The sequence below is a fragment of the Hoplias malabaricus genome, chromosome X1 (assembly GCF_029633855.1).
Source record: "Hoplias malabaricus isolate fHopMal1 chromosome X1, fHopMal1.hap1, whole genome shotgun sequence".
Taxonomy (NCBI): Eukaryota; Metazoa; Chordata; class Actinopteri; order Characiformes; family Erythrinidae; genus Hoplias; species Hoplias malabaricus.
Genome location: NC_089818.1, coordinates 5,401,853 through 5,546,031, shown reverse-complemented (window position 1 = coordinate 5,546,031; position 144,179 = coordinate 5,401,853). Strand labels below are relative to the sequence as shown.

The 144,179-nt window shown below is 42.5% G+C and overlaps 7 protein-coding genes across 15 annotated transcripts in view; 3 read left to right on the top strand and 4 right to left on the bottom strand.

Annotated features, from left to right (window-relative positions):
- Positions 1-36,487: 36,487 nt before the first annotated feature.
- Positions 36,488-39,202, top strand: LOC136675503 (M-phase-specific PLK1-interacting protein-like). The gene is made up of 2 exons (XM_066652054.1): positions 36,488-37,090; positions 37,983-39,202. The coding sequence occupies exons 1-2, from the start codon at positions 36,788-36,790 to the stop codon at positions 38,175-38,177; spliced, it is 498 nt and encodes a 165-aa protein (XP_066508151.1). The 5' UTR covers positions 36,488-36,787; the 3' UTR covers positions 38,178-39,202.
- Positions 39,203-40,800: 1,598 nt separating this feature from the next.
- Positions 40,801-46,490, bottom strand: LOC136675502 (ras-related protein Ral-A-like). Of its 3 annotated transcripts, none has more exons than XM_066652052.1 (5): positions 46,118-46,490; positions 43,218-43,380; positions 42,813-43,021; positions 42,102-42,276; positions 40,801-41,057 (listed from the first exon to the last, which is right to left on the bottom strand). In XM_066652052.1, exons 2-5 carry the CDS (start codon positions 43,329-43,331, stop codon positions 40,935-40,937), a joined length of 621 nt encoding a protein of 206 aa, XP_066508149.1. In that variant the 5' UTR covers positions 43,332-43,380; positions 46,118-46,490; the 3' UTR covers positions 40,801-40,934. The 3 variants fall into 3 exon arrangements, with proteins under 3 accessions (XP_066508149.1, XP_066508150.1, XP_066508148.1); XM_066652053.1 differs by having other exon boundaries at positions 43,218-43,342; XM_066652051.1 differs by having other exon boundaries at positions 46,122-46,490.
- Positions 46,491-47,154: 664 nt separating this feature from the next.
- LOC136675684 (UPF0415 protein C7orf25 homolog) lies at positions 47,155-51,734 on the bottom strand. Of its 5 annotated transcripts, none has more exons than XM_066652383.1 (3): positions 51,473-51,734; positions 51,243-51,325; positions 47,155-49,672 (listed from the first exon to the last, which is right to left on the bottom strand). In XM_066652383.1, exon 3 carries the CDS (start codon positions 49,654-49,656, stop codon positions 48,325-48,327), a length of 1,332 nt encoding a protein of 443 aa, XP_066508480.1. In that variant the 5' UTR covers positions 49,657-49,672; positions 51,243-51,325; positions 51,473-51,734; the 3' UTR covers positions 47,155-48,324. The 5 variants fall into 5 exon arrangements, with proteins under 5 accessions (XP_066508480.1, XP_066508481.1, XP_066508479.1 ...); XM_066652384.1 differs by having other exon boundaries at positions 51,507-51,734; XM_066652382.1 differs by lacking the exon at positions 51,243-51,325.
- A 2,247-nt stretch (positions 51,735-53,981) lies between these two features.
- On the top strand, positions 53,982-91,871 carry LOC136675912 (F-box/LRR-repeat protein 7). Its single transcript, XM_066652716.1, has 4 exons — positions 53,982-54,302; positions 60,403-60,492; positions 85,728-86,312; positions 90,121-91,871. The coding sequence occupies exons 1-4, from the start codon at positions 54,266-54,268 to the stop codon at positions 90,855-90,857; spliced, it is 1,449 nt and encodes a 482-aa protein (XP_066508813.1). The 5' UTR covers positions 53,982-54,265; the 3' UTR covers positions 90,858-91,871.
- A 5,238-nt stretch (positions 91,872-97,109) lies between these two features.
- LOC136675673 (inositol monophosphatase 1-like) lies at positions 97,110-107,247 on the top strand. Of its 2 annotated transcripts, XM_066652368.1 has the most exons (10): positions 97,110-97,182; positions 98,955-99,055; positions 100,463-100,596; positions 100,698-100,802; positions 100,907-100,952; positions 102,351-102,459; positions 103,011-103,119; positions 104,605-104,756; positions 105,128-105,264; positions 107,123-107,247. In XM_066652368.1, exons 2-9 carry the CDS (start codon positions 98,993-98,995, stop codon positions 105,256-105,258), a joined length of 849 nt encoding a protein of 282 aa, XP_066508465.1. In that variant the 5' UTR covers positions 97,110-97,182; positions 98,955-98,992; the 3' UTR covers positions 105,259-105,264; positions 107,123-107,247. The 2 variants fall into 2 exon arrangements, with proteins under 2 accessions (XP_066508465.1, XP_066508464.1); XM_066652367.1 differs by lacking the exon at positions 107,123-107,247 and having other exon boundaries at positions 105,128-105,790.
- Positions 105,842-118,984, bottom strand: LOC136675672 (uncharacterized). 2 transcript variants are annotated; one of them, XM_066652365.1, is made up of 21 exons: positions 118,821-118,984; positions 117,043-117,133; positions 116,428-116,493; positions 116,118-116,284; positions 115,586-115,752; positions 115,154-115,209; positions 114,892-115,029; positions 114,550-114,654; positions 114,144-114,386; positions 113,514-113,605; positions 113,242-113,430; positions 112,691-112,873; positions 111,201-111,299; positions 110,888-110,977; positions 110,176-110,290; positions 109,194-109,312; positions 108,854-108,967; positions 108,702-108,768; positions 108,223-108,316; positions 107,748-107,916; positions 105,842-107,315 (listed from the first exon to the last, which is right to left on the bottom strand). In XM_066652365.1, exons 1-21 carry the CDS (start codon positions 118,863-118,865, stop codon positions 107,133-107,135), a joined length of 2,592 nt encoding a protein of 863 aa, XP_066508462.1. In that variant the 5' UTR covers positions 118,866-118,984; the 3' UTR covers positions 105,842-107,132. The 2 variants fall into 2 exon arrangements, with proteins under 2 accessions (XP_066508462.1, XP_066508463.1); XM_066652366.1 differs by lacking the exon at positions 116,428-116,493.
- Positions 118,985-141,942: 22,958 nt separating this feature from the next.
- The window catches only part of LOC136676064 (uncharacterized), an 8,376-nt gene continuing 6,139 nt past the window's right edge, over positions 141,943-144,179 (bottom strand). Inside the window, exons 11-14 of the mRNA XM_066652916.1 lie at positions 144,005-144,091; positions 143,837-143,887; positions 143,021-143,206; positions 141,943-141,950 (exon numbers count right to left, since the gene is read on the bottom strand). Of these exons, the coding sequence (XP_066509013.1) occupies positions 141,943-141,950; positions 143,021-143,206; positions 143,837-143,887; positions 144,005-144,091 (332 nt within the window). The remainder of the gene's footprint in view (positions 141,951-143,020; positions 143,207-143,836; positions 143,888-144,004; positions 144,092-144,179) is intronic.

The window sequence follows — 144,179 nt, the reverse complement described above, 5'->3', positions numbered from 1 at the left end:
CTTAATATGCAAATATTCCCACATGCCGTAGTGTGGGAACTGAGGCCTAATCACAAAAAGCCTGCTTTATTATATATTTATTATTTCTGGACCAGGTTTTCTGCTTGGCTTTAATTATTCTGGATCTTATTTCTTTAATGGTGGTTTTCAGTTCAAATCCACAGTGTGAGGCTACATATTTTAGTACTGATTAGTGTAAGGAAGTAAGCGTATCAAAAATGTGAGGTAGTACTTAGTGCAGAACTGAACAGGCCAATTCCCTCGCCAGTCACAGACCTCTGATTCATTTCATTTGAATTTTTATTGTCGTTATTCCTCATTCTACGCTAGGAACATTCATTTTTAAACACATTTAGACAATAATTCCTAGTGCTAAGCATAATATATATTTCTAATGTGTATCCAAAAACTAACTGGACAAAAACATTACATTTTCTCAGAGAAATCAAGAGATGGTGAATTTTATTGAGAAAAGGAAATAGAAAAGAAGAAAAATTCCACTAGAACCCCACGTCAAACGTGGAGTAATATCAATAACTTGGATCGTGAGAAGAAGCAAATGCAACAATCAAAGACTGATCTTTGGAGGCGTTTACACAAAGCACTTAAAAAATATCCCTGCTGACTCAGAAAGTAGCTATAATAGAATTTAATGAACGGCACAGTTAGCAATGAACAGTTAGCATCGTTTAAATGGTTTTGCTGAGGCTCCTGTGTATTGTTTTATTTCCTAATACTTAATAATGTATACTAGGGATTAAATAAATGTCCTGCATGTCTAAACATTATAATGTGTTTGCAGAAATGCAGAGGAAGTAGAGATTTTTCAGCTGATAAATTGGCTTGGGAAGTGAAGGTCTGCCATTGGCCAAGGCCTCTGTAGTGATGATGACATATCCGTCACGAGGCAGCAACATGCTTCTCATCGTCCTCCCTGTCCCAACGGTGTTGCCATAACCCCCACATACCCACCCTCCACTGCAACCCACTTAGAACCAGGCCTTTCTCTCTCTCTCTCTGTCTCTCTCTCTCTCTCTCTCAGTTCTGCCCACTACGCTCCTCAGAGAGAGGAAAAATAATAACATCATTATAGATCTGCCCTCGGAAGATTGCCCTCAGCTCCCCTACACCTATTACCCCTCCCACACTCCCAGCTGGGTGTATTATGTGCTGATGCTTCTTGCTCATACACGTGTGGCTGCGGAGTTGCCAACACAGATCGCTGAATCTACTGTAAGTAAACACCTTCAATGATCCGAGTCCATTCCTCCTCTTTAAAAGGAAGGTGTTATTGGAACAGCTCACAAGTGTGATTATGCGAACGGAATGGCTTTTACAAAGAGTACACAATGCTCAGACAATAAAATAAAAGGTCTGCTGAATGTGACTTCCATGTAAGAGCTTTGTAAGTTCTGTGCAATTTTGCTGCCACTATATCTACTCTTTTAGATTCGGGGAACAGCAGTTGGCTCAGCGTGGGAGGCTCCACCTTCCCCAGAGACCCTTGCTGCATTCAAGACACCAGAAATTAACGGAAGTGCAAATTTTCTGCTGGAAAAAACCTGAGGACCAATGGCATAGCTCTTACACCATCCACCTGACTTTTATTTTTACCAGATGTGACACGCCATTAGGGCATTCGATTATTGTCGGTTGTAGTTTTAAGAAGTAGCTCAATGCCATGTATGTGGAAAGTGGACCCCAGACAAAAATATAAGGAAATAAATGCTGTCGTTTCAAGTGGCTGAATTAGACACTTTTATGCCATGATTGGAGATACAAGAAGACACAAGAAGTCATTGTGTCACGCCCTCGTCCTGTCATGCCTGTTTTCCCTGCCTGCTCTCTCTGCACATGGCTCTGTCTGTTATTGTCCATGCCTTTGTTCCGCCTCCTTGTCCTTAACCCTCGTTATCTGTTTCAGATGTGTCTCGTTTGTTCATGTATTTAAGTTCCCTTGTGTCACTTCCTTTCATCGGTCATTTGTTTTGTGTTATTCCAATTCCAAGTCGTGTTGTTTCGTGTTGTTCTAATTTCTAGTCAGTTGTTCCTTGTTTTCGCAGCCTCATTTCATGTTGTTGTTTCAAGCCCTTTCATTTATTCAGTCGTCGTGTTTGCCCTCAAGTTCGTTTGTGTTTGTTTTGTTCTTTCGTTAATAAAGTATCTGTGTTGAAGCGTGTGCGTCCGCCTCCGTCAGTCCGCCTCGTGATATGTGACATATTGGGTGAATCTGGATGGTACAATTTATGAAAAACATGTCTTAAGTTCACTTCAATGTGCTGTGAATGTCAAGATATACTAGAATGTTATTTCACTTTAAGAATTGATCACATGATTTAGGTCCCACATGTTTGTTCTCTGTATTACTGCTTATTCCTATAGTTGTAGTCCTCCTATACGGATCATGTAAGACTTTAAGACTATAAGACCTTTTTTCCCTATATTTTCTTTAGTTTAATTTTTCCATGTATGAAACCTCAACTGTCTGAGTCTAATTTTGTGGGGTTTTTTTTTATTCATGGCTGAATTTGGGCACCAGCCTCATGACAAATGGTAGGCATCACTTACAGACTTTTCTTCTGATGTGGTGCAGAAAATCCAGTGATTGACAAACATTCCAGCCACTGGAACGGCTCACTGGAGAGCAGGCCACTTATGTGTAAGACTAGGCTGAACCTTGGTAAATTATACCATGCCAAAAGCTCCAGGCTAGAGGCTTGGCAGAAGTTTACATCGAGTGTCTATATTATTGGTGCGTTTCCCTCTGTTTCTGTTAAAAACTGATTATTCTTACTCATTCTCAAACTTCAGCAGCAGCCATCGAAAATAATGAACCAGGACTAGGCAATGTAGTTTTAGGACTTTGTTGTTTTTGCCAATTCCGCAAAGTTTGTTTCCTGTTTCTATGGCAAACAGACAGTTACCCCGAGCAATTTGCACAAAAGAACTGCAAAATACATTATGTGGTTGAGGTGCTGACCAGTCAACCCATTTACTACAAATGAATCCAGACACATATTTTCCTCAGTAAAGACAAACTGCTCCTAATACAGTTTTTATTAACATTGGGAAAACTCTTTGATGTCAATTTTGCATGAAACTAATATCGTTGTATTTGCATTTTATTGTTTTACTGGGACTTCTGTAAATTCAATCTCAGGTTGAATTATGCATTTACGTATACTTTGGTGTCTTCGCTTTGACCTAAGGGTTAAGGTTAAAGCTATTAGCAACTTTCTGAAACTTTATGTTGATTTTCAGTGAGTTGGAGTCTAAAGAGAAGTGTATGCAAAGTTAGACCTTTAGAATATTACTTTTTTGAAATGGAAATGGGTTACAACAATAAGAACTCTTATCTGTTGGCGGCTGCTGGCATCCATTTTAGTTTTTGGATATTTGAACATGACTTTAAATCTCTCGTCCTGCTCTTGTGCAACTTTCCATGGAGGAGGGATCACAGGAAAAGAGACTCTGACTTCATGAAAGCCAAAGTACCCCCAGATATACCGTAGCATCATCCAAGAATAACTATGTCTAAGCCACAGTCCGTTCTGTGATATGACCATAAGCTGTTTTTCCTTCTCAAACATTTTCTAAGTAAAGATTCTACATCAAATGACTCCAGCTTCACTGGCGTGAGCACTTCTGTGCACTTTTTGGCCCTCTCGGGATGATGATATATGTGGCCACATCAGAGGGGGCTGAGACCCAGCTACAGGGGGTCTGAGGCATACGGCACTGTGGAAGCCTGCTACTCACTCCCCAGGCTCTGCAGTGAGTCACTGAGTGGAATACACAATTCTTTCAGCAGCTTATTCTCTGTTTCAGAGAAGTTTAACTCTTGTTCTGAGTTCAGTCTATTCCAAATCGCCTTATTCAACTTCCTTTAGAAAAACGACACCACTAAACACATGGAGTCATGGCAGATTATGGGCAGTTTTGCCCATCTAAGGTTGCTGTTTGGTGCTTGGGGTCTAGTTAAATGATTCCATTGGATGATTTTACACTCCATTTTGTTATTTTTTTGATTTGCTCATATTTTGCTGTGATTCTGTGATACCTCTGAAATCACGCAGAGGTAGTTGGCATCATGCCTGTTTTTGAGAGGTTCAGACCTGAATTGAGTTAAAAAAAAAAAAAAAATGCCTGCATTAGCGCTGTGAACAAAAAGCCTACTAAAGCTTGATTAAATATATTAGAAGACGCCCTGAATTCAAAATGTTAATACCGCTGCTGCAAGCTGACACTACAGTACACATTCTGGTAGAAGTTTAAACACTTATGATTAGTCTATCATCATCAAAATTATGTGTTTTGATGATTACAACCTACAACTCATTCTCATTCAGTATGTGTGGTTCAATTAATATGAAATTACATATAAGTTTCTCCACTCACTCTTCGACAACTCGCCTGCAGCTCGAAAGCCACATCCCACAAGTTTACAGAATTGGTTTCTTTGGATTATGATGTAAGACACTCTGGTCATCAGAATTTGAGAATTTAAGACACGGGAATTTTAAAGTGGACCACTGCCGTTTCAAAGAGGAAATGCTCAGCAATGGCACTGACTGTTAATTTTGCACACCATACATATTCTAGTGTGAAAAAAACAACACAATCTGACATTTTAACAAGGTAAATTACTGTTTAACTGGAGGGGGTCTTGAACAATATAGCAACCACTGAACTTTCTGGGGGCGGCACAGTGGCGCAGCAGGTAGTGTCACAGGGGCCTGACTGTCTGTGAAGAGTGTGGTGTGTTCTCCCTGTGTCTGCATGGGTTTCCTCCGGGTGACTGTCTGTGAAGAGTGTGGTGTGTTCTCCCCGTGTCTGCATGGGTTTCCTCCGGGTGCTCCGGTTTCCTCCCACTGTCCAAAAAAAACACATGTTGGTAGGTGGATTGGCGACTCAAAAGTGTGTGAATGTGTGTGTGTGTTGCCCTGTGAAGGACTGGCGCCCCCTCCAGGGTGTATTCCCGCCTTGCGCCCAATAATTCCAGGTAGGCTCTGGACCCACCGCGACCCTGAATTGGATAAGGGTTACAGATAATGAATTAATGAATGAACTTTCTGGTTGTTAATTAGCTTTAAACATAATAGGCCAGTATTATTTCAATACACTGTGTTTTTAGCTTTCTTGTAGTGAACGTTTATTATTATTATTAATTTAAACTCCTCTGTCTCCTAATTAAAAGAACCAAAATGCTAGTGTAGCGTAACTGTAATTCAGTTCTATTCTAAAAACCTGTTACGTGATGAAGTATAATTACTTACACTTTTACAGATCCAAAAGACGAATAACTGACATAACGTAAGAGTAACACAGACGTCCGTACGGTGATTAAATAATCAAAGCGTGTTCAAACACATTTCTTATCTAAAGAACTAAGTAAAAGAAAAGGTTACTGAGCAAAAATATTTACACTGTTAAATTAGCAGTGTTAAACTTACTCCTACATAGTTCACTGAAATCACAGAGTGGGATCTGGAGGAGGCAATTCATCACTTAGTCCTTTGTGTGTACATAACATGCTGTGTGCTATATACATTCCCCAGTAAACATCTATAATAAGATTATATGGTGTCTGACTTCGCCACCCGTAATCACAAGTGAACACATGAGCTCAGTGTCTCTTGCCAAAAACATCGATTCATCATCGGTCTTTGATGTCATAAAGCTTTGAAGCAGGTCAGAAAGCTAATGTGCCGTGGCTCAGCTTCAAGTCCAAGTGTTTATTGCGTGTTTATTGGTTGCATGCCATTCGTGTGTAAGTAAGATTTAGTTACATATCAGCAGGTGTCAGTGGTTTTGTAGATAATATTTGTGGCTTCTTGGTTTGGGGGGGTGTCAGCCATGACTCAACGGCAGTGCCTGGAAGGTTGCAGATTTTGTTTTAGAAGTGTTTTTACTGGTATGGCCAGGTATGTGCTATGCTTTTGTCCTTTGGCAGCTGAGTGTGTATTGTTTTGCGGGTGTGTGAGTCGGCGTCATGGTCCTGTTCAAGAAAGTCTTTCAGCAAAACTGGAACCACTCTGTTCTCCGTCTTCTCCCTGACAGGGTCGGTGATTGGAATGAATTTGATGTTGTTGCCATTGGGAAGACATGTGGGTTTATACCCGATCACATAACATTAGGGCTGAATTATCTCCTCTTATCAGATTGTAACCCCTTAACACTGCTCTTTGGTCATTACTTAAAATGGCTTATTCAGCGCTAGGTTTTCGTCAAGTGTCTAATTCAGTGCTATTAGGCCTGAAAGACCTATAAGTAGAGTCAGTTTAACACTGAACAGGAGGAGGCTAGAGGTTGAAGGATCCTGTGGCTAGTCTCCACCTGTTCAGTTTTAAATGGACTCTACTTACAGCTCTTTCAGAGCTACTAGCACTTTGTTATGTAGACATTAACACATTGAATGCTTTGGTTTCTGTCACTGCCTCTGAACATTTCTAAATCTGCAAATTATTTTGAAAAGGACATACTGTGTTTATGAGTCAGTGATCCAAAATTTTGGTAAATAAATCTGTTACATTTATTTTTAATAAATGTAAATATTTTTATTTAAATCAATGCTGCAGCATAATTGAGAGATAATAAAACTTGGAATGATTCTGAGAAACAACCCCAAAGCCCAAAGAGAGAAAAAATAATGGCCCATTTTCATCCAAGTTGTAAACTTTGCTCCAGTCTGATCATTAAATGACTGTTTTATAACTATCCAGGTTCATTTTTGTAAAATCACATCTGGTACGAATGAGTGATACATTGAGGTTAATAACAGAAGTGTAATCACAGTGTGACAAGAAACGTGTTTTTGAGTCATATTCCAATATGGTTTTATTATTTATTTTATTACTGATATAATCATGATAAACTATATACACAGTTATTGCAGTAAATGCATCTAAAACATTGCAGTAAGCTTTGAACACATCACATCATTCTACCATCTTGAATCACTCTAACCTGTTTTGTTTAATTCATGCTTTATTCTTTGCAGGTGTCATAACAATAATGCTATAAATATTAGTCAGCAGGCGGAGCAGTGCATACACTGCTCGACTTCAAGCTCCGGCTAAGAACACAGTCATTGTTTCATATCCCTCTGGATTTCATCTTTTAATTTACTCATTACTGAAATATCCGCTTGAATTAGGGTGGTGTGTTTTATGTAAATGATATGTAAAATAGGCACTGGACCTTGATCTCAAGCACTAAAGCTGATTCATCAACTGCGCTGAAATTTCTGCTTGTTTCCACGTTCTATGAACGTATGAACTGCGGTCACGTCTGCGCTCACTTTTATGCAGCTTTGACGAATAAAGGCCGTTGAGAGCAACCATGACTTGAAAGGAAATCCGTCTTCCTATGGGTTGTGGAGTTACACTAACATTATCAAGACTTGTGGGCCCAGTGCATGTAGCAGCACTGAAAAGACTTTGCCTTCTTAGAGCATTAAACTACCACAGTGGAGTTTGGCTGCCAGTTAAAGTGGACATGTGTGTGCACTCTGTGTGGGTTGCCAGGCCTGCACTCTTGCACAAGATGCCTTGGGGGATCGTTCATCTAAAGCTAATAAGGACCATGCTAATTGGAAGTGTGGGTTTTTTCTTATGAGGATGTGGATCATCTGTTCTGCCAGTGTGTGTATGTTTTTTCTGGAGAGAAATGGATAATTTCCATCGTTAGGAATGAGAGATTTTTTTCCCCTAGAATGCCACTAGGGCCTTATTGTATGTAGGTGCATATCTGTGGGGAACATGTTGGTTAATTAATATGTGTCTCGGGCGATTCATTTCATTACAGTTACGTGTGATCATCTATTTCTGTCTGTATTTACTGATGACACAGGTCGTGTTTTTTTTTTTCATTCCTTTTCTGTGTTTTTTCAGTTATGACCAATCTGCCCAGTGTGACGTGTGAAAACGGTGGTGTTCTCCATCAACACCTTCATTACTTAGCCTGCGTGATGCGTCCGCCCACCCGCCAGGCCTTGGTGAGTGACTGTGATTGGTGAGGAACAGGCCATGTGTGGGCGCAGAGGTGTCATTCTCATATTAGTGGCGCTCACACTGTGTGTACCTACACCCCGTGGTCTATTCCATAGCCCAGGGAAGATGATGATAATGATGATGATGATGCCCACGTAGTGTGGTCAAGCAATGTTTCATCCACTAGATCTTGACCACAGATAGAAGTGATATGCAGGCTTTCTCTTTTTCATTCGGCCTTTCTCTAAAAAAAACATGTTCAGAAACGCGCACAAAAAAAATAATAAGGAGACACGCTGGACGCAAAGTTGCATGATCACTCACGCACACACGCCCACGTAGGCAGACATGCTCTGACTCAACTACCCACCTCATACTGTGTCATTTAGAAAGAGAGAGAGAGAGAAAGAAAGAGATGATGAAACAAAAAACAAGGGAAGGAGGGACAAAGAGGTGAAGAGAGGTAAAGGGGGTTTCCTCAGGACTATTTGACTAGTTGGAAATTTGACTTTCTCCCACCAATCTGGCAACTCCTCTGTTCACAACTCCCCATTGCCTACAGTCACACAAAGAGAACATTAAAAAGTGACTTACAGATGTCAGAAGTGATCAAACATTGACCTAATTACAGAAATTATAATCAGATTATCTGTGGATTTGATCACTCCCTCTCTGTTTGAGAATTCCATTCAGATGTTAATTCTGACACAATGTGTCTGCTATAGTAACACACTCGTTCAAAAATAATATGAAACAATACATAATAAAACACATGTCTAGATTAATAAGATTGGGCGGCACGGTGGCTTAGTGGTGAGCACGTTCGCCTCCCAGGGCTGGGATCTTGGGTTCAAGTCCCATCTGGGTGGAGTTTCCATGTTCTCCCTGTGTCTGCGTGGGTTTCCTCCGGGGTCTCCGGGTTCCTCCCACAGTCCAAAAACATGGAGGGTAGGTGAATTGGCTTCTCTAATAACTGTCCTGCTGTGTGAGTGAATGAGTGTGTATGTGAATGAATGAATGTGTGTGAGCCCAGATATGGATTGGCGCTCTGTCCTGGGTGAAACCCTAGTGCCCGATGCAGTTCTCCAGGTGGACGGTCGTTCCTGGTCGAGAGTACGCTGTGTGTGTTTGGCTGCCGCTTCTCACCAGTGTGTGTGTGGATTGAGCGTTCTGAACAGTGTGGATTGTAAAGCGTCCTTGTAATCTAGGTATCTAGTAAATAACAATAGATAAAGAAAGTGTGTTAAAGAAACGCAAGCAATGAACAAAATAATCACATGGGTCTGGTTAACGTTACTCCATTAGCACTGTGTTAAATATTCACCGAAATCATCACACAATATGTTATTTAGATGGGTTGCTTTAAATATGACCAACATTTATATCACGGTATATTTCCAAATGTCAGTCGATATGATCGATATAAACAGTGTAAAAGCCACAGAAAAAAACTGTCAAGAAACATAAACGTCTTGGCTTTGTCAATATTAATATCTTTGAACAAATTTTACAATTGATGGCATTGAAATGGGCGCACTGCAACGACCGTCAGTCATTAACACATGATGTGAACTATGTATATTAAAAATATAGAAAATGTGTTTTAAAAATCATATTATTGTTATTGAAACATTTTATATTGCGATATATATTGATATTGATTTATTCTCCAGCCCTGCTTTAAAGCATATATCCTGTTCCCATATTCAGCTATTTCGCAGTACCAGTGCTGTGGAAGTCATCTGATGCCCACCTGTTTTCCATAAACTTTTCATTACCTCCGTATAAAACACGAATCTTACCGAAACTGCCATGGCCACAGCTGACAGGGATGGAGGTGAGGAAAGTCTTCAAAACTGATTTATTGCTTTCCATCTAGCACTAATCCTACATAGTGTCCATGGAATGTTGGGGGACACTGGGTTCTTCAATACTTTTTTAATGAATGAGCGTTTTTGCTTGTGCCTTTGCGTTATAAGTTACTCATTAACAAAATACCGTCCAAATAATGAAACTAGTAGTGAAAAGGCTAACTTTAAAAACGTCCCAAAGCCCACCCATGTCATTGCCGTGTTGTGATGTCAATATTTATCAGCACCCAAAACTTTCAACTGTTTAACCCACCTTTGAGCTAAAAGAGTTTCAACGTATGCTTTTAACTGAAGATTAAAAAGCGTCCCCCCAGCAGCACAGCTTTCCATGGCAGTCCAACTGCGCTGTGTTGAAGCCATCTTGTAAATTTCCTATCAACTGCAGTCCAACGGTGTCCAGGTGTGTTGATAGATCACACACACACCACTGCAGCCACTTAGACAGCCTGGGTGCATCTGTGTGTCTTGGCCCTTGGATGAGTGTGTACTCTGTCCGGAAAGAGCGCTACAGCCACAGAGGGGAAAATGTGTGGACCACATGCACCAAACAATCTACAAAAGACTTGTGTGTCCTGATTCGCCAGGGGCACAATTCCTCTGTGGTTTTGGAGCAGTAGGCTGCATCCAAAAAGGCACGTCCGTGAATCCCAGCTGGGGGCACTGACAGTCCTTGGAGAGCGTTTCATCCCATTGTTCAAGTTGTGGTAAATGACAAACAAAATGCTGATGAATACAGGGCTGCCCTTATGCAGTTTAATAGACGAACTTGAAAGGATAGACATCAACTGAACCTACATAGGTTTAAAGGCACGCTTAGAATCGGTGCAACTGAATGGTCAGATTTGAATATTGCAACATACAGAGCAACTGTAACATGTCTGTTAACTTTTACACGTTAAACAATCGTTCATTTTGTACATTAATATCAGTAATTCCTAGCGGAGCAAACATGAGAGTGTGTGTTGTTCTGCCAAGGACTGGCGCCACCTCCAGGGTGTGTTACTGCCTTGTGCCCAATGATTCCAGGTAGGCTCCAGACCCACCATGACCCTGAACTGGATAAGGGTTACAGACAATGAATGAATGAAGGAATTACTAGCAGAGGACCCCCAGAAATGTTTAAGCCTATTGATTTCTGTGGTGAAATCACTCTTTTTTTGTATATATTTAACACCTTGTATTGTAGCAATATTCTATAAGTACCACAGGCAACTATCACTTCATTATTATTTTCTTTCAATGTTACTCCTACAGTTGGGGACAATGCTGGTTTGTAACTTCCTGATTGAGCCTTTAAGACTAAAGACTGCCCAGAGGCTCTTTGTTTTCATGACCTGTTTGTATTCTCCTTGATCTCCGATGACTCCTGTTGCTCTTCTCCTCACGAGCATGAGTCAGAGAGGCATCAGAGGAAGCTCTTTGGGTCAAGGGGCTTTTTCATGTTCCGCAATGCTGACGTCCAGCGGGCACCCCACTGACTTCGACATCAAGGTGACCTCTGGGGCACGGGGCCTTGCTCCCTGGTGTTCGGTTCGTCATTCTGGGGGCAGTGCACAATAAAATTCAACAGTGCTGAATCAATCTTTACAGCGAGAGTCACTGTTACACTTGATTGAGACCACACAACTGCTTACTGGCCGTTTTATTAGAAACCCTTATATTGCAGTTCCACATTTGTAGTTTATGATGAACAACTAAATGTTTTTGGTCAGTAGCAGTCATTTGGGCAGAAACTATCCAATGTTCAAAGGGCCAGAGAGAGAGGTTGTTAAAATGTACAGTAAGAGATGGAGTAGTCTGGAATCGTACACATATGCAGTGAACCTATTAGGTTGAGTATTGCACCATTATTTTTTCTTAAACCATAAAACCAACCACAAAAGTGAGAAGCAGGAAATGCCATAAACTTCTACACCATATTTCTGTAGATAACTGAGGGCAAAGTGAGGGCAGATCTTTGGATAAAGAGAGGGATGCTGTAATAAAGGCCAAGACTGAAGCTGGTAAATGAATACATCCCACTTAACGAGTTTTGGCATTGTTAACTGATATAACCTAAACATCACCATGACGTATGGAGCAGGGATCTCTACCATTTCCTGCAATGCAAAAATCATATAAATCTAATGTTTAAACTTAAACATTCAAATACGATCCTGCATTGAAAACATTGTTTGTACTGTAATTAAGTTTGTGGTATTCACATACTACTGCACCGGAAAACCAAATAAATACTGATTCATTTTCACAGGCCTTTTTCCATGCAGCAGATGTGAAAACAGAAAAAGAGTTTAACCCTGGCTCAGACATGTGGTTTGAGTCAAGACCGAAAGAGCGCACATTGTCCAGTTTTTGAAAAGCATTATCCCTTGTGCCTTTGTTATTCCGCATGGTCAGGAAATGTCATTTCCATCTCAAATCTGTCTACCATTCATCTTAACTGGACAATAAAGTTCCACTTTAGCCACTATGATTCAATTTCCCATTTGAAAGAATCACCGCAAGGCTTTAATACTTGTTCGTTTTTAGGAGAGCTAAACTTGAAGCCTTTGACCCTGTCCCATCATTCACTGCGCAATAACAAACATACCCAATTCATAAATGATACACTGTGGTCAAAAAACCACTGAAGAAACATGTTTTGAAGCTCTTAACTACTTTGTTTTGTCTGTAATGATTGTTGTCATGTCTGGGAAGAACATGGCCCCTAATTAGAACACCTCACAATGTCTGCATACATCAGTCGTCCTGGATTTGTCTAAATGGCAAGGTCTGTGGTGTTTTTCTCTGTATATATTTTAGCTTTCTGATGGTTTACACAAACATTATTTGTTCTCATCAGAGGTTCCGTTTTCCTGATCTGAAAAACCGTACACATGAAGTAATATATAAGTTCAGATTACTTTAGACATTTTGGAACTGGACACATGATGATGCTAATCATTATATAAAGTATAGGTTGTGTGTGGTTGAGAGGGACATATGAGTAACTTTAAGAAAAAGAGAATGCCATCTTGTGGTTAAAGTGAATAAGTAAAACATTAGGCTTTTTAGGTTTCGTGGTCAAATTATTGCAGTATTGACACTGCAGTGGTATTTGTCTTTATTCTGGAGTTTTATAGAGGTCTAGGTGAAATTTGACTGTATTCGTTCTGTTCTGTTCTAGCTATGAGTGAAATAAGTGGTTGCATAAGTGTCACCAAATCACCGGTGGCCCCTGAATTTGTGCTTATTAAAGTATATCCAGTATCAGCTGTAGAACATTTAGAAATGATTTCCTGATTAAAATAACCTAGCCTTTTATATTTACAGTTTAGGGCCAACAAATGATCAGCAATGGCCCCAGGACCACAAGAGTTTGGGTGCTGAAAAGTTAACGGAACATGTATATGTTAATGAAGAAGATTTGTAGGGTCAGTGGAGATCTTGTATATGGGTCAGGTTGCTGTCACTTTGTTGTGATGATAACACCGGAGTTATCATCACACAAGTCCGGAGAGTCATTTTACAATTCTAATTACAAAAGTTCAAATCACATACATTACTCTTTAACTGAGTGTTGTTCATTTATAACTTAAACAATGTAGATCTTAATGTTAAAACACTACAACATTCATTCATTCATCCTTTATCTCTAACCCTTATCCAGTTCAGGGTTGCGGTGGGTCCAGAGCCTACCTGGAATCATTGGTTGCAAGGCAGGAATACACCCTGGAGGGGGTGCCAGTCCTGCACAGGGCAACGCAGACACACACACACACACACATTCACTCACACCTACGGACACTTTTGAGTCGCCAATCCACCTACCAGACACAGGGAGAACACACCAACTCCTCACAGACAGTCACCCAGAGGAAACCCACACAGACACAGGGAGAACACACCACACTCCTCACAGACAGTCACCCGGAGGAAACCCACGCAGACACAGGGAGAACACACCACACTCCTCACAGACAGTCACCCGGAGGAAACCCACGCAGACACAGGGAGAACACACCACACTCCTCACAGACAATCACCCGGAGGAAACCCACGCAGACACAGGGAGAACACACCAACTCCTCACAGATAGTCACCCGGAGGAAACCCACGCAGACACAGGGAGAACACACCAACTCCTCACAGACAGTCACCCGGAGGAAACCCACACAGACACAGGGAGAACACACCACACTCCTCACAGACAGTCACCCGGAGGAAACCCATGCAGACACAGAGAGAACACAGCACACTCCTCACAGACAGTCACCCGGAAGAAACCCACGCAGACACAGAGAGAACACACCACACTCCTCACAGACAGTCACCCGGAGGAAACCCACGCAGACACAGGGAGAACACACCACACTCCTCACAGACAATCACCCGGAGGAAACCCACGCAGACACAGGGAGAACACACCACACTCCTCACAGACAGTCACCCGGAAGAAACCCACGCAGACACGGGGAGAACACACCACACTCCTCACAGACAGTCACCTGGAGGAAACCCACGCAGACACGGGGAGAACACACCAACTCCTCACAGACAGTCACCCGGAGGAAACCCACGCAGACACAGGGAGAACACAGCACACTCCTCACAGACAGTCACCCGGAGGAAACCCACGCAGACACAGGGAGAACACACCACACTCCTCACAGACAGTCACCCGGAGGAAACCCACGCAGACACAGGGAGAACACACCACACTCCTCACAGACAGTCACCCGGAGGAAACCCACGCAGACACAGGGAGAACACACCACACTCCTCACAGACAGTCACCCGGAGGAAACCCACGCAGACACAGAGAGAACACACCACACTCCTCACAGACAGTCACCCGGAGGAAACCCACGCAGACACAGGGAGAACACACCACACTCCTCACAGACAATCACCCGGAGGAAACCCACGCAGACACAGGGAGAACACACCACACTCCTCACAGACAGTCACCCGGAAGAAACCCACGCAGACACGGGGAGAACATGAGTGTGGGGAGTGTGGTGTGTTCTCCCTGTTTCTGTGTGGGTTTCCTCTGGGTGACTGTCTGTGAGGAGTTGGTGTGTTCTCCCTGTGTCTGGTAGGTGGATTGGCGACTCAAAAGTGTCCGTAGGTGTGAGTGAATGTGTGTGTGTGTGTGTGTCTGCGTTGCCCTGTGCAGGACTGGCACCCCCTCCAGGGTGTATTCCTGCCTTGCAACCAATGATTCCAGGTAGGCTCTGGACCCACCGCGACCCTGAACTGGATAAGGGTTAGAGATAAAGGATGAATGAATGAATGTTGTAGTGTTTTAACATTAAGATCTACATTGTTTAAGTTATAAATGAACAACACTCAGTTAAAGAGTAATGTATGTGATTTGAACTTTTGTAATTAGAATTGTAAAATGACTCTCCGGACTTGTGTGATGATAACTCCGGTGAAAAATAAGTGAATGCTACACTGGTGCAGACAGTTAATATTGAGCTAATGGACAGAATAACAGAGTTAGAGGAAAGTGCATTTTTTGAGCATGAAGATGTGACATATTTTTCATACCTTCTCTAGATTATCTCATCTCCATCTGTGTCCCGTCCTATCGTCCATCATCTACAAACTGACTGATTATCGGAATATGATCATTGGTTTACTACAGGGAGCAGAATAATGGGAAAAAACACAGCCTTCTTATGCACCTGTAACAACACTGAGGCAGCCTGCCAGGTAAAAGCCCAGGTGTGTATTTTGTTTTCCCTTCTTGGCAGGGAACAGCTATTTGTAATGGAAATTACTATTCAAATGTTTGTGAAATCAATGTGTGAAAATCGTAAAACCCATCACAAATTAAACCCTGTGAAATAGTTATAATTCAGTGGTGGTACTTTACAAAATCATGTGCTGGAAATCATTTGAAAAAAGAACTTTTCTAAATACTATAAATATATTACTATTTTATGGTTTTATAATTTTCTGTTTCCACTAAAAACATATTCCCTGAATTTAACACGGCACTGAATGAGTAACTGATTATTTATATAATCAATAACATAATGGGACTAATTTTGTTGCACATAATGATGATGAAGTCATGTACTGTTAAAAAAACTAAAAAATTCTAAATGTGATTTAAATTTGATAGTGATTTTTTTCTGTGGATTTTAAACTTGTTTTTCAATACTTTTTGTATTTAAAACTCTATAGTCATGCTTAGGATGATAATATAATAATGCAATTAAATTGTGCAAACATCTGCTTTTTTTTTAGAATAGAATAGAAAGCCTTTATTGTCATTATACACAGCATTCACAGTATACATAGAACAACGAAATTGGAAGCTGCTCCTTAAAAAGTGCCCACTGTGCAATATTTAAATAGAAAAGTTAGAACTAACTAATAAAAAGTACTGTGTAAAAAACGCTACTGTGCACAGACAAGAACTCAACATATAAGTACCCTATAGACGAATAGGACAGACAAAACCGATGAGACACTGTAAATGTGAGTTACTGCAGATTCCCATTTAGCAACGTGATTGCTTTGGGAAAGAAGCTGTCCCTGAGTCTGTTTGTTTTTGCCGGTATGGACCAGTAGCGCCTACCAGAAGGCAACAGGTTAAGGAGGTGGAAGCCAGGATGGGTGTGATCCTTCAGAATGTTCCTGGCCCTACTGAGACAGCGAGAATTATAGATGGAGTTTATGGAAGGCAGAGAGCAGCCAATGATTTTTCCTGCAGTATTGGTCACCCTCTGCAGTCTCTTTCTGTCAGCCTCTGTGCAGCTGGAGGGCCACATTGTCACAGCATAGGTCAGTAGGCTCTCTATGGTGGAGTGGTAGTGGAGTGGTCACCAGCAGGCGCATGTGTAGTTGCTCCTTCCTGAGCACCCTCAGGAAATGAAGCCGCTGCTGGGCCTTCTTAACCAGTGCAGAGGTGTTGACTGTCCAAGAGAGGTCTGCAGAGATGTGACCTCCAAGGAATTTGAAAGATTCCACTTGCTCCACACATAAGGGGGCAGGAGCGGTCCTGTTCCGCCGGATGAGTTCTTAGTCTTAGTGATATTCAGTGCCAGGTTGTTAGCTGCACTCCACTCACCAAGTTTCAGGACCTCATCTCTGTAGGCCATCTCACCTCCCTGTGATCAGTCCCACCACCGTTGTGTCATCAGCAAATTTCACTATGATGTTCTCTGGGTGGGCAGGACTGCAGTCGGATGTATAGAGTGAATAGAGAAGTGGGCTCAACACACATCCTTGGGGGGAGCCGGTGCTGAGGGTACGGACGGAACACGAGCTTTTAAGCTCATGATCACTGTACTTTGGTGAAGCTGGTCGTACAGATAACTGCCCAGTGTGCGCAATGACATTTAAAAAAACATTAGATGAACAACTTTGCTGACATCAGTTAGACACATTAACTTTAGCCAAAGAGAACGTTTTTTTTTATTTGTCTTTTCATGCCGTCGAGACTTGCCCATTAACAAACATTTTTGGAGCTCTCTGCTGTTGAGCCGTTACTGAATCTGCAGTGTCAAGGTCAAGCACAGGTGGAGGATGGAAAACACTGTGCAGCAGCCTCTGATCCTGCTTGGGAATGATGGGTTAGCCTGTTAGGGATGAATACGTCATAGTCTGATTCACAGATCTGATCCAACAGCCTTAGTAAAGGGAAGTTCTCAGAGGCCATGGGACATCCACAACAGCTGCTGAAAACCCCATCACACATCAGATTACCATGGAAAGAGTTATTCAGACCACCACCACACACAATAATATGGGAGGACCATTTGCTTGGAAGTCTTAGGTGAATAATATTGAGCTTCAAGCGTGTTTACTACAAGAACTGACTGAGAGATGACTGCTCTGGGCTATAAATGTTATTCATTTCACCTGAGTGTTCTTAATATTTTGGTTGAAAGGTGTATGTAGATTAATTACATTTTTGCTCTCGGGTCAAGCATCGATTTTTGCCAAAACGTTGGGAACTTTGGACGGTCGTCATCTCTGTTCTCTGAAATCACCACCTCTGCTGCAAATAATAGGCCCTACTTGGAAAAGTGGAGTGTAATAACCTCTCCACCACCTCCGTTACCATTGGGCTTTTATAAAATAATGAACATCTTTGGTTTCAGTGAATCACTGATGGAAAAGTCAGGGCTGAGAAGATCTGAAGGTGCCGGTGTGAAAAGGTGGGGGTGGGTCCTCCTTCCTCAAAGGGGCTGAACTCCTAACAGTCCTGGAAAACCACTCCCCTCTTCAGAGCAAAGAAGAAAAGAGGATTGAACTCCTCACTGAAACGATTTCTCCAGGCTGATATGCAGAGCTCTGCTGAATCACTCTCTCCTTTTTATCCTAACAGAAGGTGAAATGATTGAGAATACAATGTGTGAAACATCTTTTTTTTTCCCTGAGAACAGACAAAGACTAAGAAGTTGTTTCGGCTGTATCTGTACGTATTGTGAAATTAAAATACAGTGGAACCTCTACCTACGAACTTGATCCGTTCCGTGGCCCGGTTCGTAAGTAGAAAAGTTCGTTTCTCGAGTCAATTTTCCCCATTTAAAATAATGGAAAAGCAATTAATGTGTTCCAGCCCCCACCCCGAAAGTCATCCTTTTTGCACTGATATATGTTTACAACTCTCTCAAATTAGTGAAAAAATACATGTAGCGTTACTAAAAATAAAAGAGAAATACAGTGGTAACAGTAATAAAAAAGAAATAAAGTTTGAAGTGGTTACACATCGCTACCTTGAAGACGTGACGACTGGCTGGAGGAGTAACACAGGCACTGGCTGTATGATGGGAGGTGGGGGGTGGGTGGAATAACGGAGAGTAGGCGGTGAATGTGGGGAGACCAAGCGTAGATACGGCTTAACTTAGCACGAATTTCGATGTCTGCTATTTACACTAATGCTAAATTGCTAAAGCTACAATATGCTAATCTTAAAAGCTCACTCAAGTCTGGGAGCGCTGGGAGACTCACCTATTGGGGTCAATGGTCATTTCCAGCCGCCGGCTCGACGGAGGCTCGGGTTCGTTTCTAGAGTCATGGTTCGTTGGTGGAGGCAAAAAATCTTAAAAGCTATTTAAATGCTCGCTTCGTATCTTGGAAAGTTCGTTAGTGTAGGCGTTCGTTAGTAGACTACAAAGCAGAAAACTTGGATTGATCTGAGGTAGCTGAAATCTGAAGTCGCTATTTGGCAGAGGTGTCTGGATACTTTTGAGCGTATTGTGAGTGTTCTTTGAGGGTTTAAGGGTTTATAGTCGGTTCAAATAACTGTATTAACTGTGTTATAAGTTCAACTCAAGACTAAAACCAAAATGTATTTGGTGTTAAGAATATGACATCAAAAACTTTTGTACCTTTAGTTCCTTTCCCATGTGTTTAAGTTGATGTTTGTGACATGGAAGTGATAAATGTTTACAAAACTCAAGCATTTTCAATATGTGGAGGAATCAGGTCTGTTGTGTGGAGTAGTGCACCAGTCCCCTCACAGATCCCACACCTGCAAAGGAAAAACCAGGCAGGGAAAACATGGATAAGAACAAAAGCAGCTCCCACACGTTCATGGCCAGAACTATAAATCTGACTCTGGCTCTATTCCTGAAGGCTCTGGTTCACTGCTGCAGGTACAACAGCTTTGGAGATGTGTTTGTGTGCTTTTCCTTCAAAGGTTATACGAGCGCCAAATGCATTCTTTCTCTAGCAATGGGGAAAGAGAACACTTTTGACATTATATCCACCATGAGACCATGCAGCAGAGCTCTCGTCTGGACTAAATACACACCACCGTGCTGTCTTTGGTTTCAGTTCATTTGGATCGTCCTCTTTAGGTTTACCGGAGGTTCTGGCCTTCAGTCTTGATTTCTTCTTCCTGTTAAGTATAATGTTTTTTCTCTTTTAGCCGGTTCTAACATTGGGTTAGGGTTACATTTGAGGATTTGGGGGAACAAACGACCCCAGCATCATCACAGTGTTGGACATGCTGCAATCAGCCACCCTTCTTCTAAGATCTGGGATATTATTAAGATAAAACATCAATCCAACCTCCCCCAGACTTACTGGACGTTTAACATTGAAGAGGCCACATTTCCACTGTTCTGGCTGATGCTTGATATTATTCTGACCTTAGTTACGTATGTGGCCGCTCTACAGCATCCAATTTCATTACATTCTTTTCTGTGGTTTCTACAAATTTAGTTTATATCTCAGACTTTCAGTGAGAGAACTTGGTGGTGTTTCCCCTCAGTGATCTGCATGTTCTTTTCTCCAAAATGAATCCACGCTCTACCTGAAATAAGCCTGTTTCATCGATCTTTCTTGATTGTAAAGCTCCCGACAATGGGAAAGCATTAACACAGAAAATCCACTGGATTGCTTCCCATATGGAATGAATAGGCAGGACAATGGTGTGGACTGAAAAGAAGCAGACTAGAGGGAAGCAATGTGTGTGTGTGCTTGAAGGGTGTGAGAAGAGCATGTTCCAGGAAGAGGAAAAAAAAAATTCAATCTTCAACAGGACATTGTTGTCTATTGTGCGTCAGCACCGGCATTACAGCTTTGTGCATTGCTACTGTGTTTTTTATTATATCAAATCTTGCAGGTTACAGAAAAAAAAGAATATTTTCCCATTGATTGAGGGAACAAAGGAGCAACTGGCGGAGAAAATCTGGGTTCACACGTGCTGACCCAAGTGTCAAGGCTGATGGGCCCTGAGCTCGCACAACGGAGATGTGGCGGAACTGGGACATTTTGGTGCGGTTGATTAGAGCTGCTGGAACAGTCAAGAGGGCCCAGACTTTATTGTTGTGGTTGGAATTCTTTCTTTAATTGCTCTGTGTGTGCAGGGACAAGGCTATAGGTTTGTGTGAGGCTTTGCATGCAAGCCCTTGTTTGTGTGTATTTATAGAGGTTTATATAAACAGGACATTGTCAACCAGTTCAGGAACCGAGGACTCCTCGGTGACGTCTGTTGTCCAAAAACAGGGCAGTCCACCTTGCAATCTCTGTTTTCCCTCTCAGGCAGCCATAACTAAAAGTAGCACATCCTATTTCTGCGTTTTACTTTTAATAGTTTAATTCCGTGCCTCTGTCCACACAAACATATAAAAACTCTTATTCTTACAGTGCCCTAAGCAATGCTTAATCCATCCAGACAAGTATATTTTCACTCTGTCCTAAGGTTTTGTCATTCACCAAGTTTAAAAATGTGTCTATTATATTTTTGTGTACTTCATGATGGAGCGGAACAATAGAGAAAGATGTTTTATCCCAGTGTAACATCACAGCCATAAAGAAATTAATATAGTATGTTTGGCCATGTCACATTCCCAGCATTTGCCAAACTCAACCGGAAGCGTTCGAACTGTTGCGTGCCTTAGAGAAGCTCCACACCTGCTTCTAAGTCCATCTCGTGCCACTCAGCAATAAACAAAAAGAAATTGCAGTTCAGCTGATTCTGAGTGTGAGGTGTAAACAGACACAAAGCGGACACAGCTGGGCGACATGTAGAGAAGCATTGGATTGAGATGCTCTGAAGTCACCGCTTTTTGAATTGGGGCAACCGAAAACGGCATGTTTCTTCTGGTGTGGAGAACACTGTTGGGTGTATGACACATCCTGCTGTTGAAAAGCATTACCTTTGGTTAGATTTACTTTACATTTACTTAAATGTTTTAATTGAGATACAGACAAAACCCCTGGGGCATGTTAAAGCAAGGCAAATATTTTCTTCCTCTGTAAAATAGTATGTTTAAGACACTGAGATACTGATAGACACACAATGTGACTCTATTAAACAATACACTGATCTGACCAACTGTGCTTTATCAATGACTAGATTAAACACACAAGAGCAAATATACATACAAACAAAAGGACACATTTTGTACTTTTGAGTGACTGCTTTAGTTTCAAAATAGCAGTAACAGTTTTCACTTCACTCTCCCAAATACTCTCAGCAGCCAAAGTAATAGATAGACCAACACCCACTCTAAAGCTGTAGTAAATAGCCTGCCATAGTTCTTACTTTATGTAGTTATTTATAAATAGCTATACACACACATTTTGGCACTTCTTTTGTACTCAGAATGATGATTGTTTTCACTCTTCTGGGCAAAAAACAAAACAAAACAAAAAAAACGTATTGCCATAAATATTTTTTAACTAATCATGACTGATTTGTAATTAGCACAGATAAACCAGAGATGTTTATCAATACATTGCATTGTATTGCTATTCTTTCATTCATTCTTTATCTGTAACCCTTATCCAGTTCAGGGTCGCGGCAGTCCAGAGCCTACGTGGAATCATTGGGTGCAAGGTGGGAATACACCCTGGAGGGGGCGCCAGTCCTTCAAAGGGCAACACACACCAATGGGCAACTTTTGAGTCGCCAATCCACCTACCAACGTGTGTTTTTGGACTGTGGGAGGAAACTGGAGCACCCGGAGGAAACCCACGCAGACACAGAGAGAACACACCACACTCCTCACAGACAGTCACACGGAGGAAACCCACGCAGACACAGAGAGAACACACCACACTCCTCACAGACAGTCACCCGGAGGAAACCCACGCAGACACAGAGAGAACACACCACACTCCTCACAGACAGTCACCCGGAGGAAACCCATGCAGACACAGGGAGAACACACCACACTCCTCACAGACAGTCACCCGGAGGAAACCCACGCGGACACAGGGAAAACACACCACACTCCTCACAAACAGTCACCCGGAGGAAACCCACGCTGACACAGGGAGAACACTCCACACTCCTCACAGCCAGTCACCCGGAGGAAACCCACGCAGACACAGGGAGAACACACCACACTCCTCACAGACAGTCACCCGGAGGAAACCCACGCAGACACAGGAAGAACACACCACACTCCTTGCAGACAGTCACCCGGAGCGGGAATCGAACCCACAACCTCCAGGTTCCTTTAGCCGTGTGACTGCGACACCTACCTGCTGCTCCACCGTGCCGCCCTGTATTGTTATTATTATAATTATTTATTAATAGTTAATAATTAGTTGCTATTATTATTAAGAAGCCTGCAATTACATGCATGAGATGTTTTTAAATAGATTAGCTAACACACCGAGTGTGTGAATTAGTGAGTGTGTACTCATGACTTCTTGTACACTCAAGAACAACAAAGGCCCTGAATGGGATGAAGGCTAAAAATGAATAATTAATATTAAAAATGATTAATTATTACAATTATTTCATAATTAATCATTATTTTACTCGTGACAAATAAAGGGCTCTAAGAGGTTCAGTGAACAACTGAATTAGGTTTTCTTTGCCACATTCATTCAGGCATATTGTTTTTTCTAGCTCCACACCTGATGAATTGTGACAGTCCCTTGAACAGCTCTCCCAGTCCAAGAGAAGGAAAAGGAGGAACTTGATAACACCAGTGAGACTTAGCCAAGGTAAACTGTGTGAATATAAACTTCCAGAAGAGGTGGGTTGCTGTCATTCTCGCGCTTGTGAACTCAGACACAATGATAAAAATTCTCTTGTTATCATCCAACAGAAACACTGCACTGACAGTACAATGATATGAGGAAGGTACATAGTTTCATACATCATAACATCCTGCACCCTCCATTCCTCCACATCTTCAAACGAGAAGTAACATCAAGCTTGTTCGTTGTCTCTCTAAGATTACACGCATGAGGCTGATACTGCTTTTCTAACCAGCGTCTTTATTTTATCATTCAAGTCAAGTTCAACCGGCTGTGTGTTGTTCAGACAGGGACAGTGATGTGTCTTTGTCAATGACATTGTGATTTTTTTTTTCCAATGAGTAAAGTTGTCCCATACGAGAGAGGTTATGGGAGAGAGGTAGTCAAATGTAATAGATTTTTTTTGAGTGTTTGTCCAAAATCTGCCCAACTACAGATAATGTAAGGGAAGTTTTTTTTTTTTTTTTTTTTTTTTTTTGCTGGTCACCTACATTTGAAATTCAATCATATATTGTTTGTAACCCTTATCCAGTTCAGGATCACAGTAGGTCTGGAGCCTACCGAAATCACTGGCCGCAAGGTGGGAACAAACTCTGGAGGGGGCGCCAGTACTTCGCAGGGCAACACATACATTAACTCACACTCACACCTATGGACACTTCTGAGTCGCCAATCCAGCTACCAACCTGTGGTTTTTTGGACCATGGGAGTAAACAGGAGCACCACACAGACACAGGGAGAACACATCACACTCCTCACAGACAGTCACCCGAAGGAAACCCACGCAGACACACGGAGAACACACCACACTCCTCACAGACAGTCACCTGGAGGAAACCCACACAGACACATGGAGAACACACCACACTCCAAACAGACAGTCACCCAGAGGAAACCCACGCAGACACAGGGAGAACACACCACACTCCTCACAGACAGTCACCCGGAGGAAACCCACTGAGAAACAGGGAGAACACACCACACTCCTCACAGACATTCACCCGGAGGAAACCCATGCAGACACAGGGAGAACACACCACACTCCTCACAGACAGTTACCCGGAGGAAACCCACGCAGATTCAGAGAGAACACACCACACCCCACACAGACAGTCACCCGGAGGAAACCCACGCAGACACAGAGAGAACACACCACACTCCTCACAGACAGTCATCTGGGGTTCGAACCCACAAACCCAGAACCCTGGAATTGTGTGACAGTGCCTACATTTGAAATTTAAAAATTAAATACGTGTAATAAAAGTTTCATTTTTATTACCCAAAACATTACTTTAAAAAGAACGTAAACATTCCCTATTTGTTTTCTTGGCCTTATACAGATTGGGTGATAGTTGAGAAGGCTCAAATTTTGCAGGTACAAGTAACAAAAATATGGACAGGCTGGCGCAGCTCAGACTCTGGACTGGAACTCTAGGTTCTGTGAAGTGCGTGTGACTTCTGACAAACAGGATGGTGGTTGGCCTTAAGCATATGTGACCTTTGACATTCTGAAGGGGCGTCAAAAGCAGAGGTGTCAAACTCCATTCCTGGATAACCACAACACCTTGCTGTTTAATGCGCTTTCCCAGGTCTTAACCATCTTATACCTTTCATAACGGGCTTGATATTAGCTGATAAGTTGAATCAGGTGTGGTAGAGTGGGGAAAACATTACACCGCACACTGCTGGAGGCTGCCAAGAGTGAGGCCAACAAGCTCAGATGTAAAGACTCCATTAGAGAGTGATTAAATACGACTTCTGCATATATCTAGCAAGGGGGCTCATAGCCTTGCGTAAATACCTTGAATTTTGGGCTGCTACCAGATGAAAGGATCCTAGGTCTTAAGCAACAAAATTGACAGCACTGAACTCTGACCTTGACCGCCTTGACAGAGATATGAATCACTAACCCATGATGAACTCAGAGACACTAAAGAGAATGCTCACTTCCCAAACATTAGTCATTCCAAGATCTCACATTGTGTGTTGTGCTAGTATGAGTGGGTCAGACACAGCAGTCCTGGGGTTTTTAAACATGGTGCCCACTCACTTTCCCCTCTGTTAGACACACACCAACCTTGCTGATCCACTTGTAGATGTAAAGTCAGAGTCAGTAGCTCGTCTGTAGCTGCAGATTTTGTGTCATCTTCTAGTCCTTTATCAGTGGTCATAGGACACTGCCCACAGGACTATTTTCAGTCAAGTAGTGACACTGAGAGATTTAAAAACCCTAGCAGCACTGCTGTGTCTGATTCAGTCACACCAGTGAAACACACACTAACACACCGCAGTGGTTCTTAAACGTTTCCCCATCTCAGACGAAGGGGAATTTCTTTGCCCCACCCGTCCCATACCCAAAATATTAGCTATAAGCTGATTCCTATGTCGGCGGCACGGTGGCGCAGCAGGTAGTGTCTCAGTCACACAGCTCCAAGGACCTGGAGGTTGTGGGTTCGATTCCCACTCCGGGTGACTGTCTGTGAGGAGTGTGGTGTGTTCTCCCTGTGTCTGCGTGGGTTTCCTCCGGGTGACTGTCTGTGAGGAGTGTGGTGTGTTCTCTCTGTGTCTGTGTGGGTTTCCTCCAGGTGCTCCAGTTTCCTCCCACAGTCCAAAAACGCACGTTGGTAGGTGGATTGGTGACTCCAAAGTGTCCGTGAATGTGTGTGTGTGTTGCCCTGTGAAGGACTGGCGCCCCCTCCAGGGTGTATTTCCCGCCTTGCACCCAATGATTCCAGGTAGGCTCTGGACCCACCGCGACCCTGAACTGGATAAGTGGTTACAGATAATGAATTAATGTTTTCTATGTAGATAAGGCAGTAAAATACTTTTGCATTTGATTAACATTAACGTTAGAGACGCTGTGTCCCAAACAACACACTATGGAACTTTACATACTACACTACAGCGAGCGCTGCTAAGGGTGGTAGCTATATATGTATTTTCATAGCAGCTGTATGCAGTTTGGGACATGGCCAGAGACTAACGTTAACTTGCTGCATGTGTAGAGTGCTTTCTCACAACCTGAACACAGCTAGTATTAATGTTAACTAACTCTCAGATCCTCCTCTATTGCCCTAACACTTATATACAAGCTGCTTTCATAACTGTAATTATCCGTCATTGTTATCTGTTGTGCTCTCGTCACTGACTTCAAGCCCAGAGCTGGTAAAAACTAACTTTATAAACCAGACTCTGACAGTGACTAGGAGGCCAGTGAAGCTGATGATTGGAACAACTTTATATTTGAACAGGCGCCTTAATGAAGGCTTAAAGGCTAAGCACCAGCTCTATGAAAGTGTCAAACAAATAAATACAGTGGAATTTGAGTTCCTAACTTGTGTTTATTGATGGTCAGAAAACATGTTATTTCTTACTAATTCAAGGAATAAGGTCACCCCCCCCCCCCCAACAACGGTTGGAAAAGGTGTGTTTTTGGCTGCAATCATTCAATGTACAGTGGGACATCTGTGCACAAATGGCCCAAAGATCCCAAAATATCCAGAAAATGGACTAAATCTGTCCACTTTAAACGGGCACTTTGGAAAGGACCATCCGCTCACTCCGTTATCTGTAGCTCATTTCACTGGCGCTTTTCCAACAATATGGGCATGTAAGGACACCAACGAAAGGTGTTCAAGAGCCTCTGTAACATGGAGGTAAACAGGGTAAGGACACTCACTTCGCCTGTTTTAGTTGGTGTTAGTTAACGTTAGCTTGACTCGCTAAACTCGGTGGCTCAGATTATACTCGGCTACGTAGCTGCATTACGGAGGTTTATAGTGTCGGAGGAATTCGAGTTCGACTTCAATCACATTTACGAGAATAACGGTACCTCTACATTTGAGTTTAGCTTATTGCTAGGCTATTGTCATGAATAATGTTGGTTATTTAGCTAGATACTGTCATAACAGTCAGTCATAACGGTGTTTTACCGCGGCGTTGTTCAGCTGTTGTCCACCAGTGACGTCACGGTTGCGTTCGAGAATTTCCGTAGTGAGCTCGGGTTTTTCCATCAATTTAATAAAATTGTCAGTTTTAAAGCAAATTAAGCTGCTATTTTCATTTTATTCATTCATTCATTCATTCATTATCTGTAACCCTTATCCAGTTCAGGGTCGCGGTGGGTCCAGAGCCTACCTGGAATCATTGGGCGCAAGGCGGGGAATACACCCTGGAGGGGGCGCCAGTCCTTCACAGGGCAACGCAGTGAACACACTCACACCTACGGGCACTTTTGAGTCGCCAATCCACCTACCAACATGTGGTTTTTTTTGGAGTGTGGGAGGAAACCGGAGCACCTGGAGGAAACCCACGCAGACACAGGGAGAACACACCACACTCCTCACAGACAGTCACCCGGAGGAAACCCACGCAGACACAGGGAGAACACACCACACTCCTCACAGACAGTCTCCCGGAGCGGGAATCGAAGCCACAACCTCCAGGCCCCTGGAGCTGTGTGTCTGCAACACTATTTCATTTTAATTCATACTTATATATGTGAGTAACTTAAATAATGTGAAATATTCATGGAGGTCCATTAAGTGGTGCTTAGCCTTTAAAGAAGACCCTTCTCAGACTCACTGCCAAAACACGTTAATCATTTTCAAATTAAAAGTTTGCGAATAAAAGCATATTTTGGTTCCAGGCAAGCTACATTTTTCTGGTCTCCTATGTAGTGTTCTATTATTATGTTTAAGGGTTATTAATTAATCTATTGGCTGCTTTTTTACTGAGTAAGCTTTATAGGCAAAACCCAAAGGCATTCTTAATTATTAAATAATCATTATTAAAGACATGCGCATTTCTCCAGATTCTTTGTGCCCCACCTGCAATACCTACACACTCCACTAGAGGGGCACGCCCCACATTTTGAGAAACGCTGCTTAAGGGTAAGGCAGGACTGTAAAGCTGGCTTGGAGAGGGGTGGGTCTGGGATGCCAGACTTCACTGTAGAGCCTTCTGAAGGGGACGTGGGCTAATTCAGCGAAACACTGATGAGTGGAGTTGCCTACCTGATGACCCCGGTGAAGAGATAGTGATGCAGTGGGTGGTTTAGATACTCATGTGACAGGTTCAATGAGTAACCTTAGTTGTTAAGGATAGCGGGTTGCTGGTGGGAACATAAACAGCCACAGCAACCTTAGGGTCTAGCTGCAGGGTTGAAACAATGGAACTGTGTGTAGGAGGAGAGTGGAGTGGACCCTATGTTAAGCTCTAATGGATTGGCATAGTATATTTAACATCTTATCTTGTGTATGATTATAATAATTTATTTGTATTTCTCCAGCCAATTAACTGAGTTCCTGCAAATACCAATCTGTGTGCAAGGAAACTGCCCAAGCAAGTTATCTTTGGGAAAGTGCTGCCTCTTTAAGCTTGATTTCTGTACATTTTTTGTTGGTATTAAAAGCTAAGCTGCTCATTGCAAGCCACGATCTGTGAAGTCTCCCTGATTTGGCTGCTGGGTCAAATTAAGATTTATTTTCAGAAATGCTCCGTCATTGTGGCTTGCACACTTACTAATGAGGTAGTGATAATCCGTCCATAAACACAGTGCGCTGCAGCATTTCCTGATCTGAAAATCAGAAATGGTCAATCACCAAACAATTCACAAGATGTGAAAAAGAGAACGTGAAACTACAAAAGAGATGTTAGCTAGCGTGAAGCACAGGGTGTCCTTTGTTGCCATCAGAATTTGATTATCCAAAAAAAAAAGTGTGGTGTCAGTTGATGGGCAAAGAAGATGAATTGTTGAGTATTATGTAATACCAGAGAGTTATTATACGCAAGAATGGACACTTCTCTGGAAGCCATATTAAGAACCAAAACTACCCTGTTATGTAATGTTTACTAAATTATCATTCGCTGCATCTGAGGGTGTCCAAATATCTCCTTTTGTTTGGTGGATTTCCGGCTTGACCCCATCCCTCTGTTTTCACTCTGAATACAACAGGCATGTTTCAAAGTGGAGCACGTTTTCCAAAGCTAATCACATAACTAATGGCTACCTCCAGAACAGACTTGGCTTGGGCCAACATACAAGCATGCACTTTGGCCTGAGGCCTAATAAGGCTAAAAATACTCTTATTATCATTTATCAATGCCTCTGCTAACTACATGCATTCCTTCTTTTCTTGCTACTGTTCATGAAACAGTACTAGAATTCAAAGGCCCATCTTGATTAGTCCATTCTCTTTTGAAGCAAGGCAAGGGAAAAGCCCAAAGTATAAACTCTGATGTACCATTAGTGACTTCATTAACCTAATGCCTGACCTCACACTTGGCGGACAGCACCTTCAAATTTAAGACAGCGGCAGTGAAAATAATTGATTATGTAATTTTAGCTCCCTTGGCTTTTATATCCCTTTCACATATGCACTCAGGATACATTTGTCAGGATGGGCTCAGGCATCTTTTGGACCGCTGTAACAGCTTCAAAGGTTTCTACACATTCTCTTTGAGCCTGGCACAAAATCAAGTACAAGTCTGTTTTTTAGCAACAAGCGAATCTCAATTTCAGCCTTCATCAACGTCTTCGTCTTAATCAGTCGAGCATGATCTTCCACTCTAAAACCTTCCCTGGCGCAGATCTTTCTCCAAACGTTCCCTCCCGAGGACAAAACGAGTGGAAAACAAGGTGTTAAAACTTGATGAATGCAGCCGTTATGTAAAAGTGCTCATGAAAGTGATGTGCAAACGAGACATCCAGCTTGATTTAATCGCCTCTAGGTGTTAAAGACTTCCATGCATTGTTTGGCTATTATGAGGAGACGTTTCACAGCTTCAGCTGAACTACAGCCCTAATGTGTGCCTAACGGCTTTCTGTGGTCACGTTAAATACGGAATTTCCATTTGAAAAAGTAAATAAAACAGATATATCAGCTAAAGCTAGGGGAAATCCTTAAATTTAACAGTCGAAATGGATAAGTCTACACTCTATCCACTATATATCTTTGTAGACACCTCTTCTAATGAGAGATGTCTAACTCATTCAGTGTTAACCTGTACAAACACAGTTGGAATAGTTCCTGTAAAAGTGTGTTGGGCAATAGAACTGGGCACTCTGGACAATGCTAAGTGGTATAGGTCATAAGGCCGCAAGCCAGTGAGTTGCAGAAAAGTGGAACTACATCATGGGTGGCTAACCTGCAGCTCGTGAGCCATGTGGCTCTTTTCCTGAGTGAGCGCTGGGTCCCTAAGGAAGTGTTTTACGTGACCCTACCAATGCTGTGATCAGATCTACGCCCTTGTTAAGGACATTCAATATTCAACTGGTTTTGGGATATTTGAAAAGGAAAATTTGAAAATGGGAGAAACCCAGTTTTTGATTTGTAAAAGCGGTTTGTGCTGTGGTCAGGGTGAAACCCAAAGATTTGATCCTTCAAAAATGTCCGGCATTGAAACTCTTGAATTCGACTGGAAGAACTGGGTTTGTTTCCATTTCTCTGAAGCGATGGAGCTTCATCCAGTTTATCAACATTGGGGATCAAATCTTTTTCCAAAAATGTAGTCTAAAGGCTTTCCCAAAGAGTAAAGACTGTTCCTGAGATCCAGTGTGTAGGCAGCATTATGAGTATAAAAGATATGGAAATTTGGAAAATACCCCTCATAAATCTACAGAAATCTAATATGTGAGATGATTTAAGAGCTTAACCTGTTTACTCACATTTCCTGTTAGCTACACTAGCTTTAGTAGCTCCAGGAGCAAACTGTGGATATTAAGCATGTTTTTGGCTTGTTGGTTACATTTGGTTTTCTTCGTGACTTTCAGTATACAGCATTAAATATATTCTCAGTGACTCTCTGCTCCTGTATTGTGCACTAAGAGATGAGATAATAATGTTTAAACTGTCTGTAGTGCATTGTGTGTCATGCAGGGAATCATTCTGGATTCGGCCAATGTGTCACATGCTCACAATTACATTTGGACGTGCTTCACAGTCTGTGCTTTATTTCCCTCCAGTGCATTATGGGCGGGCTAGACTTAGTTGAAAAATACATTTTCAGTGAGGGATCATGAAGAGTTGAGGGATGAATGATTGCCGGTGCTTCAATCCAAAAGGGAAATTCTGCAAAGCCACAGAGAGGCACAATAAAGCACTGGGTATGAATAGCTTGTGATCAACAAAGCATGAAGCCAAATGACAAGATTTGATTATTAGAGCATGACTGTACCCAACGTACTGGGAGACTTCAAACTTCAGAGGAACTCTGTTTTCCCCTGGTCCAGACTGGACCGAGGTGTGGCCTCAGTGATAAGAATGACATGCACGTGTATTCGCTTTTGAAAAAAGTTGGGTTTGTTTATTCAAACGTTTCTCTAGTATTACGGAAAATGTTTTCATGAAGGTATAATTGCCTTCATTTTTTAAAAATATTTTGTTAAACATCATTAGGAACTTTGCCACAGTCAAAATGAGAATCAGAATCATGTTTTTGGCCAAATGTGTCGGCAACAAAGAATTTGCATTTGGTTACACAGTAGCTCCCAGTGCACAGTAAAAGACAGTAGAGCAGCTTAGACATCCCAACATAAGTTCTACCACACATGCCCAGACAACATGGATACATGCATTACACAGTAAAAGGGCTATCAGCCAGAAACCCATTGAAATGGTATTCATTTACATATTTAAATCAAGTAAATTCTGAGAGGGACCCTAGGAGTGTTCTACTCCTTTGCTTCATATTCTATTTCTTTGCTCTCCAATTAAGAAAATGTATCTCCCAAAATAATAACTTTACAGGAGAAAGAAAAAACTGTAAGTTTCAATAGAAGTGGATGTAAAAAGATATTATTCTGAATAATTTTGGAGAACTTCTTTGGGGCAGCACGGTGTTGCAGCAGGTGGTATCGCAGTCACACAGCCTCAGGGGCCTGGAGTTTGTGGGTTCGATTCACGCTCCGGGTGACTGTCTGTGAGGAGTGTGGTGTGTTCTCCTTGTGTCTGCGTGGGTTTCCTCTGGGTGACTGTCTGTGAGGAGTGTGGTGTGTTCTCCCTGTGTCTGCGTGGGTTTCCTCCGGGTGGCTGTCTGTGAGGAGTGTGGTGTGTTCTCCCTGTGTCTGTGTGGGTTTCCTCCGAGTGACTGTCTGTGAGGAGTGTGGTGTGTTCTCCTTGTGTCTGCGTGGGTTTCCTCCGGGTGGCTGTCTGTGAGGAGTTGGTGTGTTCTCCCCGTGTCTGTGTGGGTTTCCTCCGGGTGACTGTCTGTGAGGAGTGTGGTGTGTTCTCCCTGTGTCTGCATGGGTTTCCTCTGGGTGGCTGTCTGTGAGGAGTGTGGTGTGTTCTCCCTGTGTCTGCGTGGGTTTCCTCCGGGTGACTGTCTGTGAGGAGTTGGTGTGTTCTCCCTGTGTCTGCATGGGTTTCCTCTGGGTGGCTGTCTGTGAGGAGTGTGGTGTGTTCTCCCTGTGTCTGCGTGGGTTTCCTCCGGGTGGCTGTCTGTGAGGAGTGTGGTGTGTTCTCCCTGTGTCTGCGTGGGTTTCCTCCGGGTGGCTGTCTGTGAGGAGTTGGTGTGTTCTCCCCGTGTCTGTGTGGGTTTCCTCCGGGTGACTGTCTGTGAGGAGTGTGGTGTGTTCTCCCTGTGTCTGCATGGGTTTCCTCTGGGTGGCTGTCTGTGAGGAGTGTGGTGTGTTCTCCCTGTGTCTGCGTGGGTTTCCTCCGGGTGGCTGTCTGTGAGGAGTTGGTGTGTTCTCCCCGTGTCTGTGTGGGTTTCCTCCGGGTGACTGTCTGTGAGGAGTGTGGTGTGTTCTCCCTGTGTCTGCATGGATTTCCTCTGGGTGGCTGTCTGTGAGGAGTGTGGTGTGTTCTCCCTGTGTCCGCGTGGGTTTCCTCCGAGTGACTGTCTGTGTTGCCCTGTGAAGGACTGGCGCCCCCTCCAGGCTGTATTCCCGCCTTGCGCCCAATGATTCCAGGTAGGCTCTGGACCCACCACGACCCTGAACTGGATAAGGGTTACAGATAATGAATGATGATGAATGTAAAGGACTGCTGCTGTGTTCAAATGATGTAGTAAACTATCCACAAAAATAGACTAAAATGTGATACATGCTTTTAGCTGGAGAGTGATTTCTTCTTTAACTGTTATATTTAAATGTATTTAACAAATGTAAGTAATGTAATCTTATTTATTTAAATAAAGAACCTAAATATATTTATTACTATTATTACTACTATTGCTATTAAGGATTTTCTCTTATTGGGATAGTGATTGGACCACTGATCAGTATCAACACCACTGTAAAGAAATCAGTCATGTTTCACATCACACTTTCATCAACACTCATCAACACTCTGAATGATAAACCATTGCAATGGGTCAATTATGCAGAATGGTTTTTTAAATGGGTGGAATGCCTCTTTTATATGTTATACCTAAGGCAAAGATGACATCTACAGACAGAGAAAGAGCATTACATTCAAAACTACAATATGTTTGGGATATCATAAAGATTGGAAACTTTTGACTGCACACAGAACAACTTTTAACCACTGATAATATGTAGAGATGCTCTAATCTATCCATAGGTATTAACTCCTAAAATCCCTGGCCATTCCTGGTTGCCTCTACCTGCTCAGAATTAAGATGTGAAGCAGTGGAACTGCACTCTCTGAAGTGATGATGCTCCAACTCTGTATACTGTTGAGATGAGCTGGAGTGGTGTTTGTGAGCCAGATCCGATCATGTGATATCAGTACTAGACCTCAGTGATGTTTATATGGCTGTATTCAATCAAATCTTCACAGCAGTATTTTTAAACTGTGTCTCCCAGAGGATAAATGGCTGCTACTTCAGCAGGGAATTCAACGAGTGAACGCCTACAAACGTTTTCATAATTAGAGCATATTGTATATTCTGTGATCATAGATCAACAAAAGTTGTTATCTGTGTACTGGACTGAAGTGCTCATGCACTGTGTCACTGAAGTGGGGGGACCCTCAGCACATGTTTGCCCCTCCCAAAAAAAACTGGGGTAAAAGAAAACAGGTCAGTGTCTGGGAAATTGACAACAGTCTGCAGTTCCCACCATTTTATTGTTGACTGATCAATCCATGCTGACATCACTGACACACTTCTGTCCCATTAACCTTCTGTCCCATACTTGGGAAAGCCATGACTAAGCACAAAGAATGACCTCATGTGCCAACCTTTTATTTCTGGGAGTGTTTACTTTAGCACTGTCTTTGTGGCATCAGGAAGGGGCACGTAACTTTCCCCATTAAGAGCTGTTGTTGTGTTTTTTAATTCACTCAGTAATGAGAACAGTCCTGTTTGTGCCAGGAGAATGTGATTGCGGCTGACCCTCCTATACAGGAATGGCACATAATTGGGTCACTTGGAGACAGCTGACCGTTTATGCATGTAATCTGACTACATTTCAAAGCTACAAAAAGCTAGCTTTCTGTAATCAGTCTCCAATTCATTAACAAAGAGTGATGTACACTGTTATGTACAAATGGTTGTAGAAACACCCTTTTTGGTGGAACCATTCTGGACACATAACTGTACACACACTTGGGAAGTATTTACAGAAAAGCATGAAATGAAATGGGCCCACTGGGGCAGAAACACGTGGCCTTTAACTCACCATGCTCAGTGCAAAGGATCAGCTAGAGGTGGACTGGGATGATGTGGCTTTATCCAATACCTTTGGGATGAGTTGAAGTGGAGTTTTTGATCTAGAACTAATAATATACCAAAATGACCTCAGCTATAATTGTTTGTGTCCCATTCCATCTACTCTATTGAAGGTACATATTGTATAGATTTGATTGCATCCAGCCATAAGGTTGATTGTGGCACTCCCAATGGTACTGGCAATCTCAAAGGTATTGGATGGTGATTCAAACCACTCCAAGTGTTTCACTGCTTCTGAGTCCAGTGCTGGGAGGCTTATATGAGCTGACCCTTGGCTCTGGGTGGTTGTATCTTAGAACATCAATATTTTACTACATCAAAACCGTACTTTAATGCTTTGAACAGAAGAAATCCATCTATGCACTTCCCACCAAAGTCTGTTTTCACTTAAGAAGACAATAAAACCTCCACCAACAGCTCCCCCTGCTTGTGGAGCTTTTTCACATCTACAAACTAAATTCCTCTTGTGGTCACTGTTTCAAACCCTACAATTTCTTCTCTGTTCTTCAGAATGATACACTTACAAGTACGTTCCTAGGTAAATATATAATAATGACTTAAATGTGTCTTAGATGTAAACCTACACCTTCATGTTCACATGGTGTGCACCAGTCTATGATTAGTTGATTCTTCCCCCTAATCCTTTAATAGGCTTGATGTAAACAAAGACATCTAGAGTAGTTTGTGTGTAAAGCAGCGTTCAACTGAAACTCACAAAGAAGTTGAAAGAAACCAGATGTCTGTACTATAGAAAGATACCTGCATGACATACATGAATATGCTGGACATTATTTTATGTCTGTGAAAGGGTTTTTTTTCTCTGAGGGAAAATATGTTATAATCATATTGTAATATATGAATAAAGTCTTTGTTGTCAGACAAATTATGCAAAATAAAAGCTTGCAAATGACAAAGCGAGCATAAGTACCTGGCAAACAGCTCTTCATAAACACTGTAGAACATCTACTACACCAACTCGTTTTGAGTAATTTTATGTTTTATTATTCTCAGAAATGTGTATCATTTACCTACATAAGGGAATTATTATTAGGGCTGAACCTCTAATATGTTGTGCAATGTGGGTCATAAAACAATTACTTCTATCCAAACACAGGATATATGTTTAATGGACCATTGTATTCATATTTTTCTAAATCATGTCGCCATATTTACATTTTCTTTAGAATAGCAAGGCAGTCTGTATGTACACATCTGTTGTACCAGACCAGAGTCTGCAACTTGAACAGTCTGTCTATAACACGTTTCATAAATTTACAAGAGGCTTATTTCCTTGAAAAATAAGTTTAAAATAATTTACCACAAGTTTGTACGATGAGTAAATTGAATAAATTCAATAATGGAGAGGGTGTGGTGGTTTGGCTCTTGGATTGGTTTCAGTGTGGGGAGGGGGTATGGTCGCGCTATTCTTTTTTAATAGAGCTGTGAAAAACGTGTGAACCGCCCATAAATATCTCAGAACTATTTAACGACCTGCGAATGGGCCTATATAACCCCAAAGACACGTAGGGAGACCTATTCTTGTGGTCCTCATGAGATTTTATTACAGACAGCGTTAGAGAAGAGAGAGGAGGACTACCCCGGAACTGATTGTGTGCCGGTCTGTGTTTCCGCGGATGTTCTATTGTTTGGTGTGCTGGAGCAGTGACGCTGACTCGAGAGAGGGAACAAGATTTAGTTACATATTTTTAAACAGGATTTATGGTCATTGCCTCTGTTGTGGGAAGGGTAACTGTTCAGGTTTAAACAGGGCTGAAGGGGGCGGTGTATATTTAACATTTTTTTGCGGTAACGTTAACAGTTATTTGAGCAGCTCCGATGCAGAGGCCACATTTCCGTCAGCCGTTTCCCGGAGCGCCCGGGTTTCGCAGCCCTCCGCCTGGTGGGCTTCTACCCTCTCCGCCCTGGGCCTTCGGAAACCCGCCTCATCCGCACGGGGCCCGATTCGGGCCCTATGGCGGCTCCCCGCACACACCGCCGCGGGACTTCAGTGGCAGCAGAGGGGGCAGCGGCGGTAAATTCAGCCGTAGGTCTCCGGCCCACACTCCACGCAGGCCTCAGAGCGGCGGCAGAAACCCGCCGTTTTACCCCAGCCCCGGGCAGCACCGTGGGGCATTTCAGGTAAATCTCTCCGCTGTGACCGCGTCATATGTAATTTAGGGTCTGACGGAGACTTCCACACATTGGTGTTGCTGTTGTAAATGTAGCTGTTTACATTAGCCAGCTCTATTCAGTTTCCAGTTCCACCTTAAATTATGTCTTTTCTGACTCGGAGTTTACTATTTGGGTTCATGAATATTCAATAATTACCACCTCTGTCGTAGCTTGGCCCTCTGCCACTCGCCTGCGGATCTTGCAATTTTATGGGATAGGTTCCTCGGGTTTATGATGTCAGAAAACCCCGATACTGGAACTAGCTAGTTTCAAAGTGTATGTGCTAACATTTTAAGCACTTGGTTTTCACTAGATTTGTATGGACATATTTCAACCTAGGGTCTCAAAACAAACATTAAGCAATTATTTCAAGATTTTAATTCAATAAGTACCAGAACATAAATGCTACACGATTTAAGGTGGAACAAACGATCAGCTGTCGAATAGTCATCTCCAGCCCGATCTACAGGGCCTTTCTTTTGTTTCTTGACCTGAGCAGTGTCCTAAACCTGTTCATCGTCACAAGGTAAAGGAGAATCACCCGTTTGAATGTCAAAATAATGACTTTGTTCTCTCACTAATTTAATAACTTAACCTTAATATATCCTGCCATTTAATCATTCAAGAAAATTGCAAAATGTTAGAGATATTAAATCAATATTTCAAGTAATTATTTTTAAGATGCTTAGTCAGTGCATTTAGAAATTAGTCCTTGTTTTGAGATGAGAGAAAATCATTTTTTTCTCCTCTACCTGGTGGCAGTGGGCTTCCATAGTGTCTTGTGGAATAGCAACATATATTTAATTGTGATTTATCATTTATTTATTTATTTTTTTTACATACCGATTGTCTCCTTAAGGGTTCACCGCGGACATCCACACCATTTGGCAGGGAGAGAGGGGGAAATGATATGGACAAGTATTACAAACCGTCTATGCTTGAAGATCCATGGGCTAATCTCCAGCCTATCTCAGTCACAGATACTCAGTCCAAATGCAGCACCCAGCAAGCTACAAACACAGGCAGGAAAGGCAGGTACTACAGCTCCAATTGAACCTCTAGTTGAAACTAGTCATGGAAGTGACAGTGCTTCACACCTGCTTTTATTGAGCAGGATTAGCTCTGCCCTTGCTCAGGTTTGGGACAAGGAGGGAGCTGTTGGTGTAGTAACAATGGCAAAATGGACCCGACGGTAGCAATAACTCCTGCAAAGTCGTTGCAGCTTTTAAATTTTATACAGCAGCCTGTTTGTATGCTGAGAGACATTCTTCTATCCTTTTTATATTTTATGTTCATTTTGACTATGGGAGTCATTGCCAGCAATGTTGGACCCCATCTTCTGTTCTTCAGCTCCAGTGGAGTTGATTGTGGGCACATGAGGTTTGGGCATCTGTCTACCTCAGAATCCACACCATTCTTACATTGTACCAGCACTAGAACACGTTTTTCTAGGCATTGTTTTTCAATTTTGTACACATTGGACTATATTTTTTAGAATCTTTAATTTTAACTTGGATTTGTCAACGTTTTTTGTTTCTTCTTAAAACAGAAAAAATGTGAACTGATTTAAAACCAAAAGCTCAGTAAGAGCTGCTGTTAAGCTCCAATTTTGTTACAAGGAAAACATGCAGAGATGTTTGTTAGGATAATTTCAATTTGATCTTTTTCATTCTTTGAGGCTCAGGATTTTCTAAATGCTTAAGTATAACAATCAGGTTACATCAGTTAAAACAACATATCTGTTAATGCATTTGTTCCTTTGAAGTCTGTGAAAATATTACATATTTGATATTACACAAAACTTGTTTTTAACCTCCTTTTGTTGATGGACTTGGATCAGCAGACTGTCCACATTAAGTTGTATTATGACTGTTTTTAGTTTCTATATTTGAATGTTCTAAAGCGTGATTCTTGATTCTGTTTCTGTCATAAATGTAATCTGCTGTTACTGGCAGTAATGTGAAATCTAATCCAAACCTATGGCTCTTTCTTCAAAATAATGATCCTTAACTTATTATAACTCCAATCTATAGTGTCACTTCCTTTTGTTTATAACATAAAAATGCCCATTATAATAGAAGGAACATATGTGGATAAAAACAGTAGAACATCAAAATTGACAGGTAAGTTCATCAGAACAGTTGGACCACAACAGAACACCAAGCACTGGAATTATATTAAAATCTCATGTTTTTATTTTGTGTGTTTGGCTTTAAGTTATACATGTTCTTTACTCAACAGAACATAAAGTACCAGAAGGCATCAGCTGAGTAGTCGAAGTAGTAGCTCTAGCATCATTACCCCATGGCATTGTGAACAAAAACAAAACAGAAACACTAGCCAGTAAACAGTACTTCTTCTGAGGTTTACAATAAATATGTCCAACAATGGGTGCTAGAGAGTGTAGACTAGTTAGTATGAAATATTTATTTTCCATAATGCGAACTGGCCACATCAGATCATTCAGTCAGCAAATGATTAGCAAAGCTGGTATGTCAGAGGTATGTTACATCAGCTGTACATGTCTACAACTGAACATTAAAGGGTTAAAATGAGTTAATCTTGCACAGCTACTGATGAAATACTGATACAAAAAAGTGCCATTCTTGTTCTTTTGTATCATACTACAATTTACCGTAATAACATACCCCACATAGTCAGGTGATGTCTCTTGTGTGATGCTCTATAGGATCTGCATCTTAAAATTTGGTAGAAATCAGCCCTTTTCATAGCAGTCTTCTAACTATAGTTTTACAAAGAAACAATGACTGTATTATAGCCCTCAAATGTATGTTTCTACAAATGACAATTCTGAAAACATTCACAGCTCATTGACTAAATGAAATGTGGACATTGAAATGAATAAAGGAACATACAAGAGCGGTGAGGCCAAAGCCATAATGCACATCATAAATATATAAAATATGGTATTTATTAATGTATTCTTTGGGTTAAATATTACACTATAAACCCAAGCTGATTGTGTAGTATAAGACTGTTGTTAGTTTAGAAAGCTTGTCAAACATTGTGAATATTGACCACAAACAGACTTCCTTCCAGTAGCTAGAGCTGATCTGGAGGTTTTCTCTGAACAACGTCTTATCAACAGTCGTTTCATTTTCTTCATAACTAAATTTAGTTTGTTCTTACAGGATAACTTAAGATTAATTTAAAGTTGAAGATTCGTAGTACAGTAAAGAACAAAAATAGTGTGCCTACATGTTGTGTCTAAATGCTAGTGTTTTAAGGGCTAACTCCTTCAACTCCTACATTTAAAGATGGCTCATAATTCCCAGTCAGTGTGATAGGATGTATTAGAAATTCTAGTTTAAGTGCTTAAATTATTACACACATGCATTGATCCATAGCTACAGATGTGAACATGAAATGGAACAAACTGGAGCGTGCCTGAGCAACATTTAGAAGTCTGAAGTCAAGCATTATTATTTTTTGGTAATAAATTATATTCTCAATACCTTTTTAAAGAATAGTTTGATAAAAGGTAATTTGCTAAATTTTCCCTTTATCATTGATGTAGTCATATATTTAAATTAAATGGCTTCTCAGTAAGTTAATCAGGTTATATCTTAAGTTCTTCAGTGTCTTCAGCGTTTTTATCTAAAACTGCCCAAGTTCTGAGTAGCTTCTTATACTTCAAGTACATATAAGCATACATACCTGATTTAACATTCCTCTAAAATGAACGAAAATATAGATTCTAAAAGGAAAAAAAAGCTGATAAAGTTCAGTAGCATAGAGGGAAGCAAGTCAGGATCAGAAACGATGCCGTGTCGGCTTTTATAGACCGACGTTATAAGATGCAACATCTCTCTCGAATCCTTTTTGCCAAACTCTTTCCCTTCTTTTTTCCATTCTTCTCTTTGCCATCCTCCATTTTCCTAGCTCTTATTTGTCGCATAAGATCAAAAAACACCTGTAAAAGGTTAAAGGAAAGGTTTTTTTTTTAAAGGCTAAGCACCAGCTCTATGAAAGTGTCAAACCAATAAATACAGTGGAATTTGAGTTCCTAACTTGTGTTTATTGATAGTCAGAAAACATGTTATTTCTTACTAATTCAAGGAATAAGGTTTAAAAGACCGTTGGTCCCCCCCATCCCCCCCCAACGATATTCGGAAACTCTAATAGGCGTCTTGCCTGTGACGATGGTGGACAACAACTCTAGAAGCTGCACTTAATTTAATGCAAAATTTGGCTGCAATGATTCAATGTACAGTGGGACATCTGTGAACAAATGACCCAAAGATCCCAAAATATCCAGAAAATGGACTAAATTTGTCCACTTTAAACGGGCACTTTGGAAAGGACCATCCGCTCACTCCGTTATCTGTAGCTCATTTCACTGGCGCTTTTCCAACAATATGGACATGTAAGGACACCAACGAAAGGTGTTCAAGAGCCTCTGTAACATGGAGGTAAACAGGGTGAGGACACTCACTTCGCCTGTTTTAGTTGGTGTTAGTTAACGTTAGCTTGACTCGCTAAACTCGGTGGCTCAGATTATACTCGGCTACGTAGCTGCATTACGGAGGTTTATAGTGTCGGATGAATTCGAGTTCGACTTCGATCACATTTACAAGAATAACGGTACCTCTACATTTGAGTTTAGCTTATTGCTAGGCTATTGTCATGAATAATGTTGGTTATTTAGCTAGATACTGTCATAACAGTCAGTCATAACGGTGTTTTACCGCGGCGTTGTTCACCAGTGACGTCACGGTTGCGTTCAAGAATTTCCGTAGAGAGCTCGGGTTTTTGCGTCAATTTAATAAAATTGTCAGTTTTAAAGCAAATTAAGCTGCTATTTTCATTTTAATTCGTACTTATATCTGTCAGTAACTACAATAATGTGAAATATTCATGGAGGTCCATTAAGTGGTGCTTAGCCTTTAAGACTATTTCTGAAACAGCATCAGAAAGTAGGAATTAGTGATGCAGGTGCTCAGTGTGTATCATGTACCTTGTCCACGTTGGCGCGGGTTTTGGCAGAGGTCTCGACGTAGCTGACTTCCCACTGATTAGCTCTGACTTTGGCCTCTTCCGCTCCCACCTGTCGCCGGTCTTCCAGATCTGACTTGTTTCCAACCAGCAGGAAGGGCACATTTTCATCCTCCTTAACTCTCAGTATCTGCTCTCTGAGACACAGAATACTTTGTAAAAAATGTTTACAAGCATTTTGGGCAAATTTTAGGACCACCTTAGAGCGATCCTATCAAGATTAAATCAGGAAATGCTTCGGATTTTTCAGCGCTACCAAGAGAATACTCCCACTTAGTGTTAACTGCACTGAGCTATCAAAGATCATAGAGGATGATACTGAAGTTTAACCTACAGTAACTGACATTGCCTAACTGTAGTAAAAATAAAGGACCATTCTCTTTCCATTGACATATCAAAATATAATGCAAAATCAATGCCACTTTCTCTTTAAGGTTAAGCCCAGGGAAAGTGCACCACTGTTATTTCTTTTGAGAACGAGGCACCTGTACGTTTGCTATTCACAAATAATTAAGAGGGTGAAAAAGCTATCTCAACTACTTCTGTTGGTGACCTTAATGAAGCTTTAAACGTCAAACATACCAGCATTGAGTAAACTGCTGCTTACAGTGTGGTGTTGTCTACAAATTTGCCAATATCTTATTTGTACAGAGCTTTTACAGCATTACTTTACCTAAAGTCAGCTGTCGCAGCAAATGACTCTGATTCGGTGATGGAGAACACACAGAGGAATCCTTCTCCACTCCGGAAGTAGTTGTCCCGAATGGCAGCATAATCTTCCTGACCAGCTGTATCCAGTATATCAATCTGGACCTCCTCACCATCCAGTACAACTTTTTTTCTGTAGCTGTCAGCTTTTGTGGGCTCATAGTCCTCTACAAACTGAGAAGTATGGAAAAAGAGACCTGTTAGCGTCTGGGTGTTATTCACAAAGGGCCGATGTAGCCTCATGTTTCCAGATGGCCTCAGTCTTCAAAGAGTGGGAACGAAATTTGTACCCACACCAGCCCCTTGCATCTAATACACATTTCAGATGATAATGAAGATATTAATGAAGATATGAATATATAAGTCCTACCTCATCATACATGAACTGTAATGTAAGCGCAGATTTTCCCACTCCACCGCTGCCCACCATGATCACTTTGTGAAGGGCCAGAGAGTTCTGTCCCTTGGGTTTGTTGGCCGCCATCTCGATGGGAACTGAAGGAAGTAAGAGGAGACTGCTGCGTAAGGTCAACCTAGGTAAGGAAAAAAAAAAAAAGATACATTGCGGTGTATTATATTGCAACAAGTGAACGGCACATGTAAACACCCAGGCATACAGGAGAGAAGCGCCCTTTTCCCGCTCTGTTTGTGTCAGGCAACAACAATAGAGCTCCTTTACAGAGCCATAACTGAATTCATCTGTTCTCTTACACCCGGGCAGTGACATCATGGCCTGACGGAACTAAAACTGAAAGAACATGTCAGTTTTATCAGTTCTGCTCTTGCTAATAATGAATAAGAAACAGTACTGACATGTCTACAAAGGAGATCAGTCTGTTCTAGCTTGCAGTCTATAATACTTGGGCTAGGAAATTTGATAAATTGATTACTATGTTAAAATACAATTCATTTTTTTGGTTATATATTAAAGGTGCATAATAGGTATTCAAATGTCTTTTCATATTACAATGATATACTCCTGCTGTATTGGTACTGTAGGAAATCCAGTGCTATTGATGTTGAGATGAAATATCTCAGGCTTTCTAGTTAAAAAAAATAATGCAACTGCCATGACATTTTATCCTTAAAACGATGAGAAAGCAAGTTGAAAGTTGTTGGTCAGAATTGACCTAATCATAGCAGTGCAACCTGCCATTGAGTGAACGGGTGCATCTTTAAATTTAAACACAGAGTAAAGATACTGTGTGGTTTACTTCCTACTGCCACAGTATCAACAAGGATACAGAAGTGGAACAGAAGAAGTTTCAAATGAGTTGCTATTTCAAAACAAGTTTGATTAACTGGCAGTACTCAGTTGCCAATTTGGTGGGTGATAAAGAACATTTTAAACTTGCTTTGTGATTGATTTCTTGTTAAATCCTATTTTTACGTGTTTGTTTTTTAAGGCTTACCCTCAAATATATATATATATCAGTAAAGTTTGGTGTCTTTTAAGACTCTTAATTCTTAGTAATTGGAAATGTAAAAGAAAATATTTACTTGCCGATTAATCTTTTATATTGATAAAAAACAGAACTATTGCCAGTTGGAGATCTAGTGACAGTTGGTCATCTTGGGTTTGACACAAAGATGGTGGTAAAAAGCCCTTTTGTTCATTTGTGAACATGTCATAATCAGAGGAAATGCACAAAAGCAGAAGGTGGACAAGGACATCTCATTCAAAACCATCCCAGCAGGTCTCTTCTAAAAGTGAGAGAATGCAAAATGCAAACTGGATTACTAACCATTTTTAAACTAAAAATGAATATCTACGTCTCAAGATTTCTACAGGGTGTTTCAGCCATTGTTTCAATTGATTGCTCCATTCCCAACTGCACTGTTTAAGTTGGATTCTGCGACTCTGGTCTTCACTGCTTTCCAAAATACTGTTCATATCTGTCTTAAGAAATAAAAGCCTACTTTTCCGATTCATACTCCAGCTGTTCCATCATTTATTACTCCACTCAGTTGCCAGAGGCTGTAGGTCCTGTGCATTGTGAAAGGTGAACCCAACTGGAACCCATCCTGTTGAGTCTTTTACAGCAAGCTTTGGGTTTTGGTTTTCAGAAAGGAACATGAGTAACCATAGATTACACTAGTCATGTGTTTACAAAGTATGAAAGTAAGAATAGAGAAGGTATAGAGACTGCATTTCCTCAAATCAAGTCAATTATTCTGTGTTTGCTTGCACTCAATTCTTCCCAGTGAAGAAAGACAACTTCATATTAGTTTTACCTAATGCTACAGAACAGTTAAGCCAATAATTGATGCTAGAAACAGGAAAATAATATATATTCTGACAGATGATGCATAAAATGTTTGGTGTTTGGGGTGGGCGTTATAGTGCTATTTACCTGTAATTTGATATATTACATTGTCATATGTTTTCTGAATCTATAATGGACATTCTCTGTACTGAAAAGTAATCTGAACCTTTACATTGTTCATTGCAATTAATTGGTTAATTGCATTTTACTGGGAGTACATGGAATTAAATTTCAATCATTAAGACCCTCAGTTGTAGGTAGTAGAGTAGAGAAACCACTTCTTTTGGATACATTTAACTCCACCCAACATTTGTGATGAGTTGGAGTGACCCAACACCTTATCAAAGTCCTGAAGAAACGTTATATGAGCAGATCTCTAAAAACTCTTGCACACACCGTAGGGGTAGTTTCCGAGACAGAGATTAAACCTAGTCTTGGACTATATCCTCCTTTCAATGGAAAATCCCAATTCAAATCGCTGTGTAGACCAGGACTAGGCTTAATCCCTGTCTCAGACACCACCCCAGTGTAGCTGGTTAGACAGTCAGTGGTGTGGTGTTTCTAGACAGATGTGGCTGCCCTCCGTCACCATGTGAGAATCCCCAGGGCCAATGTGTGGTCAGTTTGGGTGTGGTAACGGATATGGACTGCTCTGGACAAATCCCAAAGGCAACACTGATATTACCTTCAAAACCTAGACTAATGCAGAAATAAACTGACACTTGTTTTATTTCACACCTTCACTGAACCACACTGGGAGAGGGTTTAAGGGGCTTTAAAAAGCCTGTGTGGTATGTGTAAATCAGCTGAAGAGTCAAAGCCCATTCACTGAGTCACTACCCTGGCTTTATGTCACGGTCCGGACTCCAGAAAGTCAGGTAGCTATAACACACCACCACAATTAGTACTTTCTTAGTCAGGCAGATTTCACCGAGCTGTCAAACCAAACATACACAGTTCAATTACATGAAGCACTGTTTAAAGCGCAGTTTACCCCACATACCTACCCGGTCCGGTCCGGTCCAGATCAGATGGGAAGTCCTGGGATTACAGAAGACGTATTCTGGCCCAGGGAAGAGTCCTCCGGCTGTAGTTTAACCAGCAAAAACGATAGTCTTAGACAATTTAACTTTGTAAAAATCAGGCTGTTACAGGAGGCTAATGTAAAGTTAGCTAAGCTAGGTAGGCTAAGCTAGCGAAGTCCTCTCAGTGCAGTTTAGAATATATAAACTGTTAACACTACTCCGTCCGCACGGTTCCCTCGGCCATAATTACAGTCACTCTCACAGAGCCGCTCTACACTGCTGTAAAACACGTTTCTCTCCACTCTCTGCTTTCAACCAGCGGTAAGTTTGGCATCTTGTTTTGTAGCTGCCCTCCCTCCCAGTGACGTCACGAGCTCATAACAACAAACTGCCCTCGACTCCGTGTGCGCGCGCGCCAGGGATTTATCACGTTGTGGGGACCACGAGCTGGTCCCCACTATGTAAATAATATCATTTTGTGTTGAGGACACGTGTTAAGTTCATTGTGAAGGGTACAATAATAATATTTATTAACTATGTTAGAAAAGGGCTTTACGAAATGAAGGGAAGACTATTTAACGTCTCGATAATTCACAAAAACAAACACGTGTGTGTGTGTCTGTGTCTCTCTCTCTCTCTCTCCAGGGGCGCTTCAAACAGGGAAGTTCCCTAAAACCCCTGTCAGTTAGCACCGAGCTAATCTCTCTCGTGTACTTTCTCAGTTATGATTATCTTATAATTAGGACCTCATTGTATAACAATGAACGTAAAATCATATCTTAATATCTCATAACTAGAATATTATAAACCTTTTAAAACAGTTGAATTTAAATACACGTTAAATATATATTTAACAAAAAACATTCTAGTAATTACCTGATAATTTCATGAGTTGTAAAGTTAAATCAAAATATGAGAATTTACTTTTATTCGTGAAGAAATTCAGATGATGAAATACCTTCTTAACGTGTGACTTTTTTTGTGATTTTTTTGGCATTAATAAATAGTGGGATTTTTAAATTCTCTTGTGAAATGGTTTATCTGAAGCAGCACATATATTCATTTGAGGGACATTTTACCTGTGATATAATACCTAAATGTCTTACACTTTTACTTTACATACACATTTTAAGTGTAACCTACCAATCCAGGACTCACTCCGGTAACTCCCCCAAAATCCAGCAGAATTACACCATTAGGTCATACTTTCATTCAGCAAAACAAGCTGTTGCACCAACATTTTTTTGATATTTATTTTAACTGTGCTTTCCTTGTGCAAAGAAAACAGGTCCAATGGGATACAGTGATTCAAACACCATGTCAGAACATACAGGTGGGAAAACAAACTTTGGAAACAAAAATAACAAATAGGGTTTTCTGATGACAGGAACTCACAGGATACAAAGAGGGCACAGTATCTGTGGTTTTGTATGACACGTGACATATACATGACATTTGGTATTTTTGACATTTGTGCTGGCCACAGTTGAGGCACTGAGCTCACAGCAATGGAGATTACATACTGTAGAGGGCCAACCACAATCCAGCTCACACTGCCTACTAACAGCTAGTTGTGTAACTCCCACAGTTTGCGCCACTTGCAAGTGATTCATATTAAGCTTAGAATATAATGGATCTTTTCAGTTGTTGCATTTAAAGTGCCGTTTTACGTTATAACACTCAGCCGTTTTAAGCCAGTCCTCCGTTGGTCCTGAAGTACCCCCGATCTGTATATTTTGGTGTTTACACTCTACACACCTGGGACAGGTGGAGCGGAATCACAAAGCAGGATTTCTCACTAAACCAGAGATCTTGGGCCAAAATTTGAGGCTCATCCAATGGGAGTGGGTTGAAGTGGGAAAATAGGATTCAGGAAAATAAGATATAACCATTTTACCCTAAATCTAAACTTAATCTGCATTATGCATTATGAATCTGGTCTTTCACCAGGCAGTAAAATGCTGGAGTGTGTTGTTACACTTAGAACAGAAACCGAACAAAATCTACTTCCCACTGAATTATTGTAAACATGTTTTGTGTCAACGGGTTCTGAACTTAGGGGAGGTGTGTGTGATATATCAGATTAATATAGAGGAATCCAGCTTCATAAATCACTCCCTAGGAGTTCTTCAGGATCAGCACTTGGGAACCATATTTTTACAGTTTCAATACTTTCTATTTTTTTTTATATAGGTGTGGCTCTCCATTCCTTTCCCTCTGTCAAAGCCCGAGGTTGATGGACAAACACGCTGTAGCGCACCCCCTGGTTAGCAGCAGCACGCACAAATCCACTGTTGGCAGTCATCGTCACAGCTCGCAGGCAGTCTCCTGTCCCAAAGATCATCAGCGATCTGCGGTTCACCTTGGAGCTGGTGACCAGTCGCTGCGTGCGTTCTGAAGGCTCGTCGGGCACCACGGTTAGCCTGGCAAGCAGTTCCTCAGCTCTGGCTTTTTCTCCAGGCCCGCCAAGCGTATCCAAGATCACGCGGAAGTCGTGAACAGCAGAATGACAGGCAAACAGCTCCTTGCCCTTCATAAACTCCTCCAGCTTGGGCAAGACTTTCTCCTGACGCTCCTGAGCAGCCTGCTCAGTCAGGACTTGCTCCCTGAAGGTGTAATGGCAGTTTCCATGGCTTAGAGAGGACACATATGTGATTAACGTGGTGATGTCTAAATTAACTCGGTTGCAGACCTCCACCTTCACTTCAGTGGGGAAAGCCAAGCTTGCCACAATTGTGTCCCGATCCACACGAGTGTGCATGATGTCGGAGTCCTCATCATCCTCGTCGTCATCTTCATGGTCGTTCTCTTCTTCCGCAGCCCTTTTTTCAGGCTCCAACTCGTCTTCTCCAGATCCATCATCTTCCTCACCTTCATGATCTTCATCCTCCTCTCCTTGTTCGTCATCCTCTCCCACGCCTACGACAGTGTTCACAGCAACAATGTCACCCCTCACAGAGATGCCCATTTCTCTGAGTCTGTCTGCCATAGGGCTGGATACACCGTTGTAGAAGGCAAAGATGATATGGGGATTGCTGTACTGGACCGGCTGCTGGCAGCTTGCCTCCAGGAAATCTTCAGCCTGTCGGATCACACTTTTGTCCCCATACTGACCCCTGCCCTGCCAGATATTATGCAAAGCCTCCGCCTTGCGTCCAATGGCCTTAACCCACGTGTGTCCCCCATTGGCAACTACATCCACCACCAAGGTCTGCTTCTGCCCATCAGGGCCCTCGTAAGCAAACACGTGCAAAACACTCACAACGTCCTCCAGGCTCTCAGCCGACTCGACGATAGCTCTCAGGTGAGTGAGGTTGGTGCTCTGCAGATGTGACTCTTTAATCACAACCTTCCCAGCTTCCACTTTCTCTAAGAACTTGAGCTCGGCGCGAAGTTTACTGCACAGCTTGGCCCGACCTTCCACCTCTCTGGGCTGGCGACTGCATAACAGATCCACGCGCTCTAGCAGCTCCTTGGCTGCCTTGATTCGTTCATGGAGCATTGGGCTGGTGGCCATAGCTGTTGCATCATTCCTAGAGCAAGAGAGACAGAATTCTGAGTAGGAAAAAAAAACACCACACTTTCATCTTACTAAAGATAAGAGCTACAGTAGTAACATGCATTACTCTAACACTCGTAAGCTTTGTCAGCTGCAAATTAGAACCTAGTCCAACTCTAATATAATCATCTGATAATTACATTCATAAAACCATTCACTTACTGTAATAATTCAGATCCCAGCACAGTACTACATTCACATTAAAATGTCCTTCTTGTTTTTACTCCCACTACATTCTTACTATTTAAGAGGGGGACCATCACAGAGCAGGTATGAATTGGAAGGTGGATCAGAATCAGAATCAGAATCAGAAATACTTTATTGATCCCAGGGGGAAATTGCAGTTATTACAGTAGCAGCCAGTTGTAAAAGAATCATTCAAAAGGATCATTCTCAGCACAGCAGCGACCCTCATGTCGTAGTAGTGATTAGTGTGTGTTGCACAGGTATAAATGGATCAGACACAGCAGTGCTACTGGAGTTTTTAAACACGATGAACACTCAGTTTATGCTCTTTTAGATACACCTTCCAGAGGTAGTCCGACACAGTGACTCATCTTTTGCTGCACACCGTGTTAGTCATCTTCTAGTCCTTGATCTGGTCTCAGGATACTGCTCACAAGATGATGTTGACTGGATATTTTTGGTTGGTGTATCAGCGTAGCACATAACACACTGCACCACTACGTCAGTGTAATTGCAGTGCCAAGACTGACCCAACTGATCTCTGTGGTGGTCCTATGGGAGTCCTGGCCATTAGAGAACAGGGTGAAAGGAAGCTAACGAAGTATGTATTAAAGCAGCAGGATTACAGCCTGTATGTAGAACTACAGAGTCCTCCTACGTGGTCAGCGAAGGACATAAAATGAGGACATAAACGTGGAGGTTATCATATTATTTTAATTGGTTCGTGTAAAGAAAATACAGTCTTTTATCGTTAACCCTAAATTATAAAGAGAAGAAACATATCTTCCCGTAATGTAAAAACGTACCCAGCCACTATGTAAAGTGTGTTTTATTGCAGCGACAAAGATGCCAACGAATTAATAAATGAGCGAAATAAGTCGTTCTTTTCTGTTAAAACACTTAATAAAACAAAAAATAAATCAGTAAGAGCTCCACTTTGACTTTTAACTGATCTGCGGTAACGTTAGAGCTAAACATTAGCCACATTTAGCTTTCTTTAAATCACTTTAGAGGCGCTAATACAGGTGCTTACACTACTGAATACGTGTTTAGTATTTTTGTCAATAATAAAAGAGAGAATACAGACTATTATGGCAATAAACTGGCTAAAATGAGCCATAAACCATCAAACACTTACAGCACAGCCACAAGTTCAGTGTTGCCCCGGAATAAACGGCTGGTCGTGTCTCAATTTCATCGGACTCCCTACAGAGTGCACTATATAAGTCTTCAAATTCTCGCCTCTGCCGCAGTATAGTGGACTTTTTGTGAAACATTAACACGTACGAGTCTCGAATGGTTATTTGTTAGAGATTTTATCCATTGTTTCGATGAGACAATTCATTTTATCTTCTTACCTTGCGCACTACCTCAGGAATAGGGAGTCCAATTAGGATTCAGCCATTTTGTATAATCGAAGTGGAGCTGTTAGTGTCGCCATCTGTTTTGGAGGAAAGGTATTGCATTGAGTTTATTGCCGCCTAGGTAAAGCAAGATGTTTTGTTCTACTCTCATTGTCTATTTATTAGTTTCTCTAACCATAAAGGTGCACTTTTTAGTTTTACAGTTACTGCAAAGCTCTACTCACTTTAAACCTGTTCTCCAATAGCCAGTGCCCATACCAGTCCATTTAGGTGGTGGAGTGACACTGTCGTGTGGATCAGACGCTGCTGCAGTACTTCTGGTGTTTTTAAACACTTTGCCTACTCACTTGGTACTGTATTAGACACACTCGCATTGTTTGTCCACCTTGTAAGGTCAGACAGAATAGCTCATATTTTGCTGCACAGTTTGTGTTAAAGTCATCTTCTAGCCCTTCATCAGTGGTTACAGGTAGGATGACCAGATCAGAGATGGGATTGGGGGGTGGACGACTACTGACGTGCAGACTGACCAATTAAATGTTTACAGAGTAGGTTATCGACCAATAACGGTAGCTCTACAGTCAGACCGTCCAATCAGAAGATTTTAGGCTACTTTACCACGCCCCCTTCTCACTCAAGCGAACCAATCGGAGTAGGGGAGGGCGGGACTAGTTTGTGAATGAAACTTCCCGAAGTTCTACGTAAACTCTAGAAAAATAAAATGCCGGACGTGTGTGAAATTCCGGCCGGACATTTTTTTAAGTCTAAAAAAGAGGACATGTCCTGGTAAAAGAGGACGTTTGGTCACCCTATATTTGTGAATAATCTTTTTAATGCATTTTAACGCTTCCCATTTAGTTCTTAATTCCTTTTTATGTTTTATTTCCTCTGGTTCTGTTTTCGCAGCTCCTGGGCTTAGCTTTGCTCCCATGTCTTAGTTTGGAAAATTTCAGCATTTATTTTGGACCATGAGCATCCCAGAAAGAGAAGAATGGGAAACTTTAATTTTGTGCTGAAAGATGCTGGATGTAAGATGTTCCACTGCGGTTCGGCAGGGAACTGAGTAAAGTTTTTTTTTTATTATTTAAATGGTCCCTGGAACTGTGTGAATGGAAGTAATTACATCCCACCTCTGCATTTGGCAGGCATTCATCTGTCAACATCAAGAAGGATTTGGAAATAGTGCTTGAAAACTGAAAGTAATCTAGTGTGTCCAGGTCTGTAGGAGAGATGGGCCTCCATTATGATAATAAGCAAGGCCTATCCGATATTGTCATATGAGAATATATGACTTAGCATTAGGGCTGAAGGAGATTTACCGCAACACTGGGAAAGCCTTGCAGGTAAACAAACTACATGCTAGAATTCACACATAAACAAACTACGTGCTTGGGTTATAGTGTAACTTCTCCAGGGACCTTAGCAAATGTCTGGCAAACGACCAAAAGAGCAAACAACTGACAGAGTGTTTTACTTTTCAACTGTAAACACACCAAATATGCAATTTATAAATACATATTTCATATATAACAATATGCCCTGTGATGGACTGGCACTGTGTCCAGGGTGTGTTCCTGCCCTGTGCCCAGTGATTCCAGGTAGGCTCCAGAGCCACCGCAACCCTCAACTGGACAGCAGTTACAAACAAGGAATAAGTGAACGAATGATTATAACTAGGCCCAGATTTAGCCCACTCTCAAATGGTGCCCTCCTAATCCTCTGGTCCTCCTCAATGTTTAAATATATTAAGTTTATAGTGTCTTAATTCAGATTACATTCATAATGTAGCCTAATTATTAGGCCTCCACAGATCCCCTGATGGTCCACAGCTTAAGGGAGGTGTCAGCACATGCTTCCAGTGAGACATGCAAAGGACCATTGCATCTTTTTGAACTGAAGCTAAAATAACACCATTAAACAGCTCTGCACGCCTGGAAGAGGACACTAACTCTGCAGTTCTGTTATGTTGGCTAACAGATGTCTGGCACTGTGCTGGCTCAAAGCTAAAGAGCTTGATATAATTGCTGCACCATCTTCTGTGGCATGTTTCAGCAGAGTTCAGACTGTTTCCGTTCATCTGCTGCAGTTAACATGCTGGAAGTAAATGAACGTGACATATTAGGTGCACAAATAAAGCTTTTTTTTTTGGTGTAATTCAAAAATGGTGTTGTCTAGAGTAGGTTTACTAATTGTTATTCTAGAAAATGGACAAAACAATTTGAATTTGACCAAACGTCAGCAGATACTATAGAGCTATATATATATATATCAACTATGAAACTCTGACCAGCAGGGGGCGCATTGCAGGCTGTATAAGGGACCTTCATATGAAATAGGCTTCAGATATTGGAGAATCCAAAACTCAGCCATAGAGTCGCTTACGAAAATTCCCTCATGGACGAAGTCCCTAGAAATATTCGTGTTTTCTGAGGGGACATTCAACCACAAGTTAAAGACAAAGCGCCTGCCCTTCAGGAAAAGAGACAGACATCTTTATCTTCCTCTTCTTCAGTCCTTATTCTTACTCTAATAGCTGTATTCATGTCTACTGAACTTTTTCTTGTGATTCTCTTTATACACATTGTATGCATTAAGTGAACTGTGCGCGTGGGGCCGGGCAGGAGCGCGTGCGCGGTCCACTACTGACGCAACAGCTCTAACTTTTTCTTTTTTTCTTCTTCTGCTTCTTTTCTTTTTTTTCTTGCATGCCTGCTCTCTATCCATCAGGCATGAGGCACGTTCAGCAACTTTCTACGCTTTTTGCGCACCGCGTCTGGAAATTTCTCTAGGACTTCTCTACAGCTGTGTTCCGTTTTTTTCTCTCTTCTGCTGCGCCCTTATGGATGTGTTTCAGCGCCGCGGAGCAGCCTTAAGCGGATAACGGTGGAGTTTACCGCTGCTTACCCTGTGTCTTCTTCTGGGTTGCCCCGTCTCTTCGCGCTGCTGGGAGTGTATGGAGGTGAAGGGCAGGGGCGGATAGATTATGCCCGGCTCTGAGGCTTGGAGCGCGGGGCACGATGGGGGCGAACAGCGGCAAACAGAGCGGCAGCGAAGGTGAGTGACAAAAGACTGGGGCTGTGTCCCAAACCACAAACTGCCACACTAACCGTTACCAGACCCTGCGTTCATACTCCAGTAAATGTGTCGTTATTTAGAACAAAAAACAATAAGTCGGGTAAAAAGAACCAAACATAATAGCAACTTGAGTAAAAGTAGATTACAAAATAGCAGCTCAAGCAAACCTCTTACATTTATTGCCTTCTTATGTCTGAGGTTCTTATCGTAGTCTTATTCAGTGTTAGGCGTCTTGCCCAAGGACTCATATTTACTATAGTGAAGCTTATCCTGCCTGAGCTGGGAACTGAACCCATGAACACAGCAGTGAAACCCTCTACACTGTAAGTCCACATACAGGGGGTTAAAAATTAAGAGCCAGTGACCAATGGGGGCCATAAAAAAAAACTAAATTAGATCTTTGGGTAGTTTGTCTCAGTGGGCCCCAAAATCCCGGGTGGCATCCCTGACTCTGTAACAACCTTGGTTTTTAAGAAGTGCATGATTAGTATAGTGTGTGTAGTAAAGTATTGTGTGGTTTTGGATGCGGCCTAAATTTCCCTTTGAGCTTTTTTCAGCCAACGTCATATTCTGCTCCTCGTTTTTAGTGACCAGTAGAACAGTCTTTCCCACATTTTTGAGGGATATTGTGTTAAATACAGTTGCGTGCAGAGGTTTGAACACTCAGATGGCACACTTTACAACACACACAGGTTAATCATAAACCTAAAGAAATGTTCCCCATGTAGTTTCACCACTGGGACTACAATTCTGTACAAGTCTAGGTTCAAAACCATGTTCATGACCAGCAGAGGTCAAAGTTGCCAGCTTAAAAACAATGTGACTAGACGTAAGGGTGGGCAATATGGCCCTAAAATAATATCACGATATTTCAAGGTATTGTGGTGATAACGATATACAGGGGGTCCTCGACTTACGACATTGATCCGTTCCTACATTGCGTCGTAAACCAATTTTCGGTGTAAGTCGGAACATACGTACATACAAGCCTGTCTCATAAACGTTGAACACTTGTTCATCACAGTAACCCCCCCCCCCCACCCCAATTATCCCGAGCCACGTAACCGTGTATTCTTCCGCTGCGCACACCAAACACGAAGTTCACGTTACGACGTTTTGTACTTTATACAGTACGCTTTATACAGTAAATGGGAGATGTGTCGTAACCACGAAACATCGTAACTCGGGACTGACGTAACCCGAGGACCTCCTGTTTTTGCCGATATGACAAATCACTAAAAAACAATTTATTGCAACAAAATAACATTTATATTAATATTATATATAAAATAATATTAAATCTTCACAGCAAATAACAAAACGAATGCAGTAAACAGTATAGTAGCTACGCTGAGAAGTAGCTACGCTGCTTGGGTTAGAGCTCATTGGCTGTTGAACTACTATAATGGCTTTATTGATCTTCCTCGTCCTCAACATAGTGCTTCTGCTCGAGGTGGTGAAACCGATTTGTTGTGTTTCCTCTTCAATATCACAATACTTATATTTTATCATTTAAAAAACGAACGATACGATATGGTACAGCCCTACAATACAATACAGCACAAATGTAGCAGCTCAAGGTCCAAAACATGTATCTCCAAAAGTAGCAACTTTATAGGAGAAGGAAAACCCTTAATTTTCAATGGAATTCTATGGCAGCTCTATTGGTCCAGTCATGATATATGCACATAATATGAAGAACTGTGCATTTCAACCTCATCTATGTCCTTTAAATTGACATATTTCCATATATATTTATATGTGTCAATAATAGCTTCACAGGGGCTTAGATGTAACTCTATACTTTTGCCTTCTTTCAGTACATACATATTTATGAATAAGGATTCGGTCCACTCATTAATCAATCACCCCTCTGCCACTTCCGGCCCCACAAATCGCCGGATTGGCTCTTTAGGTCTGTGACCTCAGAAACCATGTCTGCCTTAATCCTTGTTTTGTGGTTGCCTTTGGAACACTGGACTTTCAAACTAATGTAACTCATGCTAACAAGGGTAAGAGCTTGATTTCCACTAGAGTTCAAGAACCGCCATAGATTACCGGACAACATACAACTTCTATCAATATAGGAACTACTCAAACAACACAAATCCACTCTGCAACATGTGCTTGAGTATGTAGTTTCCACCCACATCTACGTACTGCTGTAGCATGTCAGAAACAGAACCCCGCCATCCACAGTGCATGCATTAGTGTAGTGTGTGTAGTAAAGTAGTTTGTGGTTTTGGACGCAGCCCAAACTTTTTGCCTTTTTTTTTTTTTCAGCCAACGTCATTTTCTTCTCCTCATTCTTCACGGCCAGGAGAAAACACTTTTCCTCTTTCTTCTGAGGGTTATAGGGTTAAACACTCCTGGTCAAATGACACGTTTTGATGATTGCTGCAGAGAACGCACTTCTGCACTTTTTATAATGCACACTCAGAGCCAGTTTCCAAGTCCTGGCCTAAGCCTAAGCCTTAAAGAATTTCCAGAGCAGATTTGAAGAAGTTTAAAAAACCTCTATATTATATAACAGTTCTTTTGTAATTAAATGGATTTCCCTTAAAAACATGCAGCAAATGGTTCTTTGAGAAACACTTTCACAGTACAATTAGAGCTATTACATTATGTGTAGGTTTTTTAAACCTTAAAAGGTACATCAGGGAATGGTTCTTAAAAGAACATTGGCCTCTTTTCTACTACAGGGCTGAACCATAATGTTTTTGTGGCGTTGCGGACCCTTTGCGGTTTCGGTTACGTTTTTTTTCACTGTTGTTAAACTAGAAGGAAGGAGTGCATGGCACCTCGTAATTAATATGCGAGTTAGCATGCTAAATAAATAGAGAACTATACGTTTTTTGGATTGTTTTCATACGTTTTGCAGCACAATGTTACACTCAGAGTAACTCCACCAAAGTCAGAAATTAGGGGCCTACCCATGGATGCTTGCAGGACCTGTGGGAGGAGTTGGGTATGTTATAGCTACTAACACACCATATACACATTTTAAAAAATATAGGAAGAACTTTTACTCTTTACTCAACTGAAAAAGAGTTGTATTGCAGAATAACTTCATGTTTGAGCAGCAAAAGACTGAAAGAGCCAATGAGCTCTTTGTAATGAAACAAGTAGTTCTTTAAAACCCTTTATCCACTGATGGTATCTGAGCTATGCTCAGAAAATGATTTCATAATAACAGTCCAGATTTTTTAGGGCTATTGCCCACTTTTGGGAACCTCTTGGCTCCAGAACCAGGTCTAATTCGAGAAATCTCCAAATGCCGCTGAGATTGAGGTCCTCCGTGTCCAGAGTTGGAAGCCCTGGAGCTACAGAACTTATGAGTCCGAGTGTTTAGTCCCTCTGACAAGGTGAAGACAGACCCTGAGTCATTGGGCGCTGGGTACCATGACTGGCGATTTGGCCTGCGCTGTGTTTGGAACATTTCGTGGAGACCAGCACTGATTCCAGAGCCCTCTCTCTCCCACAGAATGAGCTCTTGGAGGCTTGTGGTCCGCTAAAGCACAGCAGATTTTCTCAGGAAGGTCAAGGTTTGGCTTGAATTTGAAGCTGGCACTCGGTGAAAGAGCCGATAAATTTCCACCGAGATGGTACCACAACTTTCCGAGGTTAACATGTTCCCACCTATGTGTGTAGCACCTTCAGATTCAAAGGGTAGGGTTTGTTGACTTTCATTTTTGATTTTAGTTTCAATTCTAATTTAATGCACAACAGACTGAAACTCTCTTTCATAAGGATGCCAAAACCTTTGGTCTAATGGGGTCAATTATAATATTTGTGGTGAGCAGAGTGCTTCCAGCTAAAGAAGCCAGCTAATAGTTTGATGGCTGGTCATTTTATTACTTTTGCAGTGTGAGAGTGTATTGAAGTAATGCTTAATTTTGGTGATTAATTTGAAACATCACAACCAAACGTGACCCGTTACAGGGTCACCACTGTCACCACTGCCTTGGCATCACATAAAGCCAACAAGAAGAAAACTAAGACCAGTTAAGACTCGAGGGGGTGTTCCAACTCAGAGTCACACAGTCCTTCCAGCCTCCAGAGCCTTTTGTCTACTGACAGGTTTGGCTACAACTGATTCACCTCACACACATGAAGATACCTCTGTCCTCTTTGTGGCTGTCCGATGTGCCAAGCAGAAGAAAAGGCTGAGATTTTGCAAGCCACAGATGGAAAGCTCCAGAACAAAACAAAAAAAAAGTTAAATAGTTGTTTTTCTCAAACCGCAAAACAGCTAAGAACTTAGCTTTGGGCATTGAAGTGCACAGCGAGAGCGCTTGAAAATATTCCTGGTATGTTAAAGCATGACATAGTGTATAAATTCAAAACAGCGTCCCTCAGTATTGTCACTGTTTTTCTCACTCGTTTGTCATTGTTTTCTGTCACATTTAAAGGCTGTTTTTGTTCATAGAACTTTATTTTTGTTTATTATTGAACCTTAGCGAACAAAAACAGTCTGCTATTTCAGGACAGAATATGATTTATTGTGATACAGAGCAATGCCAGCACATTGTATTGGAAGGGTTCCATCTCGGACTGGAATGGCCTTAGTTTGGACCAAGAACCCCTCCTCACATTTTTTATTAGGCTTAGTATTTAGTTATATTTGTAAGAATAATTTTAACTAAAGTCTTTAAATTATTTAGTAATCATAATAGATTATTTATGTAATTTTAAAGGGGAAAAAAAATAAAAGGGCTCCCTAGATCCCTAGAAGCAGAGTTTCTCACTCTGTTTATAATCAATGTTGTAATAACTGTGCTACTCCGTTTGGCTTGTAACTCCTGTCCACTTTGGTTTACACTTGTACACACCTTAAAACTGTGTAGTATATATGACCCATGTGAGCCTTTACCATGAGAGCGTCCTTCAGGCCTGTGTAGAACCCCATTACCACAATTAAGCCAATTAATCTCACTTAGTGAGCCCACATTCTTCAGAGACAATGGACAATAAACAATGGTGGTGATGTAAGTGGACGTCACATTAGGACCTGAATCCCTCACTGAAGGCCACTGGGTCCAGCTCATGGGATTTTACCACTCGCCTTGATAAACACACCCATGAATTAATGCACTGATATCACAGTGAGTCTGTTTCATGAAAAACAGGTCTGTTTACACAGCAAGGGCTTTTTTTTCCCCCTTGCCTAGTATGTGGACGCTCCCTCTGTCAGACCTTATATGGTCAAGTTAGAAGCTTACACTGGCTCTAGTTGTGTTTGTAACATAATGGTAAACAAGCTTTACAGAGATACAGCTTTGGAGCTCCTTTTGATCTGTTTGCTGTTTTTCCAGGAGCTTCTGTGCCACTCCATCATTGTGTCATTGGAAATTCCAGATTCCTGAAATGCTCAGGCTTATTAATCGATAATTAATCTCAGTATCTTTGTCAACACCCGCTCGTCCAATTTCTTCTGAGATGAAGGCCATTTGGTGGAATTCAAATAGGATTTTATTCCCTTTACCTGCAGTGGCTGCTTCTGTTTTGTGTGAATGGTGATAGAGTAGATGATGGAATGTTGCTGTGTGGAAATGGTGAGTAAGTGTTGATTCTCGATCACAAATTCCACCACAACTCATCTCAAAGGTATGGGGCGAGCTTCTGTTTTTCCAGGGTGGGGAGGGTGAGGGGCGGGTGGCTATACTCTTCTAGCTGACCTTTGGCATTGAGCATGGTGAGCTTAGGCTTAGGCAGCTGTTCTAGAGTGCCCCATTTCATTTCTTGTTTTCTACAAAACTTATCCAAGTTGTGAGTGTACAATTGAATGTGGGTGCACCTTAAAATAGCTCAATTCAGTAAATAAAGGGTGCGTAAACATTCACCCTTAAGGCTAATGAATCCTGCCCAAGGCTCTGTTCCATTGTGCTGACTGGGAGAGCAATGTTGGTGTACTATTCATCACTTGTACCCAGATCTAACTCTCTCTCCCCCATCAACTTCTTTGTCTCTCGCTCTTGCTTTGTTCATTATGACTAACATGTGCCAGGGCATTGGGCAAAGTTGTGGTGGGTGTCCTGACATGTCCTGGGGGGTTGTTTCTGTTTCTCTCTGATTGCAGGGAAGGCCAGTTCCAGCATTTCCTCCGACCTGAGTTCAAGTACGGATCAGACATCCACCAAAGCTCCAAAGAATGCAGCTACCAGCGAAGGTAGGGCATCTGGTCCTCATTAGCTGTCACTGGACGGCCTTCTCGTTTTTTCTCCCCTCCCTTTTTTTTTGTCTTGTTGACTAATTTTGGAAAAAAAAAATGAGGCCTTTAAATTGAAAACAAAGTGGTCACTGTGATCATTGTTCAGAGTGGAGGTTTGGAGACGTCTTGAACCCTGAATCCCTGAATCAAGGTTATTTATTTTTACTTTAAGTGAGGCACTTTGAGGCACTTCTGCTTCCACACACGTCCATGGTTTGAACGCCTCAGTGCTATGCATCTCAGACATCCTGGGGCTGTACATATCACACATAAAGACAAGTGATTCTATGGGATGCTGGAAGATATACATAACATGAGGCAATGTTTCTTTTCAGTATTAAACACCTACTCTCTTTGAACCTGCTTTTACTGTCTCCTGTGTTATTTTTCAGACTCATACACTGTCCTCAGACTTTTGACATGTGAACAGTGGCCTGGCTTCTTGTCTTTAACGCAACAATAACAGTCTGGCGTATGGAGCCTGGAGAGGGCCTGCATGGGTTTGGTGAGAGACAGAGAGTGTGTAGCATGCGGTGGGCGGAGTTTGTTCCTCCAGGGAGTGTGTTCTGGGAGCCAGGATGCGGTGTGTATGTGTGTGTGTGGTTGCAGGCCTGAGTCCATATCGCTCCCCCATGCGGCGTGGGGCTCGCTCCTGTCTCCTTCAGCTCGTCGTCCACCGCAGTAATGTCAGACTAGCGTTCGGGCCGGCGGCTCTGCGGCTGATTTACGAGCGCTCTTTCTTCTGCCTGCGGGAGGGAAGAGAAACGCTTCATCCAGCTGAGTGTAAACTACACTCAGACCGGGCTTCACTGGCTACGAAGCTGGATAACTATCATTATCAAAGGCCATTTTGGCCTGAATATACGCAACGTTGAATTGAGCTCTTTGAAATTGCATTATTTTGAGCTGAAAAAGAAGTCGACACCTAACACTTATGTTTTGAGGATTTGAAAATTTGAGAAGCAAAAAATTGAGAATGGGAGCTGGGGTAAAGGAAAAGCACGGACACTTTTAAAGTATGAAATTTTGTCACAATATTAAAGACAGCTGGATTTTCAAACGATGGAGATACAAGGTTTTAGCATGACAGTGTTGGTATACAACTGAATGCTCTTGTAAGCACCTTCTCTATTTGTCAGACATCTTTGTTGTGTATTTTTAGCCTAGGTCCCATCAAACTCCATGAGTCATCTTTTAATTGCCAGATTGAGTGGACGTTTGACTTGAGGAACAGCCAAAATGTGCTGGACGTTAGCCTCCAGAACCAGATCTGAACACCGCTGGTCTGGTCCAACGACTTCAGAATGAGAAACATTTGTTCCTGGCTCCCCCTTGCCTTTCAGACTGATGTAATCTTGGATATCACTGTGTGATTTAAGGTGATGGCGAGGTGCAGGAATATGAGGATGCAGTTCAGTGCAAAGAGCATAAACTATAAAATCAGGATTTGTGGCTGTTTGCTTGCCCTGAACACTGCATGTGCTCAGAGTGGGTCACAAGGGACTGGACCACTGCGAAAGCCCAGCTTCAGACAGCCAGAGGAAGCGCTGTGTTTATTAAGGGAGACGACTTCAGTGTGGTGGGATTGGGTTAATGTCCGTCTGCTGCCTCATTGTCTGCCGCTGTTGGAAAACTATGCACACTCTTTTGCTCCTGGGTGACTCATCCGGCTTTACTCTGTATAGAGAAGAATGCTGAGTTAAGCTGGCTACTGGATGCCCAAAACTGCGGGCAGCACTGCATCAGCTTGGGCACATAGCATTGTTCTAAAAGAGAGGGGTCTTACCCACTGCTTCCTTAGAGATAACTGACCAGGGCTGCTTTCCCTTTGCAGTGGGCAGCATGTGAGTGTGTTCTCTCTGATGGTGAAGAGTAAAACCGTTTTTTTTTTTTTTTTTTTTGGCGACCTACTTGTTAGGGCTCTGCAGTTTATGCAATGCCACCAAACCCTGGAGGGTGAAGGCACACTCTTCCTGGAAGACACGTGCAGCAAATCACTGCGTGTGTTTTATTCAAGTTAGATTTAAAACAATACAATGTCTTGAACAGCTTAACACACTTGGAGGAGAATGCTAAATGCTAAGTATTGGATAGCATCATGCTGGGTTAAGGGGCAGTGGGAAGGCCAGAAGTGCTCTCTAAAACTCCCAGGTCACAGACTCCAAATGTTAGTTCCAGCTCATAGCCCCAATTTCTGAGTTTTCATTTATTGTAAATATTGTCTAGCATTTTATGAAGAATGGACCAAAAGAAAATGACCCAAAAGTGTTTGGTGTTAATTTTATTTGCAGTAATTTACGCCTAAAATGTAAGTTTACAATTCTTTTTCTTTTTTTCTTTTGCTTTTTTAAGTGACCTGAGGTTTGGTTCCGACACCGATGGTGTGTTAGCCAGTTGTGGTTCACAGCACCGAAATTCATTGCTGTGTGGGAATTAAAACAAAGCTGGACCCCAGTCCTGTGAAGTCCTTCGCTGGGGATATTTGATGTCACCCCCCTGCAGAGTCTTCCCTTGCCCAGGCTTTGATCTTCCTCGCACTGGGAGCATGTTTAAAAGTTTGGCAGTGTACTGTACCGTGTGCCATAGAGCTGCATGCTCCCAGGAATGTGACCCTTGAGTCCAGAGTGCATATTTTACACATAATACAGTGTATTTCATGAGTTTTAGAACACACTAAGTATTGATATACTGCAAAAAATAGTCTGCTATCTATAGGAACAGACAAAGGCACAGAGAGTATTCAGGCTGCTGCTGGGGTTTTTAACAATGTGATGTAACTTTTTTATAGACAACATTATCTCATACAGTAAGCATGGCTATTTAAGATTGCTTACTGAATTACATGCTGCTCGGTTTGGTTTGGATAATAGAAATGATCATTGTTGATGCTTATAACTCCAGTGTAAACCAAATTGGAACTGGACCAATCAAACAACACATCTGTGGTGACATCACAACCATGAATCATGGCAGACTAGCACAGCAGGGGCAATGCATAAGTCCACTAAGGACAGTGGACACACATGCACTCACAGCCATCCCAGCACCCTGGGAGCAGTTGGGGGAGCTGTTGGTGGTTGAAGAACACATTTGGGTCTACTGTGCCACGTTTGGCACTTATGGTTCAGTTATGGAGTTGGCAGTTGTTGTGGAGGCCGGAATCATTCCAAATATCAATTTGGCCCAGATTTGATCCACAACCCACCTGAAATCTGGCCCATATAATGTGGAGCTGTGGCTGAGTGGAGGCAGCCAGACTCACCCTGAGTTTAACGCCATTGTTCAAGGCCAATCGTGGGCCATAAGAGAACTGCAGATGTGGGCTATATTTGGGTCAAACATTCATTACTGTCTGGGAGCACTGTTCCTTCACTCCCCCCATCGCAAGTTTTTCTTGCTGGTTGAGGAGATTGAACCAGCAACATTCCAGTATTAAGCTTTTTTTTCTAACCATTAAAAAGTTTGTTTTGGTAGTTTGGCTGCATTTATTGTAAGATTAAAAATGGTGTAAATGTTCCTTTTAGCTGATTTATCAGTTTAAAATTATTAAATTTAAATTTAATTTAAAGTTAAGTTAAAAGTAGTAGCATTAACTTAAACATGTACGATGGGGGGTAGTATAGTAGGATACAGTGGTGAGCAGTTTAACATGGTGTTGATTAGCCAATGGTGGTTTTGTGCACACTTGTAAAATGGCTTTCAGGTGCATTTATCCCAGAAAAGCGGTTTGGAAGAGCGACAGGTTTTTGTTTGGCTGCGAGTGTGTAAACCCTCTTGTTTTCAACCTAGAGCGTGGAGGAACGCAAAGCCAAAGTCGGATTGATTTTATCAGATGTAATTAGCCCAGGGAGCTTTGCTTGCCCTGCTGGAAGCAATCATTAGCCCCACGCTAGCTACATCTTTAAACAACATGTGTTCTCTTGGCTAATCCCTGAACTGTAAACTGGTGCTTTTAAATGATGATCATACAGGCTGTGCTCATGACTTAAATGCTCTGTGCAGCTCCTTGTAGAGGGGTAGAAAAAGTACCTTGCTATGTGTGATCAAGATTTTATCAATTACTTGAATTCATTTTTTTTTCTTTAGAGTATGAAAGCTAGCATATGCTAACAATGTTTTTGATGCTCAGCGCACTTGGAGAAGATTTCCAACTGTCCAGTACTGTTATGTTATGTAACATAGGCCTGTTAGCATTGTATTAGCATTGTTTTAAGTGATAGAGGATGAGTGTAGACCATTCAACCCACCCAGTCACATTGAGGCAAGGTCTCTGGGTCACTAGCATGATGAACTTACCATCTCCTGATGATAGGGATAATGCTTACAGTGTTGTACCACTCCGGAGGCCTTTGTGTAAATTTAAATCATGGCTTTAAAGTGAGAGGGTATAGCATAAAACTTAATAGTTAAAAAATCACTTATTATAGAGATAATCATTAACTCTAGCCGTATGTTTTCTGTGTTTGAGGCAGAAAAGCCTGTGCATTTCTCCGTTACTTCTCAGTGACAGAGGCCGTGTCTGCGTCAGGGCACTGGAATTCACTCTCTCTCAGTCTGAATGGATTTTAAAGCAGAGCAAGTTGCCTCCCCTCAGGAGGAGCCCTCATTACTGCAGCTTTATTAGATTTCAGAACAGCTCTGCACACGCTGTACCACAAGCACAAGTGTGGTTTTGTTTCGTGGATTTTCACAAGAGGCAGAAGGTGACTCTATTTCCAGAAGAATATTAGAAGTTCAAGCTGTAGTTATAAAAGTCCAGAATAAAAACACATTTGTTTAGGCTAGAATTTGCTTAGCCTATTGGAACCCTTTCTAATTTATATTCCATAATTTGAGGAAATGTGCTCTTGTTTATTTAAGTTAGCATGTGGTTATATTGCGTTGCATAATTTCTGGCAACACGATGTTATTTTAAGAATTTACGTTATTGTATAAACTATAGCCTACCGCGCTCTGCTTGCCAGAGTTTAGCTAATAATCCTGTGTGAAAGTGAAGAGGGTTATATAAATAACATGTATTCATGCTTTTTGATTGTTAGCCGCAGTCTGTGCTATGACTAAGAATATTAAGTATGGCATTTGTCAGGGAAAGAGTGCTCCAGCACCCTAGATCCAAGACGTTAGCATATTTAGCATGTGTGCTATGCATATTTGGCTTGGGAGCTGAGGGGTGTTTCTTTAAAATCTGTGGAAATCTGAGCTCTATGTCTGGATTTTGCTGGAGTGGGGGAGTGAGAGTTGAGCTGCAGTTCACTCAAACACACTTTTAGATGCTGTAGGAGGCAGCAAGGGGTCACACACACACACAGAGAAATGTTCATTTAAATACATTGTCTTTTGTGACTTTGAAATAAAAGCAAAATGCAGTTCTATTCAACGTCTTGACTTTTGATTTCTAAACGTTTTTGATAAATATTCCTTAATTGAAAATGTAATGTCTGCAACACGTTCCAAAAAAGATTGGAAAGCATAATTTTATTATCATTTTCCCTCTAAATTATCATCTGGAGATGGAAGACTCCTATTTGTCCGGTTATAAAATCATTATTTTGTCCCCATTTTCTATGAATATTCATTAGTAAACCAGCAGTACATGGTTACCTACTAATGCACTACACATATCCAATAGGAGACAGATCTGGACTGCAGTCAGGCAAGTCTTCCAGCTGTAAATCTACCATGACAGACCCTTGCATTTGGACGTTAAATGGTAAATCTCTGGATAAGAAGCTGTTGGAATGTTCTTTAATATATTTTTTTGGCAGTGTGATCAGCCTTGACCCATCCTTGCTCATAACAGGCAAGACATTTCAAAGATGCTAATTTTATATCCAGTCATGGCTGCATCTCATGTTTAAAGTGTTCTTTGAACTTTTCACATTGCTCTGTACATGTCTGTTTACCGCCTTTGTTTACAAACCGCCCAAAGTAGATTTTCCCTGCTTTCTGTTTAAGACTGTCCCAAAGTTTTAAGTGTTGTACTAAAATGTGTCTAATTCCCAGTTTATTAGCTTACACCTGGGAAGTGGAGTGTGTTTATGGAGAGTTAGCACCAAAAGCACATGTGGAAAGTGGATGGTGAGAAGCACATTGATGTAAGGACTCCATCCAGAATATCTCAATATTTTACAAAACTCCAGCTTTTCTTCCTTGTGTCAGATTGAACACTTGTGGATTTATGGCTTGAATTATTCGTGTGACGTATATGAGGTCACTTCACCCAGGTCTCCCCAGTGTTATTGGAAGCCAGATAAGGATTTGTCAGGGTTTCCCCAGTCCTTTTTTCCACTGAAGGAGTAGAATTTAACATTTGTCGTCCAAAAGAGTTGACTTTGTTTTTAAAAAAATGAAATGGCTCACTTGTCCGCCGAGTATAATATGGTTTTTGTGAGCCTTGGAGGTTATGCAATTCATGTTGTAATACTTGGAATAAGGTTTTGACTTCCTCAAGAGGGGCATAGAGCAGATATAAAGCAATATGTTTTCTTTCTGCATTCCTCGTAGCATTGCTTTATTGCTCTGGTAGATGGGGTTTATGTCAAAGCCAGTTCCCTGCTGAGATTGTTCTACACAGCCTTAAGCCTGGCTTTGTTCACTCTGAGCTATAAATGGACAGTTTAAGTGGTTTTGTTGTTTTTTTTGCTTTTGGCAAGCTTGTCCTGTTCGTAAAGAGGGGAAAATAAGGATGTGACAAATGATCTGAATTACACCCTGATACATCATAATTTAATTTTCTGATTGTGGTTCTAAATGTGATTACAGGTTCGTATAAGTGACGTAACTGTGTGTGAAAATAGCCATGGTTTTGAGCACAGATTACAGCCATAGATCATTCCTGCTTTCTGAAACTTGACAAAATCATTGACATCTATGAGATCTCTTTTATTACAATATTGTGGTGAGGATTCGGCGCTTCTAACATCAGTGAGATCAGGGATATTACACAAGCCGTGTGCCTGACTGAATGTCTCGGTCCACAGTGGATCCACTTTGCATAGAAGAGTCCATCAGTCCTGAATCTGGAACGCCTGGACTAGTGTTACATTAGGCAGACTGCTCTGCTCTGGTATTATGCAGGTTCTGGAAGAGCTTGGACTGGTTTTGTATGATCTGGGCTTTTGGAGAGCAAATTTTCTTTGGCGCCCCTCAACGTTTGTTTTGGAAAGGAATCATGGGTAAAGAGGTATGCAGCGCAACTTGATAGGATTTGTAAGGTTCCGCCCCGAAGACTGCCTCCACAACGTGTGCTGAATGATACTCATCAGGACTGGGTTTGAACTCTAGTGAGAAACAGAGGAAATGCAGAGTTAGGAACTGATCAGTGCCATGTCGTTTACAAGGTCGGTAAGATTTGAAACTCCATGTATTTCACAATGACCAGAGATGGACATTGACCCTAGTTTTGTCCGGACTGTCCAAACATCTAAAATCTTAAGCTTTGTGGATGGATAAACCTCAGACTGCTTCTCAGGGTCCATGGTTTGTGGGTCATCTATGTCCTCCACCACTGCAGTAACAGCTGCTACTTGGAAGATGTTGGACCTTTGCTGTGAGGATTTGGTGGCAGCTGCTAGAGGATTATTAAGGTCAATTATTGGTGTTGCATGATACGTTCCTGATCACAAACATCACTCTATCTCATCCCAGAGGTCCTGGATGAAGGTCCAATCCAATAACTTCAATAACTGAGAATATCAACGAGTCTCACAGTCTGCATCTCCACATTCAATTTCTGGCAATGGCCAGTCCAACCCTGGCTCAGAGAGAGGTCAGTCAGCTGTTTTGAATAGCAGTTTTGCAAATAACTGTCCATTGAAACCCTTAGAGGGTCATGATGGTCAAATGGATTGCTTCTAAGAAAACAGCAGACAAATATGCAATAGATCTGCTAACGAAAGCCAAGAACAAGATTCATCATGGTTCTCAGCACAGAGAGCTCTGGAATGACCTGATGGTGATTTGAGAGCCTTCATTTGAGATCCAAGAATGAGAGCTAGATTCCTAACGGTGTTTGCTTTTTATATTCCCATCTCCTGGGTCTTGTTTTGAAAGGGGAAAAAAGCGTTGTATCAATTAAGGCTGAGTGGCTGGGTTTCATGAGAGAGGTATGGCAGGTTATTCATTTTCTCCTTCAGGAGATTTTCATTGCCTCTCGGTTTGGTTCTTTACACCAGGAGTGTTGAAAGCCATCTAGTGGCAGAAGGAAACTGTGGTGTTTGCAAAGGGAAATGTCCAGCAGGTGTTTGTACTGCTCACCCTGATGCTCTTTTGAATGTATAAACGAGGCGAGAATGGACTAGACCCTCTTTTCCGCCGACCCCATCGTGACAGGTTAACAAATCCCTGTGGCTTCTCTCTGTGGAGGAAACAGGAAAGAGAAGGCATACGACCTGCTACATGAAGAGTATAGAAACGTCTGTTCCTTAGATATAAGCTTCTGCATAAAGCATCACAGTTGGGACATTGCTAGTCTAAATTTGTTCATGCAGGTTTTCAGCATGTTCGTAGGGTAAAAAGGGAGGGTAAAAAATAAGGGAAGGCTGTAGACTAGATGTTGGAACACTTCTTTGAGCATTTGATGGCATTCAGCCATAAAAGCTTTAATTCCCTGCAGTTTCTGGTGCCAGACCTTACACTGTAAAAAATTTCTTGTAAATTTTACAGTAAAATACTGGCAGCAGAGTTCCCAGCCATTTACCGTATTGTTACAGGAACACTACTGTATTTCAAATTTACAGCATATTACTGTAATTGAGTAATACAATAATTTACTGTAAATACTGCGGTTTACAATAAAACACTGTAGCAGGCTTGTTGTAAATTTACAGCAATTTTTTTACAGTGTACTCTGTCGCCCTCAACATTAGGAAGAAAACTGAGATAGGTGGGGTGCACAAAACGTAATTACAGGAATCAGTGGAAGATGGACATTTATTGTCGGAGAAGGAGATTAAGGCAAAGTCTTCCTCACCAAATATCAGTAATATAGTATATTGCCTTTTCCCAGTGGACAGCAGATGACGCCCATTTTAGTTTAGCCCTCAGGGACATTACAGTCAACTCAAATTCCTTAATAAAGAAATATTTTTGAACCCGAATAAATGTAACATTTTTAAGCCATAGAGAAACTCTATTTAGGCCAGTTTACCCAATGCTAAGTGTCAACTAACAGGGTATAAAGCCTCCAGCATTGGCCCGGGGAGCAGTGGAACTACATTATCTGGAATGTAACATCCTGGATCAGCCTACACAGTGTATTTTAGTGATAGTATTTTTGCATGTCGAAGGCTCTGTGATACAGAACTAGCTGGCTGGTTGCAGTGATTACTTAAAGTGATTATATGAAAGAGAAAAAGCTTTTGATGTTTGGAAAAACTTGCCAGAACTTTGCATTTAACGTGGGGCCCAACTCCTTTCCAGAAAACTCACGCCATTACAAACCTGCAAGTGGATATTAATGATGCCGTAGTGAGGCAGGTCTGTGAAGTCAGAACCTAATCTGATGCAGAATTTCTCCAATTTAAACCCCAGTACTCCAGTTATTTATACGACGTCATTTTTATTGAGCTGTTTATATACAGTGTTTTTCTGACCCTGCCATTTGTCTTGAGATCACATTGAGAAATGACTTTCCCATTCGCAGCACTGAATTCACTGAATTTTTTCATCATTTAATGGGACATGGGAGCACACATAAATGCACATCCTGACTTTTACACACTTCCCTGGACAATACTGGAAGCCTCTGTGAGGCCTGCATCACTTCGACTTGTGTAGAGTTCCAAAATCATGTACTCAGACATTCATTTGTTCATTTGTTTGGATTTAAATTAATAATTTGAGTGAGGGACCATTCCCAAAATATCCTCCTCTTACATGTTCCACTCTTTAATTTCCTGTAATGAAAGACATCCACCGCCGTCCTGTCACCTCCCAGTCTTCCATTACTGCTTTATCCTGGTGAGTGACAGGGGGTTATGACTTCTGTGCCCAAAGCAAAGCCCCCCAGAGTTCGTCCCAATCTCCTCAGAGTTGACCTCCCTTGTTTAGAGCTGAGATTCGGGTGTGGTTTTGTCTTTTTCCACTCATAGTTTTGCACTGGTTTCTCCTGGTGCACGATGATGTAACCCAAACAAGACATTTTAAAGTCAAGCAACAGTCAGTACACTACAATCATTTCTTCTTTAAACTGAATAGGAGCAAGGTACAACGGGTCAAAAATTTGTATTGCAGTATCTAGGCGTACAATATCAATATGGGTGTTTTCCCCATATGGTGCAGATATATTCCTAGGCAGAGGAACATTCAGGCCACTCCAGATGGGGGAGGGTCACCATTCTCATGTGGGGAGGACAGAGTAAACAAGACCCAGTGTGCTCTCCTGCCGGAGCCAGATGAAGCCTGAACTGTGAAGGGCATGTGGAGCTCTCCGTCATAAGGCCCAGTGTTGGTGAGGGTGTGTGTGTGGGGTGGGGTGGGTGGAGGGGACCACAGCTGGGGGCTAAAGAGCTTTTTGGGCTTGGAATGTGTAGCACAATAGCTGTGTGGTGGAGATTGGGTTCTTGGTGTGGTTATGGCTTAAAGTGTTCATCTGAATCTTTCTTGTCTTATTCATGTTCACACAGTGATAAACAGCTTGTAAGTGGGTGGGCGAAGCTACAAGGGAGATTTCCCAAGATTAAGCTTTGTACTATAAATGGAGTGACTGTATGTTTGGCACAGGACAAAGGTAAGCCTTTATTATAGGCTTTATTTTGCTAGGTATCTTGAACGTTTAGTGGTTAATGGTCAATGATTATATCATTTGGGCTTATATATTTTTTTACATTTGGCAGAGCAGGATTTCAGGATTCCCAAGGCCCAGACCTTACAGACCTATTCACACTGAGTCAGTCTTTTAATGTAGTGGAACCTTCACACAAAGTCAGGTGCAATTGTTCTGCTCTCTGAAATCGCTGGAAGACGTTGGACGAGAAATCGATTCCTTGAATAGCAGCTGCAACAATGAATTGAATATTTAGCTTTTAAGAAGTGCAACTAAACGACAGGGCGGCAGGTAGTGTTGCAGTCACACAGCTCCAGAGACCTGGAGGTTGTGGGTTCGATTCCAGCTCCGGGTGACTGTCTGTGAGGAGTGTGGTGTGTTCTCCCTGTGTCTGCGTGGGTTTCCTCCGGGTGCTCCGGTTTCCTCTCACAGTTCAAAAACACACGTTGGTAGGTGGATTGGCGACTCAAAAGTGTCCGTAGGTGTGAGTGAATGTGTGAGTGTGTGTTGCCCTGTGAAAGACTGGCACCTCCAGGGTGTATTCCCGCCTTGTGCACAATGATTCCAGGTAGGCTCTGGACCCACCGTGACCCTGAATTGGATAAGGGTTACAGATAATGGATGGATGGATGGAACTAAACGACATACACATTAAAAAATGTTACATTTTTCTCATTTTATAGTCAGCATCTTGCTTAATTTCAACTCTGCAGCACCCCACTCAGGTTCAGCTTGTACTTCGTACCATAGTTTGAAGAGCCATTATTTTATGCAAATTTTCAAACCCATTCCCGCCACCTTCCGACGTGCCACTCTCGCACTAAACATGTATTTGCTCATTTTATCTTTGCATTTCACAATGCCCCATTGGTCTCCTCCTCACATGGGCTGCGCTGTCTTTATGGAAACAAAAGAAAAAATGCAGCAGAGCCCCTGCTCCGTCTACACTGCCCTTTGCGATGGCCCCTCCCACTTCAGAGCATCTTGTTTCACAAGAGGTAGAATTAGCTTATGTTAGGGATGTCATTACCCTTAAATAGACAATGCACTGTGCAACACAAAATCTTGCTTTATATGTGTTTGGAAAGCTGGATTATTGTCCAGAATATGATGTGTTTCTAGGCTATTTGTTGGTATAAATACAGTGTACAGTGTAGTTCATAGGTAACTGGAGCGTGAGCGGTATTTTACAAGGCTTCAGTGCATTGGGTTTGTTGTGAATATCGTAGCACACCAATGTAAACAATACCAGTTTTTACAGTCATCTCTGTGCTTTTACTCCTCACTGATGTCTAAATCAGCTTTGACACGTCTAGGGCCACTTTCTGAGGGCACTATGTTCTCTCAGCTCTTTATATTATAAATATGAAAGGGCTTGTAAAGTTGTGGTTTGGTCAAAATATTACCAAAGGTCACACAGAGGTCAAAGAATAGCAGATTGTTTATTAGGAACAACGTACTCTTGGACAGATTCAGCAACCCTATAAACCTTATCTTAAATCTTAGAAGCAAAAATGGCTCAATATTAATATTAGATTAATATGGACATTCTTCTTAAAATTCATGTGATTTATTTCTTGTAATATCCCTATGGAAAAGGCTAAAAATTGTGGTATATAGTGTATGGTTAATATAACTCAACCCTACTTTATTGTCTGTGTTTTTCAATGCAAATTCAATGTGCTGAAGTATGGAGCCCAAATGCCAAAAACGTACGGGCTTATTACTTATGGGCTGCACTTAATTGTATTTATGTCATTTATTTGGCACAATAAATGACTCTACAACTGGACAACATGCACCTTCTTGGACAATACGGATGTCTTTGTCCCTGTGCTGGTTTCCTGTACAGGAGAGAACAGGAAGGCAGTAGGCAGATATTTCCATTGTGCCCAAAGGAGTCCAGTGAGGTCACTGCTTCCTCTGAGCAGCAGCCCAATGTCCAATGCTCTGTGCTACATCATGAGCTTTTTAGGTTTTAATAGACCGACCCTCTCTGAGTGACGAATTTATCATTATTGCTCTACTATGTTTGTCATAGCAAACAAACACACTTATGTCATTCATTTCTATGTTCCCAGGCACTCATGCTCCAGTAAGAGAGCAGGCACTCGCTGTAGCATTTAGCTACATGTCCATGATCCCAGAAAGTCTGATCAGTAGACAGTAGACTCCAGGCCTTGGATCAACACTATGGCTCTCCATACTCAGACCTCAGACTTCAGTCATGGACTGTTCCGACCAAACAACAGATTAGCCTTCAGAGTTAGAGATTAGGTAAGACCAGTGAGGGCCTTGAATAATGAGCTTAGTGCACATGGCATTGTGGCTTAGGGGCGGAGGATGAGGGGGGCTGGTTGAGTCCAGTTAAAAGCCCGTCAGTATATGTACTTAGCCTGGAACCTGACTGGAATCAGCTTCCTTGAAGACACAGGAACCCAACCCTCAACAAAAAAGTGGAGAATCAGCCTCAAGTTGCTATCGTGAAGAACGCAGAAAATAAACCACTAAATATTGAAACACACTTTCAACAGGTGGCACAGCAGGTGGTGTTGCAGTCACACAGCTCCAGAGACCTGGAGGTTGTGGGTTCGATTCCCGCTCCGGGTGACTGTCTGTGAGGAGTGTGGTGTGTTCTCCCTGTGTCTGTGTGGGTTTCCTCCGGGTGACTGTCTGTGAGGAGTGTGGTGTGTTCTCCCTGTGTCTGTGTGGGTTTCCTCCGGGTGACTGTCTGTGAGGAGTGTGGTGTGTTCTCCCTGTGTCTGCGTGGGTTTCCTCCGGGTGACTGTCTGTGAGGAGTGTGGTGTGTTCTCTCTGTGTCTGCGTGGGTTTCCTCCGGGTGACTGTCTGTGAGGAGTGTGGTGTGTTCTTCCTGTGTCTGCGTGGGTTTCCTCCGGGTGCTCCGGTTTCCTCCCACAGTCCAAAAACACACATTGGTAGGTTGATTGGCGACTCAAAAGTGACCGTAAGAGTGAATGTGTGTGTGTTGCCCTGTGAAGGACTGGCACCCCCTCTAGGGTGTATTCCCGCCTTGTGCCCAGTGATTCCAGGTAGGGTCTGGACATAAGGGTTACAGATAATGAATGGATGGATAGATTTTCAACAGGATTCACAGACAAGTTTGGATTCGTGCACTGGGTTTACTGCCATGTAAAAAAGAAAATCGAGTCCGCCACTATCGACACACAGGGGCATATAAAATGGAAAGGTTTTTAATGTTTACACTCCAAATTATTGGTAATCTTATATAGTGGGTGTGTCTGATTTGCAGTTCCCTTCCACAAATGGTCCGATCGGATCATGTTTGGATATTTATCCTGGTTTGAACCCCCACAAGATACGTTATGAGAAAGAAAAGGATCTCGTCCGAATTTTAAAAAATGTAAAAAGAATGCATTGGCTGTGTCCAGGGACAACGCAGGTGTGTTTTTTCTGGACATCGGTGGCTGGATTTGGTCACAGATCAACTTCAGTGTCAATTGTCATATGTAAAGGAATTCTTTGTTGTGTCCAAAAGTTCCTCTGGACAGTCGTGGCTGTTGCCACTGCAGAAATCACAGCCGCTGCAAGACACAGCCTTTTCCCCGCCTGGTTTAAACATTTATTCCAGAGGTTTGAGAACCTATAATACACAGGTAGTAACATTCAAGAAATGTTTACAGCTGGTTAGAGGAAGGAAAAGAGGAATGATGTACACGTTAGTGTGCTTTTTATGTGGGAAAGTAAAAACATATCTCATCTGCTCTGGCTGGGGACACATTCTAATGACAAGTGTAAACAGGTTCAGGTCAAAGTATATCCAGATATTTCAGATATCCAGATATTGTATGACTGCTGTAGTTCCTGGGCAAAACTAAAGTACCAAATGGACACCAAACATGTGTTGACTGATTTACTACATGTGGAATTAGGTTGAAATGTGTGAAATGTGTGAGCTTAGTATTGGCCTCACCAATAGCTGTTGGGCTGGGGTTGTTCCACAAATAACCTTCATTAAAAGACAGTGGACTGAATATCTGGAAACATTTATATCCACCTTGCTCTGCCTGTTCCATTTGCCATTTTGATTTCCTGTATCTGACAGTGCCTGCATGTGTGTGGAGTTAATTTGAGCGAATGTGGGCTTGGGCATAGGCCACAGAATGATCAGACTTTCAGAATGTTTCTCCAGATCCTTTCTGCTTTCTGCATCATCAGTGAGGCTCCCCCCAAACCCAGGGAGGGGAGAGAGAGGGCAAGGCGGCCTGGTTAGCGACATGAAAACCTCTTTCTTTCTGCCTCCTTTACTGTGGCAAAGCCCTAGTTTATAGACCAGATGTTTGAATATTTCCTCTATGATGTTTTTGATTTAATAAAATGGATCCTGTGCTCGCAAGAATGAGTCACTGCAGAATTGGGGTCCATCAGGGAACCCTCTGATATTTAGAGTGACACAATTACTCTGCTCTGTTTTATGATAATTAGAGCATGGCGACATCAAGGATGAGGCAGGGTATGGAATCTGACCCCTGGACATGCTGTAATGAACAGATGAAGGACAAAAGGGAGAACAAAGTTACAAACTAAGGCATTTACTCTTCTATTTCTTCCCACCCTTCTTTCCCAATTTTGCTATCAGATAGAACAAGGCCAGCTTCTTGTGGTCGGGCTGAAAAAAAAACCCCATTGTGGCTAACAATGAATGACGTTTAGTGAGATCAAGTAGCCATGTTAATGTTAGCTGACTTCTTTAGCATTCACTTTTAATTAGGTCTTGTTTTTTAGTAAATGTGTGAGGAGTTGAACAATACAGATTACAGCTACAAAACACTAATAGTGTAGTGTAGCATGAGACTAGCATAATGCTAATGTGGAATTGCTATCAGATAGCTAGCATGGCTTTGTAGTTCCTTGGCAGAACTGCAGAAGCCAAAATAAGGACTGTTAACTTGTCTTAAATTATTAACTAAATTAGCTTCACTTATTTATTACACAATGATAATAGCTGTATTATAGTCTAAGCCTTTAGCCTTGTAGGTCCAGAGTGACCGGTGATTTCAAATTAGATGGAATGTTTTTGTGGAATTAGGTGCATTATTTCTTTTGTTGTCAGTGGGAAGAAGCACTTTGCTAACTGTTTGTTAGCAAAACAAAAGACATTTATAACAGTAGCTACTGTATTTTTCCCCTGACCAGATTAAAAAAAGTTGCCACACATTGTGCTATATGTAAAATATATACAAATATATATCTAACTATAATAAATGTTTAGTAAAGAACTAGCTAGCACTGTGGATTGAGAGTGTGGGACATTCGAATGAGTTCTGATTCCTTTAAGCTAATTCAGCCAGCTAGCCTTGATTTGCTTTGGTCAGACAGCTTGAGAATAACCCGCCCCTTCAGATTTATGCCTTTGTTGCAAAAAGAACAGCTTGTGTAACTAGACTTGGTGGTTACTACAGTGTGATAATGGACTTATTCGTTTCCTAGCACTAGACTTAGTCTGCAGCAAAGACCTGTGTGTGAATGTGCATCGCTGCTAGAGCCGGAGCAGTATGTAGGGAGATGTCTGTGAGTGATTTGTCCATGTGGGCCTGCTGATGGTGAATGTGAGTGCAGCTGCTCTTAAATGCATTAGTGCAAAGTGCCGCCGAGCCAGAAGAGTCTCGCATGAGAAGCGCAGAAGGCATTTTAATCAAAGCAAGATGCCCCGCTGGAAGCTGGAAACTCAAAAGGGGCATAGCCCAGGCATGTGGAGGACCAGTGCCTGTCATGGGGCTGTGGTCAGGGACTCCAGGATTGGCCAGGCCCACAGAACCTGGCCTGTCAACAGCTCTTGATAGAGCTAAAGTGGCCAGATGTGAAAAATCCCTCAGTAAATCCTCAAAGTTAATCATTTTATGTCTAGACTTTTCCCTCATATGTAGCAACTTTGGTTCGCTTTGGAACGTTTGACTGTCATGCATTACCTCACCTTGCCATACATCAGGGTGAAAAATGCATCAGTGTGCTGTGGGGCATTTTATTATCATATTTGTGATAAAACAGTGGAAAATTCGTCATTTAGAGTTTATGGTTAGTTAAACTTTCCACTAACATTATACCTTCCCATATTTAGGAACTATGAAATATCTGAATTACAGGTAATACGTACTCTCAGTTTTTTCACCTAGAAAACTTGGTGGTTTTATAGTCTACAATTTCTTATCTACAGGCTACAGTTCCTACAGTTTCTCCCTCTTACTAGATTTTAAAAAATGACTGATTCATACCAGAGTAATCCAAGTGAATGGATTTGAGTAGTGGCAAAATGTATACAATAAACAATTTCCTATGGAGCTGGCGTAGTTGTAATGTCAGAGATTTACACCTCTACTCACTAGATTTGACACACTGCACACAGAGCTCATCAAAATACAGCAGTGGTCCAGTACTTTGGCCTCTTACAGTGAAATGTGACAAGTTCCCCTGGCCTCACGACTGGATCAGGTTACTGTCTGCTGCCAGGGGTCAGAGCCCGAGTCAGAACGAAGAAGACAGCCTTCATCACATCACATCCTGCTTCTCTTAGCTAGAGGGAGGATGAGAAACACAGGAGTGTTCAAATATCAGCTTGATTGATTAGGCCTGATTAACACCATACCAGAGCTTGACCATCCTTCTCTCAGTGGGTGGCACGCTCTTTAAGATTCGGAAGGTTAAAAAACGCTTTCTGATTGGCATTTCCATTTGGAAACAAGAACCTAAATGGATTTGGATTGGATAAACACTCAGAAATATTGACATTTCAAATTATGTGGAGGGTCTTTCTAGAAATGGTTTGGCGAAGCATCACATTTACACAGCTTTTAATCCCAAATGTAGCTGATCAGATGTGAGTGTGTGGGACCCAGTGATGCACCGGTGCCCTGTCCCTGACCCAGTGATTCCAGGTAGGCTCCAGACGCACTGTGGCCCTGATAAGTGACCATGAAGTGGTTACAAAATGTAGTGTATGTCTACGTGTCAGTGTGTGACCTCCAGTTCACCTGAAGGCCTTAGGACTCTGCCGAAAACATGGAAACTCACTTGTACCCCAAACATCTCATTTGCATCCTTCAAAAGGGAGGAGATTTTCTGCTCCGATTGAATCCAGGCTGGAGATAAGCACCAATCTGCGTTGTGTGCATTTCAGAGCAATTTTCCCTGGAACTCTCCTGAGATGAAACAGCCTCTCTGTTGTCAGCTTTGCTGGATTTTCTCTGTGGGAGGATTTTAAAGTGTGCTTTAGGTTTCTTTGGATCCCTGTTGGTGTCATATTTATAGTCTTCCTTAAATACGGTTATCGAATTGGTCGGAGAAGGCTCAGCATTAGCAGACGTTTATCAGTCCAGCTGCCGGAGGAGTGGGGAACCTGAGTGTTCACAGAAGCCCCGTATAAAATTGACCTAATGGCAAAATGGCATTCCACACATTCCCGTCTGTCATCAGTAAGACCTCTTTCGTTGCTTATCTTGTTGTCAGGGTTCTTCACCGCAATTGGATGGGTCTCTGATATTAATCTACACACAGCTTCTACTTTTTTTATACCCATCTAGCCAAAGGTTGGCACTGGGCACCGTTGACCTCAGGATCATACAAAAGGATGTGTGTGAGCAATTGGGCCTTTGTACGGCAGTAGGTGGAAACCACTATAAAACATTCAGACATAGCCAAGATTAAAAGTAATATAAATAAACCCAGGACCCCAGGACCATGGAGCTGTGTGGCAGAGACACTACCCACAATGCCACTCTGCTGCCGAAATATCATTTTATTGTAAAGTATACAATAGTACACTGTCCTTGGACAACCGTGGGTTAGGCATTGGAGACTTATACAAGATATTCCCAAACTTTGCTAAGTATCACTACCACTGTCATTTCCAGTAAATTCTAGACTGGGTAGTGGTATGTTTGGTCCTTTCTAAATGTTGTGTGTCAGTGCTCATTAAGTCACAGCGGAGTACACTGCAGTTAGAGCCATTAGTTGAGATTAGAGTCAATGCACTTTAACTGGCACTTACCATGCTTCGAGATACAATAGCTGGTTTACAGGACCTTTAACATTGTAATTACTCTTAAAATTATATGTGTTTTTGTCTTAGAACCACCTTATTTAGAACACAGGGAGCACAGGGGAGCACAGAGGGCTACTTTTTGCGAAACCTAACATATAACCTGCTCAAAACCTCCCCAACAGCCTGTGGTTTTTACCCCAAAATACATCTCCTGTGACCTTTATGTTTCACCATATATCCGTAGGTTTGTAAACATTTACAGTGAGTGATGTGGGGTACTTTAATGTGCACATATTGGTTACACAGGCCTGGATTTGAGCACACACTGAGTAGAATGAGTCTAAAGCAGCTGTCCATGATTCTGAGCTCTTCCTGCTGAATGCCAAGCATCTGCTGCAAGGTTTTAAAGCCCCCAGCACTGGATTGAGCAATGGAATGGCAGGCTGTGGAATGATGGAGGACTATTTAATGCAAGCTTTATAGAGAAGTTGTGTTTAAACGTTTCTACATAGAACTCTTGCAGTGTATAGAATGTAGGCCTCGAAATTGCTTTGACTTTTTAATTCAGAGGTCGAACAGGTGAACTACAACAGAACGAGAGCTTTACATGAGATATGTCGAGCCCAGGAATGTACAGCTTCATCTCAGTGTGACGGATTAAGTGTGCGTCCACAGGAAGACGGCTTATCAGTCAGCGCAGAGCTCCATGCTTTGGAAGACTTAAAGGCATTTGGTGGATGATGAGAAATTTATGGGGAATATGTATCTTAGATTGTGTGGGAAGGGGTTAAGTCTGCATGGGATCCAAATATGGGCAAGCGAGTCTGAATTCTTCATCATACCTGTCTGGAATACCAATTTACAGCCCATAATGCAGCACAGAAAGGCTTGTCCAGTGCTGAAAAAGAGTACAAGAAGAGGCTTTAATAGGAAGTGCTTAGACAAACTAGGCTAGATTTTTCTTTCTAGGATTAGACTGTCAGAATTTACAAATGTAGGTCTTAGGAAATACCATTTATGTAGTGAAGAGCACATTGTCGCTGTCAGATCAAAACCTCGTATCTCCGAAACGGTCGTTTTTCAGGAGAGAGGAAACATCTTTAATTTTAGCAGCCAGGTTATTTTTAGTTTTGCTCTTATTCATTGAAAACAAGGTTGTAAAACATAGTACGTGTAAAAATACGGTTTAAATTGTTTTTTGTGTGATATTTAATTGTAATTTAAATCAACAACAAAAGCAGTGACCAATAAATTACTTGAATTAGAGGCTTTATTTTGCTAACACAAGTGACTATAAAATGACAAACGAGCAGGAGGTTTATTACATTTTAAAATGTAAATATACATTACACAAAACGATTTTAAACGTATTTGTACGCCTAATAAAAACGTTTTTGTTTCAACCGTGATAATATGCTGGTATATACCGGATCGTTAGCAGCATTAGCAAACACTGGGTTAAAAATGGACAGTGATGTGCATTCCCATTTGTTTTTTATTATTTTGTCGCAAACGTGTGCTGAAAAGGAAATAGACAAAAAAGAATTTGTCACAGTAACGAACAGCTCAGCATCACTAAATATCTATGAGATCACTTGGACCCTGAGAAGCAGAACGTGCAGCCAACTTCTAAGCCAGAACTTTGCAGGGCGTATCTTCTCTCCAGTCCCAGTAGTACAAGGCATCTCGCAGGACGGAGCCCACGTCGGGAATTGTCCAGCTTAGATCACCTCTGTGGAGCAGACACTAGAGCGAGTGTGTCAGGCAGCACGGAGGCAGAAAGAAGCAAGGGATTAAGAATTCGCTAATCCCCTTTCAGGCTTAATCAGGGGCCCATTTGTAAAGACCTCCAGCTTCTGTTGGCCCCCCTGCCCAACTAATGACCCCAAACACACTGAGCTCGGCCCGTTATCCGTTTTTTTTCCACAGAGAGTCTGGCTGTTAATAAATACTCTAAACATGAGCCTCTTCTTCAGCTCTTAAAGCGTCTGAGAAAGGATTTTACACTAGATATTGGAAGATTGCTTTGAGGATTTTATGGCATGGAGCCACATCAACGTTAGTGAGGTCAGGTATTTTACTGTGGGAGGATTAAATTCTGGATATAAAATCTAATCCAATTATTGGATGGAGTTCCATCGCTGCACAGAACACAGTTCCAACTCTCTACAGCTCTCAGGGTCTTCATATGCCTCTTGCTTTAGCTTGGCACTGGGCATGGTGACCTTAGACTCATGTGTTGCTGGTCCAGAGAGTCCCATTCTATTGGCACCCTTAAAAGAATCAGCTATAAGCCCAAACGTCACCCCCCAGCACCAGCGTTTGGTGCTTTAGAGTCTCCTTTCCAAAGCCTGTCCCTTGTTTACAGACTTGTTTTGAACTTTGTTGACAGTTTCCTAGACGCTGGTGTGGACGCGCATGCTAAACCCAGCGTGTTGCTCTCTCCAGGGGCTCAACACGGTCCAGTGTTGAAGTAATTGTGTTATGGGAGTTTCTTTAGAAGCCGCTTGTGCGTGTAGCAGAGAGTGGTAGCGTAGCGTGTGAGAGCTGACGGCCTGGAGCCAGAAAGCACAGCCACTTCCCTCCAGGCATCTCCAGTGGTGACATTAAAAAACATAATTGGCTTTGGTTTGCCCTGCCAGCTTCCAGTGGGTCCACACAGCATGTGGCCATCCCACACACTGGCCACGGCACACACACCTCCAAACACACACCCTGCACCGGAGCTACACATTCTAAACTATACCTCTGACTGTGTATCACGCCAGGTTTCTAAGGCCATGTGGTTTTGGCCGTCGTTACGTCTGTGCCACTTTCGCTTGTGCTAAGCTTACATATTTTTATATAATCGTTTTGTAGTATGTCTTTAGTCTTGTCTTTTTCTGGACAAACTTTTAACCTCTTAAATACATGGATGTTGGAGGTTTTTTTTTGTCTAATTGGTGAACCAGCATCTAGAGCTACCATATCCAATATATACAGGGTGGGCCATTTATATGGATACACCTTAATAAAATGGGAACGGTTGGTGATATTAACTTCCTGTTTGTGGCAGGTGACCATGGCGGCCATTTTAAAGTCGGCCATTTTTGTGCGTGTTTTGTGCGACCATTGTTTTTCTTGTGAAATTCCCAATAAGTTTGATGTGTCACATGACCCTCTTCCCATTGGAAGTTGGATCCAAAATGGCCGCCATGGCCACCACCCATCTTGAAACGTTTCCCCCCACCCATATACTAATGTGCCACAAACAGGAAGTTAATATCAACAACCATTCCCATTTTATTAAGGTGTATCCATATAAATGGCCCACCCTGTACAACCATTCAATACCAAGTGTTGGCTTGAGGGTTATAAATTGGAACTGCACGCTCTAGGGTCATAGAGCACCATCCTATTTATATACCACCCACTTGGGTGTATGGAAGTGGCTTTATGTGATTCAGAATTAATCATCCAACATCATTACTTATCTTCTGTAATATTTATAAAGCTGAATGCCATCAAATTCTCACATCAGACGAGTAAAATTAATCACTGCAACCAAGAAGGGACAAGCTTCAAACAAATACCCTTGATTCAGCTGTTGATCAGACCAAATGTTGAAATGAAATTTACAAGGGGTGTATGGATATATTTTACTAATCCTGCAGGTAATTCTGAGTAACACAAGTGTGTTGAGGGAACTGGAGTATTGCACGGTGTGTGACTGTGGTCTCCAGGACATTTGCCATCCACCCTACAGTTTTTCTTGTCCACAAATTTGAAGAAAGATCTCAGGGGAATGTGATTTTCTGATGAAACCTATAAATTATAATTTTTCAAATGAAACATTTATATTTTTATATATTATAATTTGTAAAACAGCTTGCCATACAGCTTCAGGGTCCTGGGGTTGTGGGTTCGAGCCCCTCTCCGGGTGACTGTCTGTGAGGAGTGTGGTGTGTTCTCCCTGTGTCTGCGTGGGTTTCCTCTGTGTGACTGTCTGTGAGGAGTGTGGTGTGTTCTCCCTGTGTCTGCGTGGGTTTCCTCCGGGTGACTGTCTGTGAGGAGTGTGGTGTGTTCTCCCTGTGTCTGCATGGGTTTCCTCCGGGTGACTGTCTGTGAGGAGTGTGGTGTGTTCTCCCTGTGTCTGCGTGGGTTTCCTCCGGGTGACTGTCTGTGAGGAGTGTGGTGTGTTCTCCCTGTGTCTGCGTGGGTTTCCTCCGGGTGCTCCAGTTTACTCCCATGGTCCAAAAACACACGTTGGTAGGTGGATTGGAGACTCAAAATTGTCTGTAGTTGTGAGAGTGAATGTGTGTTGCCCTGCAAAGGACTAATACCCCCTCCAGGGTGTGTTCCTGCCTTGCACCCAGTGATTCCGGGAACTGGATAAGGGGTTACAGACAATGAATGAATGAAAAGCTAATTGCAAGATCTAACAAATGTATAGAGGTTGAGTGATTATGGATAAAAATAAAAAAATAATACATTTCATGTGTTTTACCTCTACCAAAAATGCATTTAACAACAAATTTGGATTTCAGAACTCTTAATGTGTTAATAACAATAAATGCAATACATTTTATAATTTTTAAAATGGTGTATATTTTTTCTGTGTGTGTATACAGGAGGAAACCTAGCTGCTAAAGTTGCCGCCCAGATCACAGACACATCTGTGTCCCTTTTGCACTTACGGCTCAGTTACAGCACTAGCGCGTGTTGTGTGAGCCACACGTGAGCCCCATATGAGCCAGGCTTGACTTGGGATACGGCATGTTTTGTGGGTCCCTAACACATGTGATTACTGGCCCATACACGGTGGAGTTGTGTCTGAGTTGAGGCAGCCAGACTCATCCTCAGTCAGCGTGGACATTCAAGGCCAAATGTGGGCCATAAGAGAACTGCGGATCTGGGCGACATTTGGCCCAAATATTCATTGCTATTTGGGTGTGATACAGTAGAATCGGTGATAATCATGGTGTAGTTTAATGCTGTTTTATTACTCAAAGCAGTAAGCTCCTTGAGGCTGTGCGTTACAGTGATTTTACCACACTTAAGGGGTTTTACTTTGCTTCGTGTCTTTCCTAACAACAGCCCTTACCGGTGGTTAAACACTTAAGCCCTCTCATGGATTATTGCTTTATTAAAACTCTCCCTGGGCTTGACTTGTTTTGGATGGCTGCTGTTTTTATGACGATGTGGTTTCCATATGGGGACACATGGTAGCAGTGAACTGGAAAGGCAGCCACCACAGTGCCAGTAAGTTGCCACATGATGGGAAAACACTGCTCATCCATGGAGGCATATCCTCTCTAAAAATCTGTCTGTTTCCCTCTTTTATTATTGGGGTCCAACTTCATTGTTGGGAACAAAAACCATCTGCCAGAGAGAAACAATGCTGTGGATGTGGTGAGACCAGCGTCAGTGGAAGTAACAGCCTTAGTGCAGTTAGGATCCTAAGTAAATGGATTATATACAGCGTAAGCATCAGATGTTATTCACTTAAAGCTGCTTAAAAGCCTGAACCTGGCAACCCCCTTCCTCACGGTCCATAACCCTATTGCTCCTCATTACACTGCACAAAGTGGATAATCTGAGATGTTCACTCATTATTCAGAATCTCTTTGCAATCTTGTCTGCATCATAGATGCTGCAGAGGTGACTAACACCGTCACGCTCAATGCCAGATATGAGCTAGAGCTGTATAAAGCCCACCAGCATTGGTCAGTGGAGCAGCAGAAGTGAAGATGCTCTATTTAATGTGTTTAGAATGATTTGGAGTAGAGCTGGGCGATGTGGACTAAAATGTTATCACAATACATTATTCTGTTTTTCAATCTTGATATTTATCACAATATAAATGTGGTGTGTTCTCCCTGTGTCTGCGTGGGTTTCCTCCGGGTGACTGTCTGTGAGGAGTGTGGTGTGTTCTACCTGTGTCCTTGTTGGTTTCCGGGTGACTGTCTGTGAGGAGTGTGGTGTGTTCTCTCTGTGTCTGCGTGGGTTTCCTCCGGGTGACTGTCTGTGAGGAGTGTAGTGTGTTCTCCCTGTGTCTGCGTGGGTTTCCTCCGGGTGCTCCGGTTTCCTCCCACGTTCCAAAAACACACGTTGGTAGGTGGATTGGCGATTCAAACGTGTACATGGGTGTGAATGTGTGAGTGTGTTGCACTTTGAAGAATTGGCGCCCCCTCCAGGGTGTGTTCCTACCTTATGCTCATTGATTCTAAGTAGGCTCCGGACCCACCGTGACCTTGAACTGGATGTCTGTTACAGACAATGAATCCCCTAAAAGAATACCTCAGTACCTCACTGATGTTCTTGTGGCTGAATGTCATCTAATCTTCACAGATATGGCCATGTAGTGTTTTCCTTCCCATGCTGTCATAAATGATTAACTCACTGTCATTCTCTCCCTCTGTTTTCTCTCAGACTCTGATGTGAGCATGCGGACTCTGAGCACACCCAGTCCGGCTCTCATCCTTCCTCGCTCCTCTCCGGCCCTCTTCAATGGCTCGTCCACATCATCTTCCTCCTTCACCGCGGAGACGGTCGCCATGGTGCACTCTCCACCCCAGCGGTGTCCACGTCAACCTTGGGACCAGCAGGGGGCGCCCATCGACGTCCTGCCAGACCACGCCTTCCTGCAGATCTTCTCCCACCTCCCGACCAATCAGTTGTGCCGCTGTGCCCGCGTGTGCCGCCGCTGGTATAATCTGGCGTGGGACCCTCGGCTGTGGCGCAGCGTGCGGCTGACGGGCGACGTGCTTCACGTGGACCGAGCTCTCCGGGTTCTGACGCGGCGCCTTTGCCAGGACACACCCAACGTCTGCCTCACGCTGGAAACTGTGGCGGTCAGTGGCTGCCGCAGACTGACCGATCGTGGACTTTACACTGTGGCTCAGTGCTGTCCGGAGCTCCGTCGATTGGAGATAGCCGGATGCTACAACGTCTCCAACGAAGCCGTGTTCGAGGTGGTCTCACGGTGTCCGAACTTGGAGCACCTGGACGTCTCAGGTACGCACCTCATATTGGAGGCTAAAGGAATTAGAAATTAGGAAATTCGGTAGGACGAGTCAATTCAAGAGTTATTATATAATTACTACATAATAGTAGAGGCAACCCTCCTCCGTCCTCCCAAAGTTACATAGTTCAATTTCTGCAGTGCTGAGCTTGAAGAAGCAGGCATTGAGCTTGGAGTATCTCATTTACAGGTCAGTTGAGTATCACAATGATTTTGAAGTCATGCTTAATACTACTTTAATATACCTCTCATTAACACATTTCAAGGAATATCTGCAGATCAATGTGAAAAAGCACAAAACACAGCCTGGGCCAAATATTTAATGTCAAATTCATTCATTCATTCATTCATTATCTGTAACCCTTACCCAGTTCAGGGTCGCGGTGGGTCCAGAGACTACCTGGAATCATTGGGCGCAAGGCGGGAATACACCCTGGAGGGGGCGCCAGTCCTTCACAGGGCAACACACACTCACACATTCACTCACACACTCACATCTACAGACACTTGAGTCACCAATCCACCTACCAACGTGTTTTTGGACTGTGGGAGGAAACTGGAGCACCCGGAGGAAACCCACGCAGACACAGAGAGAACACACCACACTCCTCACAGACAGTCACCCGGAGGAAACCCACGCAGACACAGGGAGAACACACCACACTCCTCACAGACAGTCACCCGGAGGAAACCCACGCAGACACAGGGAGAACACACCACACTCCTCACAGACAGTCACCCAGAGGAAACCCACGCAGACACAGGAAGAACACACCACACTCCTTACAGACAGTCACCCGGAGGAAACCCACGCAGACACAGGGAGAACACACCACACTCCTCACAGACAGTCACCCGGAGGAAACCCACGCAGACACAGGGAGAACACACCACACTCCTCAGAGACAGTCTCCCAGAGGAAACCCACGCAGACACAGGGAGAACACACCACACTCCTCACAGACAGTCACCCGGAACGGGAATCGAACCCATAACCTCCAGGTCCCTATGTCAAAATCAGTACTTAGAAATTTGTTTTAAGCACCACCTGACCCCAACTCATCTCACTCAGAACGCATCCACTCACGATTCTTTTCGAACTCTGGCTGACATCGTCTGAACATATGAGTCTCGGGCCATTTCTAAAATGTGAACACAATACGAACCAAAGACATCTCAATGAACCAATCGCAAGATGCGAAAACACAAGACGTGACACTAAACGCTTCGACTATAAATTAACATCATTTTCTTGTTTGGTCTGAACCAGAGGAACAGAACTAAAAGTATGGACACACACTTAGTCACGTGATGTATTCACTGTCAATAAAAGTTAGCAAATTTCAAATGAAGCAGACCTTCCTTGGTGACAAAAACTCACTCACCAATCAACTTTGTTTTGTCTCTGTTTTGTTTTAACAACAACTACCCAATTGTCTTATTGCATTGGTGTCAGCACAGACCTGAACACATGCCTACAATATGTCCAAAACTTTGTGGACACCCCTTGTAGCCAAATTAGTTTGTGTTTCTGACATGAATGTATGTACGAAAGCACTTGTTCCAAATTTTCAGCTCTTGAATGAGACCTGTATTTCACCTGAAGAAGGCAGCAACATTAAAATACGTGTCAGTGTAGTGTAGACACTAGATTTTGATGTGAAAAAAGCATGTCTGAATTCCACTTTGGCCACAAGAATCCACTGCAAAGGTCTTGAATGAAATGGTAGACACCAGACATGTCTTAACTGCTCAGCTCCATTTGGGATAAGGGGACCATTTTGTAGGTTAAATTTCAACAAACTTTTCTTTAAAATGTGGCCTGAACACAAACCGACGGCGGCTGTTTCTCCTCCACTTCACTGCTCATCACAGGAGACAGCTGCAAGACTCTTTGTTTTTTCTCATAGATTATTCCGAAATGTCTACGACTTCCTCTTGGAGCTGGGAAATGTATTAATAGCTCTGGCTTTCGGTCCAAGCGCTCTGCTTTCCAAGAGGAAAATAAACCCATCCAGGACCAGGACCTCTGACTTCAAGCTGCTCTGGGATGGTCTGCTCCGCTCATTAAGAGAAAGACTGATAAAGGCATTGACTGATCGGCCAGCGCTTAGATGAGTGATTCTGCTACGAAGACGTGGTTAATTCAGTTGTTATATTGGAGACGTCTCCAGAATGGATATTTCCCTGAAGTATGCGGAAATGCTGTCAGATTTATCTCTTCTGATTTATTCATTTTTGTCGTCATTCCGCCGTTTGTATAAACTTGTTCATCTGAGCCAATGCACAGACTCCCCAGGCCATCCATCTTTCCTATTTCAAGCTTGAAAAAAATAAAAAATATCCCAAGCCCCGAAGGACACCACAGACGGAACAATACGAAATGCCTGGCGAGTGAGAAATTCCGAAAATCCTCCTCCTTCTCCACCAAGCCCTTTCCTGGTGTTTTATTTCGGACTTCCTGCACTACTTCCTGCAGGACTCCGCTGTTCCAAGCTCCGGGTTGATGCTCCTCTAGAGGACCACAATGCAGCACATACCCTCTGCTGGAGGATCCTAAAACTGCATCCCAGATGATCCCCCCCACCCACCCCTCTGTACAACACATAACTCTTTTCAGATGTCTCCTCAAAGTTTAATTCCTTTACCTCTTTTATTTAAAAGGAGGCTAGAACAGTGGCTTAACTCTTGCCTAGCACAAACAAGGTCTTTATTTAAACTCGGCTGAGGTGGTGCATGTTAGTTTTGACTGAATCAGTGCAAAAAAAAAAAAGACAACTGCTATCTCAAAAGGAATATTACATTATGGTAACAGGGGGGCACTCATAGCATAGCTGCGAGCTCCTCTCCGCTTTAGTTTACACAACCTCCAATAGAGAACATACTGAAAGGAGACATAATTTCATTCATTCATTATCTGTAACCCTTATCCAGTTCAGGGTCGCAGTGGGTCCAGAGCTTACCTGGAATCATTGGACGCAAGGCGGGAATAAACCCTGGAGGGGGCGCCAGTCCTTCACAGGGCAACACAGACACCCGGAGAAAACCCAAGCAGACACAGGGAGAACACACCACACTCCTCACAGACAGTCACCCGGAGGAAACCCACGCAGACACAGGGAGAACACACTACACTCCTCACAGACAGTCACCCGGAGGAAACCCACACAGACACAGGGAGAACACACCACACTCCTCACAGACAGTCACCCGGAGGAAACCCATGCAGACACAGGGAGAACATGACATAATTTCATAAAGTCATATCTTTTTTTTGTGCATTTGCAATACTTTGGGAGTGTGCTGGTGTGTGAGATAAGACACAGTCAGTATTTTTTTTTGTGGTCTGCCAAAGTCAACGGAATTGTTCTGATATGGCACCTATTTTATGTAATAAGTGGAATATTTAGACCCGTGTTTATGTGTGAGGACAAAGAAGGGGTTAAACCACATAAAACTAACATTACACAAAATTATTGGAGATGTAAGAGTTAAACCAAGTTAAAATTCCTTAAATAAGAGCTTTTGTGTGCCACGCGTATAACAGCTGCTGCACACTTGGGGCAGTGGTGGGCTTTGTGTGGCTCATTATCATTTAAAGGAGTGCTGTAACCAGCCGTTCTAAAGTATGTTGTTGTGTTGCATCTTTGTGGTATTGTCGTACATGTTTTATGAAGACACTTGCTAACTATTAACTTGCAAAAAGGGGATTGATTTTCCTTCACGGTCTTCTCGTTATTATTAGTCATGGCCAAGTGTTTCTTGTAACTAAGTCTAATTTTATAACCTCCTTATTTACAGGATGCTCTAAGGTGACCTGCATCAGCCTGACACGGGAGGCATCCATCAAGCTGTCCCCTCTGCACGGTCAGCAGATCTCTATCCACTACCTGGACATGACAGACTGCTTTGCCCTGGAGGACGAGGGTCTGCACACCATCGCATCCCACTGCACTCAGCTCACGCACCTTTACCTGCGCCGTTGCGTGAGGCTGACCGACGAGGGCCTACGCTTCCTGGTCATCTACTGCCCGTCCATACGTGAGCTGAGTGTTAGCGACTGCCGCTTCATCAGTGACTTTGGCCTGCGGGAGATCGCCAAGCTGGAGGGACACCTGCGCTACCTCAGCATCGCCCACTGCGGCCGTGTCACGGATGTGGGCGTGCGCTACGTGGCCAAGTACTGTGTGCGTCTGCGCTATCTGAATGCCCGCGGCTGCGAGGGACTCACGGACCATGGGCTGGAGCACCTGGCCAAGAGCTGCTCCAAGCTCAAGTCGTTGGACATAGGCAAATGCCCCCTGGTGTCGGACGCGGGCCTGGAGCTGCTGGCGCTCAACTGTTTCAACCTGAAGAGGCTCAGTGTTAAGTCTTGCGAGAGCATCACGGGCCGGGGTTTGCAGGTGGTGGCGGCCAACTGCTTTGACTTGCAGCTGCTTAATGTGCAGGACTGCGACGTGCCCCTGGAGGCTCTGCGTTTTGTCAAACGCCACTGCAAACGCTGTGTCATCGAACACAGCAACCCAGCGTTCTTCTGAGAGATAGCGAACAGAGAAAAAGACCAGAGAACATGTCCAAAAGGGTGATACATAATCTGGCAGTATACTTCAAACAATAAAACAAAGCTAGCCAATGCTGTAATAACTGCAGTGGGCTAATCAGTCAAGGGGCGGTCTCAGAATTGTTGAAACAGGGGCTAAGACCAGTCACACTCAGGAGAAGGTCTTGGATTTGTTGTTTAGCAGGTAGCACACAAAGCACCGTACTGTTGTCACATTTTAGCCAAAAAGATATTGTCGTTTTGCAGTATACTGCCAGCTTTAGTAAAGAAGCAACTGGTTTTATAGGAGCACTTCCATTAAAACTGGTCATTTCTTTACAGTGAATAAAAGCTAATGGTGTTTAGCATAATCTCATTTGCACAGTGCTAACTAGCCCTGTTTCCGTTCATTATTAGCAATGCTAGCACTTTTTTTTTTTGAAGAAGTGTTCCAGGCAGTTCTGGATTCACTAAAAATGTAAAAAACAGACTTTATGGAGTCCCAAGACAATGTTTTTTAAAAAAAAGCAGCACACTGAATGTGATTATACACTGCAAAGACAACTAAGCAAATGATTAGCGATGCTAAGCTAATCTTAATTAGATCAGGTGTTCTACATCTTTGGGTACGGGACCCTAAATGGACATTGTGAATGTCCTGAAACCCCAGGCTTTTAATCATGTATTCATTTTTAATCCCTAATTATGACTGATAGTATATCAGTAATACGACAACTAACAAATAAAGGAACTTGTTTCCAAGTCTAAAAAAATGTAAAATATACGAAAAGAACAAAAACGTTTTTCAGATTTACTAAATAAGCCCAGTTATGAAGCAAGTAACCAAATGCAAGTCCTGACTCCTAATTTGGGTTCCCCTGCCATAAAGCGCCATCTTCTTCAGAAAGAGAAAGTAGTGAAATTCAAACATTTGTCTTTGTATGTATGAGGAACCAAATATCTTTTAATACTGTCATTGAATCAACATCATGTATCCAGGCCTTTAAGTGTCACCCACAACTCTGGTGTTTAAAGGTGAATATTTAAGTCAATGAGATGTAAACAAATTATTTAGAAAAAAAAAATACATGGGCGTGATTTTTGAAGTATTTCAAACATATTGTTTACTTCCAAATTGGACAACTTAGTTTCCAAAAATGCTGGGATCCTGGGCAAATTGTAAATAAAAACAAAATGCAGTACAATGTACAAATAATTTAAACTCTATATTTGATTGAAAAATGTACAAAGACCACATTTCAAATGTTGAAACTCATTCATTCATCCATTATCGGTAAGCGCTTATCCAGTTCAGGGTCGCGGTGGGTCCAGAGCCTACCTGGAATCATTGGGCGCAAGGCGGGGAATACACCCTGGAGGAGGCGCCAGTCCTTTACAGGGCAACACAGACACACATACATTCACTCACACCTACGGACACTGTTGAGTCGCCAATTCACCTACCAACGTGTGTTTTTGGACTGTGGGAGGAAACCAGAGCACCCGGAGGAAACCCACGCAGACACAGGGAGAACACACCACACTCCTCACAGACAGTCACCCGGAGGAAACCCACGCAGACACTGGGAGAACACACCAACTCCTCACAGACAGTCACCCAGAGGAAACCCACGCAGACACAGGGAGAACACACCACACTCCTCACAGACAGTCACCCGGAGGAAACCCACGCAGACACTGGGAGAACACACCAACTCCTCACAGACAGTCACCCAGAGGAAACCCACGCAGACACAGGGAGAACACACCACACTCCTCACAGACAGTAACCCAGAGGAAACCCACGCAGACACGGGGAGAACACACCACACTCCTCACAGACAGTCACCCGGAGGAAACCCACGCAGACACGGGGAGAACACACCAACTCCTCACAGACAGTCACCCGGAGGAAACCCACGCAGACACGGGGAGAACACACCACACTCCTCACAGACAGTCACCCGGAGCGGGAATCGAACCCACCACCTCCAGGCCCCTGGAGCTGTGTGACTGCGACACTAACCTGCTGCACCACCGTGCCGCCCTAAATGTTGAAACTGAGAAAACTTATTAATTTTCTGAAAAATATTTAAAATTTGATGCCAGCAACATGTTACAAAAAAGTTTATATGGGGCACCAAATGTGTAATTCTACAAAAGAATAAATAATGCTACTTGGCAAAAGGTCAGTGACAAGATTGTCTTTCAGAAATGAAGATGGGGATGGGTTCATCACTCTGCGCAGACAAATAGTGAAGCAATAAAAAAAAAAACAGGTTTTTCAACATAAAATTGTAAAGAACCTGGGAATTACAGCACGAAATATCATTAAAAGTTTCAGAGAATCCAGAGAAATCTCTACACGAATGGGACAAGGCCCAAAACCAGTACTGACCTTCAGGCCCTCAGGTGGCACTGGAATAAAAACACAGTACAGGAGGTCCTCGGGTTACGTCAGTCCCGAGTTACGATGTTTCATGGTTACGACACAACTCCCATTTACTGTATAAAGCCTTGTTTCGACTTCAGTGGTTTTGCGTCGTAAACGTCATAACGCGAACTTCGTGTTTGGTTGCGCTGCTCGGGACCGAGGAGGACGGCGTCACCCCAGTCGCATTGTAGGATAAGTGCTTACAGTATGTTATTTACGTACAGTATGTACGTATGTTCCAACTTACACCGAAAATCGGTTTACGACGCGACGTAGAAACGGATCAACTACGTAAGTCGAGGACCGCCTGTATTGGATAACATGATTATCCAATACTTATCTAATAGATTTGTATGAGGGAGGGTTTAATCATCTGGTGTCTGTCACCGCCGCCGATGAACCCTTACAGGTCAAATCTCTCTCAATTAATTTGTTTACATCCCATTTAATTCTACGGACATTTAGAGAAATGTGTGGGGTTCTCCTTTAATAAGACAGGGATATTTTAAACCAATAAGAACTTGTTTTTAATATTTTTATAAGCTTTGTGTGTATTTTCTGATCATTCCCCTTACACCTGTCTGATTATATAACAGGAAACATGTACAGAAATATATATTCTATTCTGAAAAAGGGATTTTTGAAGGAAGCGAATGCGAGTGTTTTTCTCTTTCGGAGCCAATTAATTGTAACATAAACGATCACTTACAAAATCCACAATGAATTTGAAGAAATGTACAGTATGTAACATTGTTTGGTTTTTCCTGACCACAGTAGTCTACAGTTTCTCCGGCTGTTTACATGTGACTTTACCGTGCTGAATGTTAGCTTTGTCTGGTTCATCCTTTAAAGGTGCATTAAGTAGATTATTTTCTTTAATGGAAATGAGTAGTACTTCATATACTTTAAACAATCTTAAGGCAATTCATGAACCCGTGCCATTTCTACCATAAATATGACCTAATTTATGGTCAGTGAAGGTCTGTCTGTTTCAGGTAACTGAAAAGAAGGAGCAGTGAGGAGGAATAAAGAGGTCAAAGCCATATTAAAAAGGGAGCCTTTTGTGTCTTGTGTGTTATTCAGTGAGTCATCACTGCTAAACAGAACCTTAGGTCTCCAAAATGGTATCATTCATTCATTCATTCATTATCTGTAACCCTTATCCAGTTCAGGGTCGCGGTGGGTCCAGAGCCTACCTGGAATCATTGGGCGCAAGGCGGGAATACACCCTGGAGGGGGCACCAGTCCTTCACAGGGCAACACAGACACACACACACACATTCACTCACACCTACGGACACTTTTTGAGTCGCCAATCCACCTACCAACGTGTGTTTTTGGACTGTGGGAGGAAACCGGAGCACCCGAAGCAAACCCACACGGACACATGGAGAACACACCACACTCCTCACAGACAGTCACCGGGAGGAAACCCACGCAGACACAGGGAGAACACACCACACTCCTCACAGACAGTCACCCGGAGGAAACCCACACGGACACAGGGAGAACACACCACACTCCCCACAGACAGTCACCCGGTGGAAACCCACACGGACACGGGGAGAACACACCACACTCCCACGCAGACACAGGGAGAACACACCACACTCCTCACAGACAGTCACCCGGAGGAAACCCACACGGACACAGGGAGAACACACCACACTCCCCACAGACAGTCACCCAGAGGAAACCCACACGGACACAGGGAGAACACACCACACTCCTCACAGACAGTCACCCGGAGGAAACCCACACGGACACAGGGAGAACACACCACACTCCCCACAGACAGTCACCCGGAGGAAACCCACACGGACACAGGGAGAACACCACACTCCCCACAGACAGTCACCCGGAGGAAACCCACACGGACATGGGGAGAACACACCACACTCCCACGCAGACACAGGGAGAACACACCACACTCCTCACAGACAGTCACCCGGAGGAAACCCACACGGACACAGGGAGAACACACCACACTCCCCACAGACAGTCACCCGGAGGAAACCCACACGGACACAGGGAGAACACACCACACTCCCCACAGACAGTCACCCGGAGGAAACCCACACGGACACGGGGAGAACACACCACACTCCCACGCAGACACAGGGAGAACACACCACACTCCTCACAGACAGTCACCCGGAGGAAACCCACACGGACACAGGGAGAACACACCACACTCCCCAATCATTGGGCGCAAGGCGGGAATACACCCTGGAGGGGGCACCAGTCCTTCACAGGGCAACACAGACACACACACACACACCTACGGACACTTTTTGAGTCGCCAATCCACCTACCAACGTGTGTTTTTGGACTGTGGGAGGAAACCGGAGCACCCGGAGGAAACCCACGCAGACACATGGAGAACACACCACACTCCCACGCAGACACAGAGAGAACACACCACACTGCTCACAGACAGTGACCCGGAGGAAACCCACACAGACACAGGGAGAACACACCACACTCCTCACAGACAGTCACCCGGAGCGGGAATCGAACCCAAAACCTCCATGTCCCTGGAGCTGTGTGACTGCGACACCTACCTGCTGCGCCACCGTGCCGCCCAACTTCCAGAATGATTCCCAAAAATATATATGTATGCAAGTCTACTTACACTTTTGCACTGATGTAATACTGGGGTTCAGTTCCCAGTTTAGGCAGTTAATGCTAAAACAATAAGAGTCCTCGCACCACTGAGAAAATAACAACTGAGCGCTGATTAAAGACTGGCGTTCATTATTCAGCTCAGGCAGGAATGCCACACTACACCAGTAAGAGTCCAACACTGCATTAGCACCCCTCTGTAACACTGTAATCACTCTGGATAAGAGCGTCTGCCATATAATGTAAATGTTAAAACCTACCTCTTCTTTCCTAAATAATCTTTCACTGTTGTAATTGTGTCTAATGAGCACCAATAATGTTGAAAGAGTTCTTTTCTCGACTGAAAGACCATAGCCTGGCAGGAACTTCCTCTCACAGCTCTTGTGCTTTATTGAAGCGCCTGCAAAATACTTAATGACCTGTCTGCTCACACACTGGGCAGATTAAATCTGACCTCTGACCCCTGGCAAGTCAGAAACATTCATCACACCCACTCAAAAACAATATGCCAGCCTGTAGATTGCACAAGTCTGTCCCGTATGCCTTGGGAACAATCCTTTAGGTCTTCTGCCTTTAAGGTCTGCATGTTGCTGGTGTCATAAGTGTAGACTTTCAGGAAAACCACGGCTCGTCTTAGGGCTCCGTTTGGGACTGGGCTAATGTCTGGTGGAGTGAAGCAATGTTTATTCAAATGACGGCTGAACTTTGTAAAAAGCTTTTCATTAAATACATTATAAATGTTTCAATTGTATAAAGAAACATTCATTTTTAAAAAAAAATCACATTGTATACAGAAGCCTATTTCTCCAAAGGTTGTGTTTATTCTAAATTTCTTCTGAAATGTGATGTTAACTGAGGGATTTTTCTGCAGTATCATCCTCTACTTCTTCGGGAATGTTAACACACCATGTCGGAACATTGCTGTGAGGATTTTAGAGCACACATGCAGAAGCCAATTCTGTTCTGGTCCCACGGGTGCTTGGCATTGAAGGACCTAGCGCTTAGCTCTTTTCATTAATTTTCTGTGGAGACTGTAGCTACCAAGCTGAATTTCCGCAGCTAAACGTCTGTGACAGAAATGTGTGCACCTTAAAATATCTCGCTCTCCATAAGTAGTGTCTACAAACCTTTGGCCATGGTAATAAAATGTATTTTCGAATCGGATATGAACACTATCCGCTAGGGGGCGACGTCTGCTCTCTGTGTCTTGGCGGTGTTTCTGGTTTCTCAGAGGAAGCGTTTCCTGTTGGCAAGGACCTGTCGGGTAAGTCAGTCATTTGTTTGTCTTCTATTTTTCTAATTTTTAATCCTTATTTCAATGATTATGTCGTCTTTCTTTTCGTTTATTATTTGTTTACGCGACCCCACCGCAATATCGCGGTTACTAAGCGTCTAAATGCTCCAGTTAATATGGGAAGTGAATGTGTGCTGACATATACAACATAGGGATTGCCCTTATTGTACATACACAGTGGAAACTGGTCTCATCCGCATATGTACAGATCAGCATTTTAAACAAATACTGAAATAGAAGTGTTTTACTTTATTAAACTAATAGCGGCCTAAACAACCACCAAATATACAGCCTTAGTTAAAGCTACCAGAACAAAATGGACCCTTTTTTTGTCGATTTGCAGGTAAATTCAGCACAGTTCCCATGTTTCCTTTGGTATAAAAATGATAAAATGTAAGCTACAAAGCTGACCAGCAGTAGACAGCGAAGTTTCACATACACATCATTATTTTGAATGAAGTGAAATAAAACTAACTCATTGTTCAGAGTGGTTGTGGTAGGAGCAGAAGTCTACATCTTCTAGCCTACAAACACCAACACACACATGCTAACAAGGCTAACAGCATCACAGGTGGGGGTCTGCTTTTATATTGCAGCGTTTCAAAGACAGTTTTGAACGGGCCAACTTGGACAGCCAGGGTTTCTTACATCACAAACTTTAGAACCAATCCTGTAAGCTTGTGGGCGGGGCTTTGGAGTAGTAGGCAAGCGGCGGAGGGGTTGGTGGAAATGTGTGGACTAATTTCATCATTGTGTACTGAATAAAGGCTAAGGTGTAGTTACCTCACAGGACATTTTGTATACGATCTGTGGTCTTAAACATATTTTAAAAATATATTCATGTAGGAGAGCTTCTTGCTTATATTTCAGACTTCTTACTGTTTTACCAATAGCAGTATTACATACAGAACTGAGAAAACAAGTGTAAGTTCCCTGGTGATTGTGGATAGGAATTAAAAAGCCTATATTAGTGATGTAGAAGTAGTTGTTATCACTATAACTGTAAAGAAGTCAGAATCAGCACGTCTCTCTACAATGACCCATTACACTTCAAACCACTCGGAACGACTTTATTTACATCTCAAGTACCAAATTATGCTGGAATAGACCCTTAAAATGTGAAGAAATGAGGTGGAACAGAGCAAAACCTTTTAATACTGGAAAGAAAAGTTCAAATTCTTCCAAATTGTACTCATGGACCCAGCCTCTGACAGTTATATATGAGAGGCCACTGACTTTAAGTCTATCGTCCATGGTCTAAGTTTCACATATTACAGCTGCCAGCAGCCATTCAGAAAAAACTGTGAGGTTTTAATGGAATGGATGAGACCGATTTCTTCAGACTTTCTCAGTGTTATAAGCTCCAAAGGCTCGCAAATGGAGCGTGGAGGCCAGCAATGTGTGGCTGAGGGACTTAAGCCCATTAAAGACTGGGAGAGAGAGACAGAAGGAGAGAGAGAGACAGGGAGAGAACACAGAGGGAGTGACACAGGGAATTATTTTTAGCCAAACCACTTTATAAGGAATAATGGAAAAGTGCTTAAGAAGAAGCTGTATTAGCCTTACATAGCAATCCATCTTTTCTAGTAATGAATTAAAGAATGAACGCATGAACGGAGCAGCTGCTGCTCATCAGGTACAGTGCTGTGTTTTATGGATTAAATGTCTGTGCGATTTTATCCTTTAGCCTCTTGTTTTTTTCTTCAGGAAATAATTCTATTAAATTCTATTTGTTTTTACAGGTTTTTTATTTTATTTAAGGAAGCTGGTTGGAGGCGAGATGCCTGATCTTTGGCAGGACGCCATGGATCATGCTGTGGCTGTGGCCAAGAAGGCAGGAGAGGTGAGTGTTGTGCAATATGGATTTTTCTCTGATTGTGATTTACAATTGAAAAATACGATTTATGATGTAAACAGACAAAACCTACTAACTCTCTCTCTCTCTCTCTCCCTCTCTCTCTCTCTGTCTCACAAACACACACGCAATAAAATCTGGTGGTTGGCGTCCCCTTGTTGCATATTTGAGTATGTTCTACTTTAAAACTGCTGGTGTAGATGTTCATTGTACATTATTGTTTTGAAAACAGAGGAATAAACTGCTTTTAAAAAAATCCAGATGTGGACCAGGCCTGAGTGAAATATCTGTGGCCTGGTAATTCAGTCCAGATATTTAGCTCTGTAACTAGCTTCTAGTCTCTGATTGTGCTCACAGTTTGTTCATTCATTCATTGTCTGAAACCGCTAATCCGGTCGCGGTTGAGGGTCCGAAGCCTACCCGGAATCACTGGAAGGCAAGAACACAACCTGGAGGGGGCGCCAGTTTTAACAGGGCCACACACTCACATATTCACTCACCCTCACACCTAATCCACGTACCAACGTGTGTTTTTGGACCTTGGGAGGAAACCGGAGGAAACCCACTCAGACACAGGGAGAACACACCACACTCCTCACAGTCAGGCACGCGGAGGAAACCCACTCGGACACAGAGAGAACACACCACACTCCTCACAGTCAGGCACGCGGAGGAAACCCACTCGGACACAGAGAGAACACACCACACTCCTCACAGTCAGGCACGCGGAGGAAACCCACTCGGACACAGAGAGAACACACCACACTCCTCACAGACAGTCACCCGGAAGAAAACCCACGCAGACACAGAGAGAACACACCACACTCCTCACAGACAGTCACCCGGAGGAAGCCCACGCAGACACAGGGAGAACACACCACACTCCTCACAGACAGTCACCCGGAGGAAACCCACGCAGACACAGAGAGAACACACCACACTCCTCACAGACAGTCACCCGGAAGAAAACCCACACAGACACAGGGAGAACACACCACACTCCTCACAGACAGTCACCCGGAGGAAGCCCACGCAGACACAGGGAGAACACACCACACTCCTCACAGACAGTCACCCGGAAGAAAACCCACACAGACACAGGGAGAACACACCACACTCCTCACAGACAGTCACCCGGAGGAAGCCCACGCAGACACAGGGAGAACACACCACACTCCTCACAGACAGTCACCCGGAGCGGGGCTTGAACCCACTACCTCCAGGTCCCTGGAGCTGTGTAACTGTGACACTACCTGCTAGTTTATAATATTAATATCAATAATATTGATTATTATGTTTATTTTTTGTAAAGCTATTGTTGTCCATAGCCATGCTGTAAAATACTGGAGTGTTGTCTGTCTCACATCCTCTTTCTCTCTCTTTTTTGTAATGCAGATCATAAGGGATGCCTTGCAGAATGACATGAAGGTAATGTGCAAAAGTTCCTCCGTGGACCTGGTGACTAAGACTGACCAGAAAGTGGAGCAGCTCATTATCGCCTCAGTGAAGGAGAAGTTCCCTGAGCATGGGTATCGTGACAGTCAGTTTCACCCTTCCTCAATACCAAAGTACCTTATTCTACTGTTTATTATTACACCACTGTAAATGCCTTGATTCCTGTGTGTGTCAGGTTTATCGGTGAGGAGTCGGTGGCAGATGGGCAGCCGTGTGTTCTGTCAGACAGTCCGACCTGGATAGTTGACCCTGTGGATGGAACCACAAATTTTGTGCATGGGTGCTGCAAATCATATATTAATATAGAGCACATTACAGTCTTGTACATGGTGGGCACTGTCTTCATGGTGTGATGAGTTTTTGCTTTTTTAAAATGTATTACAGATACCCTTTTGTTGCTGTTTGTATTGGCTTTGCTGTCAATAAGAAGGTAAGTTCTTTTCCGCATACTTACTATTTCAGTCCTTTTCAATCTTATTATACTTCTTGTGTAAGTATGCATCAAGGGGTTAAATTGATCATTTCTTTTCATTTAGAGTTTATTGTTATATCGCCTAAAAATATTGTGATGTTAATTATAGGCAATATTGCCCAGTCATACATTACAGAATTCATTCATTCATTCATTGTCTGTAACCCTTATCCAGTTCAGGGTCGCGGTGGGTCCAGAGCCTACCTGGAATCATTGGGCGCAAGGCGGGAATACACCCTGGAGGGGGCGCCAGTCCTTCACAGGGCAACACACACACACACACACACATTCACTCACACACTCCCACCTACGGAAACTTTGAGTCACCAATCCACCTACCAACGTGTGTTTTTTGGACTGTGGGAGGAAACCCAAACAGACACAGGGAGAACACACCACACTCCTCACAGACAGTCACCCGGAGGAAACCCACGCAGACACAGGGAGAACACACCACACTCCTCACAGACAGTCACCCGGAGGAAACCCACGCAGACACAGGGAGAACACACCACACTCTTTACAGACAGTCACCCGGAGGAAACCCACGCAGACACAGGGAGAACACTCCTCACAGACAGTCACCCGGAGGAAACCCACGCAGACACAGGGAGAACACACCACACTCCTCACAGACAGTCACCCGGAGGAAACCCACGCAGACACAGGGAGAACACACCACACTCCTCACAGACAGTCACCCGGAGGAAACCCACGCAGACACAGGGAGAACACACCACACTCCTCACAGACAGTCACCCGGAGGAAACCCAAACAGACACAGGGAGAACACACCACACTCCTCACAGACAGTCACCCGGAGGAAACCCACGCAGACACAGGGAGAACACACCACACTCCTCACAGACAGTCACCCGGAGGAAACCCACACAGACACAGGGAGAACACACCACACTCTTTACAGACAGTCACCCGGAGGAAACCCACGCAGACACAGGGAGAACACTCCTCACAGACAGTCACCCGGAGGAAACCCACGCAGACACAGGGAGAACACTCCTCACAGACAGTCACCCGGAGGAAACCCACGCAGACACAGGGAGAACACACCACACTCCTCACAGACAGTCACCCGGAGGAAACCCACGCAGACACAGAGAGAACACACCACACTCCTCACAGACAGTCACCCGGAGGAAACCCATGCAGACACAGGGAGAACACACCACACTCCTCACAGACAGTCACCCTGAGCGGGAATTGAACCCACAACCTCCAAGCCCCTGGAGCTGTGTGACTGCGACACTACCTGCTGCCATATTACAGAATTGTGAATGTTTTATGTTCAATGGATTTAAACATCTGTAAAGTTCTGTGTTCGTGCTTGTGCTGCAGTTGGAGTTTGGAGTGGTGTACAGCTGTATAGAGGATAAAATGTACACCGCTCGCAGAGGAAAAGGAGCGTTCTGCAACGGAGAATCTCTCCAGGTGTCAGACCAGAAAGGTCAGTCATTTCTCAGACGTATCCATTGACCTGCTTCAGGATTCTTCAGGTGTATTCTACAAAACTTAATGAGATTACAGTTATATATTGCTAAAGAATAAATGTATATTATCTTGATCCCCTTAAACACTGAAGGTGCCCACATCTCAGCTCCTCACTCTCTCAATGTAACCACATTACACTGATGACCTTCATTTGATAAGAATTATGGAATAGTGTTTAAAGAGAAATCCCAAGATTAAATAAAAATTCTAAAATCAGCTCAAACAAAAAATGACTTTGACTATATACCATTTGTGAATGCTTATGTTTACTTCATGTTTTAAGAAAAATGGCCCAATAGAAATGTTCCAAAATCACTTGGAATCATTTTTTAATTAATGAACTAATTTATTATTTATTGTGTTATTTTCTTCTTCTTCCACCACCTTAAATGTCCTCTTCCCGTAATGTGACAATTTGGGCGACATATGATTGAAGTCATATGTTTATGTGTGAAGTAATATGTAAATGTATGTATTAATAATTCATTAATCCGATTTCTTTTTCAGACATCAATCAATCGATTATTGCCACAGAGTTTGGCTCAGACCGAGATCCTGAAGTGGTTGAGAAGATTTTCTCCAACATGAGGAAGATTCTGTGTCTGCCAGTGCATGGGTGAGTTTAACAAACACACAGCTACAGGGGTTAGACAATGAAAGTGAAACACCTGTCATTGTAGTGTGGGAGGTTTCATGGCTAAATTGGAGCAGCCTGGTGGACAATCTTCATTAACTGCACATTGCACCAGTAAGACCATGTGCATCCAATGGTTCAAACACTGTGTCCTGAAGGCGGTGCCGTGTATCAGAACGACAGTGCACCAATACACACAGCAAGACTGGTGAGAGATTGGTTTTATGAACATGAAAGTGAAGTTGAACATCTCCCATGGCCTGCACAGTCACCAGATCTAAATATTATTGAGCCACTTTGGGGTGTTTTGGAGGAGCGAGTCAGGAAACGTCTTCCTCCACCAGCATCAATTAGTGACCTGGCCACTATCCTGCAAGAAGAATGGCTTCAAATCCCTCTGACCACTGTGCAGGACTTGTGTATGTCATTCCCAAGACGAACTGATGCTGTATTGGCCACAAATGGAGGCCCTACACCGCACTAATAAATTACTGTGGTCTAAAACCAGGTGTTTCACTGTCATTGTCCAACCCCTGTGTGTGCAAATGTTTGAACACCTGTTGTTCAGAAGGATATTCTTTGAATATATAACACATCCTCTAAAAGAACGTACTAGAAACATCTGCTTATGAGTGTTCAGAAAATAAGCTTGAAATGAGCTTGAAATGAGTCTTAAATGAGCTTGAAATTTTAAATTCAGCAAATAAACTAAATATTTCTTAAAATGGTGCAGAAATCTTAAGGTGACACTTACGATTGTAATCAAAATCACTTTTTATAAAATCCGGATGTCTCCTCACCATTTGCTCACTCTTCAGTCTGTTTTATGAAGCTCCAGTGTCTATAAATTAGTAAAAAAAACAAACTGTCTCAGTCCGTCATGCTAGGCTTTCTCTCGGCCCAAGGGAGAGAATAGCCGTCTCTCGTTCAAAATCACTGTGATGCTTTACTGATGTGTAAAAGGGCGAATAGAGCCTCTTTCACTGCTTCTCAGGGCTTGGAACTGCAGAAACTGTACTATGGAAGAGTGAGGGAAACCACCCATTTATTTCAGCACAGTGCTGTAAAAATGAATTACACTAGGGGGAGCCCCTGGAGCCAAAAGCACAAATCTTACCTAGTGTTCCTTTAAGGTGGAAATGTCTCCAAACTCAGGAGACTGATAATTGAATTACAGAAAGTGCTACAAAACGAAACAACTTGAGTTTCAAATGGGTTTCTGTGGTAATTCAAACCGTGAATAATATCTTACAGTTAAACTTCAGCTACGTTCGAACAACTGTCATTTTTCTCTTTCTTCTCAAATACCGTTCCACCTTAAAAGAAATGGAAATCCTAAACATGAACCCACAGAGATTTGCGTTTCCCCACAATCGTAGATGTTCCCTTTAATGCATGGTGCATTGTGAACTTGTCATATCTTTAGAGAATAGGAGCTCATTTTTCTCTTTCCCTTTCTGCTCTAAGGATGCGAGGTGCAGGGTCAGCTGCGATAAACATGTGTTTGGTTGCCTCTGGCTGTGTGGAGGCATACTACGAGATCGGCGTCCACTGCTGGGATGTTGCTGCAGCTGCAGTAATCGTGGAGGAGGCAGGAGGAGTCCTCATGGACCTTGAGGGTAAGAATCACTCTCAGAGAGATCCAGAGGCAGATTATAAAGATGCTTATTTAAGGTACAACGTTTTTAATAAAAGATACTGTTACTTTTATACACACAAATACTGAATTGTGCGCACAGCTAATATAAACCCCTTAGAGAAACATGAAATGCAGCAGCTGCCTGTAATCTTTAGCTCACCATGTCAGCTACATAGGTGCAAAGCTGTGTTCTATGGAGCAGTTGTGCATCAGCGCCAGAACTAATCATCCACCATCAGGACCTGACCTCACTAATTCTCCGCAGAGGGTTATTACATTCATATCTAAGAGTTTGCATGAGCAGCTGTCCACAAACTTCAGTGATAGTAATGGAAACTGAACGCTCTGCAGGTGGACCAATGGACCTGATGTCCAGGAGAATCATTGCTGCTAATAACAAGACCATAGCAGAAAGAATCAGCAAAGAGATCGAGGCATATCCTGCACTCAGAGACGACGCTCCTCCTGGGACTACAGAATGAATACAGGTCTAGACTTGTTTACTAGATTCTATAAATATTTAATTATCCTCTGTTGTCAATTTAAGGGATAATCATTTAATGGACTTTCGCTTTTAATTAAACATGAAACACTGTTTTTTCACTGCGATTTCACTGTAAAATGGATGCTCAGCTTGAGCGAACTGCCAAAAAAAAACTGATTCACTTATTTTTAACGGAGGACGACAAACAATGTAAATTCAGACCTAAGAGGATTTTACAAAGAAATGTCACATGTATGGTTCTTATTTGAAGGGGGGGTCATTTATGACGTCACATCTACCTCTAGCACTATTACAAAAAATATAATTTAAAAACGGTCAACTTTAAAAGAATAAGGAGGAAAATGTTAAGTTTTAAAGGTTTTATCAGCGCAGTTAAATAAATAAAACGTGTCTCATGTTAATATTTTGTGAGCAATGTTCAGTCCATATGGAAAAACCTGATATAGTGCATCCTTATTCTTTTATTGTGGTTGTTTTATTGGTGTTTTGTAATTTATTCGTGTTTTGACAGTGTTCTTTTGGAAATTCAAAGTTGGACACGTTCAAAAAAAATAAACCTTTTATTTTCACAGTTATTCACAAAGTTAAAGAGAATATATTAGTTTCAAAATGTCGCACTGCAGCACATCATTCACAGCATCAAAAAAGTGCATTCCTGTGCTCATTAATGGCATTCATGGGTATTGATTAATAACATATTAAAACAGTTATTCTCTTAAAAAAAACGCTTACTACAAAAGGTCTGCAGTGATGGAGTCGAACACTGAGATTTTAGGAGTTATTCCACTGTGGTAAAGCAGACTGAGTGCAGCTGGATGAACGAATGAATGATTCAGTCTGTCCGTATTAAACCACTCATTAATGCATTACAACGGCAGGGAGAGAACTCGACTCCAGGTCGGTGAATATTAGGACTGAAGCGTTTTTACTCGGTTGGCTCGGGTCACTCCTGCACACTGGATTTACTACAGTGACTGAGGATAATGTGCAGAATTGGTTTTAATGAGTGTGTGTATGACCATATTGCTACCAATTTGTTTTCACGTTGATCCTGTTTTATAGGATCAGAAATAATTGGCTGTCCAACTGTGAGCTGTAGCATTTATATCATGTAAAGAACAATCATAAACCAAAGTCATTTTGTATTTAGACTGCCATAACTGCTATAGTGTGGACATACTTTTTGAATCGCACAGAGGGAGAAATACTTAAAGGATCACTAGGTAAGATTTGGTGGTGTTGTTTCTGGGCTCCCCCTACACATGCGGAGTATAATTCACTTTTACAGCACTGTCCTGAAATCGAGGAGGAGGGTGATTTCCTACCCTCTGTATCAACAACAGAGACTATTCTCACTATTACAGCTCAGTGACGTATCAATGATTGTGAAGCTGTAATTCTAGGTGAAATAAATTGGGGGTACGTGACCACTAGGTGTCAGTTCAATTGCCATTTCATAACAGAATATTTACACCACTGTTGCTCCTTTAAATGAACCCATAGTTTCTGCACGTTCCTCTCATAGCCTTTGTTTTAAATCTAATGTGCTGGAGTGTAAAGCCTGATGAATAAAAACCATGTCACCCGTAATGAATCCTGGTTTAATATCTATAGCGTGTGCCATTCTACCCTAGGTGGATGAGATAAGGTCCGGTTAGTTTTGGTCATACACACACTGTATTTGAATGTGAGAGTGTGATGGAGTCCTCAGTGTAGCCAGATAAATAAAGCCCAGAGTCACGTGTGTCATGTAGGAAAAAAGAGCTATGCCACAGTACTATGGGATGGTCTTTAACTCTGGGAAAAACTGACCTAATCATAAACCTCTGCTTCTGGAACAGCCCCCTTGTCTCAGTCATGGAGCAGCAGCAGTAGTTGGGAGTCCTCAGGTACAGCTCTGTTTGGGTTTAGGACGGAATACCACGGAGCTCCGGCGACTGGAGGAGAGGAGGGGGATGGAGAGGGGGTCAAAGGCGCTGGGGGTTGTAATCCTGCAGCTGCAACACGGGACAAACCAGCTCTCTCCTTCAAGATCTGAGAAGACAAAAATTTGCAACACCTGTTTTCAACAATAAAAAAAAAGCAATTCTCAGTATAAACATATCGCTGACCACTCGAAGGTGTATTTACTCTATTTTGATACATTAAAATGTTTATAAAACTGAGTAAGGATTAGTAAATATTTGTCAGTTGGGAAGTGAGGTAACACTGCTGTCTCTTCCTTGCCTTGGAGTGAGGCACCAAACCCTCACTGCTCCTCAGTCACTGGGGCTGGCGGCCCAATGCTCCAGGTGTGTGTGCACTATTTTGTTAGTTTACATGGATGTGTTAAACGAGGGAAATTTTTCACTATACGTTGTTCAATAAATAAATAAATAAAAATGTTTAGCCCCTTTTTTTTTTTTTTAAATCAGTCCATCCCTCTCTGTGCTGACAGATTTTAAAATTACTCCATGTCTGTCTGACCTGTCTGAGGCGTTCATTGTACAGCCTTTCTGATTCCAGGGGCTGTTTTACAGGTATGGGAATCTTCCAGCGATCCAGCTCTGCCCGCAGTTCTGGCTCGTCTAACAGCACCACAGGGTCCAGTCCGTTCTGGTTAATCAGCTCCACCAGACACTCCTTGTAATGAAGGCTTCAGCATAAAAACAGGAAGCGGATTATTGACGGTGTCATGGAAGGTCAATGTAGTGTTCAGTTCAGTGTTTACTGCTTTAACTATTAAGGATTATTCTTTCCAGTAGAGTTAGGGGAAATGCTAAACTAATATTGTTCTAATAAAACCCCTGAGCAAAATTCAGACACCAGACTTAATTCAGTTAGAAATATTTTCTGAGTAGTACGATCAATTTGCATAATAAAATAGAAAGTGCAAAGCTGCCAAACCTGAGAGATGCCCCCATGAGATAAACAATTATATACACTGCAAAGTTACACATACGTGCAGTAACCACTGTACTCTGGCAGCGCTGGACGCCCACAGGGTTCTTCTTTCATGCTTCCCGCCTCTTTATGCTCCAACACTGCGCACAAAACTACAACACACAAATTTGGAAGTCAGTGTACTTTCAAACACAGCAGCTTTAAGTTAAAAATAAATAAATAAATAAATATGGGGAGGATGTGAAATGCAAAAAATTACAGAAATTACAGTATTTCAACTACATTTGGGGATTTTAAGCCCAGTTCCATCTCCATTTTTTGAAATATTTATAGACGAAGTAGCACAGCAAATCCTACACTATGTAATTTATGTTAATATATAAACTACCACATATAACCAACAGTTAATTTTTTAATATTCCAAGCAATAATTTCTGAGGCTTAAAGAAATCAGCATTAGGTCTGAGATGGACATAATATTCCTAAGCATATAGTGACAACATGCATCTAAACTTTTAAACATGTGCTAGCAAATACCTCTCCGACCCCTCTCCACAGAACCACCCTTCGGTCTGAACATGAGCGGGTGTGCTACGCCATGGCTCTGGAAAAAACAGCAGAGGTCGTTTGAGACAATGAAACGGACAGGACGTCATAAACAGAGCCTTAGAGGAAGCAGTAGCACCCACCTGCAACAGATTGCGGAGTCTGGTCACACTCCAGTCCCTCAGGTGGTAAAGGCAGTCCCTGGGGTGGTGGGCGTGTAAACCCTTAGTACCACATTCAGCTGAGAAATCACACGCCTACACACATCAAATAAAAAGAATAACAAAAACGAGTCTCATTTTCAGTTAAAGAGCTGAAGTCTCTGATAGGGGAACATTTTGTGTTTAATTAATTACTTAAACATACATTTTGTTGGTTTAAGTATCAAAAATAATAAATTTTCCACCTCTCTTCATACTTTAGAAATGATTCTCACCTTGAATTATCAGTCAGTGATGATTCAGAGGAAAAGCAAAGACTCACAGGGCCGTTTCTGAAGGGACGACTGCAGCCTCCACAAAACTCGTGCTGGCACTGAGTACACCTAAAATGTAAACAACCCCCTTTCGACAAAAAGAACCGGAACTTGCATTTTGGACAATCTGTGGAAAAACAGAGAGAAAACACATGCATTAAACCATTGCATTATATTCATTCATTCATTGTCTGTAACCACTTATCCAGTTCAGGGTCACAGTGGGTCTGGAGCCTACATGGAATCACTAGGCGCAAGGCGTTAACACACCCGGGAGAGGGCGCCAGTGCTTCACAGGGCGACACACACTCACACATTCCCACCTATTGACACTTTTGAGTCGCCAATCCACCTAACACCTACTGATTTTGAAACATGGGAGGAAACCCACGCGGATACGAGGAGAACACACCAAACTCCTCACAGACAGTCACCCGGAGGAAACCCACGCAGACACAGGGAGAACACACCACACTCCTCACAGACAGTCGCCCGGAGGAAACCCACGCAGACACAGGGAGAACACACCACACTCCTCACAGACAGTCACCCGGAGTAAACTCACGCAGACACAGGGAGAACACACCACACTCCTCACACTCCCGGAGGAAACCCATACAGACACAGGGAGAACACACCACACTCCTCACAGACAGTCATCCGGAGGAAACCCACACAGACACAGGGAGAACACACCACACTCCTCACAGACAGTCATCCGGAGGAAACCCACACAGACACGGGGAGAACACACCAAACTCCTCATAGACAAACTCCTCGAACCCACAACCACAGGACCCTGGAGCCGTATGACAGCGACCCTACCTGCTGCGCCACTGTGTCGCCCCATTACATAATATACAATAAAGTAAAAGCATAACACGACATATAATATTAAAATATTAAATAATTAATATTAATATTAAATATTAAAAATATACCACAAATGAAACTGGAATATTATTTTAGCTTCAGTACTTCATACTTTACCTATTTTGTTCCTGCTGAGTAGTAGTTCTAGACGTGAGTTCTGATATTCAGGGCTATTGAGCTTCTGCCATTCTCTGAACTTTTCACAAGAAAGACCCTCATGCTGGGGAGCCCACTGCAAACCAGGCATTGAGTAATGAACATATAAATATGTTCAGATGGAAAACAAAATAAAGAAAAAAAGAAAGAGAGAGAGAGAGAGAGAGAGAGAGAGAAAATAATCAAGAGTTACACAGTTAAAGGAACACTAAGTAAGGTTTGGTAATTTTGCTCCAGGGATCAACCCTACAGTTACATAATGTCATTCACTTTTACAGCACAGTTTCCTACCCTCCCCCCAAAAGTAAAACAGTCATGAGCCCAGAGTAAAAAACGACCAAGGCTCAGTTCTTCCTGGTAGCGGTCAGTGATAAAAACACAATGGTTTTAAATGTGTAATGTTTAAGTAAAATCCTACCCAGTGAACCTTCAGAAATGAAGGAGTGTGATCATAAAAGCCCAGTGGCTTTTTTAAAAATATGTTTATAAGATATTAAAAATATATATATTTATAAAAATATGTAAAAACAGGAAGCTTTTAAATGCATAAGGCTCCTCAAGGGGTAGCTTCCATTTATAATTAACAAAGCAACTAGCACTTTTAGTAGAGCTTATATAATGTAATTGCAAATCAGAACATTGTGCACTGGGATCTTACAGAAGCTGTACTTACAGGATTCTTGCAATTAAAGCATGTGCTCTTTCCACAGCTGGGACAATCCATCCTCAGTCTGTCAGCCTCGTGGAGAAGCCCAAAAGAACACTGCCAAGTGCCAAGTGGAAGGAAAGAAAGGGAGGGAGACTTACTTAACAAAAGCTATTGCTTTTAATAGTGAATGGTAATCACTAGGGGGCTGTTAGCATAAAGGTAAAACGCGTTCCCGCTGTCTGGTCTACACTAACTTTAATTAAAATTTCAGCCATGATATTATACAGAAGCATTCCTGAAAGTGGAGGTGTACTAGAGCCTGAACAGAACTCCTTACGTGAGCACACCAGCGGAAGTTGGGCATCTCCTGCAGAGCCTGGTCCCTCAGCTTGCTCTGGAACAGCTCGTGGATCTGCGGATCCAGGTAATGCCTGATCTGTGAGCGACAGAGTTTAAATTGAACAACACTGTATATAATGCTCTGCACTAGCGATGAAAGATGAACTGGATTCATATAAATATTACAGTTTTGAACAATTTACATTTTACACAGCATTTTAAAAAGCACAACCACAACTAACTGTCCTTTATTAATAGAAAATAATTGCAAATTAAATCACAATCCCATGTATTGCCACAAACATTATATACACATGGTAACCTGTTAGAACACTCTCTGCCATCAGAGGGAGACAACAAGCTCCTTTCCAGCAATCACGATTAAACCTGCAGCACCCAGGTCTCTCCTTAAATAAGGCCAGCTCTCCCACAGTTCAGTCTTGTTTACTCCTTTTAGAGCGCTGACATAAGGCTGAGCTGATAATCTGGTAAAGTTTACTCCCAGATGTCCCTTTCATCCTGAACTCTTCCTACTTCCAGACCTCCCTCTGGTTATATTTTATTTTTAGGGTAAATCTGGCTTGTGCTTTGCTCTGTCTGACTAGTCAGTCTTTCCCCCTGATGTTCCTGAGCTTGTGTTTTTTTATTTGTCACTGCATTCTTCAGGTATACAGGGGTTGGACGATGAAAGTGAAACACCTGGTTTTAGACCACAGTAATTTATTAGTGCGGTGTAGGGCCTCCTTTTGCAGCCGATACAGCGTCAGTTCGTCTTGGGAATGACATACACAAGTCCTGCACAGTGGTCAGAGGGATTTGAAGCCATTCTTCTTGCAGGATAGTGGCCAGGTCTCTACGTGATGCTGGTGGAGGAAAACGTTTCCTGACTCGCTCCTCCAAAACACCCCAAAGTGGCTCAATAATATTTAGATCTGGTGACTGTGCAGGCCATGGGAGATGTTCAACTTCACTTTCATGTTCATCAAACCAATCCTTCACCAGTCTTGCTGTGTGTATTGGTGCGTTGTCGTCCTGATACACGGCACCGCCTTCAGGACACAGTGTTTGAACCATTGGATGCACATGGTCTTACTGGTGCAGTGTGCAATTAATGAAGATTGTCCACCAGGCTGCTCCAATTTAGCCATGAAACCTCCCACACTACAATGACAGGTGTTTCACTTTCATTGTCCAACCCCTGTAGCTGTCTAGACATTTTAAACAAGTGACAAAATCACACAGGGGCATAAAAGCAACATCCAGGAAAGACCTAGTGGTTTAAAAATAAGCCAATAAATAATCCAACATTTCAAATGCAATGTGTGGTTGCAAGGATTTAGGTGTGTTTCCCGCACTATTGTGCCTAACATCCTAAAACTATTAAGGAATTAGGGAAGGTCAAGATGCAATGAATAAAACAAATAAATACAACAGTGAAAGCCTCATTCAGTTGCATAGCATATGAGACGAAGGTCAAAAACAGCAGACCTGGGTGTCCAGCAGGCTAAAATATTCCATGGACTCCTCCCTGCGCCCAGCACCTCGAACATCAGGCTGATTACACAGTGGACAAACCGCATAGACGATGCTCTTCTCTTTAATCACAGATGAGAAGTAGGCCTTGAAGCAGTTTTCACAGAACGTACACGAACAGTGGGTCATGGTGATCATCTAAAAACAGAGGAAGATACCAATTCACAGAGAACTAAAAAGTTTATTTTCTACATATCGCTGCTTTATAAAGTCATACTTTGACCTGAATCACTCAAACCACATCCAGGTCTTCATTAAGATCCTGCAGACTGGTTAGAGTGGGTGGAGAGGTGGTTTGGGCTTGTATTTACAGATTTAAATATTTGGGAAGATACTGACGTTAAGGGTGATTAATCATATGTTGCTAGTGGAAAAGCATGACTTTAACATTGAAAAAATGTGATGTATCAGGTTCGCTAAAGCAGGTGAAATGGTGAACTCCCCCCAGACCGGGAATGAGAACAGTCCTGCTAACCTTGAGAAGAAAGGGCTCAGAGTTAACTCACCTTACTGAAGGACATCTGTTCCTGGCAGATGGGGCAGTCATGAGAGAGGTATTTGAGAGCGGACGGGAAGTCTCGGCATGCCTGTACCGCTTCCAGAACGTCCGAAGGGCTGAAACTGCAGCCCTCCATACTCAGGATGCTCCTGAACATATCTGCTTTTTCACCGCTGACACCTTCTGGGACAGACACCTGCTGGCAGAGGGCTCGGAGTTTAGAGGAAACACTTGAAGGAAAGTGTGCTGCGTGGGTCAGTTCCACTTTAATCTACTTACATGAGCATCTTCAAACTTTTTTAAATGGATGAGAACTGGTCGTTCGTCCACAACGAGGACTCGTTTTGGCTCCATTAGAACATGCTCTGCATCTGCATAAGCAAATGTTTACAGAAACAAAGATGGATGTTAGTTACAGAAGATTTGTTCAAAAATAAACACAAACATTTGGTAAATATTGGCATTTCAATTATCACTGTGTTTTATAGGGATGCCCAAACGTATGGCACTGTGTACACTGTGATTAACCCCTGACAGACCTGTACATTTTGATATATTATAAATTATAAATACATTTGAAGACTAAAACTATTTGTAGTAAAATATCACTGATAAAATTCCCCAAAAAAATAAACAATACAGAAACATAACTAGTCAAATATTCATGACTTTAAATTCCATGAGGGTTCTTTACAACAGTGGCTGTCAATCCTGGTCCTGGTGGCCCACGTCCCTGTACATTTTAGACGTTCCTCTGCTCCCAATCCACCTGATGCAACTAACAAGCTTATTACAACCCCCTCCGAAGCTGAAGTGAGTAGGTGTGTTTGAGTGAGGAGAAAACTACAACGTACCGGAGCACCAGGACCAGGACTGAAAACCACAGTTTTGGAAGTCAGATACATCTACCTCTATAGTGTCTGAAGGTGATCACGGCTTGATCTGGTTGAGCTGAAGGGTACGTCACGTCCACCACCTCCCCTCCACCACTCTGTTTCCTTTGGAAGTAAATTGTGAGTTTGTTCTTCATCCTGTTCGGAGACACTCCCACAGGGAGGTGGCTGGCCAAAACCTTGTGATGATTATCCAGTAACCCTGGCTGGACAAGGCGACCATCCTGCGCCTGACTCTGCCTCCAAGCATGAGGAACGTCTTAAAGAGAAGAGTCCAAGCAGTTCTCTGTTATTCACGATGCTTTGGGAATGCTGGGATGTTACTAATTATTTGCAGATTATTATCCCAGGAATCTCCTATGTGTCTCTCAAATTGTTTTGGAACTCCACACGGAGGTTTACAATTAAAAGGATGTTCTTACCTTTGTCTTTGTGGTCAAGCTCGTATATTCCAACTACCCTTTCTAGCCGAAGACTCTTAAAAAGGTTGTCAATATCTTCTGCACTGGAGGCATTTGTGTTTGGAGCTAGAAAGAGAAAAATATTTAATGTCTTGGAAAACAAATTCCAGGTCAATTGTTCACAGAAAACAAAGCTAAGTCACAATGTTCGATAAACATAAGAAATTTTCCCCACACTCCTGAAAAATGTATTCTGTCCTAATTAAAGTATTACATTTTTTTTCGTATTACACTTTGTTTTTATATCCCTTCATTGTCAGTATCTCCAGAAAGCAAACATATCTAAAACAAATTAGGCTTTACCGTTGGCACTTGTGATGAATGGATTTGTTGGGGGGTTGTTCTGGACGTCCGGTGCTCCAAATGTGATTCCAAAGTCTAGCAGCTCCTGTGTGTAGGATCTCTTTACACCGCTGCCTTCTCCTGCACCCTTAGGAAGGGCTAATGAGAAACCAATAAAAGCTCTGTGAGGTTGAAGCAAGTTTCAGATCAGTTAGCAACTGTGGTTTAAAATCGACTAAGGAAAAAATGACCAAACAAGCACTAAACATGGATGAGATCTTACTGCTGCTGACAGACTGGTTCATTTCAGGATGAGAGGACTTCCTCTGCACAGGGTTACTGCTCAGGTGAGGCCAAAAGCAAAAGAATGTAATAATAGGTTAATTAAAGGCGCAATCAGGGGTTGGCTCCAGCAACTCTATTCACATCATGAAAACCCTTATACTGGCACCTGCGGGTTACAAAGATGCCTGTCCCCCACTGAGAGACCTGTTCTGTAGAGCATTACCTGGTTCATTAAGAGTCTATGAAGCAATTTGAGATGTACTTCAGAAAAATGGCTGACTATTAATTGTAAGCTGCTCAAACTTTCTATGACACCACAATCATGTCTATGACTTGCCATACCATATGTTTTTGGGTCAAATCCTGGCGTATTTGGTCAATAATCGTCTTCAATTCTCATTTCCTCAGTGCTTTAACTCGTAATACAGACCTGTCTTTAGTAGAAACAGGTTTGGGATGATCCTTCCATTCTCCAGGTGGGTGTTTTGTGCTGGGAGGTAGCCTGGAAGCTCTGGCTGGAAAAGTGGCAAAAAGGGGTGTTTCCCTTTGGAATGCTGCAACCATCTCCTCCAGGACAATGGAGAGGTTCGACCAGCCCTGTGAAGGTACACACAAGTGTAGATAGATAGAAACATACTCCATTTACTGTTATATACTGTATATATATATCTGTATTTTACTGTAAATGATCAAATGCTAACAGTACACAGCTGTACGCAAACATTATCTACTGGCTTTAAGTGAAAGCAAGTTAACATCCTCTACACAAAAAAAAGCTTCTGCAAGTTTCACCTAAATCCTAACAAACAAAGATTTGGCAGATAAAAACACCACGATTTAAATGTTAGGCTGTACTTTAAGAAGTTATTCTTTCCATATGTCATACTCTGAACTATTCATTTTAAATGATTAAAACAGTACTGCTCGGGACATATTCAGATATAACAGAGCTGTGAACTCACAGACTTCCAGTTGCTGAGGCAGTGAAGAAGCACATGCCCTTGAGCATCCACACTGCTGCTCTTGCTGTTAATTATCATGGAGGGGGTAGGGCAAACACAGCAGCGAGGCGGGGCCTGGGGGTGCCTCTCATGGATCCAGATGCAAACTGGGATGTTGTACTTGTTACCTTCAAGAATCAGTAATACTTACATTTGTTAAGTTGCATCACATTCTGAAGGTGCTGGAAACAGCACATTTCATGTGTTGCATCATACCGGAGGCTGCTGGAGAAACTGTGAAATTGTAATTTATTTTGGACACTGAAATTACCTTCATAAAGAATGGGGACGATGCCACACAAATTAACCAGTTTCTTTCGTTCATTGTTTGGGTAATCTGTATAGGTGAAACAGACCAAGTCATTAGTTATATCTAGAAAACACACCAATCAACCATAACAAGACCACCTCCTTGTTTCTACACTCACTGCACCTTCTACTGACCACACAGGAGCACTTTATAATTACAGACTACAGTCTATATCAGATATATAAAATGTTATTTTAACACATGCAGCTGTAGCACTCTGGAATTCCTTGTTTATTACCGTATACTTAATATCTGTGTTTGAATGAGAGGATGATGCATACTGTAACAGAGCAGCAAGGTTTAAGCTGGAACTAAGGCTGGTTCAAAGGGTCAAACTACAAAAACACCAGCAACATGGGGGCAAACATTACATTCACCATTGATTAGCGTAACATATGATTTAAATGTTTTTTTTAGATCAGTACTGATAACGCCATTGAACATATTATCATTGAGGTTTGTTATTTTTTTTAAAATAATGTTCTGATGGTGCCACTATTTTTGGTGGGAGGTGTGGGGTGGAGTGTGAAGAACAAAATATCGCTAGAGTCCTATCAGTTTACAATACAAACTTACAGTAGTAGTCCACATAGAGTTGCAGATCTGGAAAAGTTGCTGTGACTTCTCTGACATCAGCCAGAACGTCAGCTGGGTAGCAATAGTTACACTGCAAACAAAGACAAAGAAGTGAGATCACTATCAAAGCTGGGCAACTTTTAAAAATGTTTGGGTGTGAGTGTGGTGGGTGTGAGGAGTGTGGTGTGTTCTCTCTGTGTTCGCATGGGTTTCCTCCGGGTGACTGTCTGTGAGGAGTGTGGTGTGTTCTCCCCGTGTCTGCATGGGTTTCCTCCGGGTGCTCCGGTTTCCTCCCACAGTACAAAAACACACGTTGGTAGGTGGATTGGCGACTCGAAAGTGTCCGTAGGTGTGAGTGTGTGAGTGAATGTGTGTGTGTCTGTGTTGCCCTGTGAAGGACTGGCGCCCCCTCCAGGGTGTATTCCCACTTTGCGCCCAATGATTCCAGGTAGGCTCTGGACCCCCCGTGACCCTAAATTGGATAAGCGCTTACAGATAATGAATGAATGTATCTTTTTGGCAAATTAGAACTGGATTACAAGAATTTACAATTTGTTGTTGTTGTTGTTTTCAGCAAACATGTTCCAGAAGCGCCATGAATCTATCAGCAACATTAAAAACTGATGCACACACTTGATTAAGCTCCAATATGGTAGGTTTGGGAAGTTGGGGACATCTCTGTTGGAACTATTTAATTGCAGAAAATGTGCAGAAGACTTTTTCATAATGTGTGTTGTTTCATTCCTTGATTCCGGATTAATGTAAATGTAAACATGTTTACGTTGGAATATCCAAAGAGACCTGGATCAGAACTCTGTGATGGGCATGTCTTCTACGTTATAGACTTATATTTGTGCCAAAACCATTGAACATCATTTTTAATGATCAAAAACAGGGAGCATAGTATTCTGAAACTTAAAATCCAAAACTTGTGAATGAGGCCTGTGTCTCATGAGCTCCCTAGATTCATAATTTCATATCACACAATATTCAGCGACAGCTCTCTCCTTCTATTCACAAAAATTCTTTCTGAGATACAAATTTACTGAGGTAAGCAGACCATAGAGCCAGGCCACTTTTTTGGAGCCTCTCTCTCTCTCTCTCTCTGTGTGTGTGTGTGTGTGTGTGTGTGTGTGTGTGAGAGAGAGAGAGAGAGAGAGAAATACTTAAAAGACATCTGACACGATACTATACCCCTGCCAAATTCTACCGACTAGCTCTGACAGTTGAAGGACTATTTCAGACTTTACAGGACGGTTCGCAGCAGTGGAAAGACACTGTATTGTAGCAGATATGTTCCTTTGGCTCAGTAATATCATTTTTCGGTTTTACCAATCAAACCGTACATAGTCAAGATGTAAGAATAGTTATCAGCTATCTCCTGAAAACATATAGAAATTGATAAATTGATGTGTAGAAGTTCGTGACTTCTGTAGGGAATTACAATTACATTACAATTTTTAATTTTGCCCTGAGTAGTCCTTCAATCCAATTTCTTTCACGCAATTGACTTCTCAAATGGAGATATCTTCAACTTTAGGCTATTAGTATTTCTGTCAATTCTCTAAGGCTAGTGGACAATTCCCTTTCTCACTGAACGAGAATACAGTGTGCTATAAGTCTACCCTAGCTGGACAAAACGCGTACATTTTTGCTGAAACCGTATCCTCTACTGGATTTATAAGGCTAAGCAGCTACAGCTTTCTGTAACAAACTAGCCGAGGGTTAGCCAGTTAGCACAGCCACGTAGCCTGCTAACACAAACATGACAGACCTACCTCTGCTAGTATTTTATACTCCGACTCCGGAGGCACTCGCGACATAACCTCAACTAACGTCGCCCCCAAAGCCCCTCAGAAAACGAGCTGACGCCGTGTCAAAGTGCTGTTTGCCTGCAAGTCTGCTTGGAGTGTACTTTCATCCTCTCATGTTCTTTCATAGCTCAAAGTTTACACACAGTGCGAGTTTCGCTTTTCTTTCGACCGCCCTCGTCTTTAGCTGCAGTGTGAACACCCAAGATCTATAAATCATATACACTGCTGTCTGTGAGGGCGGATGAGTTACAGATCAGCGAAACTGCCAGTTACCACAGAAACCTGCGTATATCCTAAACTGCGCTTGTGTTCTACCCAAAAATCAAAACTTAGTGCATACTTGTCTAACTTCATACGTCCTCCGGTGAATTAAGCAGTCAGCGCCATGGGCGAGCCTTTCTGCATTGATTCACAGACTCTTCAAACAGGCAGTTTAAGGCAGCCAGTGTTTATGACATCATAAGCCTAAGGAACCAATCCTGTCAACTTGCAGGGCCAGGTTTCAAGCTTCAGCTGGAGGGGTTATGGAGTGCATATTCATAGATCTGTGCATGCTGAATTAAGACGAATGAGCAGAATGGCATTTAAGGCATTATGGTATTTTTACCTTCTGAAAATATAATGTCTATCCAAAGAATATTAGTGAAAAGGATGATCTAACCAAAACATTGCTTGAGCTTGTTAAATCCCTGCCATTGCTCAATGTTTAGTGTGCCGTGCTACCAACATTTTATTTGATAGAATTAACTTTCCAGTAAACATTTAGCCGTTGATTCATCGTTGAAATAAGTAATGACTGCCGTCTAATCAACGTTCTCTTAAGGTTGAAAATGAAAGTTGAAAAGACGTCCAAACGCAGACATTGAAAAGACGACTATTAGACGTATTTTGGATGTCCATTGACGTTATTAATTGGTCCCGAAATAAATTACTTGTATAAAACGATACAGTATCTATTGGTCACCACTTAACTAACTTATTAAGATGGATTTTGGACGTACATTGACGTTTAAAATATGTCCTTGACAGACAGACTACTTTTAGACCTATTTTGAACGTCCAGGGACGTTCCTTGTTTACTGGGTTAGCCTTCTTGGTTGGCGGTGCATGCTTTGCCAAAGGGCAAAGCATATATCAGGCCCATAGCCCATTTTAAACCTTGTACATTGGCTCCATTGAGATTAATACTGTAATGCCATCCATCCATCCATTATCTGTAACCCTTATCCAATTTTAGGGTCGCGGGGGGTCCAGAGCCTACCTGGAATCATCGGGCGCAAGGCGGGAATACACCCTGGAGGGGACGCCAGTCCTTCACAGAGCAACACACACACTCACACATTCACTCACACACTCCCACCTACGGACACTTTTGAGTCTCCAATCCACCTGCAACGTGTGTTTTTGGACTGTGGGATATTACATACCATCTAATGCATCTAAGGCCCACCATGTTGTCCAGACAGTGCAAACAAACTCGTTCACTCACCTGTGTCTCAGGGGAAATTGAGTAAGAAACTGTAGTTCATTGTTTACATCTCAATCATTTCAATGATGCAGATGTTACAATAGACCATTGGTGTACGGACATTAACGAGAAATTCGCTAACAACTCTTGGTCGTAATTTTAATAAAACTATTAAACTTGACTATGAGACAACCAACCCTGCAGTACCGGGAAAATGGCACTGGGGGGCAGTAACATTCTTAAAATAAGTGCACTATGTAGCGCTTCTGAAGTCAAGGTAACTGAACTTGGAGGAGAATGGAAGTTGATGGGGTTAAATATGGAGAGTTTTACTGCCTGTATCAAACAAAACCCTCAGCGTTTACAGCATTTGTATTGATTCAGGGACAACTGGCAACCCTGAAATAAAGAAAGGCACTAAGGGCTTAACAAGCTAATGCTATTTTGTGGCATGTAGAGTTGCTTTTGCCTGTCCTCTGCAAACTTTCCAAAAAATGTGGAATGTTTTTCTTAACAAGATAAAAGAATGTTACAGAACAATGAATGCGTTATTGACAGCATCATTACTTGTTATCTGCTTTTACTTTGACATTAGTAATGACATTAATGGCATGTTCTGTTCCACCACACGTCCATTTAAAGTGGAATTACCTAGATATTTTTCCCCAAATATTCTGCATAACTGAATGTTTGTGATGAAGACCAAGTCATTCAGAGTGATTTTGTCCTAGAGAATAGCTCACAGTGGAGGTGATCGGAACCAGACATCTGAAGGATTTAATGCCATGGTTAAAGGTCCTAGACACAATTCGCCTTTTATCAACACTACATGTAAACAGGTGTGTGTGTGTGTGTGTGTGTGTGTACACTGGTGATTGTAGATAGTACAACATGGGTATGGGTGTTGTAGTCAAAGCTATGTATTTCTCCACAGTAAACTATTTCAAAACTGAAGATGGATGTGTGCCTCGTGAAGAGTTCCTTCTGCAAGACTTTTCTATCGAGTTAAATCATCACTAATATCTGAAAAGTAACAGTCAGGTTTTAAGCTCTAGGTCACAAAATGGAACCAGAAAACTGGGGCTGTGCTTTATTTCCCTTCCCATTTCTCATTGGTCCAGTGCTGAAGGGTCTGGATTATAAGTCAGTGCCTGATTAAGCCTGGTACCAACAGAACTTCATGGTACTTGGGGATATTTGCCACTGTGGTAAACAACCGCAGCTGAGGCTAGTGGCTAGTAGCACTAAATTATGACTAATATATCAAAAGTGTTGATTACAAGTTTAAGTAATATATGTTTTTGTGCTAGTTATGATTTTAAAAAATGGTTTAGATGCTAATTTTAATAAATCTTTGTTTTTTACACAGAGACCAAGGTTAGCTTTAGCTCCTCTTTACTTCCTTTCACTGTTAGCCACATTAGCATTTTTTGATCAGTCAATGCTGAAAGTAGGAATTAGTTCCATTTTGGTGTGTGTGTGTGTGTGTAAAAGGCCACAGCTGTTTTTGCTGTATGCTGCCTTTTGTTTCTGTCATCTGTGTTAATTTTGCTAACACAATATCTCTGTGGGTGACAGAGGAGTCAACACTGGTGCAAGAGGAGAATGTTTCATTACACACACACACACACACACACACACACACTTTTTTCTCAAGCTGTCACTTCTTTCAGTGGCTTCTGGCTGTGGTGTCAGTAAATGTTTGATTTGATTGTCGAACTTTTGATTTTCATATTGATTCATTTGTATACAATGTTGATTATGTATGTGGCTTATACAGCTCCATAAAACCGAGCCCAGCTGTGGCTCCAGTGCTTCTCACACCAAATCCTAAGGAATCTGATTAATAATAGGGTTGCTGTAAATTTTTAGATGTTTGTTATAATGATGTTGGCTTCTGCAGAGCATTGCAGCTGAGACTTCCTCTGTTTACTATTTCCCCTAATCATCTAGACACATCCCATATTTTTCATAACGTTTTCAGAATTATTAGGTGAAGAGATATAGGCCAGATTTAGCAAAATGTAGCTACCGATCATTGAATATTCAGCTATCCAGTCAAATCCATAGATGGACAATTCAAGCAACCAATCAGATTGCAGACAGGGAATTATTATCAAGCCAGTTAAACCAGCCAAGCAGATCACATGACTGATAATACAACATGTCGGTCAGATCTCAAGAGGAAACATCGTTAACCACTTGGATCCCTGGAAGAAAGGGATTTCAAATTGACAACAAGATCGTGTAATTTAAAAAATTCAACAAGCCAGAAGATGTCAGTCAGACGGCCATTTTCTTTAACCCCTGTATCGCGACAGACCTCACAGAGTGGTGGTATGTCTGGAGCCTGTTTGGAATCACTGGGCTCGAGGAAAACACCCTGTACGAGGCGCCAGTCCATCCCAGGGCATCACACATGCTTTTCTACTTTGGGAGGAAACTGGAGCACCTGGAGGAAACCCATGCAGACACAGGGAGAACCAGCAACTCCAGGACCCTGGAGCTGTGTGATAGCAACACAACCTGTTAAGTTACTAACCACCAGAGCATGTAAAAAAAAATAAATAAATAATAATTCCATGTTAACACATTTTACCTATGGGATGATATACTGCAATGTGTATTATTACAATCTCCATTTCAATCGGCATAATCCCAGTAAAATATTCATATCCTTGAGCCCTGTTGGAGACAATAAAAGAGCTGTGTCTGGGTAATATGCCGGTGCAGGGAGTCCCAGTGCAGTGCTCTGTGTTGAACTGTTGGAAAATAAACCTCCTCGCACTCTGAGGACCCAGCCTCCACAATCAGTAAAGCATTTTCGGCCCTTAATGGTTTTGCTGGAAAACACAGCTTCTGTTTGTTAAGGTGCTACTGGGAAGCTTCTGATGGCTGGAGCCGTGGTGATGATGCAACGAAGCCGAAACCGGAGATACACTAACTAATATAAAAGGGATGGAACTTGCAACAGAGAGACAGTGGGTATTAGATTTTTAGAATATGAGGTATTTCGTAACTGATTCTAGAGTTTACGAATCTGCACGGACCTGACCTTTTGGTACTGGCCAATAGCTGAAATAAATAAATAAATAAATAAATAAATAATAAAATGGACCAAGTGGTTTTGTGATTCTGTGACTGAGGCATTAAGAGTGCAATCTGCACCATCCTTGATCCACATTTTCCAGGAAGTGACTCTGATGTCGTGGTGTGTTGGTGTGTGTTGCGTTTGTAAGAGTGGATCAGACACAGCAATCCTGCTTGAAGTTTTATTCACTGTGTCCACTCACTGTCCATTCTATTAGACACTCCTACTTCACTGGTCCTCCTCGTAGGTGTAAATTCAGAGGCAGTACCTCAACTGTGGTTGCATAGGTCTTCTAGACCTTCATTAAGTGTCACATAATGCTGCACATGATTTATTTGTATGTGTTTGAAACCGTATATTGTGCTTTTAATGTTCCGCTGGGCAGAATGAAGCCAGAGTAAGCTGTGGGCAATGGGTGGGCTAAGGACAGGGGTTAGATACAGAAAGAGTGAGTGAGTGGACAGAAAGAGATAAGAAAATAAAACTAGCAGTAAAACTAATGCACTTCTCTATCAGTTAAGAATGATGGTCCATGCAGTTCTATTTCCCCCTGCTGTGCTGCTGGGCTGAAGCTGTTCTGGAGACTTTATTAGTTGACGCAATGCTGGATACTATTGGTTGCACTGTTTTTTTTTTTTTTTTTAATCAATATGTAAGTTACCTTACACTGTGTAATGAAAATGATGACATTCCCAGAGCATCTTCTTGGATTGTGAGAAGCAGAAATTGCAATCAACTTGTAAAACTGAATTTTGGTGTGTTGGAGAAAAATGTAAAAAACAGCAGAAATAAATCTCTTAGAAAATAATAAATATAATAAACACAAAGCAGCAGGTTAGTGTCGCAGTCACACAGCTCCAGGGACCTGGAGGTTGCGGGTTTGATTCCCGCTCCGGGTGACTGTCTGTGAGGAGTGTGGTGTGTTCTCCCTGTGTCTGCGTGGGATTGGCGACTCAAAAGTGACCATAGGTGTGAGTGTGTGAGTGAATGTGTGTGTGTATCTGTGAAGGATTGGCGCCCCCTCCAGGGTGTATTCACGCCTTGCGCCCAATGATTCCAGGTAGGCTCTGGACCCAATGATTCCAGGTAGGCTCTGGACCCACCGTGACCCTGAACTGGATAAAGGTTACAGATAATGAATGAATGAATAAACACAAAGGAAATGAAATTAAAACTTAAACCCTATAGAACTTGTAAGTGTCTGATGCCCTGAGATGGACTGGCCCCACAACCCAGTCCAAGTATGTTCCAATGATACCAGGTTGGCCCCGGATCCAGAGCGAACCTGAACTGGATGAAGCAGTTACAGGAGGTGAGTGAATGAGTGAATACTGGTCTCTATAACCTTTGCCTATCCAGTAGATCTGGGCACCTGGCCGTCTGAAAGTTCTTCCACAGTAAAAGTAATTAAAGAATGCATTTGTACTACTTCACAGCCCAATGCTGGACGGATTTATACTCCTCTAGTTGACACTTGGCAGTGATCTTAAATTCATGTGCAGCTGCTCCTGAATCTCCCATTTCATTTTTATGCTGTTTCCATGATGGAAGTACTCTAACGTCACCAAACTGGCAAATTCTAAGCACTGTCAACCAACATTTGGACATATATCTAAAACGCTTCATTTTCTAGATTCCAGAAATGATTTTTAAAAGTCCACTCCATTTGAGTGGCTCCCCTGAGCAGTTAAAATGCATTTAACAGAAATGCTCGGGCTGCTCTCGACCAGAAACAACAGCTCTGTTCTTCTCTAGCTGTTAGAAATGCTACGATTTCCTTGTGTTTTTTTCCTAATTTTTTTTTCGCGCTTCAGAAAGCACTCTGGGGTCTCTTAGTGTGAATCACCTGGCTGGTAGCATAATGGCTGTATCCGGCCAGGGTGAGATAGCCTTGTCCAGAGAGAGCGCAATGTGCCACTGCCCTACTTCCAGACAATAAGAGCACACTTCATTACACTGGCTCTCCATGCACTTCACTCTGGAGGACGCTCAAACATCAGGCTGTCCACAATGGAGTGAATTTACCCCAGCTGTGCATTAAGCCTATCCACACACACACACACACATGCACGCACAGCCAGCAAAGCTCCAGAGCCTTTGTTGGTTCTTGGTTAGGCAGCAAAACCCATGATGCCGAGTTCAAAGCCCTGACAGCCCATTTTAAAAACCTCACTGAGGCTTAGTGATGCAGACATTAATAGTAGCTAAGTGCCTTTGTCACACACACACACAGACATGCACGCACTGTTTTCCACATGAAAGTGGTGGCGTTCTGCACTCGCACTGCCTGAAAGAATATGGGGAGGAAAAAAAAAAGTCCCGAAGGCTCAGAGAACCCTTTAAATTAGCGACTTGGATTGGAGTGCAAAGGAAAGCTAATGGCCCCGACCAAAGAGATGTAATTAAAACCTGATGCCGGGGTGGAGGGGGTATGGGGCTTCGGCTTTGAGGGTGATGTTTTAAAGATGGCAAAACCCTCTAAAATAGAAACAGCATGAGGATTTATTGAAAATAATGTCACCTCAGTCATTGTGGTCATCTCCGTCATTTCATCTGTTCATGCACACGCCGCCTCCAAATAGAGATGGACTTCAAGAAGCATTTTTTTTTTCTGGAAAAAAGCAAGGACAACAAAGCAAACCAGACCCTAAATGGGCTTTAGCTACGAGGGTGGGACCACATGAAAAACCTCCAAAAAAAGGCAGCAGAAAACCCTACACCATGAACGCATCATGAGTAATAACACTTGCCATTTTTCTCTTTTGTTCCGTTGTAGAACATTTTCTTCATATTTCTCTAAGTATGACCCAGTCGTAAACACATGGCTGCCATTTTGAAAGCCGCCATATTGGATCAAGGGCAAGTTCCAATGGGAAAGTGGTCATGTAGCATATCAAAGAAATAAAAGGGCGTCCTATGACTTTTGACTCACTTGGTGCTTGTCTACCATACATAGACAACAAACATGTCTCCATGATGTTAAATAAGGAAAGTGGAGACTTTGGGCTTTGGTTAGAAGGGTGGGACCCTGAAGTCTAGCCAGATGAATATTTCACTATAAGCAAAATACAACCCAGTCATTTTGTGTGAGTTTGGGTGGAGGGCTTTGGGAAGAGGACTTCCAACCAGATATGAAATACACTCCCATGGGTAATACAGCTATGTTCAAATTTTTGCATTTGCCTGGTGCAATGATGATTTATTTTTCAAATATTTAAAGTTATATTTACTATATTAAATTGAATATAGTGATTTTGGTGAACATTCGCTTACTTCACACCTCTCTGATCCTCTGCATAGTTTGAATATTCTAGCTCAAACATGACATTTCTTCCACGTGGTAAAGTGATTATTTTTCCTGTAAAATGTATTTTTAATATAAATAAATGTTATTTAACTTTCATTCATCTTCTGTATATTTTTCTTCCTGAACTGGTTGCCTGGAGTCTCCCATTGTCCATAAGACAAGAACATTTTCTGGATTGGGCACCAGTTCATTGCAAAGAATCACCCACACACTCACCCAGTCATTCACACATTCACCCAGTTACTCACAAACTTGTGTACAATTTCTCACATTTTGTTTTTTTTAATTGTGGAAAGAAACACACCTGTAAAATGTGTTTTGGTGCATATAGGAATGGTCAAGGATGGAGGTAGATGCAGGAGGCTTTATTAATATAACTTAAAGGAAACTAGACAGAGGGACACTAAACATAAGGAATAAACACTAAACAAGGACTATACAGAACTAAGGGGCTAAATGCTAAATACTAACCAAAGCTAAACACATCCCATTAAACACAGCTAAACACTAACCAAAGCTAAACACTAACCATTAAACAAAACAAAGCTAAACACTAACCATTAAACAAAACAAAGCTAAACACTAACCAAAGCTAAACACTAACCATTAAACAAAACAAAGCTAAACACTAACCATTAAACAAAACAAAGCTAAACACTAACCATTAAACAAAACAAAGCTAAACACTAACCAAAGCTAAACACTAACCATTAAACAAAACAAAGCTAAACACTAACCAAAGCTAAACACTAACCATTAAACAAAACAAAGCTAAACACTAACCAAAGCTAAACACTAACCATTAAACAAAACAAAGCTAAACACTTACCAAAGCAAAACACTAACCATTAAACAAAACAAAGCTAAACACTTACCATTAAACACAACTAAACATTAAACAAAGCTAAGCATTAAACAAGGCATCAAAACATAAAACAAGGACTAAACACAAAGCAAGGCTAAATACCACTCATTAAACATAGACCAAGGCTAACCATACATACAATGACCTACAAACAAGAAACACTGACAAGGACTATATAAAGACAACACCAACAAGAAACACCTGGGTACTAATTAAGACACATGACACTAGAAACACAAGGGAAGGGTATCACATGACCAGGGAACAAGACACAAGACAGGGGGAAACAGTCACATGACAAGGGGAGCACAAACAAGAAACAAAAACAGAACAGAACACAAAACAGCACGTTACAACGCCAAACAGACAGTGACCCAATGCAGAACCCAAGACTTCACGACCTTTGAAGTGCATAGAAGTGACACGACCTGCAACACCACCACGCTCCACCCCATTTAACGTCATCGAATTTAAAAAGGTTGCATCATTTTTGCACAAAACACATTTGCTCCAGTCCAGTTACCTTCAGCACTGAAACAAAACTGTGTTCTCTGTAGAGAACATGCTCTACATCAGCAAACCAATTACTAAGCAGTTTAAATAAAGGGGGCTGAAAGTTTTGAACTCAAGCTGTCGAGGACGAGGGTCACAATGTCCAACCAGAATAAAGGCAAAAGCTTTCACTCTAAAAAAATGACATACAATAAGCAGGGAGGATATTGCAGTATAAGTGAAATGTAAGCCAATAATTTTCATCATTTTCTTCCATTCACTCAGAGTCGCTGCACTGAACTTGATTTTCTAACGAGCCGCGGAGGGGAGGGAGCGTTTGTGAAAGGAATATCCCGCAGAGTCTAATGCGACTTGAAAACTTCAGAGAAAAAGAGCGAGAGTGACTGTGTACATGCTCCACTCTGTGTACAGTCATATGCTCCTTTCTACACAACCCTTATAATTAGCCAATTCAGCCATTTTACGATGCAAGCGTTTCAGATTCACACAGAAAAGTGAAATGAAAGGGGATGCTCTGAAACAACCACACAAGAGCTTAAGGTCACCAGACCCAAGTGCAGGCCGGAGGGGCATTACGCCTCACAGCACTGGACTGTGGAGCAGGGGGAGGTGTGTTGTCTGGAGAGATAGTGCTTCATTCAGCATCATCCAGCATCAATACTAATTGTGTCCAAAAGTTTGTCTCTGTGTGTGTGTGTAAGGAAGAGAGAGCGTGTGTGTGCACATGTGTGCTTAAAAGCAGGGTGTTTTCCTTGCGTATTTGATCTGGTTGAAGGCTAAAGAGGCCTTGTCAGATCCACTCCAGTGCAGTGTGGGGGGCTGGGTAATGGGGTTTGTCATCTGCTAATGATCGCCCACAGTCGCCAGCCGCCAGAGGTTTTTGGACGGTGGAGAGAGATCCATAATGATTTCGTATCTCTTAATGAGAGCTGGTAGGCAGCCCCGGCTGGGGGTCCGGCTGGGGTCTGGTTCCTCGGAGGCAGGAGAGGAGCCGCCCTTGGTGCAAAAGAGCAGTCAGCTGTTAATGCCCACTCCTCCCCACACAAACACACATCATCCTCACTCTGCCACAGCACATTAAGCAGCGGCTTCTGAGCACTACTCCATTTGAAACCCTGCATTAACCCTTCGCACACCTGCCATTGCGCATTGAGCTGAAGTGGGCCATTCCACCTTAAAACCAGCCCGGCAGCATGCTGGCCCTTTGTTTTTCAATTACTGCTGACCTATTTACCTGGAAAAGCTGTGTGTGCCTGTCAGCGGTGTCATCATTATAGAACTGACCACTGCTGCGGCCACCAATGCGTCTTTTCGTAGCTATGGAAGCTATCCTAGATAAACTTTACGGAGCCTTGGTGTGGGTAGAAGATAGTTACACTGCCTTAAGGAGAGTATTTCCAAACTGAATCATTTTAGCTCTACTCAGGCATTCTGTAGGGGCATACGTTTATGGACACCCATTATATTGATAAAGGTGGCATGGTGGCGCTGTAGGTAGCTGTCGCAGTCACACAGCTCCAGGGACCTGGAGGTTGTGGGTTCGAGTACCGCTCCGGGTGACTGTCTGTGAGGAATGTGGTGTGTTCTCTCTGTGTCTGGGTGGGTTTCCTCCGGGTGACTTTCTGTGAGGAGTATGGTGTGTTCTCCCTGTGTCTGCGTGGGTCTCCTCCGGGTGACTGTGAGGAGTGTGGTGTGTTCTCCCTGTGTCTGCGTGGGTTTCCTCCGGGTGACTGTCTGTGAGGAGTGTGGTGTGTTCTCTCTGTGTCTGCGTGGGTTTCCTCCGGGTGACTGTCTGTGAGGAGTGTGGTGTGTTCTCTCTGTGTCTGCGTGGGTTTCCTCCGGGTGACTGTCTGTGAGGAGTGTGGTGTGTTCTCCCTGTGTCTGCTTCGGTTTCCTCCGGGTGACTGTCTGTGAGGTGTGTGGTGTGTTCTCCCTGTGTCGGCATGGGTTTCCTCCGGGTGACTGTCTGTGAGGAGTGTGGTGTATTCTCCCTGTGTCTGCTTCGGTTTCCTCCGGGTGACTGTCTGTGAGGAGTGTGGTGTGTTCTCTCTGTGTCTGCTTCGGTTTACTTCGGGTGACTGTCTGTGAGGAGTGTGGTGTGTTCTCCCTGTGTCTGCGTGGGTTTCCTCCGGGTGACTGTCTGTGAGGAGTGTGGTGTGTTCTCCCTGTGTCGGCGTGGGTTTCCTCCAGGTGCTCCGGTTTCCTCCCATGGTCCAAAAACACGTTGGTAGGCGGATTGGCGACTCAAAAGAGTCCGTAGGTGCGAGTGTGTGAATAAATGTCTGAGTGTGTGTTGCCCTGTGAAGGATTCCAATGATTCCAAGTAGGCTCTGGACCCACCACGACCCTGAACTGCACCCTGTACACAGCAAATTCTCCATTGTTAAATCAACACTCTTAGTGTTAACTTAACACTGAGAGTGTTCAGTAATTACACTAACAGTGCTAATTTAACACTAATAGAGTTGATTTAACACTGGTGGATTTACTGTGTACGCGGTTACAGTTAATGAATGAATTATATTGATAAAGCTTGTTCCCTTTTCTGCAGTAACGGTTTCTACTCTTTTGGGATGACTGTACTCCAGATATTGGAATTTATTATTTATTTTTTTGTGAGGACTTGGGATTCATGAGCTTAAGCCAATATTTGGCATTGGAGACGTTCATATTAAACTTGTGCAGCCTTTCTGTTGGTCAGTGCTGTCCTATACCTATTTTATATTTAAAAAAAGTCTACACATGCTATTCTTCTGTATAATTTGGGCTTCAGCTCAAAATGTAATTTACACCAGGCCACTAAACAGCGTACCACTTAGTGTGTGAGAAGTGAAGCCCATTGTACTGAAGTTTGCTGAAGTAATGAACTGTTATAATCCCCTGCAGGTCTCCAGCATGGTTTGGTTCCCTCAGAACTCTGGCCATTTTTTCCCATTGCAGTTATTACTGAATGGGACTGACGTGCATCATAATTAGAAGCTGCTGGTGCTTTATTTAAAGTGGAAGTGTTAGAGTAGCCAAAATTATAATCAAGTAAATGCATCCTACCTTTTTACTACTCTAACAACTTTGAATAAATGTCGCAGTTACATCTAACTACTCACTAACTCCTGAAACATCAGAAAAGGCTTACAATAAATGACAATGATTTTTGTGGCTTACAATATAGTGAAAACACTCCAAAGTGAGATGTGTGACCAATCACCATGAAGCACAAATGCTGTTGACAAGATAATGACATCGTTATTATGGAATTAGCAACCCAGTGTAGATGGAAGAATGGTGTAAAATAGATTGCTTTACTTTCAAATACTCAAGAGTACAAATCCACCCATGTTTTACCTAAAGGAGCAGAAATTTCTCCAAGATTCATCTTCTTCTGGAGGCATCAGAGATGATAAACTGCTGCAGCTGTGGCCTGGTGGTTAGGGAATTGTAACCAGAAGGTTGCGGGTGCCAGCCGGCAGGTCATGGCCGAAGTGCCCTTGAGCAAGGCACCTAATCCCCAAGGTGCCGTGGCTAGGGTTGCCCACTGCTCCAGGCATGCGTGCTTACTGCCACGTAATGTTCACTAATGTGTGTGTAACTGTGTGTTTCACTGCATGGATTGGGTTAAATGCGAAGAACAATTCCTCTGTGAGCAAGCATTGTGTCCAATTATAATCCAAAAATGGATTGTTCTGGGAGTGTAAAGTGATTTGATTCTTTATCTCAAGGGATATATTCATTCATTCCTTATCTGTAACCCTTATCCAGTTCAGGGTCGCGGTGGGTCCAGAGCCTACCTGAAATTATTGGGCGCAAGGTGGGAATACACCCTGGAGGGGGCACCAGTTCTTCACAAGGCAACACTCTCTCTCACACACACACACACTCACATATTTACACCAATGGACACATTTGAGTCGCCAATCCACCTACCAACATGTGTTTTTGGAGTGTGGGAGGAAACCGGAGCACCCGGAGGAAACCCATGCAGACACGGGGAGAACATACCACACTCCTCACAAACAGTCACCCGGAGGAAACCCACACAGACACAGAGAGAACACACCACACACCTCACAGACAGTCACCCAGAGGAAACCCACACAGACACAGGGAGAACACACCACACTTCTCGCAGACAGTCACCCAGAGGAAACCCACACAGACACAGGAAGAACACACCACACTCCTCACAGACAGTCACCCAGAGGAAACCCACACAGACACAGGGAGAACACACCACACTTCTCGCAGACAGTCACCCAGAGGAAACCCACGCAGACACAGGGAGAACACACCACACTTCTTGCAGACAGTCACCCAGAGGAAACCCACGCAGACACAGGGAGAACACACCACACTTCTTGCAGACAGTCACTCAGAGGAAACCCACACAGACACAGAGAGAACACACCACACACCTCACAGACAGTCACCCGGAGGAAACCCACACAGACACAGGGAGAACACACCACACTCCTCACAGACAGTCACCCGGAGGAAACCCACGCAGACACAGAGAGAACACACCACACTCCTCACAGACAGTCACCCGGAGGAAACCCATGCAGACACAGAGAGAACACACCACACTCCTCACAGACAGTCACCCAGAGGAAACCCACGCAGACACAGAGAGAACACACCACACTCCTCACAGACAGTCACCCAGAGGAAACCCACACAGACACAGGGAGAACACACCACACTTCTCGCAGACAGTCACCCAGAGGAAACCCACACAGACACAGGAAGAACACACCACACTCCTCGCAGACAGTCACCCAGAGGAAACCCATGCAGACACAGGGAGAACACACCACACTTCTTGCAGACAGTCACCCAGAGGAAACCCACACAGACACAGGAAGACCACACCACACTCCTCACAGACAGTCACCCAGAGGAAACCCATGCAGACACAGGGAGAACACACCACACTTCTTGCAGACAGTCACCCAGAGGAAACCCACACAGACACAGGAAGACCACACCACACTCCTCACAGACAGTCACCCGGAGGAAACACACACAGACACAGGGAGAACACACCACACTCCTCACAGACAGTCACCCGGAGCGGGAATCGAACCCACAACCTCCAGGTCCCTGGAGCTGAGTGACTGCAACACTACCTGCTAATACTCTCCTTTGTCTTTCACCTTGGGCACAGACAAGTTTTTACTTTCTATTTATAGCTCAGTTAAGAATTCTTGAGTAAGTTCACGAGCCACTTCTACTGCTCATCACCTATAAATTCAGAAATATTAAAGGTATTGACCTCAGCTGCTTAAAGCTTTTATGACCATACAGTTTTTGGACACGGTGTCCGTAACACGAGTTTCCCTGGGATCAGCTCGGCGTGTTGAATCTATTCTTGTGCAGAGAGGGATTGATTTTGTGATCCATTTTAATTGGAAATGCTTGACCAGAGCGGGCACTTCTCTGGACCTCGCCTCCAAGTCAGTCACTCGTCTCACTGCCTGACAGAGGCCCAGGAGGAAAAGGTTAAGCAGATGGAGATATGTTCCAGGGCTCCATGTAGAGAATGTGTAATGTGGGGGTGGGAGAGGAAGAGGACGAGATAGATGGACTTTAACGTTGCTGATGCTCTACATGGTTCTAGAGGCTTAACAACCAAACTGTGGCTGTGGTTATCGATCATATTTCACAGAGTATGATCATACGGTATCTGACCATTAGTTCAACAGATCTTGTTTGGTCAGATTTATCTTATACATCCATCTGCTGTCTGCACAGTCCAAGATGGCCTGGGTCCAAATCCCAAAGCCAGCAGGGAAGAGGCATGTATCTGTTCAGGAAAATATGAAGCGATTCCCAGTTCTGTTCTATTTAGTACTCATTTTAAAAATACGGATTAAATGTATGTTTAAAATCTTTGTGCTTTTTTATGTTCACAATAAAAACAACAACAAAAATTGTGTTATTATTTCATACCAATTAGCCACAACTTTAAAACCACATCCTTGTTTCTAACTCATTTTTGTTTAGTGGATAATTCTCAGTTCTGCACTGATACGGTGGGGGTTAAAAGCTCCAGTAGCACTGCTGTGTCTGATCCACCCGTACCAGTGCAACACAAAATGTGTCGATCATTCCCACAGTGCTGGGAATGATCCACCAGCCAAATAATACCTGTTTATAGTGGTCTTATGCGGGGGTTTTTATTATTGAAAAAACTGAAAATGCAAACACATTTCTATAAAAATTTAGTGCCTAGTTTCTATGTATTTTAACAGTAATACAGTACAATATAAAGTAATATAAAGCATAGTTATATAAAACATATATGTACCATATGCTATGACTTTCCCCTGGGCCGAATTATTTTTTTAAATTTTTCGTATTAATTTCGACTGTCTTTAAGTCTTTCATTTGCAACGTATTTAAAAATCGAGTGCAGTTTCGATAGCAATGGCAAACAAACCCGTGCACGGCCGTAACTGAGAGTTCTGTGAGAGAAGGCGGCTAAGTCCCTGTTATGAAGTGGGTCAGGAGCTGGGCCTGGATAAAGAGAGACAGGTTTCTTTGAGAAATCGAAATGAAAAAAAAAGCCACTGCCAGAGACCCCTTCACTTTAAAGGATGAGCTTCTTGCTGTGAGCAGAAGTCTTCAGGAGGGTGCTGGGGGTTTTTATAGAATCGTGAGCTCATCAGAGTCTGTGTATTGGGTTCGTGTTTCTGAACGGAGCCAAGTCTCAGTCTTTCTGCTGTGATTAATGGCTAAAGGCCAACGTCACTCGGCTGAGGAAGACTCGGAGGAAGGAGACAGGACGAGATAGTGGGCAGCAATAGTGTGGAGTGCCTGGAAACACGCTGCGTGTCACTGCTGGGATGAATTATTGCTGTTGGCCGAGAGATTGGGAAAGACTTTTATTAATACAGAAAGCTCCAGGGATCGGAACATCTCGGACTGCTCCGGGGCTTTCGAGGGGTGGGGGAACAGAGTGTGGTGCTGCCCTCTTTCATTTAGAAAAATAAGAAAAAATAAAATAAATGGACAGTGATTTTTATGGAAGCCTTTTTAAGCCAAAATACTATTACTATTATATTCTACCTCATTAACTGTGTCTTTTTAATTATGGTATGATTTCTCAGAACAATGACTCACTATTAATTTATAATAATTATGAGATGCTTCATAATTGTGACATTTGAACTCCTTATTATGAGCCAAACATGTGAGATAACAAGTCATTATCGTATTATAATGAATCATAATTATAGAGAACGTGCTCATTATGGAATAGTATGTCATTGTTATGAGAAAGTAAGTTATAAATTTGATGCTAGATTCTAAGTCACTGTTGATATGCTAGGTCATACTCATGATATACTGTGGTTATTATCAGATATTAAGATGTTATTACAATACTAGCTTATTATTATGACATGTTACGTGATAATTATGGGAATATTTCTCATCTATAAGACTCAGTATATGAACTTATGCACTTCATGGGGGCAGAAGCAGGCCTCCGTAGATTCCCAACCCAAATCAAACTCTCAGAACTTCTCATGGCTCAGAACTTCTCATGGCTTACCAGCTGAATCCAAACCTTTAAGAAGTTTTACAAATGAGAGTTGGGCGGAATTACAGATGGGAGCGCTTCCACCTTAAAAAACAGAGGTTAACCATTGCCAGGCTGGCTCCCGGGGACAGTGCCACTTCAGAATCTTGATGTCCCTGTAATTATTTAAAGACAGCAGTGAGAAAAACGCTGGGTGAAGGAAAGGCCTCTGGTCTATTATACTCATGTTGCAACTCTTAGATCTAAAATACCCTCATAATTACTTTATAGTATGTAATTAATACATTTCTAATAGGCAGATATACACAATACCACTAACCAGGGAGGGTGAAAGTGAGCATGTGCTTCCTCCGAGATGTGTGAGGGCAGCCACTGCTACTTTTTGAAGTAATTTAACATCAATGGACAGCAACACACTGGAGGAGAGCGCCAACTGCCCACATCTGTCATATCAGTTGACAGACACACACAGGTTAGCACTGCGCACACTGTGGTGAGTGGAGGAGGAGGAGGAGGAGGAGAAGGGCCAGCCCAACCCCACCCAGAGACTGAAGCCAGTTGTGCTGTCTTAGACTCCTGGTCTAAGGCTGAGGCATGATGATCGGGCCATTGCTTAGATCACTGAGCCACTCTGGAGCCCTTGCATCGTAATGGAAATTAATAAAGAAATACTAAAATATATTTTTTTGTATTATTCTCCATTTGAAGCATCAGCAGATTAAAAATTCAGCTGTAACTGCAAATAGCATTTTTAATTTAATTTTATTTTATTTATAATGTATTTCTTTAAATAATGTATGAAGTCTATATGAAATGGTGAATTTGGAGTTATAAAGTTCACTTCCTCTTCTGATCAGCATGACTGTTTCAGAGAGGTTGGCGTAACCATGGCAACGCAAACAACGCCACGGTAGCCAGCAGTTTCCCAGCTTTTATATTCTGGCATATATCTAGCTCTGAATCTGTGTGTGATATCGAATAATGGAGGTCTGCTGGCTTTAAGTGGAGCAGGCCTGCTGCTCCAGCTTCAGATATTGCTCAGATGTTTTTGATAAAAACTTCTAGCTATGTGTTTAGACTTTGATGACTAATAGTCTGTATAAAGGAACCAAGGAGTCTGCCATTTTGTTTAAATAGTCCATTGTTTATTAAGCGATGTGAGACCTACCCAAGCCTTTCATTGAACCTGATATTAACTTACATTAACTTCTACATCGACCTCAGCTTTAAGGCAGTTACACACTGAACATGGCACATTTTGGTTGGAAATTAACCCCCGACAGGATTAGAATGTCTTCTTTAAGTGAAAAAGATCATTTTGCCGCTCACTGAAAAATGCAATCAACAATATATGGTTTATATCTAGCCCACTGTGGTTGTTTGCCCTCTTCTTGACCCGTGAACTGGATTTTAAAATGTGTTCATTAAATATGTCTGGCATCCAATATTTGTTCCCATTTTTGGTTTATAAGAGATATCCACAAGCTTTTGGACGTTTTGTAGAAGTGTGTGTTCAGCCAGGAGCTGCACTTTGTTCTGTTTGTGGAAGTTCTATCACTGGTTAACTGCTGCTTATTTTAAAATATGGACTGAACCTGTAGTTTTAGCTTTAGTGTTTATGGGAGTTAAGTTTTAAAGCAGGTCATTCATGCTGGGTTGCCAGATATTCACATATAATTCATGCAGATTTCACATAACAGTACCTATAAAATAATGTTAATAATTATCATTTATTTGCTACCTTCATTCATTCATTCATTATCTGTAACCCTTATCCAATTCAGGGTCGCGGTGGGTCCAGAGCCTACCTGGAATCATTGGGCGCAAGGCAGGAATACACCCTGGAGGGGGCGCCAGTCCTTCACAGGGCAACACAGACACACACACATTCACACTCACGGACACTTTTGAGTCACCAATCCACCTACCAACGTGTTTTTGGACTGTGGGAGGTAACCGGAGCACTCGGAGGAAACCCACGCAAACACAGAGAGAACACACCACACTCCTCACAGACAGTCACCCGGAGCGGGAATCGAACACAACCTCTGAGCTGTGTGACTGCGACACTATCTGCTGCGCCACCGTGCCACCTTTTGCTATATATAATTTTTAAAGGTCTTCTCTAGTATTTTAATTTTTTTTCCAAAAATACCTAGATGCATATGGACAAGGCCTTATATACAGTGTGCCCTGTTCTACCCAGAGGACTCTTCTGTACCCATCTAAAGCTCCTGTGACTACCTTATGGTTGTGAAACATTAGAGTGAAGGGGTTGTCTGGTCTCATCTCAAGCTCACCCACTACTTTTCCCACTACTTTATATTAGATCACACCTCTCGAAACCCTTCAATCTCAACCCTGTCATAAATCTTACAGAAATGTCTCTGATACTGAATATCTGTCAGAATCCTGCCTGAAAACTTGGAACATCTACAAAAGTATCCGAAAAAAGCAAGATCTCTGCTGTGAAGGTCCAGACGTTTTACTGGTGCTGGCCTCTGGTAGACGCCGTGGATTAGTCCAGATCAGTCAGAACGAGGGCTGGGATGCAGTTTACAAGTGCATGATCAAAGAATCTCAGTCCATGGGTGTTGGGAATTCTTATTTGGGAAACAGATCAGAGTGTTCAGTCCTGAAAAAAGGCAGAGGAGGTGAGAAAGAGCCTGTTTTGCTCCCAGTCCAGGGTGGAACATGCTGGTCTAATTGGCCGATGTGTTAGAAGAATCTTCTGGGGTCATGTTCAGTCTTACACTCCAGGATCTGAAATCGAGGCAGGGTTCAGAAATTCACAACTGAAAAACATTCTATATTGTTGTCATATATTGAAACCTAATGATCATGAACCCTAAAAATGGGTTCTTTAGCTGCTGTTTAGCAAAGGAACTGTAACCATCCACTGGTCATAAGTCTAATGACACCTACATGAGCCTTTAAAGACTTATTTCACCAACCCCAGCTTTAGTTCTCTTTCAAAATAAGATTTTCCAGACTCCTTCAGTGCAGGTAATGGTTATATATCATCACTGCCAGGACCAAACCTTATCTCCAGATGGGTACCCCTATATGAAAAAGTAAAAAAGAGGTTTTCAGTTTTTAATGGAAGTAAATGGAGCACGGTCTTTGGAGATTGTTTTGGACCATCTCTTTGGGTCATACTTTTTTTTTCACAATGTACATGCCTTCTTCAAACGACCTTCATCCACTCACTCACTCACTCACTCACTCATTCATACGTCTTATTTAATCATTTCATCCTCACCAGGGTTTATGTTCAGAGTCTACCAGGCACTTCCTACCATGTGCAAGGCAGGAACACACCTTGACAGAGCACCAGTCCTGTACCGGGCATTGCCCCTACACCCAGTCACTCACTCATTCACACAAGTGGAAAATTTCAGTTATTTCATTCATTATCTGTAAGCGCTTATCCAGTTCAGGGTCGCGGTGAGTCCTACCTGAAATCATTGGGCGCAAGGCGGGAATACACCCTGGAGGGGGCGCCAGTCCTTCACAGGGCAACACAGACACATACACACACACTTTGACACTTTAGAGCTGCCAATCCACCTACCAATGCATGTTTTTGGACTGTGGGAGGAAACCGGAGCACCCAGAGGAAACCCACGCAGACACAGGGAGAACACACCATACTCCTCACAGACAGTCACCCGGAGGAAACCCACACAGACACAGGGAGAACACACCACACTCCTCACAGACAGTCACCCGGAGGAAACCCACGCAGACACAGGGAGAACACACCACACTCCTCACAGTCAGTCACCCGGAGGAAACCCACACAGACACAGGGAGAACACACCACACTCCTCACAGACAGTCACCCGGAGGAAACCCACGCAGACACGGGAGAGAACACTCCTTAAAAACAGATTGTTAATTATTAAATTAACAGAACTTCAATCCAAACCTAAAAATCGTTTATTAATGTTTCTCCTTCAGAACATACAACGTGATGTGACAGAGACCATATAACATACATCGAGGATTATATTTGGTCAAATGGAGTTCTCGGAAAAGCCCGGCAGAAAGGTAAATTCCATGGTATTTTAAAGTTCAGACCTGGCGTTTGATGCCAGTATTTTAATAACTCTGCAGACACTCTTCCAGTGTAATCTTACTCTGACAGGAATATGGAAATGTGAGGGAAGAGACATGTACAGTACAGTCATGATCTGGTATAGGATTGAGAGGGTACTGTGCCACCCTTCAGTCAGATCCTGGAGAGGTTCGTTCTGCTCCTGCCCGAGCGTCTAAATGGAATACGGAGGCCTCATTCATTTGCAATACATTTGAATAAACTTTGCTAAACACTTCTTGCTGTGCAGAGCAGCCGATGGTCGTCCCAGCCCTCTCCCAGCATCTACATAGTTGACTGAACGACTGTTCTAATGATTCATACAATGTGTACAGCCCTTGTGGACTTACATGTAAACCTCTGCCTCAGCCCTGTGCCTAACTTTAAAGAGCTCACTCTGTGATAGTAACGTAACCACTGACACATCACAAATCAATCCAGTGTTAGGAACAAGGGCTGCCCCTTCTGTACTAATCTTATTGTTCGTGTGCTATGCAATGTCTCTCCAATAAGATAGAAGCAAAGAACATGAGTGAATCAGGTCCCAGATTCTCCAGCACTGAGCTCCCTGCAGAACAGCAGCAGTACGACTTCTGAATATATCCATCAGCACAGGAGCAGGAGTGGGTTAGAAGCAGGTTTTTTTTAATAGGCTGGAAATAATATGTTAAAGCCCCAAAGAGAGAGGTGTGAACTAATGAAATACCAGTCAGGAGCTGAACCAACAGAGCAGAATGAAATTAAACTCAACAAGGGATAAGGAACATATGTTAATGACGAAAAAATGGCACTGAGGAAAAATACAGACTCCTTCTCAGAACTACTTCAGCTAAGTTTTAAAGATGAAAATGAACAGCATAGAACTGTCTGGAATAGACATCACTCTTACATCACTGGTAGTGTTATTGTGGGGGCAGAAATCCAGCCAAAACCCATGGAGTGAAATGAGCGAGATCCATGAAATGACGATTAAAAAAGGTCTCGTTGTGTTGTTGGATGCTAGTAGAATGGAAAGAAATGTCTTCATTTTTATAGAATACCACCAGGGCACCAAAGATGCCCTTTGAGGCGAAATACAGATATAAATATGTTATTTTGTTCATTCAGAACCAAAGCTAAATGTGATTAATTAGACATTAAACATTAAAGAAGTCTAACTGAAGAGAGAGGAGTCCCAAATAACACCCTGTACCCTACATAGTGCACTTAATTGATTATAAAACAAAGAGTCTACAAAACCCAATGCACTAAATGATTTGAAGACATGAAGATTGTAGTCGAATATAAACTTTATCAAAGTGAACAGAGCTTCGGATGCAGGAACTGCAGAAAGGTTGGAGATGCAGGCTTTTTTTGTAGCTCACATTTTCAGACAAATACGACTTTGTCCAACTTAAAGCTTAAATAAATTTAGTTTAAAATCCACCCCAGCACAGGGTGAGCCTGGTCATATTCTCTGCCCTTTAAACTATGAGAATTGAAGCCAACTGAAGTCAGCACTCCCAGTATAGACAGTTCCCCAGTGCTTAGACCCTTCTATCCAACACTAGTCAGAGGAATGACTCGTTTTTCATGCGTTCATTTGGAGATTCAGTCACTGTGTCTGGTCACTGTTGGACGTGGTGTACACCTAACTGAGCAAATGGGGCTGGACTCCTGGTGATGCTCCAAAAGTTCAAAGCTAGCAGTCAAACGGCTGGCCTTTAAAACCTCATTTATCCTAATGTGGCTAAAAGACCCCTGGAATATCCTCTCCATGCCGTTTCCATGGCGACCCAAAACCTTCAGTGTTGTGGACCACGGTGACACGAGCTGAACAAGTCAGCAGTGGCTTTTCTGCGAACTCTGAGAAAGGAACACTGGTGCCCCCCCCACCACCACCTCCCACCTCCCGCCCCAAATAATCCCCTGCATGCGTCAGGCCTTTATGACCAATAATAAACACCCAGGCTGAGATATCGGCCCTCCCTCTCCCTCTGCTGAGTGGGGTATTAATTTGGTAAATCTGTCGCGGGGGCCATGCTGACTCAGTCCGGCTCGCTCACCTCGACTGACCCGCCGTACGGTCGAGAGATTTAGGACCGCCACGAAGGATGCCATTTCAATAAGCTGCATTCCCCTCCCCACCACCATCGCCACCCATGCTGGATTTAGCCCCCCCCCCTCCCCCCTCCCACCCCACAAAAGGCTGTTAGTTCTACATTTACAGGTCTGAATGGAGAGATGAGTGAAAGAGAGTGAGAGGAAGTGCCAATAAATAGGTTTCCATTTTCCTACCCACTTTTTTTTTTCTTTAAATCTTCCCTCCTGGTCTTCCTCCATCCTCTCCTGAAAAAGGCTTCTACCCGGTGACTTTGCACTTCTTTTGTGGAGGGAGGGGGTCATGGACACTGTGCTTATTCACACATGTAATGCATTGACTGCTTTATTTATTTATTTATTTATTTATTTATTTATTTAATTATTAACCAGGGCAAACTACAACTGGACCACTGACTTCAACTTATAGGCTGCTTTGAGGTGTCTCTTTCTCTCTCTCTCTCTCTCTCTCTCTCTCTCTCTCTCACACGCACACACACACACATGCACACACACACACACACACACATACAGGTCTTTAAGTCTTATGAGGACATCCCTTGCCAAACCAGTTAAGACGTGGTTTAGTGGGACCCACCTTTCCCTTTGCCCTACAGCGCTGCTGGAAACACCAAAAAAATTCTCTATTTTTACAGAACCCAAATATCACCTTAATTTGTTTCTACACAAATGTAAGCTCTTACTATGTCCACCTGACAACATGCTTGTATATGGGGACATCCTGAAAATCTCCCGCCTACGGCAAGACTGTGGTTTGTGAGGTCATACCTACTTTACCAGGACACTGATTTAACAATACACAAAAAAGGCCATTTCACTGTATTGTAAGGACAGAGGTGGTTTACTGGTACTTGATCACACACAAACACAAACATAACAGTTGCATTCCAAAGACACATGTGATTAAGCAGAACAGGTCCCTGTAAACAACAAACTCTGGACATGAGCATCTCGCTTCTGTTAGTGTTAACTGCAGCTCCAGTTATAACAACAAACAAATAATTAAACACATCTTTAATTAACATGCTGCAGGTGTAAAACCACACTTTTCCCAGATGGTTAAAGAACTAAGTGAACAAAAATCATGCCCATGTCCTTGAAAAAAAATCTTCATTTAGATTGAATTTTCCTTTTAAAGGTGATCCCTCTATTTCTAACAAAGTCTCTTATATTTTGTGCACTTCGGTCCTTCAACACAGGATCCTCAGCATCCTTGCACTGCTGACATTCTGCCATTGTGGCCAGTTTCCCTTTTGTTATGTGAGGCTTGAAATGTTTCATCACAGCCATCACCTCCTGTTTAGACCACAGTGTTCTTGTCCTCTTCTTAGTGTTTTCAACCTCTTCTGGGCTGTGATCAGTACACACTATCAAAGAAAATAAAAAGTCAGATTAACCAATTGATTACCATGGCAGGATAGACATTTCTGGGAATAGAATTAAAAAATAAAAGAAATTAAAACAAATGGAGCAGATCATCTTTATTCCAAGCACAACACACAAACAAGGATCATTTTCTCAAAGAATGGCTTGGAATAACAAATCATAACATTCATTCATTATACGGCTTATCCAGTTCAGGGTGACGGTGGGTCTAGAGCCTACCTGGAATCATTGGGCACAAGGCAGGAATATACCCCGGAGGGGGTGCCAGACCCTCACATTCAGTCACACACTCACACCTACAAACCCTTTTGAGTCTCCAATTCACCTACCAACATTTGTTTTTGTGGGAGGACTGTGGGAGGAAACCAGAGCAACCGGAGGAAGCCCACGCAGACACAGGGAGAACACACCACACTCCTCACAGTCAGTCACCCGGAGGAAACCCACGCAGACACAGGGAGAACACACCACACTCCTCACAGTCAGTCACCCGGAGCGGGACTTGAACCCACAACCTCCAGGACCCTGGAGCTGTGACAGAGACACTACCTGCTGTACCACCATGCCGCCCCAAATCATAACAGACCAAATAAAATATGGCTATAAGATACCTTGAGCCCTTCTAATAGCACTGTTCGAACTGTTCCGAGTCTTCTGCATCCCTAAAAGACAGGGAATTGCATTAATGTTGGGGGAAAAATAAATAAATAAAAGAAACATTGAATGAGAAGGTGTACTGTACTTATATATATATATATATATATATATATAAAACTCACTGGTCGGTCTTGGGGCACTCATAGCATCATCCACTGCCTCATTATCAGGTTCACTTTCATTGCTGTCTTCAGTTGCGTTGATCTCGTCTTAAAAGTATAAGCAAGTAAAATTGAGTTGGTAACACATTCTACTTTACATTAGTTAAAAGTTATGCAAGATATCATTGCTGACGAA

Coding starts and splice junctions, on each gene's coding strand:
- LOC136675672 (XM_066652365.1), bottom strand. CDS start 118,865: ATGTCGCGAGTGCCTCCGGAGTCGGAGTATAAAATACTAGCAGAG. Junction 113,606..114,143: donor CACCTTCAGACACTATAGAG/GTAGATGTATCT, acceptor TTGCTTATGCAG/ATGCAGAGCATGTTCTAATG. Junction 109,313..110,175: donor ACTCAGCAGGAACAAAATAG/GTAAAGTATGAA, acceptor GTTTTTCCACAG/ATTGTCCAAAATGCAAGTTC.
- LOC136675503 (XM_066652054.1), top strand. CDS start 36,788: ATGCAGAGGCCACATTTCCGTCAGCCGTTTCCCGGAGCGCCCGGGTTT. Junction 37,091..37,982: donor AGCACCGTGGGGCATTTCAG/GTAAATCTCTCC, acceptor TGTCTCCTTAAG/GGTTCACCGCGGACATCCAC.
- LOC136675502 (XM_066652052.1), bottom strand. CDS start 43,331: ATGGCGGCCAACAAACCCAAGGGACAGAACTCTCTGGCCCTTCACAAA. Junction 43,022..43,217: donor TACAGTTCATGTATGATGAG/GTAGGACTTATA, acceptor CATACTTCTCAG/TTTGTAGAGGACTATGAGCC. Junction 41,058..42,101: donor CCCGCGCCAACGTGGACAAG/GTACATGATACA, acceptor AACCTTTTACAG/GTGTTTTTTGATCTTATGCG.
- LOC136675912 (XM_066652716.1), top strand. CDS start 54,266: ATGGGGGCGAACAGCGGCAAACAGAGCGGCAGCGAAG. Junction 54,303..60,402: donor CAAACAGAGCGGCAGCGAAG/GTGAGTGACAAA, acceptor CTCTGATTGCAG/GGAAGGCCAGTTCCAGCATT. Junction 86,313..90,120: donor GGAGCACCTGGACGTCTCAG/GTACGCACCTCA, acceptor CCTTATTTACAG/GATGCTCTAAGGTGACCTGC.
- LOC136675673 (XM_066652368.1), top strand. CDS start 98,993: ATGCCTGATCTTTGGCAGGACGCCATGGATCATGCTGTGGCTGTGGCC. Junction 99,056..100,462: donor TGGCCAAGAAGGCAGGAGAG/GTGAGTGTTGTG, acceptor TTTGTAATGCAG/ATCATAAGGGATGCCTTGCA. Junction 102,460..103,010: donor CCAGGTGTCAGACCAGAAAG/GTCAGTCATTTC, acceptor TTTCTTTTTCAG/ACATCAATCAATCGATTATT.
- LOC136675684 (XM_066652382.1), bottom strand. CDS start 51,504: ATGGGCACTGGCTATTGGAGAACAGGTTTAAA. Junction 49,673..51,472: donor TATTGGAGAACAGGTTTAAA/GTGAGTAGAGCT, acceptor CTCTTGCTCTAG/GAATGATGCAACAGCTATGG.